This window comes from Macrotis lagotis, chromosome 1 (assembly GCF_037893015.1).
Source record: "Macrotis lagotis isolate mMagLag1 chromosome 1, bilby.v1.9.chrom.fasta, whole genome shotgun sequence".
Taxonomy (NCBI): domain Eukaryota; kingdom Metazoa; phylum Chordata; class Mammalia; order Peramelemorphia; family Peramelidae; genus Macrotis; species Macrotis lagotis.
Genome location: NC_133658.1, coordinates 439,165,445 through 439,286,808, shown reverse-complemented (window position 1 = coordinate 439,286,808; position 121,364 = coordinate 439,165,445). Strand labels below are relative to the sequence as shown.

Sequence of the window (121,364 nt, the reverse complement as noted above, 5' to 3'; positions counted from 1 at the left end):
ATTGCTCTGTCATAAATAGGGGACAGTGGAGGCGCGAGTGGCCACTCCTACAGAGCCCTCAAGCAGTGACGGGGGTGGGGGGCAATAGATCTGCCATGAAAGCAGCACACGCCTTACGGTGGTCAGCTTTGGAAGAATCTGGACTCTTCACCCCACTGTGCCTACCCGACCTCCCTTATGCATTATGGGGTAGAGATATCTTGAGCCAGCTTAACCTGACACTTGCCACCCCTGATAGCCTGCGGGGAAATTAATTGGGGCCACTCTAGAGATGAGCTTTTCCCCCAGAATAACATGGATTAATAAGAAACCTATTTGGGTTGAGCAGTGGCCCCTGACAAAAGAAAAGCTCATCGCCCTCACAGACATAGTAATGACCCTCCTGCACGAGAATAAAGTGGAACCGTCCCTTAGCCCGTATAACTCCCCCGTCTTTGTCATAAAAAAGAAAGGGGGGAGTTGGAGAATGTTGATTGATCTTCGGGCAGTAAATGCCAACATGGTACCCATGGGGACCCTCCAACCTGGTCTCCCTATGCCCACTGCAGTCCCGCAAGGGTGGACTATTATAGTGATTGATGTTAAAGACTGCTTCTATAGCATTCCCCTCCACCCGGAGGACAAAGAAAAATTTGCCTTTTCCCTCCCCGCGATCAATTTCCAAGCCCCCAGTAAACGTTATCAGTTCACCGTCCTACCTCAGGGAATGGCCAATAGCCCCACCCTGTGCCAGCTTTACATGGATACTCTGCTACATCCTATCTTTTTAAACAGAAAGGGGGAGTTGGCAGGTCACTGACCCATTCAGACCTGTCTCAGGTACTATTTACCATGAATTTCCTACAAGTCAGGGATGACGGCACTACAGCCGCCCAGAGATTTTTCTCCCCAAAAGGACATGCTAAGAAAGAACCAACGCTCCTGCCCTCTCCCACCAAGGCCCTACCAGGCTCTAAAGTCATGTGGAGAGATGAAGAGGGAGGTTGGCATGGCCCTGTAACGGTAAAGAACAGAAGACAGGGCCACCTGTCATTTCATCCCGAGGATAAGATAGAAGAGCCAGAAAGATGGCTCCCTGTTTACAAGATAAGAGACCTTGATTAATGCCCAACCCTACGGGGTGAGAGGAATTTCTTTCTTTTTCAGGCCTTCTGATCATCGTAGGGATCCTTGGAGGTGCTCCATCTGAAGGAAATCCGACATGGGGAATACTCCGAGTTATTCCCTCTCCCCTTCCGGTAGCACGGAACTCCCCGATCTACCCTCGCCTGCTAGTGACCAATACATCGATGGGGCTCCCTTCTGCCTCGGTGGGGCCCCTCATGTGTGGCCACAGGGGAAGACATCGAGGATCCCATACCATGGAGGGATTGCCAGATGGCGGGAGGATACCCCCTTGAGGGTGAACAAGGACGCTGATTCTGGGAATCACCCTACTTGTCTGTTTCTGCCGCCTAGCTAGGCGACAGAGGGGCTATATGCTTCTTACTCAGAAAGCCTTCATGGCCATGGAGACGGGGGAGGATCCCCAAGTCTGGCTAGCCGCCATGCATGACATGTGACACCTAGGGGTAAGACGAGGTAAACCCCAAGACGGGCAACTTCTCCTGACCCAGCCACCTAGGACGGGCAAGGTCCTGGGTTGAAGGAGATGACCTAAGACAGGGTTCCTCGCCCCCGGCTATCAGAGGCCAGTAGAAATGACACCGCTTAAGGCTAACCTCAGCACCGCTTAAGGTCACACCAAGTGATAACCTTGTAAAACAGAAAGGGGGAGATGTTGGGGGCGGGGGGAAGAGGCTTGGCGGTCGCTTAGAGGGGAAACATAATCACCTTATAAGGGAATGTTACAGAACTCGGCCCCTCATTGAGTAAGAGTTCATGGGAGGGAGGACAGAGGGGATAAAAGGGTCTGCTGAGAGGTGGGGGGGGAGCGGGAATGTGATCACAGAAGAATAAAGACTCATGACCCACCTCAGGCGCTCTGTCTGGTTCTTCCCCCATCAAAGAGTGGGGGCCGGAGGTACCCCGAAGACTCACCACGCGTTGGACTGGTGAGTAAGAGGACGGACTAGCATTAAGAAGCCGGCGTTGTAAATAAAAACCCGGCATGTATCTTTTTTTTGCAAGAAACACATTTGAAGCAGAGAAACTACACAAAACAAAATTAAGAGGCTGGAATAGAAAGCATTATTCTTCAATTGAAGTAAATAAAACAGAGTTACCAACTGTGATTTCCAAAAAACAAAGGCAAAAGTAGATCAAATTTAAAAGAATAAGGAAAGATGCAACATCTTGCAAAAAAAAAGGTACCACAATGTAGTAACAATAATACAGAGCATATATGAACTCTAAGGCATCCACTTCCAATTTTTTAAAGAAGAAATTAATTTAGTTAACAGGAGGAACTGGCAGTAAAAGTATACTAGTGGAGGAGTACAACTTTCTTCTCTTAGAACTAAATAAATTTAACTTCAAACTAAATGAGAAAGAAGTTAAAGAAATGATAATAATTTTAGAAAAGTTAGATGTGACAAATCTCTGGAATAAACTAAATGGAAATAGAAAGAAATATACCTTTTTTCCTCAGTGACATATGGCATCTTCACCAAAATTAACCATGTATTAAAGGATAAAGAATTCACAAACAAATGTAGAAAAGCAGAAATATTAAATGCATCCCCATCAGATAAAAATTAAACAAAAACTTACAATCTTTGCATGATATGAAAAAATAGTTTAAAAATTAATTGGAAACTATATAACCTAATCCTAAAGAATTGAATGTCAATCATAGAAACAATCAATGCTAGAGGGATATGAAATAATGACAATTGATGGGATGCTGCCAAAGCAGTACATAGGTTAAAATTCATATCTCTAAATGTTTAAAGTAATGAAATAGAGAAATTACAGATTAATGAATTAGGCATGAAATGAAAAAAAACTCTAGATAAAAAAACATGAAAAATCCCAACTTAAGGAAACAGTTGGAAATCTTGAACAATAAAAGTAAAATAATTAAAATTGTAAGTAGGAAAATCATTTAGCAACTGAATAAAATTAGTAGCTGGTTCAATGAAAAATGGAAAAACTACTGGTTAATGTAATTTAAAAAATAACAAATAGGTGGTACCATCAATGAACAGGAAATGAAAATAATGATTAGTGAGCTATTTTGCCCAGTTATAAGCCAACAATTCTAACAAAGATTTGAATATTTGCAAATAGCTCAGGAAAAATTGAAGGAGAATACTTAATTAATACTTAATTAATTTAATCATAGAAAAAGAATGAATTTTCTAAGGAAAAATCCCCAGGACTAGAAAATTCACATGTGAACTTAACTTCACATTTAATTCCATTATTACATAAACTATTTGAGAAAATATAGAAAAAAGTGGAGTCCTACCAAATTTCTTTTGAGAGAAATATGATTCTGCAAATAACTAAAACAGGAAAACAGAAAACATAAAAATATAGATTAATTCCCTTTATTGATATGCATGCAAAAATAGAATAAGGAGATTTCAGAAAGGAGCATACACTGATCAGCTGGGATTTATGTCAGGAATATAGTATTCATTCAAAACTGAGAAAACCAATTGACCATGTCAGCAGCAAAATGAACAGAAATCAAATGATAATCTCAAAAGATACAAAAAAGGTTTTTGAAAAAACTCAGGACCTATTTCTATTAAAAAACTCTAGTGAATAAGTGAAATGAATTGAGTTTACCTTAAAATTATGAGTAGTATGTATATATATATATATATATATATATATATATATATATGTATATACATATTGGGAATAAACTAGAACCCTTTCTAACAAGATCAGGGGTGAAGCAAGCATGCCCATCATACCCTCCACGACTTAAAATTGCACTAGAAATGTTAGCTAGAGCAAAAAGAGAAATAAAGGAAATTGAATGATTAGAATAAGAATCGAGGAAACAAAATAATATTCATTTCAAAAGATAGGATATTATATTTACAGAACCTAGACAAGAAAAAATAATTAGAAATAATTATTAACTATAGTGAACTTGCAGGATACTAAATAAATTTACAAATCATTTGCATTTCAATATATCATCCACAACATTCAACAGTAAGAGATAGAAAGAGAAATTTAATGTAAAGTAACTATGAATAATATAAAACACTTGGGAGTTTACCTGCCAAGATTATACAAGAACTATATTGATACAATTATTGAACACTTTTCAAGGAAATAAAATCAGATCCAAGCAGCTGGGCAAATATTCATTCCTTGTAGGTTGACCGAGCTAATATAAGAAAAATGATAATTTTATATGAATTATTATTGCATTAAATTACACTTATTATACTTATTCTTGCACTAAATTATAATTATTCATAGGAATGATAATCACACTGTCAAAAATTATTTTATAGAGCTAGAAAAAGTAATAGCAAACTTTTATGGTAGAGCAAAAGAAAAAGAGTTTCAAGAGAATCAGTAAAAGAAATGTGAATGAAGATGAACTGTATGCGATCTAAAACTGTATAATAAAATTATAATTATCAAGAACCAGTTTGTATCTGTTAAGAAATGCCAGTGGTGGATCAATGGAAAGGATTACATATACAATACTTTGAAATAAATGACTGTAATAATCTAGTTCTAAAAAAAATTCATAAAATCCTACTTTGAGAGCAAAAGCATATTATTCGATAGGAAATGTAAATTGTACAAATATATCTCACTTAGAAAAACTTTTTTCTAACTTACATGTACAAGCAATTTTCAATTTTTTTGGTTTTTCCAATTTGAGTTCCAAATTTTCTCCCTGCACTCCCTTCCCTCCCTTACCCCTTCTTTGTGGAAATAAACTATCTGATATAGAATATATGCATGTTATAGATAGAACACTAAAACATTGTCATATCAATAATTTTGTGAAATAAGACTTGAGCAAAAGAAAAGAACGAAGAAGGAAATGAAGAGGTAGAAAAGAATGAGATAGAAAGAAAAAGAAAGAAAGAGATAGAGAAAGAAAGAAAGAAAGAAAGAAAGAAAGAAAGAAAGAAAGAAAGAAAGAAAGAAAGAAAAGCACGAAGGCATGAAGGCAGGAACATAGAAGGGAGGGAGGAAGGGAGAAAGGAAGAAAAGCAAAAGAAAGGAAGGAAGGAAGGAAGGAAGGAAGGAAGGAAGGAAGGAAGGAAGGAAGGAAGGAAGGAAGGAAGGAAGGAAGGAAGGAAAACCTGGACTTAATATTACAGAATCTAGTGATGGAAAATTTCCCTGACATCATGGAACCAGAGTGTCGGGGGTCGGCCCTGACCACCTGAGTGGATAGGATCTCCCCGAGAGTGAGGTCAGGCCAATCTAAAGAAGACACGGTTCCTTAAGGGGAGCAGTGGCTTCACCTGGTTGGCCTATGTCCATTGCTCCAATCGGGTGGTAGGTTCTGCCCTCGGGGCGGATCGGGGTGGCAGCCCAGAACGAACCCCCTATATTAGCCATCACCCTGAGCTATTCGGGGGATCCCTCTGCACCTAATAAAACATATGCCTCCTGAAGAAGTGTCTGCCTGAGTCCCTCCTCGCTGATCCCCGGGGGAGGGAAATACCAGGGACGCCTGAAGCAGTGCCCACTGAGGAGCTCACTCGGGAGTCCGGGGAAGAAGACCCCGGACAGAACTGGCCCCCGAACAGGGACACCCGAAGACCCCGCCGAGTGAGGTAAGCCTGTTTAAGTAAAAACAGAAGAGGCAGACACCCTAGGTCCACGGGACACCTAGAGGGAGTAAAGATGGGCAAAGGAATGTCTAAGCATTTACAGCCAGAGGATTCAGGAGTATTAGCATGTCAAGTACATGCACTAGTAAAGACTCATGGTATAAGAGTCCGTATAAAAGAATGTAAGGATTGGGTGGAAAAAATATTGGTTGTCTCTCCTTGGGTCTCCCACACCGGCATTGACCCTCAGAAGTGGAGAGTGGTAGGAACTCAAATGTCCTCTTACAACACAGAAAAACCTGGCTTTCTAACGGACACAGACTTTGTAATTTACTCCGTGGTGGCTGTGGCCCTTGACCCGCAGCCCCCACAAGGAGCCGTGTCCGGAGAATCACAAACAGGACCCTCATTACTGGGGGAACCTGAATGGCCCCCGCCCCCAGATGAGGGGCTTGATGACTGGAGGGAACCAGCCCCCAAATACCCTTGGGAAGAACTGGCTGCTGCGAGTCGATCGCCTGCCCCGGTAAAAAGTGATAGTAAGATTTTAGAACAAAAGGGCAAACATACAGAATGGCAAGGGATCTGCGGACAGGGTGCAGATGGCCGGAGCCACGTGCTGATAACAGGAAAGGAAGGGTCTGGGGCAACCGTCCCCAGACAGGCACCCCGCCGGACTCGTTTACAGCAGGCCATTCATAAGGCTTTGGAGGATGGGGAGGAAGTAGAGGAAGAAGACCTAGACTATCTTACCTCCTCAGCAGCTGCTTACCCAATATTTGTGCAAAGAGAAAACGACCAACAGGTTAGAGTTCGCCGCCCAATACCGTACAAATTTATCAAAGATCTCAGAGAGGCAGTCCATAATTATGGGCCAGGATCTGCCTATGTAAAACGGCTCATAAGTTCTAACACTCAGACTGCCGCCTGGCTCCCCATGGATTGGGATGAAACTTTACAAGCGGTGTTAGAGTCATCACATTACACCGCCTGGGCTGCCTACTGGCGCAGAGAGGCCAGGCTACAGGCTGAGATCATAGACCCAAATAATTCTGATTTAGTCACTAATCAACTCACTGGATGTGGCCAATTTAACACGGTGGAGGCTCAATTACAACTTTCAGAACCCATTGTCAGGGCAGTGCAGATAGCAGGACTGAATGCCCTGAACAAACTGGCTCGAGCAACCTCGACTCCCCCTGCAGCAGCTGAAACAAAGAACCAAGGAGTCTGCTGTAGATTTTATCAGCAGAGTGCAGACTACTGTGGAAGGGAAATTCGGGACAGGAAATGCAGCACAGCCTTTAATCATTCAGTTGATAAAGGGAGGGCTAACTCATTCAAAAGGCTTGCTAGCTACTCTGCCTGCTGACCCCTCCTTAAAGGAGATAATTGATAAGGGCCTAGACGAGGAACCCCCCCCCCCATCCTCTCCAAACCTCTATTAACCTCCTCGTTAATGCTTTACAAACCACAAGCTTAGTGCCTAGATCAAAGGGTAAAGGAAACTGTTTTCGCTGCGGGAAGGCCGGTCACTTTCAAGCTGAGTGCCGTAATTCCCAGAAGAGTGCAATGAAGTGCTTTGTCTGTGGTAAACCTGGTCATATAGCAAAGCATTGTAGACAGAAAAATAAGAAGTATAGCAACGATGGGCCGCAGGGAAACGGGAAGAGGGGTCGGGAAGCCGAGGGCCCGACCTCAGGGCTGACCTATTAAATCCCTCGGTTACTATTCCCCTCTCAGAGAGCACAGAATTGAGCCCATGGACTACGACTACTGTTAAAGCCTCCCCTAGGGACTTCCACCGTTTAGTGATTGGAACTGCTCTCGCTCCCCAGGTCATTGTCCACACACAGCTCCTAAGCCCAGGCCAGACTTCTATAACTGTTACAAATCCCCACCATTATCCAATAGAACTAAAAGGCGGTGAGACTGTTGCTCTTGCTATTTCCCTCCCCTGGATAGATAAGGATTGGAGAGAGTGTACCAATGAGGACACATTTGTGGCATGGACACAGGCTATATCAGCCCACCATCCCACTTTACCACTTATAGTGGAGGGAAGAGAGATTGTAGGTTTAATTGATACAGGTGCTGATGTCTCGGTCATATCCACAAAAGATTGGCAGCCCTGTTGGGAACTTTCAAAAACTCCCCAAGACATCACGGGAGTTTCAGGAGGAACTTTGGCGAAAAAGTCTCTAAGATTTCTAAAATGGAAAAGTGATGATATAGCAGGGATTTTCCGCCCTTTGGTACTTACTATTCCTATGTCCCTATGGGGGAGGGATGTTTTGCAAACTTTGGGCTTGTCTCTGACTACAGACACAGCTTTAAACCACTAGGGGTCACTGGAGGGCCGCAACCCATACCACTGACGTGGAGATCCGACAAACCGGTTTGGGTAGATCAGTGGCCCCTCACCAAAGAGAAATTACAGGCCCTTGCTAACATAGTACAAGGACTTTTATCGGCTGGACAAGTAGAGCCATCCACCAGCCCATGGAATTCCCCAGTTTTTGTAATCAAAAAGAAAAGTGGGAAATGGAGAATGTTAGTAGATCTAAGAAAAGTAAATGCCACTCTACAACCTATGGGTACCACCCAGCCTGGGTTGCCTTCTCCAGTTGCCATTCCAAAGACTTGGCCCATAACTGTTATAGATATAAAGGATTGTTTTTATAGTATACCCCTTAACCCTGTAGATGGACAGCGCTTTGCCTTTAGTGTACCTGCTGTAAATTATCAAGAACCTGCTCAGCGTTTTCAGTTTAAAGTCCTTCCCCAAGGCATGGCAAACAGTCCCACTCTATGTCAGGTTTATGTTGCACAGATTTTGATGCCCATTAGGCGAGAACACTCGGGAGCCATTATTATTCATTATATGGATGACATATTAATTTCTGCATCCCACCGGACTGATGTCTCGCTTATTTTAGAAAAGATTACCTCAGCCCTAGCAGCATATGGGTTACAAGTTGCCCCTGAAAAGATACAAACAGAACCTCCCTACACATATTTAGGACATCAGGTATACAAGGATTTAGTGAAGAAATCTCCTAAGATTGATACAGCTCAAGTTTCTACATTAAATGACTTTCAGAAATTAATTGGTTCAATCCAATGGCTGAGGAATGTAGTTCCTATTTCCAATGATATGATGTATCCATTGTATAATATTTTAAAAGGCTCATCTGATTTGAACTCGCCTCGTACATGGACCCCTGCAGCCAGGGAAGCTGTTACTCAGATACAGGACTTAGCATCCACATCAATTGTTGCCCGATTAGATCCAGCCGCTCCGGTTTATGTAACTCTGCTGTGTCATCCTTCATTGGGTAAGGCCGGAGTAGTGTTCCAAGTTACAGGTCCTTTACAATGGGTACATTCATCTAAATCCATGAAGTCTATACCCTCCAAGTTTGAAGTGGATGCACAACTCCTTTTGAAAGCAGCGGAAGCTGCAATCACTATTTTTGGTACCATTCCTATGTTACTGCTCCAAGAGGATCCTGCAATACTTACTCATCTAGCACAGAACTCTGAGGAGTGGGCTATGTTATTGTCTATTTATCCCACTTCTCAGGGTCATCCACCTCCCTCATTACGAGGATGGTTGCAACTCCCTTTGAAGTATCCCTCCAACCCTGTAGTTCCTCAGCCAGTACAGGGAGTCAATGTTTTTACGGATGCTACCAAACACCATAGAGCATCTATTTATATTCCAGACAAGAAGATATTGAAGGTGCTACAAACCCCATATACCTCAGCTCAAAAGAATGAATTGCAGGCCATTGTGATAGCCTTAGAACTGTGTGCTTATGAGCCTTTTAACTTAATCACTGATAGCTATTACTGCTTTGTCTTATTGCAACAGTTAGCTATAGCAGATCTTTCTTTGTCCAATTCTGCAGTCATAGATCTTTTACACCAAGCACAACAGTCTCTCCTACACCGCTCTGACCCCCTCTATGTCTTACATGTCAGATCTCATGTGTCCACTTCTGGCCCAATATACTCAGGGAATGCCATAGCTGACTCGGCTCTCCTTGACCCTGATATCAAAAGTGAGATAGTCATGTATGCAGATCCTTCTATTGTTCATGACACATTTCATCTCCCAGCAAAAACACTTGCACGGCTTTATGGTCTTCCTAAGGAAGAGGCACGTCGCATTGTCCGACAATGCAGGCATTGTGTCCCTTTCCGCCCTGCTCCGCTTGTACATGCCACCAACCCCCGGGGCCTGGCCCCTAATGACATTTGGCAGATGGATGTCACCCACTTTCAGGCCAGCCTGATTCATGTCACTGTGGACACTTTTTCTAACTTTATTATGGCCACTTTGCAGCCTGGTGAGGCTGTACGCCATGTGATAGCTCATTGTCTTCACTGCTTTGCCACCCATGGGATACCTCGGTTGTTAAAAACCGACAACGGCCCGGCCTATACCTCCTCTGCTTTTGCTCGCTTCTGCCACCAATTCGGTGTCACTCATGTTACCGGTATCCCTTACAACCCCACCGGTCAAGCCATCGTGGAGCGTGCCAATCAATCCTTGAAGCGCACTCTCATTAAACAAAAAGGGGGAGTGCGTGGTAGGCTCACTGCAGCCCAGGTAGCAACAGCAGTATTCACTAGGAATTATTTGATTGATAATGAACAAGGCATCACCCCTGCCATGAAACAGATGCTGTCAACATCAACACAGACACAAAAACATGAACAACAAACACAAAAACATGATGAACAACAAACACAAAAACATGATAAAAAAGCACACTTGCAAAGTCCGACCACAGTTTGGTGGAGAGATGAGGAGGGTCGTTGGCACGGCCCTGTACAGGTTAAGGTGTGGGGAAAGGGTTTCTTATGTCTCCAAACAGGTGAGAGAATACGCTGGGTGCCCGTCAAATGGACCAGGGCCTGTGAAGAAACGAAGGAAAAGATATCGGAGCAGCACCCTTCGGAGAATTCCTCTTATTCTAATTCCACAGTGCCTTTGCATTCCCTACCACCCTGCCCAATAGGCCACCGTTCACAAGTATTCATACCTACGGTACCCTGCTCCACGGGCATCCCAAGACTAGGACCACTTGGGCTACCTAACAACACTGAGTTATGGTTTGGGGATGGACAGCAGAACCACACCACGTACACCATGAGACCCTCTCCCACTCCTGTTGCCTTACCGTATGGACAGATGCATCCCGACCTCTGGAAAATAGGAGCGGCCTTAGGGGGAGTGAACGCCTCTTTTCGCCTGTGGCCATGCCCTCGTAATGATGATGCCTGTCATGACTTTTCATTCCAACAATGGTATAATGTGTTTAAGACTCTTAACAGCTCTTGCCATCAAACCAAGGACGGCACAGACCGCTTGTGCTACCGGCTGAGCGCCACCGCGCACACCCCTCCGGACGCTCTCTTCCTTCTTTGTCCCCCTGCTAACCTGACTATTCAACTAAAGGGGGAGTCCGCTGGTTTACCCCTTTTTAACATCACTTGTACTGACACGATTTTTACAAATGTTTTACGGTATAATCATACTGGGTATGCTGTGTTCCTAGCTGTATCCCCTCCCTACCAACTCCTACCTGTCAAAGCAGAAGATTTTGCGTTGTCCCCCGCTGATTCTTTGGTGAAAAAATTGTACCGTGCAGTGTTGGGGGAAAAGTTTTTACGTACTAGGAGGGATGGGATCGGGGATGCTTTGAGTTTGGTGAACTTGGCTATTGAGATGTATGAGGAATGGCAGATCCAGGAACTAGAGAGTGAGGTGACTATGTTTGCTTCTACTATCCAAACATTCATAACAAACCAGGTCTCCCTCTGGTATTACCAGCAACATGTTGACTCCCTTCTACAGAAGCAAATAGGAGCATTGGAAACAACAGTCCTCTGGTTAGGGGATAGACTGGCCCTTATGGCAGGGTACATGAAACTTCAATGCCATTATAAGTATCAGCCTCTCTGTGTGCTTAATTTGCCTGTAAATATGTCACAGTTCCCATCAGACTGGGGTAGAGTTAAACAGGCATTACAGGGGGCGATGTTAGCCTACAACACCTCCAATGACATCCACCAATTAGATATGCTGATAGCCCAGCTCAACAACATTTCCTCCCATTTCAGATCTGAGTGGGATGATCAAGAAGACTCCTTTCTAAAATGGTTTACGGGTGCCCTCCACCTGAGATGGTTGTTTTCCTTCTTGCCGGCTGTAGGAATGTTTATTGTGATTTGTCTCTTTTTCCCATGTATCCTGAAACTATTGTTCTTCATCTTTTCTCGTTCTCTGGAGGCATTGAAGGCGGACCTTCTAGGCCCACGCCATCGCCGGGCTCGGGCAGCCCCTGTGTGATTACTAACCAAGCTGAGCCAGGGTGCTCTGCCCCCCCCATAAGCAGGTGGGGCGCTAATTGTGTTAAACAAAAAGGGGGAGTTTGTCGGGGGTCGGCCCTGACCGCCTGAGTGGATAGGACCTCCCCGAGAGTGAGGTCAGGCCAATCTAAAGAAGACACGGTTCCTTAAGGGGAGCAGTGGCTTCACCTGGTTGGCCTATGTCCATTGCTCCAATCGGGTGGTAGGTTCTGCCCTCGGGGCGGATCGGGGTGGCAGCCCAGAACGAACCCCCTATATTAGCCATCACCCTGAGCTATTCGGGGGATCCCTCTGCACCTAATAAAACATATGCCTCCTGAAGAAGTGTCTGCCTGAGTCCCTCCTCGCTGATCCCCGGGGGAGGGAAATACCAGGGACGCCTGAAGCAGTGCCCGCTGAGGAGCTCACTCGGGAGTCCGGGGAAGAAGACCCCGGACACCAGAGGGCAAAATAATTATTGAAAGAAGACATTGATCTCCTCTGGAAAGGGACCCAAAAATGAAAACTCCAAGGAATATTGTAGCCAAATTCCAGAACTATCAGATAAAAGAGAAAATCTTACAAGCAGTCAGAAAGCAGTGATTTCGACACAAGGAGACAAAGTAAGGATTACACATGACCTGCTGCATCAACGTTAAGGGATCAAAGGGTCTGAAAAGCAAGGAAGCTTGGAATGCAGACAAGGATTCACTATCTGGCAAAACTGAGCCTTCTCTTCCAGGGGAAAAGATGAATATTTAATGAAATAGCAGACTTCCAACTTTTCCTGATGAAAAGACCAGACCTTAATAGAAAATTTGGACATCAAATAGGAGGCTCAAGAGACAAAAAAAGAAGGTAATAAAAATACTGCTATCCAATAAGCTGAAACCGGCTATATCCCCACCTGGGAGAAAAATTCACATGACTCTTAAGAAGTTTAACTCTATTAGAGAGAATTTACTTCACCAGAAGTGATGGACACTCATGAATTTTCTGTAACTCAGATACAATGATTTAAAAACAATACTTCCTTAAAAAGGGGGACATAAAGGAGACAGCAGGATGGAAGAGATTGAATGGGGGTAAATCTCATTACATTAAGAGGTACCAAAGACCTACCATAACAGAGGGGGAAGAAGGGAGGAGGTAAGAACCACCTGAATCTTCATCTCATTAGACTTGGCTTAAAGTTAACTTAGACACACTCAGTTAAGTTAAGAAACTTATCTTACCTTGCAAGTATTAAAAGGGGAAAAGGGGGAAAGGGGGAAAGAGGGAAAGGGGAAAAGAGAAGGGGGATGGGGATGGGGAGAAAAAGGGGAACTTACAGAAGGAAGGAAAGGAAGAAGGGGAAAAGAGAAAGGGGAAAGAAAGGGGAGGGGGATTGATGTAGGAGGACAAACATACTGAAGGGGGTGGTATTCAGAAACAAAATACTGTGGAATAAGATAAAGGGGAAAAGGGGGAAAAATACAAACAGAGGGGACATAGCGTGAAGGCAATAAAGAGCTAGCAATTATAACTTTGAATGTGAATGGGATGAACTCTCCCTTAAAATTGAAGCAAATAGCAGAGTGGAATAAAAACCAATCCCACAATATGCTGCTTACAAGAAACTCATTTGAAGCAGAGAGCTACATATAGAGTAAAGGTAAAAAGCTGGAGCAAAATGTATTTTGCTTCAGCTGAAGTGAAAAAAGAAGGGGTAGCAATCCTTATCTCAGACAAAGCAGCTGTAAAAATAGCTAGTGTTAAAAGAGATAAGGAAGGAAACTATATCCTCCTAAAAGGTACAATAGACAAGAAAATAATACTAAATATGTGTGCACCAAATGGTATAGCATCTAAATTCTTAGAGGATAAGTTGAAGGAGTTACAGGAAAAGATAGATAACAAAATTCTACTGGTGGGACTTCAATCTCCCACTCCCAGATTTCAATAATTCTAACTGGAAAATTAACAAGAATGAAATTAAGGAGGTAAATAGATTGTTAGAAAACCCAGACTTGATAGGCCTGTGGAAGAAACAATGGGAATAGAAAGGAATATACCTTTTTTTCTGCAGTACATGGCACTTAAATAAAAATTGATCATGTATTAGGGCATTAAAAACCTAATAATCAATTGCAGAAAGTCTGAAATAGTGAATACATCATTCTCAGATCATAATGCAATAAAAATCATATGCAATATTGGGACAGGGAGCTATAGACCCAAAACTAATTGGAAACCAGATACCCTCATTTTAAATTATGAGTGGATCAAAAAACAAATTATAGAAAGAATTCATTACTGTATCCTAGATAATGACAATAATGAAACAACTTACCAAACTTATAGGATACAGCCAAGGCAGCTGTCAGGGGATACCTTATATCTTTAAATGCTTACATGAATAAATTAGAGAAAGGGGAAATCAATGAACTAAATATGCAACTAAAAAAATTAGAGAAAGAACAATTTAACCCCACCCAATAAATAACAAATTACAAAATCTAAAAATTAAAGGATAAATTAATAAAATCAAAAGCAAGAAAACTATTGAACTAATAAATAAAACCAAGAGTTGGTTTTATGAAAAAAACAATAAAATTGATAAACCTCTGATCAATTTGATTAAAAAAAAGAAAGAAGAAAAGCAAATTGCTAGTATCATAAATGAAAAAGGGAAAGTCACCACCCATGAGGAGGAAATTTAAGTAAAAATTCAGAATTATCTTCCCAGCTCTATGCCAATAAATTTGATAATCTAATAGAAATGGACAAATATTTATGAAAATATAAGCTGCCCAGGTTAAATGAAGAGGAGATTAAATACCTAAATAATACTTTCTCAAAAACAGAAATTCAAGAAACCATTTATTTTACTTGCTAAGAAAAATTCCCCTGGCCAGATGGATTCACAAGTGAATTCTGTAAAATATTTAAGTAACAACTGATTCAAATTCTATATATCTTTGGAAAATAGGCAAAGACAGAACTCTGTCTAACACAATCTATGACACCAATATAGTGCTGATACCTAAACCAGGAAGAGTTAAAAAAGAGAGAGAAAATTATAGACTTATTTCTCTGATGAATATAGATGCAAAAAAAAATCTTAAATAAAATCTTAGCAAAACTATTACAACAAATTATCACTAGGATAACAAATTATGTCCATGTAGGATTTATTACAGGAATACAGGGTTGGTTCAATATTAGGAAAACTGTTAGTATAATTAATTATATCAGTAACAAAAGTATCAGAAATCATATGATTATATCAATAGATGTTGAAAAAACTTTTGACAAAACACAGAACCCATTCCTACTAACAACACAAGAGAACATAGGAATAAATGGATTGTACCTTAGAATCATAAGCAGTATCTGTCTGAAACCATTAACAAGCATTATATGCAATGGGGAGAGGCTAGAGGTATTCCCAATAAGATCAGGGGTAAAACAAGTATCCTCATTATCACTAGTACTATTCCATATGGTAATGGATATGTTAGCTCCAGCAGTAAGAGAAGTAAAAGAAATTGAATGAATTAGAATTGGAAAGGAAGAGAAAAAACTCTCACTCTTTGCAGATGACATGATAGTATACCTCAAGAATCCCAAAAAATTGTTTAAAAACACTAGTAGTAATAATTAGCAACTTTAGTAATGTTGTAGGATAAAAAATAAACCCTCAAAAATCCTCAACTCTTCTAATATAACTAGCAAGATGCAGCAGAAAGACCTAGAAAGAGAAATCCCATTCATAGTAACTTCAGATAATATAAAATATTTGGGAGTCTATCTGCCAAGGGAGACTCAGAAACTTTGAAAATGATTACAAAACCCTTCTCGTGCAAATAAAATCAAATTTAAATGTCTGTTCAAATATCAACTGTTCATGGACAGGCCGAGCTAATCTAATGAAAATGACAATTCTATAAAAATTAAACTACTTATTTAAGTGCCCTACCAATCAAAAATTCAATAAATTATTTTAATGAGTTAGAAAAAAATGTAAGTAAATTTTTATGGTGAAATAAAAAGTGGACAATTTCCAGGGATTTAATGGGGAAAAGGTGCAAAAGATGGTGGCTAAGCCCTACCAGATCTAAAATTATAATATAAAGCATCAATAATCAAAACTCTTTGGTATTGGCTAAGAAATAGAGTGGTGGATCAGTGGAATATACTAGGTGAAATAGCTCGATATGATTATAGTAATCTTCTGTTTGATAAACCCAAAGAGTACAGATATTGGGATAAAAACTCTCTCTTTAATAAAAACTGTTGGGAAAATTGGAAGTTAGTATGGAAGAAACTTTGATTAGACCAATACCTCACACCCTATAACAAGGTAAGATCAAAATGGATATAGGATTTAGACATAAAAGAGTATTATAAGCAAACTAGTAGATCAAGAAATAATTTACCTGTCAGATCTATGGAAAAGGAAGCAGTTTATGACCAAGGAAGAGATGGAGAACATCATTAAAAACAAACTAGATAAGTTTGATTACATTAAATTAAAAAGCTTTTGCTCAGACAAACTTATTAACCAAGATCAAAAGAAATGTAGTAAATTGGGAAACAATTTTTGTAACTGGTATTTCTGAAAAAAAGACTAATTTCTAAATTATACAGAAAATTTTTTGAAAAAACAATTCATTCCCCAGTTGACAAGTGACCAAAGGATGTGCAAAGGCAACGAGGAAATCAAAGTGATCTATAGTCATATGAAAAATTGCTCTAAATCATTACTTATCAGAGAAATGTAAAGTTTAGCATCTCTGAGATACCACCTCACACCTCTCAAATTGGCCAATAGGACCAGAAAGGACAATGATGAATGTTGGAAGGAATGTGGGAAATCTGAAAACTCATCCAAACTTTCTGGAAAGTAATTTGGAATTATGACCAAAAGACAACAAAAATGTTCATACCCTTTGATTCAGCAATACCACTACTGGGTCTATACCCTGAAGAGATTATGAAAAATGTTAAAACATCACTTGTACAAAAATATTCAGAGCAGCCCTGTTTGTGGTGGCAAAGAATCGGAAATTAAGTGAATGTCCATTAATTGGGGAATGAATGAACAAATTGTGGAATGTGTGTGTTATGGAATACTGTTTCTCTATTAGAAACCTGGAGAGATGGGAATTCAAGGAAGCCTGGAAGTATTTGCATAACCAGAAGCTCAGCGAGTTGAGCAGAACCAGAACATTGTACACCCTAACAACTACACGGGAGTGATGATCAACCTTAATGAACTTGCTCATTCCATCAATGCAACAATCAGGCACAATTGTGGGATAACTGTGTTGGAGAATATCATATATATCTAGAGAAAGAATTGTGAAGTTTGAACAAAGACCAAAAACTATTACCTTTAATTTTATTTTTTTAGGTTTTTCAAGGTAATGGGGTTAAGCGGCTTGCCCAAGGCCACATGGCTAGGTAATTATTAAGTGTTTGAGGTCAGATTTGAACCCAGGTACTCCTGGCTCCAAGGCCATTGCTCTATTCACTGTGACACCTAGCCGCCCCATACCTTTAATTTTTTAAAAACCTGTTATCTACTTACGTAATTTTGCTATCTCTCATACTTAATTTTTTCCCTTAAGGATATGATCTCTCTCATCACATTCACAATGTGTACTATGGAAATAATGTAAAGACTAACAGGCTGCCTTCTCTGGGGGTGAAAGGAGGGAAGTGAGATTATGATAAAGGTTGTAAAATTCAAAACAAATAAATTTTTTAAGAAAAATTTTAAAAAGCACCAGAAAGTTTAGGAATAAATGGAATTTTCCTTAAAAAAAAAGAATTGATCTCAATTGTCCATAAAAATCATTCTTTCTAAATTATCATAAATTTTATAGATTCGATATATTTTAAGTTGATCTCCAAATATTTAGCCACATATTTAAAATAACTTTAAAATCTAAGATTTCATTCCACATAAAGTTATGCTTTATTTTACATATATATAGCTTAGACTACAAACTCATACTGAAGTCAAACCATAAACAAAAGATAGAAATATAATACGTTTTTATATATTATATATGTATAGTTAATTTGGACAGGTTTGCCCTCAAGATATTATTTTCTTTTGAGTAATGTTCCTCTTCAGTTACTAAGCTTCCATTTATTAGACTGATTTTATAATAATTCATTGCTTTTCTAACACAAATTCCTATTTAGATACCATGATTTTTTAGAATCTTGTCAGCATCATGCATAGAATACAAATAGAAAAATCTAAGTAAATGCTGAATAAATCCAACATGACCATTTGATTAATAAATGAAATTACACTATATGGTAATGTATTATGATAAAAATCAAATTAGCTATGATCTTGAGTAAGTGTGATGTATCTTTACTGGCCCTGTGCTAGAAGAAGTTACTCCCTCTGCTAATATTTCGATTTGTCCTTATCTCAATTTAGCTAATAGGGATGGGGAGCTCCCCACCTCTACCTTTTCCACTTTGATTGTTATTGAACATTAACTTATATGGTTCTGTGGTGAGATCACCTAAGAAGAAATGTATTAGTACCACTGTGATAATGGAATTTCTTCCTTGTAAGTAGAGATTTGATTATATATGCTCTATTGATTTATCTGTGCTAAATCTAGCCCGCTCTTAGCCTAATATTTCTCCATCCATTGCTCTATTCATCTGTACAATGGCTTCATTTATAGGATCTAGAACAAAATAAATAAGCATTGGAAAGCTCACCTTAAGGATGGAGTTAAGATATAACAACATAACTAATTTGATTTTGTGTGTGATCAAACCTCATTGAATATACAAGTGATATATATTGTAGTTGTATACTCATAATCATGGCTATTGAAAAAAAGAAATATTTGTTCTGGGTTCATGCTAACAACTGAGGCATTTAAGTTAAAAACATTTGTTCCAATTTGTATTTCCAAATTGGTTTCTAATTTTAGTGAAGCAAACATTTGGCAGGGGATAGTTAGAATAGTCAAATTTACAGGTTTCCACGGGTCTGTGAGCTTTTCTGGTGACCAGAAATTTGCAACATTTCCACTGCTTATTTGATGGAAACATTTGCCAAACATTTGTCCAATGGGGCTGGTCCAAATTTTTAATTTTGTTTTTTTTGTAAAAAGTGTGACTTGGCACAAAATCACCATCATGTCTATTGTGCCTGTTCTAACTTTTTAAAAAAATAATTTGTGCCTCCCTAAGATGTCTAAATCTTTAATACATATGTTTTCAAATGTTTTGCCAGCATTGGTCAGAGTAAATCTGTATTATAACATTTCTGTGTTTATTCCATTACTCAAAGAATGATTAAGAAAAAGATTCTCTGAAGAATAGACACCAGCAGGCTAAAATCATACTCAGACATGTTGTAAATAAAGAGTTAACATTAAAAATGAGTGTTATACAAAACAAATAAACGAATGATGAGTAGTATGCTCTCAGAAAAATCTAGAAATACTCACAGGAGCTGAAGCAAAGTAAAAAGTATTGTGTAAAAAGTAAGCATAATATTGTAGTTTGATCAACTGTGAATGACAACTTTTCTTAGAAATATAGTAGGTGCAAGGACTCTAAGGGATTTATGATGAAAGATGCTATTCATGCTCATAGAAAGAACTGATGGTGTTGGGATGCAGATTAAAAATTACTTTTCTTTTACTTTATTTTTCTTGAAGTTTTGTATTTTTTTTCTTGGGGTGTCTATGTTTTCTTTTTCAACGTGCCTATTATGAAAATTTTTTGCATGACTACCCATTTATAATCTGTATCAAACTGTTTACTTTCTTAATGATGGGGTGGGGGTTGAGAGGGAGGGAGGGAGATAATCTGAAACAAAATTATATTAATGAGTGCTAAAAATTGTTTTTTAAAACGTAACTGGGTGAAAATACTGAATTAAAATAAAAAATGCTTTTACATGCAAATATAATACTTTTATAAAAAGAAATAATTGGAGAGGACATACTTGAAGGGAAATGTTTGTTTTCACAGGTTCCTGAAATTTTCCTTACAGAAATTAAGGTCTCCTTAAACTAGTGCCGTGGAGAGAAGATTATTCTAATATCAAAGATCAAGGATCTGAGGCACACAAAGATAAATCCAGTCAAAGCAAGAGAATCATTTATGAAATGAGAGGAATATAATTTTGATAACATGAGATGTCTGATTGAAATGAAGCCTCACATTCCTTCCAATTACAGTGACAAGACACTCTGATCCTCTGTGTACACAGATGGGATACATACATATAGATTTGTATATGTACTATATGCATATAGATACAAGTAGATATGTTTTACACATAAACACTGTATATGAAAGTGGTACAGGATACAAATAGTAATTCTTTTATAATTCCTGATTGCCTGTTTGAAAACTTAGGGAAATTAGTCACCATGTACAAAGCATATAAACCCTTAAGAAAATACATATTTTCTCTGTGCCTGTGTCATCATCAACAGGAAAGATTCTTAAGGACATAGGAGATTACAAAGACAAAGAGACAGAGAAGATAGATGCTCACTGCAAATTGCTAAGAAACTCAGAGTTTGATCTCATTCCAGCCTCATTATTCACCTGTCATTGTCTGTGGTCTCCTTGTTTTTTTCCTTGAAGTACAGCCTCATGAGACCTGGCTGAGGGAGTTTCATGTCTGATCTCCTGCTCCTTTTTCTCACTGTGTCTCTTGCACAGTAATACAGGGTTGTGTCCTCAGATTTAAGAGAAGTCATCTGCAGCTGCAGAAGGTTGTTGTTGTTGTCCCTGGAGATGGCGAACCGGCCTTTCACAGAGTCTGCATACTGTTTGCTTGTTCCATCACTATTAATACCTGCGACCCACTCCAGTCCCTTCCCTGGAGCCTGGCGGACCCAGTTCATCCAGCTACTACTGAAAGGGAATCCAGAAGCTTTGCAGGAAAGACTAAGAGATCCTCCAGGCTGCCTCACATCTCCCCCAGACTCCTCCAGCAGAACATCACATTGCACTCCTGCAAAAAAAAAGTCAATAAAGATAATAGTTTTACAAATACATTATTTCAAAGAGCTTTTATCTTAATGGAAAAACCAACCAAAGACAAAACCACCTTGTAAAATAGAATGAAGATTCCACTCAGTCCAAAACCCATTGTCCAGGCTCTCTAGGTGGGATCCTTGGGCAGATAAAGACCCCACAGAAGATAAGCTCCTCTCTCTGAGCAGCAAGCAGGTTTTTGTTGACATTAATCCTCAGAGGGAGGAGCTCAATTTGCATGTCTTTGCATGGGGAGGTAAAGAGCTGCCTCCCAGTGTGATGAGTCCCCTCCCTGAGCTGTAGAGAGATTTCCCCCAGAATTTCTTCTAAAACTCTGAGAATCCAGATATCATTGGTGAACACTCCATATATATCCACCATCTCTTCAATCTATTCCCATAAACTTTTCTATGTTCTGATATTTTCCGATGTTATCCCAATATCTTTTCTCATTGGAAAGGCACCACAAGTCCTCATCATTTTTGATCCTTACAAGAGACTGAATATACCTTGGGAATTACTGGGGGAACGGGAGATAGGCAAATTTCTCCAATTACTTCTAACCATTTCAGCTTGCTTATAGGGTTATTTTTTTTTTTTTTTGCTCAATATCTTTGAAACTGGATTACATGTGGATTATTTACCTCCACTATTATTCTTTATATCCAAGGTCATACTCTGTGGGCATGAGAGAGGTGACTGTAAAGTTTTGAGTCAGAGCAGAAATCAGCAGACACTGAAAATCAAAGCTGGATTGATAGGTTTTGGTTTAATTGTTGAGACTTATCAAAGGCATAGAGAAATGTTAAGGACAGTCTACAGGAAGCTCCTTCCAGAACAACCAAATCTGCTGCCACCTGCTGTTCTCATTGGAGGCATGAGGGAGAACATTTTGGGTAGTTATATAGACTTTACATGAATACATGTATTCGAATGCTGGCAAAAAATACAAATTATTCTCCAATCAACCTGTGAGATTGAGATAAACTTGAACTGGATCAGCTTGTCTTTTTTGTTTTTCCTTCCTCTGATAGAAGCCTCACATTTCCATTATCCTGTCATCACCACACAATCTATATGAAAAAGCACAGTTCAAAGCAGTTTATCGAATGGAATTTTTCTGTTCTTACAAAATATATCTTGGCCTCCCAAGTCTAAAGAGGTTAACTGACCTTCTATTATCTTCAATCCATCTTTTGAAATCTTTTTCCTTTCACTAACTCCTAGCAAAATAATGCCTGTTATTTTAGTTTAAGAGACTTTTCAGTCTTATGTAAGTTCTTCTCACTCAAATCATTTATATCAGGTCTTACACTTTTCCTTCCTCTCTCTATATGGCTACCAGAGTGGTATCAAGTCATACTACTCATATTTTTAATGGACATTATTTTTCCTGTTTCCTCTAAGATCTAATATAGACCATAATGTTTACTGTCCATTTTTTTTCATAACCTGACCTCAAGACATCTTTGTCATTCCTTTATATACTGAACAACTCACTGAAGTCCACTTAAACTAGCCTCCATCCATTCCTTCCAAATGATACTATTCTCTGATTTCCACGTTCTTTCAATGTCTCTCCTCTATTGCTGGGACACTGCTGCTCCTAATCTACACTTCTATTAATTCTTTTATTCCTTCAAACGTCATCTCAAGTGACTTTCTATGTGATGACTTTTCTACTTTCCCTCCATTGAGAGTACCTGCCATTTAAGAATTATTTTCTACTTATTTTTACATAGTCTATATATTCTGATTTTTGTATATAGTTTCCTAAAAGAGGAATGTAAGCAATTTGAGAGTAGGAATTGTTTCATTTTCTCTTCATATCCTATGTACATATGCTTAATAAATGAGTGTTAATTGAATGACTAATTGATTGAATTCATTGATAGTTCAATATTTGTTAATAAATATGCTCAAGGGATATGTGACCAAGATGGTGAAGAGATGTCAGGCACTGTTTTACGCCCTACTGGTTTTCCCTCAGAATTGACATGTATCAAGTCACTTAAGAGTTGTTGGAACAACAAAATCCCATAGAAAGAGGGGAACATCTCCCAACAAGGTCTGCCTGTGAAGAGTGGAGTGTACTAGTGCAAGGGCAAAGACTAGAGACCCAGTTCACCAGCAGTGCAGCAAGGTGTGGGACTAAACTGAGAAACTCAACTGTGGGAGCAGAAACCTTTGTGGTGTGATCTGTGTGGCCATGGAGTGGTAGAGTTCCAGCTTAATGGGAGATTGCAGGGCAGCTTTGCAGAACACCCATTTGGCCAGCATAGTTGTTCTGGACAGCTCCACTTTGAGAGCCCTTGGTGTTCCCAGAAGAACCCCTGGAGTTTTGCAGGGCAGGTCTGGCATTCCCAGGGCAAATAGCATAGAAACCATCCTAGGTGTTTTCATCTTTTGCAAAGACCCTGTTGGGCTGGCCCAGTAACTGGGTTCCTAGTGGAGAAAGTCCAGATAAAACCCCAGGCATAAGGAGTGGACAGTTGACAAACCCAGCATAGACCATCCAGAGAGAGCCTCTGGAATTTCTTAATGAGTAACCTCCTGGAGTTCCTAATAGCTATAGCCCTAGGCCAGTAAGCAAGCCTATAGGATTCTCAACACCAGCAAACCCTCCCCCCACTATAAGACACTTGGGATACTTGGGATTGGTAACAAATCTTAAATAAATGAGAAAGGTCAGAGGAAAAGCAGGATCTATTGAATGTTACCTAGGAGATAAGGAAAATAGCTCAGAAAAGGATAGAAGGGATGTTATATATGAAACTTCAGAGGAGAATATAAATTGGTCTCTACTCCAGAAAGATTTCTTAGATGTCAGAAAGGATTTTAAAAATAAAATGGAAAAACTGGGAAATCCTTACACATATATCACATATATCTACTCTGAATATCTATGTCATCAGAATACATTAAATAGGATTACTTTCTAAACATTCAAAAAGCAGTCAAGTTCTCCCAGCATCTGGAGTATTACTCCAGAGATTTTATCTGGAAAGGCAAGGCCATTGTCTGACCTGATTCCTAGCATGAGGTCAAATCAGGGAGGGGCTCATTTAGAATTTTTTAAAAAACTTCCAAGGATGTTTCATTAGCTTCTACCCATTCTGAAAATTTGTCAACAAAAATGAAGAGATAATCAAAACCTGTTGCTGGCATTTTCATGCAGGTGCTTTTATTTTCTCTCTTTCTATTGTTTTTGAGATAAGAATTTTTCTGCCAATTTTCCACCATCCTCCTGCTGCTGCCTTCTTCTCCCCATATTCAGCAAAGGAATCTTTTAAGGGGGAACAGACAGGACCTGGTGATTGGGTGGGGGGATGAGGTTTGGGAATTCAGGGGCTGAGATCTCTAAATTTAACAAAACAGTAATAAGTGTAACACATTAAGAACTAGATTTCACAAAATAATCTTTCAATTATTATAGTTATACCTGGACCTACAAATCTATAGCAAGGTCCAACCCATTATTTAAAATTTCAGGAAACCCAGAGGGGCATAAACTTTGATAACTTCCCTCATTAGCATCATTAATTCCAGCTTTGACATCATTACAGTAAAATAGTTTACATTTCCAAAAGCAGATAACATGTTTGATAACACCCTTCAATCTTACTTATTGATAAGTCATCTAATTAGGTATACATTATTTTTAATTTCCTAATCATTTTCCAAAGCCCCTCACATTTACTCAACATAATTGGAAAGGTTATCTAGTAGTTAAGATATAATATAAACATTAAATTCTTAACCTACATGAAATATAACATGCTGGCATTTCATTTTCTTAGAGCGACATAAAACAACACGTTCTCTTAAATTTAACTTTACAATTAAGTAACTTTTAAACACAAACCTCTTTTGAGTTTTTGCTTTATAACTTATTTTATCTCCTCTTCCAGATATACTTCTATTTTCAAAGAAAATAAGATCCTCTATCAATGTTAGTTTTATACAATAATTTCAAAAGTCCAATGTACACTCTTTACCCAAGCTAGTGTTATAGTTATATGTATAATTTCCTCTTTTTAACAGATAATAAATAAGCTATATAGATCTCACATATCAATATTTCCTTTCATAAACACGAGGTGAAAAACAAAACCTTTCACAAATTTTCTGGACCAAAAAGACCTTGAGGACTATAAACCATTGGCAAAGTATTCTCTAGTTTTTTTTTTCTGAATCAATCCTGTCCACCATACCATACTGGGGAATTACTTGCTCTAGCAGAAATTTGCTGACCATGGGGGCAGTTGCCCTTGAAAGAGGGAAGGCTTCTACCCAGAAGGTCAAATGGTCTACTATACCCAACAAATATTTGAGGCAGCCAACAGGAGGCAGCTCAGCAAAATCCATCTGTATGCTCTGAAAGGGTTGAATTCCCAGAGGTCATCACCCTGCCAGCGTTTGGTGCTGGGCAGCCCTATTTGTTCTTCATCAAATGAGACACCCATCTACCAGTTGCTTGGCTATTGTATAGAGGCCAGGAGATACATACTTGGCTAAGACCACATCACACAGATTCTGGACTCCCCAATGACTTCCTTGATGTAAATTTTGCAAGACTTGCCTCATACTTGCTTTGTTCAGCACTTCCCATCCATTGGGCAAGTGCCAGTGTCCCTTGTTGGACTCCTTAGCCCACAGGTCCAACATTTTCTTCTTTTTCTTATCGGTAAAGGATGGTTGGAGAGGTGCATGAAGGAATCTTTGGTATTAGTAATAACATACCTTTCTGTCCCTACAAGCTTTCCTTCCCCAGTTGTCTGAGTCATCTCATCAGCAAGGTGGTTACCCATAGCTTCAAACGAGTTCCCTGACTGATGTCCTTTGACATATACTACTTCAATAACAGGGGGTTTAAGTAAATTATTTAAAACTTCTCTTATTAGTGCATCGTAGGCCAGATCCCCCATATAAAACAATATTACTTAATCATCTTTTTCTTATCTTTGCCTCAGTGTTTTGGAAATTTATCCCAATCTTGCTGCTGGCTGTCTTTGGGTATTTCCTGTTCTTTTGTTGCAACTTTTACTTTAGATTGTTCTTTCCCCATAATTTAGCATGAGGTCTGTCACTGGCCACCTCCGAGTCTGTGGCTCAACAAATTATCCTAGTCTCTCTACTAGGCTCACAGTGGGGGGGTCACCCGTCCACCAGCAGTCACCCTAGAGTATTTGGAGTTCTGAGGAGTCAGCTTACCATTTGGCTCATCAGATTGCTTACCTCTGGGTTATACGCTTTTAAGTTGCCTGACTGCAACTCTACAGGCCAGGTTTCCTTCAGGTAAATTTTTTGGATCCTTTCCTGGTCTTTGCTTCCATTGAGTTACTCTGCTTCAGCTAGTTTGTCTCAGGGAGAGGGAGACTCCCAATCAGCATCAAGGACTGTTAGAGTAAAACTCTCCACAGGTGCCAGCCCTTGAGCTGAGTCAGGGGTCATCTCTCCCTAAATCCACTATACTAAGCCCACAAAAGCTGTATGGGTATTGAAACACTAACCTAAAATGACTACTCAGAGTCCTCTTAAAGTGGCAGCAAAGAGTTAAAATTTAATTTGGTTCTTGTAAGAAGCAGGGAAGCTCTAACTCTCTATGAAATAGAGAGCAGGAAAAGCCAAATTACAGAAGCTGAAGCAGTGTTAAAAACCCCCACAAAAACCACAACCCATTCCACCTCCTCTTTTCTGATGACCCTTACAAAAATTGGTCAAACTTGATGGTCCATAGAGAAGGGGAGTGTACCTAAGCTTTCCCAAGAGGGAAAGTCTTTGTTTACATCTTTAATGGTTAGAGTGACATAATTTTTATAGCCAGAGATGTGGGTTCTCCTGCTCACCTGATTCTTGATAAATAGAAACTGAGGCCTATGGTTTAGATTAATTTAGCACTATGTTTCTGAAAAGTCAGCACTTTGTCCTTCACACATACTTAACATATGGTTCAAATATTTCAATTGTCTCTATGTCTGGATTTTCTTTCCAGTTCTTTCCAAACCTCTGATCTAGACTATACAGCTCACAGTTTCCCTCAATAATATACTGTTCCACCATTCCTTTTCATTAGCTCTTCTTGACTTTAATTCATACCATTCTGAACTAGAGTCGCATAGCTTATACAGCTATATAAAGCACGGATATGATTCCACTTTTCACACTGCATTTTCCATTCCAGGGTTTTAATATTTGACACTTACTGATTATGGTTTCTGAACCCTAGAGAAGGCAAACAATCATTCAAAAATCCCTTAGCCTAATTAGAATATTCTCTGCCCCCCTCTGGGGGGGAGGGTTGATCTTCTATTCTTAAATCCTTACATATCCCATAATTTTCTGTAATAACTAACAAGATCTGAATCTATATTGATAAACTCCTGAAGCTCTAATGATGCCATATCATTCTGGAAATAGATTAATATTTAATTTCCCCTATATGGGCATATCTTGGTAACCACATCATATAATTTAAGATTAAGCTGACTAAATTTATTTTCCCTATTTTCAAATTAAAATTGCATTTCTTTCTATGATTTCTTTATTTAACATATTTGGTAATATTCACAGTCTCTTTTCTGTTTCTTTAACTTCAAAATAAGGTGCCTTTTAACCCTTACTTTACTAATTCTTCCTGAAGTAATTCTCTCTCTCTCTGGAAAGGGGGAGGGAGGGGGAAAACACTCTGGCAGCACAGAATCAAGGAGAATGGGGAAAGAGAAGGCAACATAAACAAGAAATGGGGGTGGTGCTTCTCATAGTAAAATAGCAGGGTGAGTTGTTTGGCTTCAGTCAGTTTAACACCAAAATTCATTCCTTTTATAAATAAAAATAAAAATTCCTCCTGGAAGTGACTCAGGAAACAATGCATGGGTGAGGAGGGAGGGATCATATTACCCATTGTAACACAGGCAGAAAGCAGGCTCAAGGGGAGAGCCAGTGAGGGCATTAGATGCCTAAAAATCTAGATGCCCGAAATTACAAAGAGCAGCAATCTAAATGAGGCAACCCAAGGAAATTTTTAGGGCAACTCTTCTCCCCATTTAACAAATCAATAGAGAAACACAAACACGCAAATAAATAGGCAATCTAAGCACATAAAGACAGATGAGGCACAAGCACAGATTACACAAATGCTACAGAGTTTTCCAAACTGACAATTTCAGCATATATCAACAAACACAGGCTAATGACATAACCTGATATCTCAGGAATGTGATGAGAGGAGTTTTCAGTGTCTTGTCTGACAATCTCTCCCTCCCAAAGGCCAACCAAATGTGTACCTTGCTATTGCAAGGAGCACCCAAAAGAGGGGACCAGGACATCATGTCTGATATGGAATTCCCCTGCAACCAAATGTCCAGACCCAGAACCAGAACAACCTTACCTCCAGAGGTGTAACAAGATCTCTACTTGGGCTGAATGGGGTATTGCTGGTGAGGAGAGGTTCATGCTAAGACTATGTCTACCTAGTTCTGGGTCCCTGAAACATCTTCGGGGGCTGGCTCCCCTAGGAAAGGGAGAGACAGTCCATTCGAACCTAAACTCGAGGCTCCCGTGGTCTCCTGTGGTGACATAAAACACCAAGATCTTGCTGGGGCCTTCAAATACTGAACTCAAAGAGCAAGACAGAACCAAAATTCGATCAGTCTAGAGATCTTTAATTTCCCAGGGACTGCCTGGGGATGAAGAGTACCCAAATCAGACAGTACCTGAGTTTACAGGGGATAGAGTTTTTATAGTGTTTGGGGGTGGGTACTGAGAACAAGAAAGGAAACAGAAGCAAAGGCAGAAGTTAGATATATTGTCTTGTCATTCTACTACAAACATATGTAAACATATTGCTCAGTATAGATAGGGGACTAGACAGAGTGGGAAAGAGTCAAGGTCTCTGTGTTATGTCTGAAAATGTTTCCTGAGACAGAGGAAGTCACATATTCCTGGACTTCCCACAGGTTTGAGGGAGTGAAATTTACTATCTTATGGTTCCAGCTGCATCTGGAGAAGGGAGGCAGTCCTGGGATAAAGCAGGAATTTTACAGATTCAGCAAAATAATTAGATTAACAAGGATGCTTTATGGTATATCTGTGACCTCCAGAGTCAAGTATTTGAGTCCTGTCAGATTATTTTCAGACCCAAAGACACCTAGCCAAAGTTATATTTCTGAGGAGTTTCTCGGGGCCCAGAAAGGTGTCAAGGACTCCTATACAGGTATTGCACAAATATTGATACTGTACTTCAATATGACTAAAGATACTTTAAAATTTTCCCATGTGAACTTGTGTTTTCTAAGGACATACCTAAGTACTCATTTATTAACATTTTCACAATTTATATAATCTTCATCAACACAGAGAGAATTTTTTCCATTTACTTCTTCAGTTCATTTTGCAGATGATGAAACTAATGCAATCAGGCTTAAGTGACTTGCCCAAGTTCAGAAAGCTAATATGATTTTGAGTCCAGATTGGAACTTAAAATGATGTGTTCTACTGACTCCAGACCTGCCGTTGTATTTATTTGGCTACCTAGCTGCCCTTAGTACATAATACTCAGTAGTAAATGACTATAATAATCTAGTGTGTGATAAACCCAAAGACACCAGGTTTTGGGACAAGAATGTACAATTTGAATTCTGAATTGTTGAATTTTAAAATTTTCTCCCAATCTTGCTTCCTTTTCCACCCCCCCCCACAGAAGGCAACCTGATAATCTTTACATTGTTTCCATGCTATATATTGATCAACATTGAATGGGTTGAGAGAGAAAATATATATATATATATATATATATATATATACATATATATATATAAAATATATGTTATATATATATATATATTTACTTAAGATTAAGAATAAAATATAAGAGATAGCAAAATTATATAATAAGATCTTTGAAAAAAAATTAAAGGTCTTTGGTCTTTGTTCAAACTCCACACTTCCCTCTTTGGATACTGATGGTATTCTCTATCACAAATACCCTACAATTGTCCCTGATTGTTGCACTGATGAAATGAGCAAGTCTAGTAAGATTGGTCATAACCCCTATGTTGTTGATAGGGTGTACAATGTTCTCCTGGTTCCACTCATCTTGCTCAGCATCAGTTCATGCTAATCCTTCCTGGCTTTTCTGAATTCCCATCCCTCCTGGTAAGAATCTACAATTTGATAAAAACTGCTGGGAAAACTGGAAATAACAGCTTGGCAGAAGAATGGTAGCCCAACATTTCACATTGTATTGCCATGATAAGCTCAAAATGGATACAAGATTTAGAAATGTCATGGGCAAATTAGGAATCAAAGATAGTTTAACTGGTAAATATGTGAATAAGAGAAAATTTGTGATCAAAAAAGGATAAAAAGTATTATAAAACAAAAAATGAATGATTTTCATACTAATATCTTAAGAGTTTTTGCTCCACTGAAGCTATTATAGCCAACATTAAAAAGAAAGCAAAAGTTTAGAAAATATTTTTACAAGTGTTGTTGATAAAGAAACAACAGTTCTTAAGTGTCTGAGGTTGAATTTGAACTCATGTCCCCTGACTCCAGGACAGGTACTCTATGCACTGTGACACCTAGCTGCCCTTAGAGCACATAATAAATTGTTTAAACTGTAGAGAACTTAATCTATATGAATGCTAATGGCTCTTTAAACCAGTGTTATGGAGAGGTCAAGTTTATGCTGAATTATCACATCAAGGATCAGAGGGACAGTCAAAGCAAGAGGTTCATTTATTTAGTGAGAAGAATATGATTGATCATAATATGAGTATATATAATATGGTTGAGAACAAGCTTCATATTCCCTGTGGTTATAATATCCAGTTATTCTCATGTATTTGAATATTTCAACATCTGCAGGTGTGTACCTATATAAATACTCATTACAGAACCAGAAAGGTCATATATCAAATATGTAAATATGGGTTACAAATGTGTTTGCATATGTATTTATACATGTATACATATATATATATATTTTTTTATTTATACAATATAATCAAAATATACTTAAGGCTAGATGCATTTCCCTGTGCAGAATGGGGGAAAAAGGCTATAGAATGTCCACCTGAACTCAGTGGACATGAGAAATTAGTAAATATTATACAGGTTTCCTTTTTCACAGAAGAAGTTAACAATGGAGTGGCACAACCACCAGTCAATCTGGAGACTATCTGATGCTCAGGGCTGTTTGAAATAGTATTTATCATCTGTGAAATAAATCTTATCTAAACTCAGTATTGTGCATGGCAACTCAGGTGTGCATTTGAACATTGATTGAGAGCCAGGTTGAAGAAATATCCCATGAACACTTAGATGTCACGAAAGCACAAACACTTAATGTTGTGAAAACAAGCTCTTGACTTTATTGTTGAATATCCAGACTTTTCAAACAAATCTTATCCTGGACATGACAAGTCATATGGAACCCAGCTGCATGGATTCCTTGATTAAATTTATGATATTTATCTCCATATATTTAACTCTATCAGGAAAATTACACACTCATAACAAAAATAGAATGATTATAAATTCCTCTTTGTGGGCGGTGACAGGCAACTGAGAGTGGAAATCATTCATGCTTAAAATCCCAAGCATGTAAAATTAAACAAGGAGTAGAAAAATTTTTTTTTACCTTCTGTACTTTCTATAAACAGAACTCCTAACATTTCTAAGGTCCTAAATGCTCCCATGCTATACATATTTGGATGAGTTGAATGATTAGTTTTACTTAATTTAATACATGCTTCAACAGTATACCTTTTACAAAACCATATAGGTGTCATTTTATTAAACCAGAAAATTTATACCTAAATTCTCTTCTCAGCATCTCTTTGATATTTCCAGTAGTAACTTTGTTATATCCCAAACAATCTGCAACTTCTCTTATTAGTACAACTTCAACCATTCTTTCTCCCCATTGTATAGCATTTTCCCACAGAGGGTTTTGAACATAAGTCCAATATTCAGTCCCCTTTGCAGTCCCCAAATTGTTAATGATTAATGTAAGCATTACCAATTGTCCTATTAGTCCATGTCATAGTCTCCTTTTGTGTGGTCTGTCCTTCCTTTTCCTCTTACCTTTTCTTTTTCAATTTCTTAAGTGTAAGTTATTCACTTTCTGTATTACTTGATTCAACTAGTCTAAACAGTCTGATGCTCTTTTCTGGTATCCAGACAGTTTCTCCATCTGTGGACAGAACAGAAGCATAACCTTGACCCCATGTTAATAATTGATTAGATCCTTTCTTTGTCCATCTTTAGGGTTCTTCCACATGACCATGCCCTTCTCTTCATGTTGCATATCCTTATTAAAAAATCTTTCTGAAGATGTTGTTTATCATTCAATGTTAGAAAATTCATGGCATATAATGAAAGATTTATTGTCCTCTTTTGTTTCCTTTTTTGTCCCTATATATTCCCCCTTATTTGTGTTTTCAGAAATCTCTTAAGATCTTTATGTTTCCTTTCTACTAAAGTTTGACCAGAGGGGTTATAGGGAATGCCTGTAATACATTTTATGTTGTAATATAGACAGAATTATTTAAATGCAATAGAAGTATAACCAGGGCCATTATTTGTTTTTATGGATTTTGGTATCACTGCAATAGCAAAACAATGTATTAAGTGATCAGTCACATCTTGAGTAACCTCTAAACTTTGTGCTGTTGCCATTGTATATGAACATGTATCTATGATAACATGAATAAATTTCATTTTTCCAAAAGATGCATAATGAGTCATATCTGTTTGCCACAACTCATTAGGAACCTAGCTTCTAGGATTCTCAGAATAATTTTTTTTGGGGGGTGGATAAATAGGGAAAGCATTGTTGACAGGATTTTACTATATTTAGCTTACTCTCTGGTGATTTTAAATTCTTTCCCTAGTAAAGGAGAATTCTGATGAAATTCTTTGTGAGACAGCCTAGTATGCTCTTCTACTAAGTTTATAAGGAATAAAAGGGTTAATTGATCAGCCCTAGCATTACCTGCATATATAGGCCCAGGAAATCCAGTGTGGGAATATATATGTTCAATAAAAAAAGAATTGTGTCTATTTCTTATAACCTTGTAATTCTTTGAAGAGTTGAAATAATTCTTCATCAGTGCTATGCTTAATATAGGCTATTTTATGTGTCTGACCACATGATTAACTATACTTACTATCTGTAAAAGTGTTAAGGGTTTGTGGCTTCTCTTTTAATACCATTGATATAGCATATAATTCATTCTTTTACGTTGATGTAAAAAGAGTTTATAATTTCTTTTCTATTATTGCTTTTATACTTGGACCTACAAGTCAAAAATAAGGTCTATTGCATTGCTTAAAAATTATATGGAACCTAGATGGTCAAAAGTTCTGATATTTTCCCTCATTGCCTCTACAAAGCAATCAATCATTAATTCCAGGATTTGACATCATTACAGTAAAATAGATTATATTGACAAAACAAGATCACATAACTTTTCACCATCTTGCTTATCAGTATTATGGAACCATGGGTTACATAATTTTTATTTATTTAACTAATTATTTATTTAACTATGGGTTACATCATTTTTCAAAGTCCCTCACATTTATTCAATATTATTAGAAATAATTGCAGTTAAGATATACTTCCCAATCTCTTATACATTCTTCTACTGAGTTTAACATTTGCCTTTTTAAAAATTGAACATAAAATTCTTAACCTACATGAAACAAAAATTTCCATGCTGGCATCTCATTATCTTTAAGTTAACCTTATAACTGAATATCTGTTTTACTCATTTTTTTTTCATATCTATTTTTATAAGCTTGTTTTCCTCTTGTTCAATACATTCCTATTTCCAAAAAGCAAATAAGATTCTCCATGAATTTATATATATATATATATATACACACACACACACACACACACACACACACACACACACACACACACATGTATATATAGTAATTTCAAAAATCCAATGTATACCTTTTACCAATGCCAGTGTTACAGGATACATATATAATTTCTTTTTTCTTAAATACCACATATTAAGTAAACTACTTTGTTCTTACATATAAATATTCCCTTTAATAAAAACTATGTGGGAAAACACAGCATTACACAAATTCTGTGGGTCAAAAAGACCTTTAGAGATATTGGCAAGTTATTCCCTAATTTTCTTATTTCTTTTCTTTTCTTATTTCTAATTTATTATAATTTCTAATAATGTTCTTATAAGAAATCTTTACAAATGTGATGGATAACACTTCAATTCATCCATTATTATTGTAACACAATTTTAAATTTTCATAAGACTTATTTAAATCTGTTCTTATACAAAATTTACTATTTATACAAAATTATACATTTCAATTTAAAGTATATTCCCTTTACTCACTGGAACTTTGTAATATAAAAAAAAATTCTCAGAATCAGATGTTTCTTAAAATCCCTTTTTATGATTACAAGATTTTCTTTATAGTTCTGACATTAATCTTTTAAGTTCCAAAACTCACATTCAAAATACCTTAAATTATTTTCCTTTTCAAAATATAAAAAGCTTGCAAATTCTTCTTATCTGTATCAGTGCTATTCTAACTTCTCAGTGCTCTAACTTAAAAGAGCTTTCTTTCCTCATTAATGAAATGATGTCAAGGTAGTATGTACTAATTCTTTACCTTTACTCTTTGTCTTTCCTTGCTCACCCTAAATTTTCAAATGCATGAACTACACCCCAAGCATATTTTGTATCTGTATAAATATTATCTCCCCCTTTTTTCATTTTTAAAGCCTGATTAAGAGCATATAACTCAAAAGTTTTGGCAGACTCCCAGCCTCTATCAAGGCCATTCTTGCCCTATTTTAGCATATCCATTAGTTCTTTTTCTTCCTATAACTCTGGAGGAACCATAAAAAATTTATAGTCAAAAACCCTTTTGTAACATGCTAATTAAAACTAGTCAAAAAATAATTATAGGACTATTTCAATTTCTTCTCGGTCCCTTATTTGTCAAATCAGTAAATAAAACCCTGTTAGTCATTCAGACCAGAAAAGAAACAATAGAAAATAAGAGAAAATAATAAAACCCTTTCTACCCCAAAACAACATGATTTTCAGGAAAAATCTCCTTTTTTGGTGCCAAATCATGAGGTTTTTTGGGGAAAAAAGAATATCCAGTTTTGAAAAGAGAGAATGGAAAGAAAGTTGGTCAATCAGAACACAGACATGACAGCATGGTTGACTATGCAGAGACAGCTGAGAGCTTCCCTCTCCATGTAATTTAACAAACACACATAAAATACATAAACAGGGAACATTCCATTTTTCACAATACATTTTTCAATTCAAAGGCTTTAATATTTAACACTTCTTGATTTTAACTATAAATAACTATAACTATAACTTTTGAGAAAGTAAGCAGTCACTCAAAAATTCCTAAGCTTTATTGAAATATCCTCTGCTCACATTCAGTTTAGAGTAAACCAAATAAATTCTTTTTAGGGGACAGTCCTAAATCTTCTTGGGGGGGGCGGGTCTTCTGTTGGGACAATCCTTAATTGTCCCATTATTTTCTGTAAATCAAATTATGTACTTTAGGATTAACCTGATTCTATTGTCTTTCTGGAATTTACTTCCTCAAAGCTTTCTCAATGTCAAATAGCATTTCTTCTGTGATTGTTCATTTAACACATATCTTTCTCATCTGCGCATACTTGCTGTCTTTTCTTTGTTTCTATAACTTCAATTAAATTCCCTTTTTAACATTTGTTTTCATTTAATTTTATTATTATTATCATTATTGTTGTTTTTAATCAAGTCTTCATGAAACATTTCATTCTCTCTTAGCTAGTCCTTTATCTTAATTCCTCTTTCTGCTAACTTCAAGGTTGAGATAAACTAGCCAGTAACAAGCAAGCTGTCTGATCTCTCACACTCCTTCAAACTGTCTATAGTAACCTAGTAAGAAACCATGCAAAATCTTCATCAGCTTTGTTTGTTTTATTTTTTGTAAATGAAGTATTGCCTCTTTCCTTTTCAGGCAATTTCAGCCATGCCTGTTTTGCAGCAATGGATATTTGTTGATATGTTTGTAAGGTATACCCAGTTTGTTTAATTATTCCTTCCCATGGACCAATACCAGTAAGCATTTCAAATGTTATTCTAAACCCTGATGCTTCCTTTCTTCTAGCTTGACTAGTAGAATTCTCAAAAAATTCAGTTTTCCATATTAAATAATCTTCTGGAATGAGAGCAATTATTGCTATCATAGTATAATCTTTCAGGGCTAGTATTTATCTGGCTAATGTTTTTATCATTGTTAAAACATATGGGCTAGTATTGCCATATGTGCATGTTGCTGATTTTAATTCCTTAAATGTTTTAAAATCTAGATTATCATATTCTCTCACAATATTTCTTGAATTATCTGGATCAGGTCTCTCAAATATGGGGAATGAGAACAATAACTCTTTCATGTCCCATGGAATCTCCTCTCCTTTATCCACTGCTCCTTATCTTTGTTAGTGTTTTCTTCTTTGGAGCATAAAGGAGCTGGTGAGTTGGTAATGATAGGAGGAGGTGGAGTTGGAGGCAAAGGACAACATTCTTCTTCCTCCTTTTCTTTTTTACTCTTAACTTCCTGCTGAATAGTTTGAATATCTACATCAACTTTTAATATCTTGGAGTCCAAGGAACATCTCCAGGTGGAGTCATACAAATTTTTAAAATATTCCACAATGAAAAGACTCCTATAGGAAATGCTTCCTGACCTTCCTGTCTAAAATGCTCACTAATCTGTCTTTCCAGTCTCCTATTTTTCAGTATATAGTACTCCTTCTTCTGGATAACTTCATTTGTACACATTCAATAAATTTTTCCAGTTGTTTGGTTGATATTAACAAGCCTCTTTCTTTGACTATCTACTTTAACACTCTCAAATGATGTCCTCTATCTTTAGATTGTCCCTGTCCTATATCAATGCTTGCTGTTTCAAACCTGGTGAAAAAATTTATATATATATTTATATATATGTGTATGTATATCCTCAATACCTGCTGTCATGTAGTGTGCTCTGTGACCCACAGGATGTCCAGACAGTGTCTTTCCTTTCAAGAATAATTCCCCTCCAGGTCATTCCCTGATCAGGCACCAGTTCCCACAAACACTTATATGTCATGAAAGGCACCAACACTTAATGTCGTGAAAGCAATCTCTTGATTTTATTGTTGAATATCCAGACTTTTATAACAAAATTTATCCCAGACATGGCAAGTCAGCTGGGATCTAGCTGCATGGCTTCCCTAAATTATGATACTTATCCTTGAAGTCTATATACTTCTTTACCTGAAAAATTCCCACACAACTGTAGCTACACAGATGTTTTCAGTCAGGGTTCACTGGTGAGCCAACCAAAATGTTAAGGAGCAAGAATACATGCATATCTCTGGTGACAAAGGTAAATAACTCCTAGGGGCTGGGCCTCCACAATGCAAAAATGCCTACAACTGCTGAAATGAGTCTTGACCAACTCAAAGAAAAAAACACAGATATTTTGCTTTCTAGCTTTCTAAGTTATCTAAAGAGCAGTAACACTTCTGCTCTCTGATTTATTGTATTTATTGTATCTTCTCCCTAGACCCTCACTTACTGCCTGATTGTACAATTCCTGAAGTCACACTTAACAATAAATATTCTAAAACTTCTAAATGTATATGCATATATGTATATACATACAGATACACATACATATATATTTATATCCATACCTCACCATGCCTGAACTCCCCTTTATGCAAATGAGAGCATTATCTCACAGCTTAAGCTTGCAAACTTCTTTTTCTCAAGCAATAAATGCAGTTATAATCTTTGTAAAAGATTATAAAAGGTGATTAGACTCTGGCTCATTCCAGATCCCTTTTTTGGACCTAGAATATCTTCCATTTTAGCAGTTCTGAGGAGTTATTTGTGTAGTATAGTTTCGAATTTGTCATGTGACTTTGAATCTCATGATTAACAACCATGTATAAAACATGCAAAGTATTTTAATTACATAAATATTTCACTTTCCAACTATATATAACAGCAATTGCTATCAATCATTTTCACAAGGTTTTGAATTTTACCATACTTTCCCCCTCCCTTCTTTCCCTCCCCTGTCTCACCAAGTAAAGTCAATTTGATATAGTCTTTACATTTGTTTCCATGATATGTACAAATCAAAATTTAATATGCTGAGAGAAAAAACAACTCCATAAGGAAGAAAGAAAGCATTAGATACTAAAATTATGTAGAACATAAGACAACTTTTTTAAGAATTGAAAATATTATTCTTTGGCTTTCATTTAAACTCCATAGGTACTTCTCTGGATTCAGACGATATTCTCAATCACAGATACCCTAAAAATTTTCCCTGATCATCACATCATGTTGTTGTTAAGGTGTTCCGGTTCTGCTCATTTTTTATTGTACTTTGGGCATAATTCCAAATTGTTCTCCAGAAAGAATGGATCAGTTCATACCTCCATCAATAGTGCACTAGTGTACCAGATTTCCCATATATCCTCCAACACTGCATTATCCTTTCTGGTCATATTGGACAATCTAAGTGGTGTGAGGTGCTACCTCAGAGACTTTGCATTTCTATAATCACTAATTATTTAGAGCAATTTTCATGTGACTATAGATAGTTAAGATTGTCTTGTCTGAAATTGCTTTTGCATGTCCCTTGACCATTTATCAATGGGGGAATGGCTTTTTTTAAAAATAAATTTCACTCAGTTCTCTCTCTATATTTTAGAAATGAGTCCTTAGTCAGAAATGCTAGCTGTAAAAATTTTACCTACTTTACCACATTTCTTTTGATCTTTGCTAGTGCAGTTTTGTTTGTACAAAAGCTTTTTATTTTAAAGTAATCAAGGTTATCCAGCTTATTTCTTATAATATTCTCCATCTCTTCCTTGGCCATAAACTGTTCCCCTTCCTATAGATCTGACAGCTAAACTATTTCTTGTTCTCCTAATTTAATTATGATATCACCTTTCATTTTTAAATCCTACACTCATTTTCATCTTTTCTTGGTACAGGGTGTGAGATGTTGGTCTAATCCTTGTTTCTGTCATAATATCTTCCAGTTTTCCTGGCAGTTTTTATGAAAGAGTGAATTCTTATCCCAGAAGCTGAAATCTTTGGGTTTATCAAACAGCAGATTACTATAATCATTTCTTGCTATCTCATTTCCACCTAATCTAGTTCACTCACCACTATTTCTTAGCCAATAGCAGACAGTTTTGATGACTGATGTTTTACAATATAATTTTAGATCTGGTAAAGCTAAGTTGCCTTCTTTTGCATTTTTTTCATTAAATCTCTTGATATTCTTGAATTTTTTTTCACCATAGGAAATTAGTAACAATTTTTTTTCTAGTTCATGAAAATAAGTTTTTGGAAGTTTGATTGGTATGGCACTAGATTAATAGCTTAATTTAAGCAGAATTGTCATTTTAATTATATTAGCTTGGTCTATCCAAGAGCTGTTGATATTTTTCCACTTATTTATTTTATTTGTGTGAAAAGTGTTTGATATTTTTTTCATAGAGTTTCTGAGTCTACCTTTAGCTTTTATCAAGAGATACAGACCTTGTGGAGGGACAGAGGTAAACATTCTGAACTTACAAAATCAAGTAGAAGTTGATAAAGAATAAGAAATGTTAAATACTAGATTAGACACTAGATGATAAGCAAAATAATTTTAAAAACTGAGATCTTCTCTGTTAACTCCCTCTTCTCTTATTCAATTCATATCACTTATCTGCCATCTATCTCCTCCTTACACCTATATTACATATTCAGGGTTTTTTTTCTCAGTCCTCATTTTCCTTGACTTGACAGCTGCTCTGACACTGTTAACTACTCTTTATTCCTTGAAATTCTCTTCTTTCTAGGTTTTTGGGACACTGCTCTTTTGATACTTGCCCTATCTATCTGAGTTATTTTTGTCTCCCTCAATCCTCATGACAAAGGTCCTCTCATTACATATATTATACAGAGTTCTCACCTGTACCCTTCTCTCATGTTCTCTACAATGTTCTATGTTCTCAACAGCTCTTACTGGTATAATAGTTGTCTTTTAGTCATGTCTGACTCATCATGACACCAATGTATAATAGGGTCATCTATCTTTTACTATTTTTCTTTTTTATTGATATTTTATTTTATTTTTTCCAATTACATGCTATGGAAGTTTTTCAATATTCATACACTTGTATATTAATAATTTACACATTTTTCTATCTCCCTCTACTTGTCAGTTGATTAGTGTGGTAAAACTTGTACATGTACCTGGTGTTTAGCATATTTACATATTTGTTATTTTGTGTTTAAGGAATTAGGTAGGATTAAGGGAAAAGAAAGAAAACCATGGGATAGGAAGGAAAATCATGAAAAGTTATAAAAAAGTAAAGACAATATCCATTCACATCCTGTGGGGTTCTTTTTGTTCTTGTTTGTTCTATCCTATGAACAGGTTTTGTCCATAACAGGTTTCCCAGGGTTGTCTTAAATCTCTGAACTGCTGAGAGGATGCATCCATCATATTTGATCAATACACAGTATTATCTTGGTTCAGCTTCCTTTGCTCAGCATCACTTCGTGTAATTCTTTACATGCTTCTCCAATGTCCAATCATTCATGGGTTCTGAGAAAACACTAGTACTCCATAACATTCATATACCAAAATTTGTTCAACCATTCTCTAATTGACAGATATCCAATCATGGTGGATGGTGCCTTTTAGATTAGACACTAGATGATCAACAAAAAAAAATTTAAAAAACTGAGATCTTCTCTGTTAGCTTCCTCTTCTCCTCTTATGTGCCTTTTAAGAAGATGTAGTTTCCTTTCTTATTCCTTTGATTGAGATCTGTTTTTGCTTTGCTTCATGGTTGGTTGTCCTATAACATTGCTGTTATTTTCTACATCTCATTACAAAGGGGGAATGGCCCAGTCAATCACAAGGCTGGAAGAGTTTTTCTAATCCCATTCCAGGGATACCAAACCCCAAACCAGTTCTCAATATATATATTCCTTTCTTCCTTTCAACCTTAATTTTAAAAATATGTATATATACATGTATACACACACACACACACACAGAAACATACACGTATATGCATATATGTATGTATATATATTGACAGAGGACACAGGTATGAGTAGAATATGAAGGGTTGATATGTAAAAATTAAGGGGTGGGAAAGGAACGTACTGGGAGAAAAGGAAAGGGGAAGGTAGGATGGGGTAAATTATGTCACATAAATGAGACACTAAAACGTTTTTACAATGGAGTTCAAGAGAGGGCAGAATTGACTCAAACAGGGAATAACATATACACTCAGTTGAGTTTGGAAATCTAGCTTATTCTGCAGCAAAGTAGGAGTATGGGATTAAAGAAAGGTGGGGGTGTGTGATGGAAGGAGGATGGTTTGGAAAGGGTAGTTAGAAGCCAAACACATTTCAGAAGTGACAGTAAAGAGAAAAAAAGAGTAGAGCAAATAGGGGCAGGAGGAAGAAAAGGATGAAGGGAAATAAAGTTAGCAATAGTAACTGTGAAAAAAATTTTGAAGAAAGTTTTTATGATAAAAACCTGTTTTCTCAAAGTTATAGAAATCTGAGTCAAATTTATAAAAATAAACCATTTCAAAATTATAAATGATGAAAAGATTTGTACAGTTTTCAGATGTGAATATAGATGCTTTTTAAAAAATAAATTGTTGTAAATCCCTAAATTAAAACAATTCTTGAGGTGCTATCTCATACCTATTAGATTGGTTTCTAGAACAGAAAGGGAAAATGACAAATATTGGTGGGGATGTAGGAAAATTAGATATTAGTGCATTGTTGGTGGATTTGTAAACTGATTCAACCATTTGGATATAGAACAATTTGAATCTATGACCAAAGGGCTATACAATCATACCATATTCCCAGAGAGATGAAAAACAACAAAGGAAAGGCCATATATGTATAAGGATATTTATAGTAGCTATTTTTCTTCTAGCAAGGATTTAGACATTAAGGGGATGTCCATTAGTTGGGGAATGACTGAACAATTTGTAGTATGTGATTTTGATGCTTCCAGAGTAGGATGTTCTCAGAAAAACCTAGAAAGATTAGATGAGTTTAAACAAATAAAAAAGTACTGTGTAAAAAATAACAGCAATGTTGTAGGACAATCAACCATGAATGACTTGGCTTCTGTCATGATACAGTGATTCAAGACAACTCTGTAGGATTTGTGATGAAGAATGCTATCCATCCCCAATGTTACAAATGAATGAAAGGAAAAACCTGCTAGAGTGATAGAAAATTGTACATTTTATTCATGAATCTTGCAAGATACAACTTACAAGATAAGGGTACCTCACTCCTAGGCGTGAGGCATGAATTAGTTTTCAAAGTCAGGTAATTTATCGTCTTCATAAACTCTTTTCCCTCCCTCTTGGATGTTCATAGGCTCTCAGAGTTTGAGTTACAATCTAAGAGGTCCAGCCATTCCATGACATGCTCCTAATTTGATCCCCCCCCACATCATACCACGCATGATATGCTAAAGATCCCCAATCCTCATAAGGGGTGTGTGGGTTAATATTTAATTACCTAATTGTGCAAACTCAGTAGCATTAGGTCAAGATCCCTAGGTCACCCTTGACCGGTTGAGAACTGGCTTGGGGTTTGGTATCCCTGGAATGGGATTAGGAGAACTCTTCCAGCCTTGTGATTGACTGGGCCATTACCCCTTTGTAATGAATTCCCTAAGGACTTCCCTCCACACCCTGTGAAGACCAACATCCTACATTTCTCACAACTCCCTCCCCCCTTTCTTTTTAATAACAACTTGGTCTTCACACTTCACCATCTGTGTCTTCCTTGAATTAATTCACAATCCTCATCCTTGATAGGACTACTGACTTTCCCTATCAATATCTCTACCTCTTCCTTATTAGAGCCATACACCAGTCCTAAGTTGCTGATAAAAATCTTGTACTATTTGAGTTATTAACTGGATCATACATGGGAGACACACATGGCTTATAGGATTTTCCCACTTAGGGCCAATAGTAAGATACCCAGCAACTGTTTCCACCATGAACCAGTAAACCAATTCATCCAAGTGGTACTAAATGGGCTTGTCCAGGTTTGAACTGGAACATGAGCCAACTTTCTAATATCCCTAGTTAACTTCTTTATCACCTGCCCATTGGCATCTATCTTTAGGCAGCAGCTTGACAAGTTCAGTATACCACAGCCTCCTCCTTCCTTGGCCAATAGGTAGTCTAGTACCAAGCTATGTTGAATACTCGCCTCTCTTGTTTGGTCAGCCAGCAAGTCCAAGGCCCTAGCTGTGTAATTGGCAATTATTTCAACTATAGCTTGGAATCTTATTAACCTATTCAGGATATAAATTGGGATTCCATAGCCCCGACTCCAATCCTGTGCCCAGGTAGTAGGCCCTTAAGTCTAGATAACTCTCTGACCAACTTTTTGGACAACTGGGTCTAGGCAGTAGTCCTACAAATTCAATAGTGTCCCTCTAGTGCTAGTTGGTCTTCCAGGAATAGTTTCCAACAGACAGATAATACTGTTCCTCCTCTTTACTTCCAAGGGGCCCTATTAAATAGGCCATATAAATCATGATAATAGGTACATATCCAAAGTTGCTGTACCTCCTTCCACTGGAAGTTTTTATACCAATATCTTTAGAAATGTCTTCCTGGCTCCAAAATCCAAAATAAATTCCTGACTTTGTGCCATTGGATCAACCCTAAGAATAGCTAATATACCTAGTGATGTTCCTTAAATTATCTTTCTTGCAAATGGCCATTTCAGCATTCCTTGCAAGTCCATACTGACTCATAATCAGTTTCCCTTAACAAATGCCCCATTTTGCACATCTTTACAAGGGATCCAGGTACCATCATTAATCTCATAGGAGTCTGAAGCCACCTATCTCTAAGTTGTACAGTTCTGAATATATGTGCCCTGCTTCTGGACATGTCCAGACATTTGCTACTCCCCAGGCAAATATCCTGGCCAGTCAGTTATAAACAATAGTCCCCCTGCACTGACTCAGTCACATGCCACCAGTGTCTCTCTTATCTGGATCAGAATTTTGTGCCCATCCACCTCTAACCAAGGACTGAGAATCTAGGCCAGACCCAGGGGGTACCCAAGGCCAATTCTCAAACTGCTGTGAACTATGGCAAGTCCACCAGCCACACCAAAAGACTGGGCATTGAATTCTGCCAGCTAGACTCCTTCCACCTTTACTAACACCCTGTTGTTTAAATCAGATATAAGACTCACTCTCTAGATAGGCCATACATGTAGATATAATAATGCCACCCAATAATCTCCCTCTTTCTCTCTCAATGGAGAACATTTTCACCCTGCCTCCCCTCCTCCTTTCCATAAGGAGAAGGGCATAAGTAGGGGTGTCACACTTAACAGAGTCAAAGGGAAGTTACAGATAAACAATGTACACATAGGTGAGAAATGGTGGAGATAACTGGCCCAGTGTCTCTCCTCTCTTCTCTTCTCTTCTCCCTTGGAGGCATCCATTGTCCTTAAGCAGCTTCTGAATCTGTTCCAAAAAGTCATCTCCAGCTCAGATGACTAGTTGAGACGTTGTTTTCTGGTAGAGAAACTGCTTAACATCTTATTCAGACCAAAACACATGCTTGCATCACTAAACAATGAGATTCTGAAGCTTATTACAATTTACATTTTGCCTTATTGCCATATTGACACAAATAGTTCACTTTGAACACAAACTTCCATTAGTATTTTATTACATGAGCAAACTCACAAACTTGAATCAATGTGATCATTCTCATTGGGAGTTTGCTCCATACACATACATTCAAAGTCATCTTTATTCCAAGAGTATCCAGCATATGGCTTAAAATAAAACAATTTTAGCCTTTGCTCTCATTACAGTAATGACTCAACCATGACTTAACCAAAATGATATTTTTCTCCAAATATTCCCATATTTTCCTTTTCCTGGTGTACTAAGCTAACTCATACTCCTTTCCTTAAACTAGAACTTGAAACTGTAATTATCCTAGAAATTTCCCATTCTTCTTACCTAAATATCCCCTCTAACACAAAAACTAAGGAAACTTAATTCCTATCTTAGCATGTAGCTGATAGCAGGTGTCAGAGCCAGACACCTAACCCATCTTTGGCTATTACATCTAATTTACCTAAAACTTTCCAGGATATTAAAGGAAATTTATTTTATGAGTATTGAATGCCAGTGTCCAGGCAGAGGTCACATGGGTAAGTCAAATGTCTTAGGCCAGATTTCTTCTTCCAGGTGAGATGTTATCCAAATTTCATTTTTGGGAAATCAAGTCAAAGGGGTCCAACCTCAGCCATACTGAGAAGCCGCCCCTTTGGCACCTGACATCCTTGGCCCATTGGCTTCCTTGGCTCCAAGAACATGACATTTACCCAGTAGCATTTCCTTTTGTTGACCACCCTGATATTTGACATAAGAGAAAATCAACTAAAAGTCCCATGATCTAAAACGATTGTTTTAATTAGTTAGAACTTCCAGTGAATTCACTAAATTCCAATTATAATCTTAATAGAATCCCAATTAATGAAACCCCCACCTAAAGCTCGATTATCCTTGCTGGGTCTTTGCCTAAAACCTGATATTCTAACTATGACTGGCCCTATAGGCTTGTAGGCTTGTCTACTACCTCTTTTTTTTTTTTTCTTAGGCAAAAATTCCTTTAGTAGTTGGACACTTGAATCAGGACAATGCAGAGATACTAGATGGAAGGAAACAATGGTTACATTTTTAATGTACTTAAAATTCATCTTCCATTTAATCTTCATGATAATCCTGTGACATATGCAGGCCATTTTTATACTTTAATATTTCCAATCTGGTGACAAGCCTCTCTGATTAAACTAGGTTGGTCCTCAAATAATAAAGATGCATATGGGAACCAGGAGCTTTCTCAGACCACCAGATCTTAGAATAAAAATTTAAAGGAGGTTAACATTTTTTCTGCTTGTAAGAGGTGAGAAGCCAAGGTAGAAAAGACTTACTTAAGCTAGTAAATGATTTAAACTCAGATCTTCTAAACTCCAAAGATAAATAAACCTTCAAAAGATCAGAGAAAAAAAAGGTGACAAACAAGTAGATTCCATTATTCCGAAAGCCCCAGGTCCTACTTATCCAATTCTAAAACCAGCTCACTGTAGCAGAATTCAGAATTCTCTTTTGTTCACAAGAATATCCTAATTGTCAAACATCTTTCTGAAATTCAGGTATAAATTTAAGAGAACTCTTGTGCTGTCAATCACATAGCATGCCTTGTTTTCAGAGGCACACATTTCCTCCAAATTTTGTGTCATTTGCTCTTTCTGGGGCTGTTTTTCTATCTGTAAAATAAGGGAGCTAGAAACTAAAAAAAATCCCCTCAATTTAAATCCTTGATTGCACCCTAAAACAACTATGAACCTCAAACTCAACAGTATCTCAGATTCACCCCTTTTGAAAACCAGGATATTTGCTTATCTCCATTCAATCCTGTAGGATCTTTCCTATGCTCCCAATAATCCTATATTTCAGAGACCAGTTAGAATCACAACTCTCCATCCTTTCAATTGTTAGAATTTTATGAGAGAATCCCCAACTAGATTTTAAGCTCCTTGGGGACAGGAATCATCCATCATTGCATTTTTATTTGGAGGTTAGGACAGTGCTTTACGCACTTGTAGACATTTACAGGATTAGAGTTGAAAAGACTCAGAGGTCACTGAGTGTCCCCTTCATTTTACATGTGAGGAAATTGGTGCCAAAAGAGGAAGGTTCTGCCCAAAGTTAAAATGTAGTTAATGGTGGACCTAGGATTTCAATATAACTGCTACCATTAAACATAAAATTTACTAAAATTATTTCTAAAAGATCAGACTACCAGTATTTGTTAATGATTTTAACTAGTTAGATTGAATAGGCTTCTTTATGATGGACTAAATTCCTTTCCATAGGAAGGTTTAAGTAAGACAATCTTAAGAGACCTATTACAATTCTAATTCTCTCCATGATCCTTTTATTTTAAGGTTTTTGCAAGGCAAATGGGGTTAAGTGGCTTGCCCAAGACCACACAACTAGGTACTTATTAAGTGTCTGAGACCAGATTTGAACCTAAGTACTCCTGACTCCAGGGCCAGTGCTCTATCCACTGTGCCACGTAGTCACCCTCTCCATATCTTGCCACCAATGTAACTTTTTTTTTGCCCAATACTATTGATCCTTTAAGGCTTAACTCTACATACTTATTACATTATACATTACAATATATATTAAGTGTCATCTGGACACTAAGTTCTATTGATGTCTTTTTTTTGGGGGGGGGGGTCTATTTCATGCACATGGTTCACAAGCTTGTAGAATTCCTTATCTTCCCTCTCTCCAACAGAAATGAAATATATGCCCAAGGAACGGGAGAGGACACAACCATCTGAACTTTCCTTCTCTCTCAGCATCTACTGCAGACTCCCATCTCACTTCAGTATTAGATACTTCATGTACAAGTATAGTGCTGGTCTAGATCTGAGACCCTGAAAAACCTCAACTTTGGAACTAGCTTGTGAAATGTTAGAGAACAGGAAGTGCCAGAATCACAAGCCTTGTCTTGGCATAATGTTTTTTTAAAATGATTCTTTATGTACATCAATGGTTTTGTTTCTGCTTTTGTGTCCCTAGCATCTAGGAGAGTGCCTTTGTAAACAGTGAGAACTTAAAGGAATTTCATCTAATTCACTCAACACCCACCACAACGCTGTATATAAAGAAGTTAGTTAATACATGCTTGGTGTAGGTGGGCAGGATCTGCTCAGGAAGAACACGCTTTATAAAGACCTTTTCTGAAAAACACTATTGTTACTTAATGGTCGCTAAGACCCAAAAAGAAAAAGGAAAAAAAAAAGGAAGCCTCTGATTGAAGCAGAGATTTCCTAGTCTACATAAGAAGATCTCCAAGGACTAAACGGGGACAAACCTTCAGCAACAAATACAAGGAAAGGTACACTTATGACCTGTGAGACCCTTCGGTGATTCATTTAGCCTCTGTTTGCTCATCTTAAAAATAAGGTTGGGAAGCTGATTTAAGAGATCAGTGTCACCAGTATCGTCTAATCTTCAGGACAAGTGTCCTGAAGGATGTATAAGAATGAGGTCAAAGGCAAAGAGGTAGCATATATGTGGCAATAGATCCTACCAATGGATCCTACCAGGAGAATCAGAAGTGGAAAGATTGCTGTGGATCTCTGATTTTACTGATCTCTATAACATCAACGAGGCAATGATATTAACAGGCTGCTTTGGCAGACTAACTCAGCCCTCAACTAAATGATGTTGGCTGAACATGGTTTGGGGTGGGGGTGGGGGATGGGAGGAAGAGATATGACTTCCCCAGAAGGGGGAGATCAGGATTTTGAAGAGCTTCCCAGGGTCCAGAAAATCCTTCTTTGCTCAATACTTCCAAAAGTACTCCAACTTGATTTTAAGACAGTCTCTAAGTTAGTATCTCCCTCCCCCAAGGGAAAGGTCAAAATCAATCCCTTACCCTGGGCGAAAAGGGATGTCTGTGGTTTATTTGGAGTTAACAGCTCATCTACAGAAGCAGGCCACTTGAAGATGATAATTAAAGAAGAATCTACTTTTCTTCTGCTCTACCCCACTTGTTGGACCCAGGGAGACTCACATAAGGTAGAGTTGCTGACTGTAGCTGCTCATTGACTTTCCTCAAAGGCTCACAGGTTTCTCATTGAGAGCAATTTGTAACTGGGTTAGGTTGGCAAGATACGTCACCATCAACAGGTCATTGATGTTACTGTTCAGCATGGTCTCAAAGTCCTCAGGGGCAATTTTGGGAACTTGGTTAACCAGGTCCATCAGGAAGCGGCCCACAGTGTTGTCAGCTGACACTTTCCCAGACAGCACATCCTCAGCGTATTGCAACACTGTGCTGAGAGTATCCTGTATCGGAGCTGATGCTCCACCAACTTGTTGTAGATCACTTGAAAGGCCAATCACATGGTTGGGGCTGAAACATGTCTTCATAATCAGGTCAATTCCAATTCGCTCAGTTCCATAATAGAAATATTTCACTGTCAGTGGAGTGAACATCACACCCATTGTTTTTCCAGGAACACCCATGGAAGCACTGACATAGGCTTTGATGCTCATTCGTCCATTCTGGAGGCTGGTGTCCACTGTGAGATGAATGGGGCTATGGGCCTCCTGGCTGTAATACTCATGTATCAGCAACGAGTGTTCTGTGATGTCATGGCCTGTGGCATACCAGCCCAGAATAAGCTCATTTGGAGAGACTTTCTAGTGCAATTCATATATATTCTGAACAAATTCCATGTCTACAATAACCTCATCCTCAGACTCATTATGTGGTACTGAAAAGCAGTTGGTGACTTCTACTGAGTGTTTGTCAACTGTTCCCAGCAGCGTGCCAATGACGTGGCCGGCGCCCTCGTTGCAGCACTCGTAGCTGTCCACGATGGAGGCGAGGATGACCAGGTGCAGCCGGACCATGTGGCCTCCGGGGAACATCCTGGGAAGCCCAGGCCCGAGAGGGGCCGGCACCGTCACAGCCGCTATGTTGCCGAAGCGTGAAAGGGCTGTCTCCTACCTCTTACTAGAGACATCCCTTCGTCTGAAATCATATCTACTCTATCTCTATAGATGATATATCAGATTTCCCTTGGCTAGAGAAACCTCCTTCTAGCCTGTTGTATCTTACAATAAATAAATGCCTCCTCTGTCCAGGAGATTGCACAGAGAAATATCAAATTATCTTGTGTTTATCTTTCCTATATTATATAGTGCTTTGACTTCAAAGCAAACAACCACCGCTTTAGAATATCCATCTATAGATCCAAAATATTCCCATTTCACATACATAGCTAGAAACTCCTATACATAAACTTGTTTACTACCTACTAGCCATCCTCAACATACAAATGGTTATTTTTCCCAAGGCAATTGGGTTAAGTGACTTGTCCAAGGTCACACAGCTAAGCAATCCCTAAGTATCTGAGGCCTGACCTGAACCCAGGTATCCTGACTCTGGGGCTGGTGCTCTATCCACTTAGCCACCTAGCTGCCCCCTAACATACAAATTACTTTTCAGAATTCTTTAAAACAAATAAAACATCTTAGGTAGCCTTAAATTTCCAACATATGTTGTTAATTTCATTTTAACAGAACAGCAATAAGAGTAACAGAATAACATACAAATCCCTCCATCATTGCATTATTCATGCACCCACAGATCTATCCCCGAAAGTGTCATACTTTTTCATATTTTCTTTATTGCCCTTCAAAGCAATCACCTTAATCCCAGGCTTTAACAATACAGTATTTTAAAAAAAATATTTATAATAGTTAAATATTGCAAATATCTCTTTGCTGTTACAAAAGAATCATATCTTATTCATCAATAAGTTACCTTAAAATAGGGCCCACAATTGCAATATGTTCAGAGCCCTCATCAGCTGTCTGCATTTACCAAGAGAGAAGTCCACAATCTTGACTTCTTTAAAATTAAACATGCATCGTTAATATACATTGAACATTAATATTCTTATTGAAACATCTCATTTCCCTTAGAACCAGAACAAAATGAATATCCCATGTTCTTTACACTTTTTTCTCTTTACTCAAATTCTCAGAATCCTATCTCATACATATGACACATTTAAAACCCCAATGTAAAATCTTTTCCTCCTGAAGTTTCAGCAAGTACTAAAGTTAGAATGAATATAAAAGGCTAGGCATGGTGGCCTGGTAGACAGAGTGGGAGAGGGAGAAAAGGAAAAACAGTCAGAGAGGGCTGAATGGATCTTAGAGAGAGCTGGCTGGAGTGGGGTTCCAGCTCAGGTGTTATAAGCTTACCTCTTATCAGGGCACTGAGGGCAAAGGGGGAACTCCTCTCTTCTTAGGTAACCTGAACCACGTGACTGGGATTGGGAACTGAGGAGACAGAATACAAATTTTATATTAAACAATGAAACAATAGGGGTACATCTCTAGAGCTAGGAACTTCCCTACTCTTAAGATATTCCCTGATTTTAACAGCATTAAGATTCCAGATTTTGTTTTTGCTACATTCATAATTCTCTACATCGCAACCACACCTTTATCTTTGCCATAAAAAAAGAATGAGTTCAAGAAAAGTTGGACACAAAATAAGACAAAAAATTTTTGCACTCATTTCTGTGTGTGTTTGAATTTTCTTTCCTTATTTAGACAATTCAGATAAGAGTGAAGTACAGGTGTCAACTACTCCCTCCCATCATCTGGTTTTGTCAAATAAGTGTTTACTTGTGCTCTCTGATTATGTGGCAGAATTTCTAGAATCTTTATTCCCTTTCTCCCTTGTGGGAAGATGCTTCCCTCTCCATTCTTCTCTTAGGACAATTAGACATCATACCCTGTCAATTTCTGTGAGACTTTCTCCACAGTGACACAATCTCCTCATATTTGGATGCCAGTAGTTTAGTCTATAAGTTCCTGTTCATCCTCAAAGGGAAAGGGAAGTTAGGGAGAGGGAAAACTTGTTTCTACAGTGCCTACTATTGCTGTGGAAGATTGGTGTCCCATTTAAGATTGGGAGTTGGTGAAAGTGAATAACCTCCCATCTAGCTGCTTTAAAACTGCTCAGGATTTATTATACAAGCCTGCCAAGTTTACGGGTTAACACTTCTGGAATGCTAGTAATTCTTGAGGACAGGGGAGAATGAGTAGCTTACAAGTGCAAGCCTTGGCAAGGTGCCTGAGGGACAATAGAGGAAGTCAAGAAGCCCTGGCTGGGTTGAGACTTGAGAGTAATTGCCCCATGGGAATTGGGTCAGACTTAAAGAATTGCCCACTTCCTGGCAGAATTTGGGCAAAGGGTGGAAATTTTTCCTCCTCTACCTGACTGAGATCAGCTGGAAGCTGCAGGAGGGGGAGGAACTGAGATTGCTCTTATCTTGGTAAGTTTACATTTAACAATGGAGTTACTTTGAACAACAGGAGTCAGTTTATATCTGACCAGGATCCATGTAGCCCAGGGAGCCCTCAGACAAGCACAGATAACATTTTAAACTGGAAAAATATTTCTCTTAAGTCCTTAACTCCCTGCATCACGATTCCAGGAACTTTGCTACCAGTTTTTTGCATTTTATCCTAACAACAACCCTGTTATAAATGCCATTATTCCCATTTTATAGCTGAAAATAACCAAGGCAAACCAAAGCAAACCAAAGATTTGTCCCAGAGTTTCAAAGACAGGGTCTGAAGTATGTTTTAAACTCAGGTTTTCCTAATTCTAGGTTCAGTCTTTTATTCGCTGTACCATTGGCTAGTTCTAGAAGCTCGTTTCAGAGAAACAGGATTTTTCATTCATGCTTATATTTTCAATTCTCTTAATTCCTGTATATGACGTTCAACATTTCTACATGATTCTAGCTCATCAATAATTTTGAAAGCCCTCTCAAATTAAAGATCCATATTTTCTCCTATAAAGTTTTTTTTTTAAATGCATTTTTTGCTGGATAAGGTACTCTTGGCTGTAAACTTTGAGGAAAAGTATTGCAAGCCTTCCTCTTCTTTGTCATTTGTGGTCCTGACTCTGTTCAGGATTTGAATGTTTTCTGCTTGCTTGTAGGATTTTTTTTTTTGTTTTGAACTGGAAATTTTGCATTTTCACAAGAACATTCCTGGAAGAATGGTGGTTTAGTTTTTTTAATGGTGTTTAATTTGATGCTTTCTATCAAGAGACAACCAATATATATATTTTCTATTTTTATTTTGTTCTCTCTCTCTCTTTTCTTTAAATCATATAAATTTATCTTTTTAAACTTTATTTTCCTTTAATTTTCTAATGTCATTGAACTCTTCATTTCTTTTAGCCCAGTTGTATTTCATCCAAATTAAATACCACAACATGTTCAATAATCTCCAATCACAGATTGGTATCTGTGCAGTTTTCTTTTCTTTTCTAGCAGAAAGTAAGCTGTTATAAACATTTTAGGATATATAGTTTCTTTTCTGTTTTCCTTAATCTTCAAAAATAGGCAAAATATTGATATTGTTGAGATGTAGATAATTCTGATCATTATTCCATATTGATCCTCTATATTGTTGGATCTGTTCACAGTTCCACCCATGATGAATTAGTGCCTCAGTTTTCCACAACCCTTGCAACATTTGTCACTTTCTCCTCTCATTTTAACCAATCTGGTAGGTATAACATGATATTTCATGTTTTGCTTTGCATTTCTCTAATCCATAATGATTTAGAGCATTTTTCATAGCACTATTGTGAGGAAAATGTGGGTGTTTGGGTTCCACAAGAATTTCAAAGTTTACATCACAAAGACTAGGGTCTGCACAAATTGTTGTCTATGGGCAAGTACTGAGTTAAGATAAAAGATTTAGCTTCCATTTGATCAAAAAAAACTAATGAGATTGCCCCACCTGTTTTTAATTTAACCTAGAGTTTTGCCCTACTCCTTTGGGCATACTCAAGGACATCTAATTGTTCAATGAGCAGGGTGGGGGAAATGTGTAGGAAAAAATGTATCAATTAGATTGTTACCCCAGGCTATGATTGACATGAGGGGGCAGGAACAAAACCTTTCAAAGTATATAAAAGATCTTGTGATTTGAAATTTCCCTACCCCAGTCTTTCCCATCATGAGAGACATGTGCCATTTTGTTAAGATGTCTTAATAAAAACCATTTTAATCACTCTGAACTAAGTATTCTAGAAGCTAAATAGCTACTATAACAATTATAATAACAAATATAAATTATATTGGTTTTTTATTCGGAAACTTGCTGTTCAGAGGGACTTCCAGCCAAGAAGGCAAAGAGATACTGAAACCGTGTTAAAGTTTCCTAATCTTCCCCTCATATAATGTGAAACAAACCTCTTAACAGAAATCCATCTACAAAACCAAGAAAGAGAAGTTAGGAGAAGAACATTTACCTTTGTCTTTCAGGATCGTGGATGATCTGGGACACAGAAGGCAGATTCTGATGGGAGCACAGGACAGGGTGAGAGCCTGAGAGCCTGAGAATGGGATTAGCTTGATCAGTGGCAGGGCTAGAGCCTGAGAGTGGGACTGGTCTGATTGGCCACAGGGGTGTGTGGGTCAACTAGGGAACAGAGGCTTTGAGTGTTGCATTGGATGTTGCACTGACGAATCAGGAGCTTGGCAGCAGGGCTGGAGGGTGAGTTCCAGTGTGGATGACTTGCAGGCATCGATCCCTGTGCTTGGAAGAACTCAGAGTCCAAACCTTCATTTCAACTAAAGCCTCTTCTCAGAACAAATATAATTATAGCTCACCTCCACCCCTGGCTCACGTGTGAGCAGCAGAGCTCCTTGAGCTCTGAACAAGAATAATGACCTTGCCATAGGTCAAAGCCAACCATTATTCAAAGATAAAAGTACTCAGCAACTTCAACCACCCCTTTCAGGTCAAGTAAGAGGGCCTCATATTAAGGTCACAGACACTCCAGAGAAAGCAACCAACACAGCCGCCTGGCCAGCCCACTTAGAATTAATAAAACCAGTGAATAAAACCTCTAGGGATCTCAACACCAAACTTAGGTAAACCAGCATCTCCCCAACACAAGGTCTTAGGAAAATGAAGAATGGCCAGTGAAAAGGAGGGTCCATAGAAAAATTCCTAGAAGAAAAAGACCCTGACTCAGAGAGACCTAGAACCTCTGAGGAGAATATGATCTGGTCTCCAGCACAGAAAGACTTCCTTGTAGAATTCAGGAGGGAGTTTCAATTGGAAAATTTGGAAGAGCAAAAGAACACCCTACAACAAGAAAACAAATACTTGGAAAATACAATTGTACTAAGGCAAAAAGAAAATAAGTCTCTCAAAACCTCAACTGGTCAAATCAAAAATTCTTTCAGAAATGGAACTGATCATTGGAAAAGGAGTTGCAAAAGGAAAATGAAGAAAATTCTTCTCTAAAAAAAGAATGGAGTCTGTGGAAACTATTGATTTGATAAGACAAAAGTCTGTTAACAACATTATAAAATCAAAAAAATAGAAGAAAATATAAAATAACTCATCAGCAAAACCAATAAACTTGAGAATAGATCCAGAAGTGACAACCAGATGTTCCTGAAAACACAGAAGATAAAAAAAATCCTGGACTTAATATTACAGGATTTAGTGATTGAAAACTGACCTGATATCACGGAAACAGAGGGTAAAACAGATATTGAATGTGTACAGCAGTCCCCTCTGAAAAGAGATCCTAAAATGAAAATACCAAGAATGTTGTGGCCAAATTGCAGAACTATCAGATAAAAGAGAAAATAAGGCAAGCAGCCAGAAAGTAAAAATTTAGACACCAAAGAGCCACAGTAAGGTTTACACAGCACCTGGCCACATCAACATTATGGGATTGAAGGGCCTGGAATGAAATATTCCAAAGAGCAAGGGAGCTTGGAATGCAGCCAAGGATCCTCCACCTACCAAAGTTGAGCCTTCTCTGCCAGGGGAAAAGATGGACATTTAACAAAATGGAAGACTTCCAACATTTCCTGATGAAAATATTAGAGCTAAATAGAAAATTTGGACATCAAACAGGAAGCTCAAGAGATACGTGAAAAGGTTTAAGAAAAGGTAATAAAAATATTGCTATCCAGTAAGATGAAACTGGCTGTATCCCCACCTGGGACAAAGATAATATAATTCTTGAGAATTGTAGCTCTATTAGAGAGAATATACTTTGCTAGAAGTGATGGACTTTTCTGTGACTCAAATACAATGATTTAAAAACAATACTTCCTTAAAAGGGGGTACAAAAAAGGAGACAGGAGGATGGAAGAGATTGAATAGGGTAAATCTCATTACATTAAGAGGTACAAAAGACCGATTGTAATAGAGAGGAAGAAGGGAGGAAGAGAATCTTCATCTCATCAGACATGGCTTAAAATTAACTTAGACACACTCAGGTAAGTTAAGGAACTTATCTTACCTTTCAAGTATTAAAAGGGAAAAGGGGGAGGGGAGAGGGGGGAGGGGGACAGGGAGAAAAAAGGGATACTAACAGAAGGAAGAAGGGGAAAAGGGAAAGGGGAAAGAAAAGGGAAGGGCATTATGTTGGAGGGCAAACACATTGAAGATGGCGGTATTCAGAAACAAAATACTGGCAAATATAGATAAAGTAAAAAAGGGGAAAAACAAATAAAGGGAAGATAGCATGGAGAGAAATAAAGAGTTAGTAATTCTAACTTTGAATGTGGATGGTATAAACTCTCCCTTAAAACAAGAAAATAGCAGAGTGGATTAAAAATCAGAATCCTACAATATGCTACTTACAAGAAACTCATTTGAAGCAGAGAGATACATATAGAGTAAAGGTCAGAGTTTGGAACAAAATATATTTTGCTCCCACAGAAGTGAAAAAAGCAGGGGTAACAATCCTTATCTCTGACAAAGCAACTGCAAAAATAGCATTAAAAGAGATAAGGAAGGAAACTATATCTTCCTAAAAGGTATCATAGACAATAAAGTAATTTCAATATTAAATATGTATGCACCAAGTGGTATGGCATCCAGATTCTTAGAGGAGAAGCTGAAAGAGCTACAGGAAGTCACAGACAGCTAAACTCTACTAGTGGTAGTCTTCAAAGTCCCTCTCAGGATTTAGATAAATCTAGTCACAAAATAAACAAGAAAGAAGTTAAGGAGGTAAATAGATTGTTAGAAAACCTAGATATAATACACTTATGGAGGAAATTGAATGAGAATAGAAAGGAATATACTTTATTTTCTGCAGTGCATGGACAAAAATCTACTATGTACTAGGGCATAAAATCCTAATGATCAATTGCAGAAAGGCAGAAATAGTGAATACATCTTTCTCAGATCATAATGCAATAAAAATCACTTGCAATATTTGACCTGGGAGATATAGACCCAAAACTAACTGGAAACTAAATAACCTCTTTTTTTTAAAAAAAAAGTGTATCTAGCAACAAATTAAAGAAAGAATAATTTATTTCATCCTAGGCAATGACAATAATGAAACAGGCAGCTGTAAGAGGATATATTATATCTTTAAATGCTTACAAGAATAAATTAGAGAAAGAAGAAGTCAATGAACTAAATATGCAACTAAAAAATTAGGGAAAGAACAAATTCAAAACCTCCAAATAAATACCAAATTAAAAAGTCTAAAAATTAAAGGAGAAATTAATAAAATTGAAAGCAAGAAAATTATTGAAATAATAAATAAAACCAAGGGCTGGTATTATGAAAAAAACAATAAAATTGATAAACCTGTGGTCAATTTGATTATAAAAAAGAAAGAAGAAAGCCAAACTGCTAGTATCATAAATGAAAAAGGTGAATTCACCACCAATGAGGAGAAAATTAAAATAATAATTCAGAATTATTTTGCCCAACTCTATGCCAATAAATCAGATAATCAAAAATTTATGTTGCCCAGCTGAAATGAAGAAGAAATTAAATACTTAAACAATTCTCTCTCAGATAAAAGAAATTCAACAAGCCATTATTGAATTGCCCAAGAAAAAAAATCTCCACCGCCTGATGGATTCACAAGTGAATTCTACCCAACATTTAAGAGTAAATTGGTTCTGATTCTACATAAACTCATTGGAAAAATTGGTGAATACAGAACTCTGCTTAACTCTTTCTATGACACCAATATGGTACTGATACCTAAACCAGGAAGAGTTAAAACAGAGAATGAAAATTATAGACCTTTCTTCTGGATGAATATAGATGCAAAAATCTTAGCAAAAATAATTGCAACAAGTTATTACTAGGATAATACACCAAGTAGGAATTATCCCAGAAATGCAGGGTTGGCTCAATATTAGGAAAACCATTAGTATAATTAATTATATCAATAAGAAACAAATCAGAAATCATGTGATTATATCAATAGATGCTGAAAAAGCTTTTGACAACACCCATTCCTATTAAAAACACCCATTCCTACTAAAAACATTAGAGAGTATAGGAATAAATGGGTTATTCCTTAAAATAATAAGCAGTATCTATCTGAAGCCATCAACAAGCATTATATGTAATGGGGATAGGCTAGAGGCATTCCCAATAAGATCAGGGGTGAAATAAGCATGCCCATTATCACCAATAGTATTCAATATTGTATTAGAAATGTTAGTCTCAAAAACAAGTGAAGAAAAGGATATGGAAGGAAGTAGAATAGGGAAAGAAGAGACAAAACTCTCACTCTTTTCAGATGACGTGATGGTACACCTCGAAAATCCCAAAAAAATCAACTTAAAAAGCTACTAGAAATAATTAACAACTTTAGCAAAGTCACAGGATATCAAACAAACCCTCATAAATTCTCAACATTTGTATCCATGGCTAGCAAGACAGCAGAAAGAGCTAGAAAGAGAAATCCTATTCAAAGTAAATTCAGGCAATATAAAATACCTGGGTGTCTTTCTGACAAGTCAGATTGAAAAACTTTGAAAACAGTTATAAAACATTTCTCACACAAATAAAATCAAATTTAAATAACTGGCAAACATCAACTGCTCATGGATAGGTTGAGCTAATATAATACAGAATACAATTCTACCAAAACTAAACTACCTGTTTAGTGCCTTACCAATCAAAAGTCCAAAAAATTACTTTAATGAGTTAGAAAAAGTTGTAAGTAAATTCATATGGAGAAGGGGCGGCTAGGTGGCGCAGTGGATAGAGCATTGGCCTTGGAGTCAGGAGTACCTGTGTTCAAATCCAACCTCAGACACTTAATAATTACCTAGCTGTGTGGCCTTGGGCAAGCCACTTAACCCCATTGCCTTCAAAAATCTAAAAAAAATTATATGGAGAAATAAAATGTCAAGAATTTCCAGGGATTCAATGGAAAAAACTGCAAAGCAGGTGGTTTAGCATTACCAGATCTAAAATTATATTATAAACCATCAGTCATCAAAACTGTTTGGTATTGGCTAAGAAACAGAATGGTGGATCAGTGGAATAGACTAGGTGCAGTAGCAGGAAATAATTACAGCAATCTGCTGTTTGATAAACCCAAAGAGTCCAGCTATTGGGATAAAAACTCTCTCTCTTCAACAAAAGCTTATGGGAAAATTGAAAGTGAGTATGCAAGAAACTGGATTAGGCCAACACCTCACACCCTATACCAAGATAAGATCAAAATGGATACAGGATTTAGACATAAAAACATTATTATAGGTAAAATTAAAGATCAAGAAGTAGTTTACCTGTCAGATCTATGGAAAGGGAAGCAATTTATAAGGAAGAGATGGAGAACATCATTAAAAACAAACTAGATAATTTTCATTACATTAAATTTAAAAAAAGTTTTTGCACAGACAAAACCATGTAACCAAGATCAAAAGAAACATAGTAAATTGGGAAACAATTTTTACAACTAGTATTTCTGACAAAGGTCTCATTTCTAAAATATACAACGAACTTAGTCAAATTTTTTTAAAAAAAACAAACCATTTCTCAATTGACAAATGGTCAAAGGATATGCAAAGGCAATTTACAGATGAGGAAATCAAAGCAATCCATAGTATTATGAAAAATTGTTCTAAATCATTACTTGTTAGAGAAATGCAAATTAAACCATCTCTTAGGTACCACCTCACCCCTGTCATATTTGCCAATATGACCAGAAAGGACAATGATCAATGTTGAAAGGGATGTGGGAAATCTGGGACACTATTACATTGTTGGTGGAGCTGTGAACTCATCCAGCTTTTCTGGAGAGAAATTTGGAATTATTCCCAAAAGGCACCAAAAATGTGCATACCTTTTGATCCAGCAATACCAGTACTGGGTCCATACCCTGAAGAGATGACAAAAGTGGGTATAAATATCTATTGTACAAAAATATTCATGGAAGCCCTGTTTGTGTTGGCAAAGAATTGGAAATTAAGTAAATGTTCTTCAATTGGGGAATGCCTTAAGAAACTGTGGTATATGTATGTGATGGAACTCTATTTTTCTTATTAGAAAACAGGAGGGATAGGAATTCAGTGAAGCCTGGAATTATTTGCATGAACTGATGCCAAGTGAAATGAGCAGAATCAGAACAGCAATGTACATCCTAACAGCAACATGGGGGTGATGATCAACCTTAATGGACTTCCTCATTCCATTAGTGTAACAATCACAGATAATTTTGGGTTATCTGCAATGGAGAATACCATCTATATCCAGACCAAAGACTATTATCTTTAATTTAGTAATAAAAGCTTATCTTATATAATTTTGCTTTCTCTTATACTTTTTCCCCCCTTAAGGATATAATTTCTCTCTCATCACATTCAATTTAGATCAATGTATACCATGGAAACAATGGAAAGACTAACAGACTGCCCATTGTGGGGTATGGGGGAAATGGAACCAAGATTAGGGGAAAAATTGTAAATACTCAAAATAAATAAAATCTTTCTAAGAAGAAAAATAAGAAAATAAATTTGGTGTTCATATCCTTTGACCATTTATTAATTGGGGAATGACTCATATTCTTCTAAACTTGATAAAGTTCTTTCTCTATTTTAAATGAGTCATTTTTTTGATAAATTGTCTATAAATTTTTCTCGAGATTTAAACTTTTCTTTTGATAATAATTTTATTTTATTTGTACAAAATCTATTTAATGTTATGTAGTAGAAATTATCCATTTCACATTTAACTTTGCCCTCTATTTCATGTTTATTCTTAAATTGTTCACCTTTCAATAAGTCTTTTCATAGCATTGCAAAATCTTTATTTATACCTAGGCTATTGCCTACCTCTTTTCATACCACTTTCCAGTTTTCTCAACACTTTTTATCAAATAATTTGTTCTTATCCCACAATTTTAAGTCTTTACATTTGTCAAGTATAAGGTTTATTTGCCAGTGTGAATTATATATCTACGCACTTTATTGATTGATTTCAAATATTAGGATATTCTTTTAATAATTACTGTCTGATAATACAGTATATGGTCTCATACTGTAGGAGATGAGATTTGATGGTCACCAATTAAAGATAGAGATTAGAAATGCCGAAAAAGGAAGGAATGTGCATGCCCCTGAAATTTTAAAACTGCTTTGGATTTATTTCAAATTGCTATAAAATATACAGTTTGAATCTCCTGGAAAAGCAGTAAGAACTTTGAGGACAGTCTAGGTGAAGAATGGGTGAGAATTTGTTTGTGTGTGTGTGTGTGTGTGTGTGTGTGTGTGTGTGTGCGTGCATGTGTGTGTGTGTGTTTGTGTGAAAGACAGAGAGAGAGACAGAGAGACAGAGAGATAGAGAGACAGAGAGTGAGACAGAGTGACACAGAGAGAGAGACAGAGACAGAGATAGAGAATGAGTCAGAGAGACAGGCAGAGACAGGCAGGGACAGACAGAGAGAGACAGACAGGGACAGACAGAGAAGGGCAGGCAACCATGAGGACTAGCTCAGTTTGGCCACATGGCATGGTACTCCAAATGGCCTAAGTTGGGAGCATGAGGTCTAAGAAAGAATGAAAGAAAGCCATCTTGCAAAGAGGAAGGTAGAGTCATGAAGAAGTCAAAAGGGATGGCACTTCTTCTTAAATGTACTTCTATAGTGGGTAGGCAATTGTGCAGTTGCAGGGGTTCTCTACCTGGACCAGATATCCTCTAATAGCAAGCTATATACTGCTTCTTCCTGTCCCAAGATGGGTTAAGTTAAACCAGAAGCTGGGGGAAGGGGAATGAGGAAAGAATACAAATTTTACATTTAACAATGGAACAATATGGGTCAGTTTGCATCTCAGCAGCATAGCCTTCCACGATGAACAAAATTTAATAGCATAAAAATTACTGAATTTGTCTCTAATTATAAATTTCCTATATTCTTAATTCTATGTATCAATACTATTAGATCTTTCTCTTTTCATTTTTTTTGAAAAATCTGTTTCTTTTGATAAACTGGACTTTTTATTTTCCAAATGAATTTTGTTATTATTTTTTCTTAATAAAACAAGATTTTCTTGGTAATTGAATTAAGATGGCATTGAATTTATCAATGACTGTGGATAAAATTGTCATTTTTTTATATTGGTCCTACTTACCCATGAACAAAATTATTTCTCCAAGTATTGGAATCTGATTTTCCTTGTACAAAAAAACTTTTATTTATAATTTTGTTTATATAATTTCTGGGTTTATTTTGGCAGGTAAACTATGAGGTATTTTATATAGTCAAGTGTTATTTTAAAATGTGGTATTTTTATTTCCTCTTATAGATTTTTGTTTATGACATGAAGAAATGTTTATGACTTATATGGATTTGCATCATGCTACTTTGCTAAAATTATCAATTTTTTAAATGAATCTTTAGGATTTTCCAAGTCCTTTATTGCCTTCTACAAATGAGAGAGTTTTATTACCTCATTCCCTATTCTGATCCTTTCTATTTGTTTTTCTTCTCTTATTGCCATTGCTAGGATTTTCAATACAATCTGAATAATACTGGTGACAGTGGGCAGACTTATTTCCCTATTTATCTTATTGAGAAGGTTTCTAGCTTATCACCATTACAAATAATTCTAGTTCTTTTTAAATTGCATATCCAATTCATTAATCTATTCTTCTATTTTATGGATAGAAGCATCTGGAGACATACATTTTTCTCTAATCACTGATTTTACTATATGTCAAGAGATCATGTCTGGCCAGCACTGCAAGGAATGGCTTCCAGAAACTAATGGGAATCCTTCAGTCTGGCCTCATTCAGCCTCTGCTTTTCTTCATATGAGAATCTTTTGAGACCTTGAATATGGTGAAAGTGGACATGAAATTTCTTGAATTCCTGGCTGTCTCTCCCTGGTTCTACTGTTTGGTTAATCAGCAATACTGGCTTGGAGGTGATTACACTTCCCTGAGACCAAACCCCAGTTTTGGGTCTTTATGGGTCTCTTAAGGTATCTTGGTGGTGCAGGGAATTATGGACACAGGAGATTTGTATTAGGAAACAGATTCTGTAATCCTTTATACTGCTAAATACTCTCTAGTTAGAAAAATGCAATCTGCTCCTGTGATATAAATTGATGTCTATTGTTCCACTGTTAAATATAAATTCCCAGAATGTAAGCCTCCTCATTCCCACCTCCTAGCTTCCTACCTTTAACCTGACTTCAGTCACAGAGAGGGAGAAGGATTCCTCCTTTGCCCACAGTCTCCTGACCCTTCTGTACCCATAGAGTGGGCAAGACTATGCAAGCCTGGCCTGGACACCCCTCAGCACTGGCCCCAAGTCTCAGCCCAGCCAGCTCTGTTTCTTCCTCTGTCTAGCTGTCTGTCCTCTTCTCTATTTCTCTGTGTCTCTGTCTCTCTCCTCTCTGTCTCTGTCTCTGTCTGTCTCTTTCCTCTCTGTCTCTCTGTCTCTCTATTTCTGTCTCTATGTCTGTCTCTCTCCTCTCTGTCTCCCTGTCTCTCTGTCTCTCTGTTTCTATCTCTGTCTCTGTCTCTGTCTCTGTCTCTGTCTCTGTCTCTCTCTCTCCCCTCTGTTTCTGTCTCTGTCTCTGTGTGTGTTTCTGTGTCTCTGTCTCTATTTCTCTCTCTACGTGTGTCTCTGTGTTTGTCTCTTTCTGTCTCTGTCTCTGTGTGTCTCTATCTCTCTCTTTGTTTCTCTGTCTCTGTTTGTGTCTCTGTCTCTCTGTCTCTGCTTTTCTGTGTCTCTCTGTCTCTGTCTCTGGCTCTCTGGCTCTCTGTCTCTCTCTGGCTCTCTCTGTGTCTCTCTGTCTCTGTCTCTGTGTGACTCTGTCTCTCTCTGTGTGTCTGTCTCTCTCTGTCTCTGTCTTTCTTTGTCTCTCTCTCTCTGTCTCTCACTGTCTCTCTCTGTATCTGTCTTTCTGTGTATTTCTGTCTCTCTCTGTCTCTGTCTCTGTCTCTGTCTCTGTCTCTCTCTCTCTCCCTTTCCTTTCTCTCAAATAAACCTCACCTAGACTTTGTTATTTTCCTGTCCTCTAGCAGCTTATAAACAATTTGCTGTTTCTCCAGGAGAAAATGTTTTAATCTGTAACACTGCAGGTTTGTATAATAAATTCTGCATGGTTTTACAATCCCAGGACTGGGTGTGAATTCTTTCCCCATTCAAAGCCTCTTGGTCTTAAACCAGTGACATCTATCCCTGGCAACATTCGGGGAGCACCTACTTTACCCCTTAATTTTAGCTGTTCCGTATTCTATCTATCTCTGCAGGAAATCTGCAGAGTCTGGAAGTTTCTGACCTACTCCACCACTTCCCAGAATTCTCAGGAATCCAGAGCTTATAAAAGAGTATCTTATAAAAGGTACAGAAAATGGCTAATTGCTGGAAAAGGAGTAGGGTTGTTGCAGGTCATATCAAAATATTCAGGGATAACAAAGATTCATTTCTGGGGAATAAACAGTTAACAGTTTTTTTTTTTATCATCATATACCTTTGTGGGACTCTAACCTCTATCTCCTTGTCTTTATAAGATCTTTCCTAATTGCTCCTATATCTAATTAGTAGGAATTTGCTTCTTAAGAAATTGTAGCACACCCTGTCTTAGAGAGGGTTAGAACCTATGTCCTTTCAGTCTGAGGAATTCTCTAAACTATGGCCAATACAGGTCATTAAACATTCAAAATATATGGCCATTCACCAGAAACTCCTATCTTCCTTCTTTTCATTTCAAAATATTTTGATGTTATATCTCATTCTCTTTTCTTTTGTTTTCTAGCAATGGCCACAGCTTAACCAAAAGATCAGAGCTGAATTTAAGAATTTGCTTTCTAATATACAATTCAAGAAAACCATAAAAACACAAATGTGAAAGGAAAATCATAAAGGATTCAATGATTTGAACTGTATTTTATTCTTACATGAGCGGATGATACTTAGAACACCAAACTTTATAATTATTGATAAAGGGCAATATTTGTGAAAAATTTATGAAAGATTTTCTTTAAGAATGTCTTATTTCTCAAAAATAAAGGGGGAAAAGTCTCATTTATAAGAATATAAATTTGGGGCTGCTAGGTGGCTCAGTGGATAGAGCACTAGCCTTGGAGTCAGGAGTACCTGAGTTCAAATCTGGCCTCAGACATTTAATAATTACCTAGCCATGTGGCCTTGGGCAAGCCACTTAACCCCCTTGCCTTCCAAAAACTAAAAACAAAAGAAAACAAAAAAAAAAGAATATAAATTTAAAAACTAAACATTTGAACAGACTGTTTGAAATGAAAGAAATCAACAAAGAAAAAATGATTTGAATCACTATTAGAGAATTATTAATTGAAAATACTCTCAAGTATGATCTACCAGATTGACTAATAATATAACAAAGGCAAATGAAAAGTATTGAAGGGAATATAGGCAAACTGACACACTAGCATACATTTGATGGATTTGTGGACTGATTCAAATATTCTGGAGAGATTTCTTCTAATGTTTTCTGTAAGCATTTTATTTATCATTTCTCATAGTACAATAGTCCTACACCAGAACTTGTATAAAAATTCCCCATTTGAAGGGCATCACTCTGACTTCTAATTCTTTTTCACCACAAAAAGAACTGATGTAAATATTGTTGTCTATTTAAGATTTTTTTAAATACATTTTGGGTATAATTTTACTAATGATTTTGCTGGATGAAAGGGTATATAAATTTTAATAACATTGGAGCAATAGAAGACATATGAAATCTTCAAAGTTAAATGAACAGAACTTTGACAACAATTTCCACAGGAAATTAGTTGTTCTCAGTCAATAAAATGATCCAAGAAATTTTAATACACTCAATGATAAAAAAAATGCTAACCCAGTCCCAATTAATCTTCCACTTGCACTCCAATTAATTTTCATCTACCCTTTGGCAGGATTAGATATTGAAAACTGTCCCATCCATAAGTGAAAACATGGGAAATAACACCATTTGTAATTGGATTATTATGCAAAAGAATTCATTTTAAAGATAGTAGTTATACTTCATTTGGAAAACTGAAAAGATGTGGCATGTGATGTGGCAACATGTGTGGAGAATGGTGTTGACCAAATGAATTGTCTATAAAACTACCTAAACTTTGGGACATGTTGCACACAGATCTTAATTTCAAATTATATAATAAACCTAAGTAAAATTGCATTTCTTTCTTAGGTAACATAAGATAGATCAAAGTTTTTTCCTCTAATTTCACTATAATTATTTTCCTTAAAACAAAATAGAAAATCTAATACTGCCTGATAGTAAAAAAAAAATTAATAAGGAATACTAAAAAAGAAATCCCATTCCTTGTAACTACAGAATGCATAAAACACCTTAGAATCAACCTAAAGCATCATACAAAAGATTGATATGAATTCAAATTTGAAATAAATAGCGATAGAAATAGTTGAAAGAATATCCAGTTTGCATGCATGGGCCCTAAAAATATAATAAAATTTTCAATTTTATGTTATCAGTGTATATTTTAATAAAAAAAGATTAAGGGGAAATATTTTGGACCTGGATAAAAACATTAGTAAAGTTCATTTGAAAAAGCTGAAGATCAAAAATATCAAGGGAAATTATTAAAAGAAGTGGATATAGAAACAGATTGGCATGCCACCCTTCAAATAAAGCACAAGTTAAAAAATAGAGAATTAGGTCACCGGAACAGACTGCACATAGAAGAATCTGATAGAATTGACCTTAATCTTTGAGATAACAAATGTTTAATAGAATGGAAAATGTCAAGTATGCAAGAAGAAGATTCTGATTTGCTAAAAACTGCAAATTTCAAGCAAAGTAGGTGTCCATTAATTGGACAATTGCTACACAAGTTGTGGTACATGAATATAACACAATATTACTGTGTAATAAGAATTAATTTCTATGAGGAACACATAATATGACTAGGGGTAATTATAATTATTACATTAAGTAACATTTATATAAGAAAGTAAGGATGTACTATTTTAAATAAGTTATAGGATAATACCATAATAGAATATTACTGTTGTACAAGAATTGATGAAATACATAGACTAAGAGAAAAACTGAGATGACATCTATGAACTGCTATAGAGAAGTGAGTAGTATTAGGGGAGCATCAGCATTGGAGAGAAAAATAATTTTGAAAAGCTATAGAATTCAAGTCAATACAAATCACACATAGGCTTGTTTTTTAGATATTTGAAAATAAAATATAGCCACCTCTCACCTCAGGCAGAGAAATGATGAACTAAAAATAGAAAAGGGACATGTATTTTTGACAAGCACTAATTGTTCATTTTTTCCCCCTGAGATTTGTTTAAAAGCTTTTGAGAATTAAAAACTCAGGGATCAAAGAACTCATCATGATATCACAAGCAGGGAGAAAAATAGGAAAAATCTCATGTGATGCCACAAATGAGATGCTAAAATAAACTGTTGACAACTATTATCACAGGAGAGAGGTGAATGATATCATGAAAGGGAGATTAATAATGTCATGTCATGGAACAAGTCATATCAGGAGAGATTAGAGAGGAAATTTTTTTCCAAACTATGTCATTGAAGGAGTAGATCTAAATCTGAATAAATAAGAATTTGACTTAATAGTGCTCTCCCTAACAGTGAGAATAGAAAGAAGAGGCAGTGCTAGAACACAATACCTTAGGGTAATACCACTGTGGGAAGCCAGAAGAAATTGCAAGGTTGATTTAGGAACAGATGGAACATTTGAGCAATATTTTTATTATTTTTTAAATTTTATTTTTTCAATTACATGCAAAGACAATTTTCTATATTCTTCCTTTGCAAACTTTTAAGTTCAAGATATTTCTACTGCTCTCCTTTCCTTCCCCCTTCTCCACAGCATCGTTTGCAAATATACAGTCATATTGAACATATATTCATATTAATCATGTTGTGAAAGAAGAATTAAAACTAAGGTGGGAAAAAACATGAAAAAGTAACAAAAACATTAAAAAGTGAACATAGTATCATAGTATTCTTTTCTCTGCATTCAGACTCAATGGTTTTTCTTTTGGTTATGGATGGCATTTTTTCAGAAAAAAATTTTTAGGATTGTCCTTGATCACTCTACTGCTGAGAGTACTGTATCTGTCATAGTTGATATCTCACATTGCTAAACATAACACTGCATCACTTCATTACAAGTCTTTCCAGCCTTTTTGAAGTCTGAATGTCCTTAGTTTCTTAGAGAACAATAAAACTCCCTAATATATATATATATATATATATATATATATATATACATATATATGTATATATATAATATATGCATATATATAGAGAGAGATATGCTTAGCAAAAATATAAAAGACAACAAAACAAGAAATAGATTATAAAATAACAATATATTCTTTAAAAATTTTTTGTCATTTTTTCTGTTTCTTTCTTGAAACATGAAATCTCATATAATCTTTTTTGTTTCCCCTCTTTAAGAATCATTTCATATAACAAAAACATATTTTAGAGACAAAAATACAAGTCAGTAGAACTGATTCATACATTGTGATAGTCCAAAAAACTGAGTCCTATGTAAAACCTCACAAAAGGAAAAAAAGTTGTAGTATCTTTTCATATATTTTCATTTCAGTTCCATTTGATAACTTATGATTTTGTTACTTTCACTTTTACATTTTTGATGTGTTACAGTTCTTTCCCATTAAATATGGGGAATATTTGGATGGGTGGGGGTCTTAGTTCACTCTGCTTCAGCTTTTCTATCTATAACATACATTGCTTCATAAAGCTAATTATTATTCATGAGCCACAATTTGTGTGACCATTCCTCAATTCATGGAACATCTACTTTGTTTCTAAACCTTAGCTACGATAAAAAAAAAATGCTGTTATATTTATTTTGGAGTCTATGTAAGCATTCATTTCCTGAACTTTTCAGACTTTCTTCTTATCAGTGTACATGTTGCTCAGATTTCAAAACAAGAAGTCAGAATGCTTTCTTCAATATTGTCAGTATGGATGATATTATGGGGTTCAGGAATTATAATATTGAGTTATAGGACTCCTCACCAGTGTTATCCTTAAAACTCTGAAATAGCAGAATATGATTTGAAGCTGCTGAATAAATGACCCCCTCCTTGGATGTTCCCCAAATCTGCAATCTATTCCTTCACCATATTCTCAGGAGGTGGGTAGTATTTTCATGATTAACCCTCTGGAAACATGGTGCTTGTTGATAATCATTCTAAGAAAAATTCCTAAATTTTACAAAGGTGTTTGTTTCAGTACTTATTGTTTTTCTTATGATCACTTCACTCTGCATCAGTTTCATTACATCACATTTATTTACCATACTTATTAATTCATTTCCCAGTTTATGATTCATGCTCTGAGATTCCCATTCTCTCATATTAAGAACTAAGTCTTCCCTTAGGGCTAATTCTTCCTTTAATCTCCCCTCACCTTGTCATTTGGGTCTACCTTTTCTCCACCTTCTTTCTATTTTTCCTGTTCAAATATGTGGCATATGCTCATGGTTAGTTGAGCTAATATAATAAAATATAATAATATAATAAAAAATGATGAATCTACCCAAATTATATTACTTATTCAGTGCCATAACAATCAAACTACCAAATAAATACTTTACCAAACTTGAAAAAATAGTAACAAAATTCTTCTGGAGAAACAAAAGAACACAAATAGCAAGGGAAATGATTTTAAAAAAAATATAAAGGAAGGTGGCCTAGATTTACTAAATCTAAAATCATACAATAAAGCAGCAGTCATCAGACCCAATCAGTGTATTAGGATAGGTTCAAAAGTAGTCGAAGTAAATAATTTTTAATAATTTTTAATTTTTTATAGCTATTGGACTTTTTATTTTCTATAGCATAGCACTATTCCATCACATTCATATACCAAAAGTTATTCTGCAATCTCCAATTCATAGGGATCACTTCAGTTTTTGATTCTTTGCCACCACAATGATAGCTGCTATAAACATTTTAGAACATATAGGTTCTTTTCATTTTCACATAATTTTCTTCAAAAAATGTACTGGTATTTTGTCAAAGTGTATAGATAGTTAGCTAACTTTTGTACATAATTCCAATTTGCTCTCCAAAATGGTTGGATCAACTCCCATTTCCACCAAATATTAATTAGTAATCCATTTTTCCCCCAAATTGCTTCCAACATTTGACACTTTCCCTCAGCGATTTTATAATCCAAGACAATCCCAAAGGATTCATGATGAAGCATGCTATCCACTTCCACAGAAAGAATTAATATTGACTAAATACAGACTGAAGTAAGTTTTTTGCACTTTCTTTCACTTTTTAAATTCATCTTATATGAAATCACTACAATGGAAATGTTTTATATGATTGCATGTCTATAAACCATATTGAATTGCTTACACTCTCAAGGAATGGGGGAGGTAGGAAAGGAGGGACACAAAATTTTTGTAACGGTTCAAAAATTGTTTTAACAAGTAATGGGGGTAATACAATAAAATTAGAAATAAATAAAAAGAATATAGTTGGGGCAGCTAGATGGTGTAGTGGATAAAGCACTGGCCTCGGAGTCAGGAGTACCAGGGTTCAAATCCGGTCTCAGACACTTAATAATTACCTAGATGTGTGGCCTTGGGCAAGCCATTTAACCCCATTTGCCTTGCCAAAAACCTAAAAAAAAAAGAATATAGTTAAATATTGATAAATATGGAAGGTGTTTAGTCCTCTTCAGATGTAATGATTTCAGCATGTACCATTTCCTAAACAAGCTTCTCAGTTTTGCTGAAGAAGTTTGGTATCCCATGAATAAATGAGTAAAGAAATTTATGTCAGTAGATCAGAATTATTCTGGTCATGGACCTGTTTGTATTCTAAGTCATCAAGATTGCTTTGTTCACTTGTTTGTTTTCTCAGAAAACTTAATGTTTGCATAATTCTCTTTACTAAGGTCACCATATTCAGTGGTTCTCATCTTCATCATCCATCATCAAAATGATAATAATAATAATTACATTTATATTTTATTTTAAGTTTTATAGATATACCATTTTACCTAACAACCTTGGGAGATAAAGTTCATTATAATCATCTCAGATTCAGGGAAAGCAGTATCTTAAACAGTATTTCCAAGGTGAAATATTAAACACATTAAATGAATGAAAATTCACAGTGTGATCAAATTTATGTCAATTTTTGAATCTTAAAGTCCCTTGACACTTAGTCTTCATCCAGTCTACCTTTATTATAGTTTTTGATGAAAAGATAAAAATTATCAAGAAGAATAAATCCTTTAAATCTGTACTTAACCCAGGCCCTCTACCTAATCCTTAGAAAACAACTATAATCTTTCTTTCTGGTTCCTAACCTTTTTTTGGGGGGGCGTATATTAAAACATATATTTTTATTTTAAAATTTTATTCATTTAAAATTTGAATAAAATCTCCCCCAACTTTCCATGTACCACAAAACAATATAAAATGAGTATTCAATATTGAACCATGAATTTCAATTTCACAATGTTAACTTATTTTTGAAACACTATGTAATAAATACTACAGACTATTGTCAAACTAACTCTGCATTACTATACTTCCTTCTAAATTATTTTTTGCTCTCTGTGGTGCACTTTTTATCCTTTTTCTCCCTTACCTCCATGTCTCCTTAGAAATGGTTTCTAATAGAAACAAATATATGTGTGTGTACATATGTTTGTGTATATTACATGTAAACAGGTTTATGTGAATATATATACATACATACATACATATATATATATATTTATTTGTAAAACCATGCAATACATGATTCTGTTTATCAGTTCTTTCGCTGAATATGGATAATATCTTCCTTCAAAGGTAATTTACACTTGATTATATATTTATAACACTCAAAATGATTAAAGTTGTTCTTAGAACAATGTTGCTCTTAATATGTGCAATATTCTTTTGAATCTGCTCATTTCTCTTCTTTTATTTTAACATTTTATTTGTTTTCCAATTATGTACAATAATAATATGTACCCATCTTTTTTTATTAAAGATTTTATTTATATTGTTTTACAATTTTTCCTCTAACTTTACTTCCCTCCCCCACCCCCAAAGAAAGCAATTTGTCAGTCTTTACATTGTTTCTACGTTGTAGATTGATCCAAATTGAGTGTGATGAGAGAGAAATCATATTCTTAAGGCAGAAACATAAAGTTAAGAGAAAATAAGATCAGACAATAAGATATCAGTATTTTTCCTAAATTAAAGGAAATAGTCATTGAACTTTGTTCAAACTCCACAATCCTTTCTCTGGACACAGTTGGTATTCTCCATTGCAATCAGTTCAAAATTGTCCCTGATTGTTGCACTGATGAAATGAGCTAGTCCATAAAGGTTGATCATCACCCCCATGTTTCTGTTAGGATGTGCAGTGTTTTTCAGGTTCTCCTCATCTCACTCAACATCAGTTCATGAAAATCCCTCCAGGCTTCTCTGAATTCCCATCCCTTCTGCGTTCTAATAGAACAATAGTTTTCCATGACATACTTATACCACAGTTTGCTAAGCCATTCCTTATTTGAAGGACATTTACTTGATTTCCAATTCTTTGCCACCACAAACAGGGCTGCGATGAATATTTTTGTACAAGTGATGCTTTTACCCTTTTTCAGCATCTCTTCAGGGTATAAACCCAGTAGTGCTATTGCTGGATCAAAGGGTATGCACATTTTTGTTGCCCTTTGGGCACAGTTTCAAATTTCTCTCCAGAAAGTTTGGATGAGTTCACAGCTCCACCAACAATGTAATAGTGTCCCAGATTCCCTACAACCCTTCCAATAATGATCATTACCCTTTATGGTCATATTGGCGAGTCTGAGAGGTGTAATTTAATTTACATTTCTCTAATGAGTAATGATTTAGAGCAATTTTTCATATGACTATGGATTGTTTTCATCTTATCTGTAAATTGCCTTTGCATATCATTTGACCATTTGTCAATTAGGGAATTGCTGTTTTTTTAAAAAAAATTGACTCAGTTCTCTGTATATTTTAGAAATTAGTCCTTTGCACCTAGTCTATTACACTGTCCACCACTCTATTTTTTAGCCAATACCAGACAGTTTTGATGACTGATGTTTTCTAATATAATTTTAGATCAGGTAGGGCTAAGCCCTCTTCTTTTGCACTTTTTAAAAATTAAATCCCTGGAAATTCTTGACTTTTTATTTCTGCATATGAATTTAGTTATAAGTTTTTCTAACTCATTACAGTAATTTTTTGGAATTTTGATTGGTAGGGCACTAAACAAGTAGTTTAGTTTTGGTAGAATTGTCATTTTTATTATATTAACTCTATCCATGAGTAGTTGATATTTGTCCATTATTTAAATCTGATTGAATTTGTGTGAAAAGTGTTTCATAATTTTTTTTCAAAAAGTTTCTGAGTCTGCCTTGGAAAATAGACACCAGGTGTTTGAGGTTACTTTGAATGGATTTGTCTTTCTAGCTCTTCCTGCTGCAACTTGCTAGTCATCTATAGAAAATTTGAGGATTTATGAGGGTTTATTTTATACTTTGCTAAAATTGCTAATTGTTTCCAGTAGTTTTGGGGATGATTTCTTGGGATTCTCTAGGTAGACCATCACATCATCTGCAAAGAGTGAGAGTTTTGTCTCTTCCTTCCCAATTCTAATTCCTTCAATTTCTTTTTCTTCTCTAAATTAGTGGTGATAATGGGCATCCTTATTTCACCCTGATCTTATTGGGAATGCCTCTAACATCTCTCCATTGAATATAATGCCTGCTTTTGGTTACAGATAGATAATGCTTCTTATTATAAGAAACAGTCCATTTATTCCTACACTCGCTGGTGTTTTTTAGTCAGAATCAGTGCTGGATTTTCTCAAAAGCTATTTCAGCATCTATTGATATGGTTATATAATTTCTGATAAGATTTTTGTTGATATAATTGATTATACTAACAGTTTTCCTAATGTTTACCCAAACCTGCATTCTTGGGGTAAATCCTACTTAATCATACTGTGTTATCCCAGTGATAACTTGTTGTAATTGTTTTGCTAAGATTTTCTTTAAGATTTTTGCATCTATATTCATCAGGGAGATAGGTCTATAATTTTCTTTTTCTGTTTTAACTCTTCCTGGTTTAGGTATCAGCACCATATTGGGTTCATAGAAAGAGTTAGGCAGAGTTCCATCTTTCCCTATTTTTCCAAAGAGTTTGTATAGAATTGGAACCAGTTGTTCATTCCTTAAATGTCTGGTAGAGTTCACTTGTAAATCCAACAGGCACTGGAGTAATTTTTTAGGGATTTCAATGATGGCTTGGTGAACTTTGTTTTGTGAGATAGTGTTGTTTAGGTACTGAATCTCCTCTTCATTTAACCTGGGCAACTTCTAGTTTTGTAAGTATTTATCCATTTCACATAGATTGTCAAATTTATTGGCATAGAGTTGGAAGAAATAAATCTGTATTATTACTTTAATTTTCTCCTCATTGTTGGTGAGTTCACCTTTTTCATTTATGATACTAGCAGTTTAGTTTTCTTCTTTATTTTTTTAAACCAAATTGACCAGAGGTTTATCAATTTTATTGTTTTTTTTCATAAAACCAAATCTTGGTTTTATTTATTAATGCAATAGATTTTTTGCTTTTAATTTTATTAATTACTCCTTTAATTTTTAGAGTGTCTAATTTGGTATTTAATTGGGGTTATTTAATTTGTTCTTTCTCTAATTTCTTTAGTTGCATATTTAGTCTATTGGTTTCTTCTTTCTCTAATTTATTCATGTAAGCATTTAAAGATACAATATATCCCCTGACAGCCACTTTGAATGATTTTGCTATGTTGTTTCATTATTGTCATTATCTAGGATAAAATAATTAATTCTTTCTATATTTTGTTTTTTGTTCCACTCATTCTTTAAAATGAAGTTATTCAGTTTCCAATTGGTTCGGAGTTTATATCTCCCTGACGCAATATTGCATAAAACTTTTATTGCATTGTGATCTGAGAAAAACGTATTCACTATTTCTGCTTTCTGCAGTGGATCATTAGGTTTTTATGTCCTAGTACATGATCAGCTTTTGTATAAGTGCCATGTACTGCAGAGAAAAAGGTATATTCCTTTCCATTCCCATTCAGTTTCTCCCATAAGTATATCATATCTAGTTTTTCTAAAAATCTATTTACCTCCTTAACTTCTTTTTTTGTTTATTTTATGATTCAATTTATCTACATCTGAGAGTGGGAGGTTGAGGTCTCCCACTAGTAGAGTTTTGCTGTCTATGTCTTCCTGTAGTTCTTTCAGCTTCTTCTCTAAGAATTTGGATGCTATCCCATTGGTAGCTTATATATTCAGTATTGAAATCACTTTATTGTCTATGATACCTTTCAGGAGGATATAGTTTCCTTCCTTATTTCTTTTAATGCTATCTAATTTTGCAGTTGCTTTTTCTGAGATAAGGATAGCTACCCCTTCTTTTTTAACTTCAGGTGAGGCAAAATATATTTTGCTCCAACCTTTTACCTTTACTCTATATGTATCTCTCTGCTTCAAATGTATTTCTCGTAAGCAGCATATTGTAGGATTTTGGTTTTTATTCCACTCTGCTATTTGCTTCCATTTTAAGGGAGAGTTCATCCCATTCATATTCAAAGCTATAATTGCCCTCCATGCTATCTTCCCCCTGTTTGTATTTTTTCCCCTTCCCTCCCCCTTATCTGTATTCCCCAGTATTTTTTTCTGAATATCCCCCTTTCAGTGTGTTTGCCCTCCTATATCCACCCCTCCTCTTTGTTTCCTGTTTCCCTTTTTCACTTTTCCCTTCGCCTCCTTTTGCTAATCCCCCATTATCTCTCCCTCCCTTTCTCCTCCCCCCTCCCCTGTTCCCCTTTTAATACTTGAGAGGTCAGATGTTTTTTAAGTTAACTGAGTATTTTTGTAAATTGACTTTAATCCAAGTCTGATGAGAAGATGATTCAGGTATTTCTCATCTCTTCCCTTCTTCCCCTCTATTACCATAGGTATTGTGTACATCTTAGCATAATGAGATTTACCCCATTCAATCCCCTCCCTCCTCCCATCTCCTTCCTGTCCCCCTTTTTAAGGAGGTAGTATTTTTAAATCATTCTATCTAAGTCATAGAAAATTCTGATTATCCATGACTTCTAGCTAAGTGCTTTCTATCTAATAGAGTTACAATTCTTGAGAGTTATTAGAGTCTTTCTCCCAAGTAGGGTTATAGGCAGTTTCATTCCTTTGGATAACAGTCTCATGGATAAGTCATGAGTGTCCATCACTTCTGGCTAGGTGTCTTCTCTCTGTTAGAGTTACAGTTCTCAAGAATTATGAGAATCTTTTTCCCATGCTGGGATATAGCCAGTTTCATCTTATTGGATAGCAGTTTTTTTTCTTTACCCCCCCTTTTTTTTTTACCTTTTCATGAGTCTCTTGAACCTCCTGTTTGATGTCCAAATTTTCTATTTAGCTCAGTCTTTTCTTAAGAAATTTTTTGGAATTCTTCCTTTTAATTAAATGTCCATCTTTTTCCCTGGAAGAGAAGGCTCAGCTTTGAGGGATAGTGAATTCTTGACTGCATTCCAAGCTCCTTTGCTCTTTGAAATATCTTGTTCCAGAGAGAATTATTTTCTTTTTGGCTTTGCCCAACTGAGGATCTGAGACAATTATTCTCATTCTGTATCTGTCCAATTGATGATCTGAGAGATTTATTCTCATTTTGTATTTGTCCAATTGTATTTTCCAATGATTTGTTTTCTTGTTGCAATGTGTTAACTGACTATCCCAAATTTTCCATTTGATTTTTAAACTCCTTCCTTATTTCTTCAAGTAAGTCTTCCTGGGCTGGAGACCAGATCATATTCTCCTCAGAGATTCTATTTCTCTCTGAGTTAAGGTCTTTTCCTTCCAAACATTTTTCTATAGATCCACCTTTCTTCTGATCTTTCTTCATTTTGCTTAGACCTTGAATTGGCTAGGGGCTGGTTCACAGAGGTTTGATTTTGGGCTCACTGGGTGCAATAGCTCCAGCTGCTCAGTAGGAGGTGCTAGAAGATTTGCTCTCTGAATGCAATTTCTCTACATGGCCACTAGGAGGTGCGGGTTTCTTTCTTTGGAGTGTCTGTGACCTTTACTGAGGCCTTCTCCCTTAGCCTGGAGGCAGTGATTGAAGCTGTAAAATAATTTCGTCTTCAATCAATGTTGGGTTCTACCCTGGGGTGAGGTCATCCCTTTTCTTATTGTCAGCTTGGATGGTTCTTCTGCTCATACTCTTGTGCCTTGGGCAGAAGCAGCCTGTATTTGTGTTTGTTCTGGGAAGAGGCCTCAGCTGCAATGGAAGCATGGACTCAGAGCTCCTCCTATCAGAGGAGCCCAGGGATGGTGTCCCCAGCTCTCCTACACCAGAACTCTACCCCCCAGCCCTGTCAGCAAGCTCCAGATGGTCAGCATGAACACCAATGCCTCAGCTCCTTAGTTGACCCAAGCCCCTGTGGTTGACCAGGCTCTAGCCCCGCTGATCAAGCAGGTCTGGCTCTCGGGCCTTCAGGTGCCCAGGGCTCCAACACCACCTGCTCTGCCCTCTTTGCTTAGACTCACTCAGGTCCATGGAAAACAAATCCTGAGGTAGATGTTACTTCTCCTGGCTTTTCTTTCTGGGTTTTGTGGATTGGATTTCTGTTAAGAGGTTTGTTTCATTTCATGGATGTGGAAATATTTGGAGACTTCAGAACTCTGCCTGTCTTCTCTCCACCACCTTGGCCAGAAGTCTCACCCATCATTTTTTGCAAGGCTCTAAATTCTACGTCCCCCCCCCCACAGAAAGCCATCTGACAGTCTTTACATTGTTTCTATGTCATACATTGTTGTAAATTGAATGTTATAAGAGTAAACATAAGAATAAACATAAACCCACTCCTCCCCCAAGAAGTGAGACACCTCAAGAATAGAGAGAGAGAAAAAAAATTGTTCTTCAGTTTGTGTTCAGATTCCAATGTCTCTGTCTCTGGGGTGAGTTGCTTTCTTTATCATAAGTTCACCAGAGAAGCTGCTTCTATATTTTAACCTCAGTTGCTATTACTAGCTGTATTACCCTCCACTCTATTCCTCCCCACACTCATTTATTCTATTTTCTCTCTCCTTTCATCCTGGCTCTGTACAAAAGTGTGTGGAATCTGAGTACTCTCTCCCTTTACCTTCCCTCTCTTCTATCACCTATTCACCCCTTCCCTCTCTGCATTCCACCTCATCCTGTCTCTTTCCTCCAATCCTTCTCCAGGGAAAGACATATTTCCTTACCCTATTAAGTGTGTATATTATTTCATCCCTGAGCCATTTCCAATGAGAATGAAGGCTCATTCATTCCCCCTTGCCTTCTCCCCCTCTACTCCAATGAAAAAGCTTTTTCTTGACTCTTATGTGAATCTGTCAGCTTCTTCTTCATCTCCTTTTCCTTCCCCCAGTACTTTCCCCCATTGCCCATTGACTCTATCCCTTTACCACATCATACCATTATATTCCGCTCCTTCCTATGCTCTGTCTATATATACTCCTTCTAACAGCTCTTATAAATGAGAAAGTTCATATGAGTTATCAATATCTTCTTCCTGTGTGGGAATACAAACAATTCAACATCATTAAGTTCCTCATAGTTAGTCCCTCTCTTCTACTCCCTTCTCTATCCATGCTGTTTTCTCCTATCATATCTCAGTTTTCTATGATTTCATCCACTCTATCTTCCTTCTTGTTTATTTTGTTGTTAGATTTATCTAGTTCTGAGAGAGGGAGATTGAGCTTTCCCATTATTAAATTTTTGCTGTCTGTGTTTCCTTACAATTCACTCAGATTTTCCTTTAGCAAATCTAGATGCTATACAACTAGGTGCATACATGTTTAGTGATGACACAGGTTCATTACCAATGCTGCCTTTTAAGAAGATGTAGTTTCCTTCCTTATCACTTTTAAAGAGATTGATTTTTGCTTTTACTTTGTCTGAGATTAGGATCACTACCTCAGATTTTTTTTACTTCAACTGAGGCATAACATATTTTGCTCCAACCTTTTATCTTTGCCCTGTGTTTATCTCTCTGCTTCAAATGTGTTTCTTGTAAGCAACATGTTGTAAGATCCTGATTTTTAATCTATTCTGCTATCTGATTTCATTTTATGGGACAATTCATCTTATTCACATTTACAGTTAAGATTACTAATTTTTTTTGTATTTTTCTCCATGCTATCTTTCTTCATTTATATTTATCTCTTTCCTATTCTCTTATTCCTCTTCACCAAAATTATATGAAGTTTCTCCTTTGACTTTTCCTTTTAAAAATTTAACTTTGAATTTATTTTCACATATAGCTTTCCTTCCCTTTTACCACTCACTTTTTCCCTTATCTTTTCCTTTCCCAGTCCCTCCCTTCCCTGTAGATTTTTAAACCCAAGTAGTAATGTATCTTATTCCCTCATTGGGCTAAATCTATTGAATAGAATTTACTCAGCATTCACATTCTCCGTTCTTTCCCTCTAAAATTATAAAGCTTTGTGCCTCTTACCTTGGTGCTATTTATCATTCTAATATTAGTAATCAGGTATCAACAATCACAGTCGGATTATTTATTTGCTTGATAAGCAACTTTTGTTATCAAGATATCATCACAAATTGTTTACTTGATAAGCAGCATTGACTCAAAATGCATCAAATTATAATTCTAATCATTTTTGAAAGATTTTATTTATTTTGAATTTTATAATTTTCCCCCAATCTTGTTTCCCTTCCCCCCACCCATAGAATGTATTCAGTTAGTCTTTATATTGTTTCCATGATATATATTGATCTAAGTTAAAAGTGATGAGAAAGAAATCATATCCTTAAGGAAGAAGCATAAAGTATGAGATATAGCAGAATTACATAATAAGATAACATTTTTAATTAAAGGCAATAGTATTTGGTCTTTGTTCACACTCCACAATTCCTTCTCAGGATACAGATGGTATTCTCCATCGCAGATACCCCAAAATTTTGCCTTATTGTTGCCCTTGTTGTTATGAGCAAGTCAATTAATGTTGATCATCATTCCCATATTGCTCTTAGCGTGTATAAAGTTCTTCTGGTTCTGCTCATCTCACTCAGCATCAGTTCATGAAAATCCTTCCAGTCATCCTTGAATTCCCATCCCTTCTGGTTTCAAATAGAAGAACAGAGTTCAATCACAAACACATACCACAGTTTATTAAGCCATTCCCCAGTTGATGGACTTCCCATCATTTTCTAGATCTTTGACACCACAAACAGAGCTGCTATGAATATTTTTGTACAGGTGATGTTTTTACCCTTTTTTCATAATCTCTTCAGGGTATAGCCCCAGTAGTGGTATTGCTGGATCAAAGGATATGCACATTTCTGTTGCCTTTTGGGCATAATTCTAAATTGCTCTCCAGAAAGGTTGGATGAATTCACAGCTACACCAGCAATGTATTAGTGTCCCATATTTCCCACATTCCATCCAACATTGATCATTTTTCTTTCTGGTCATATTGACCAGTCTGACAGGTGTGAGTAACTACTTCAGAGTTGTTTTAATTTGCATTTCTCTAATAATTAGTGATTTAGAACAATTTTTCATGTGACTGTGGATTGTTTTGATTTCCTCATCTGTAATTTACCTCTGCATATCCTTTGACCATTTTTCTATTGGAGAATGGTTTGTATGTTTTTATTTTAATTTATCTCAGTTCTCTGTATATTTTAGAAATGAGTCCTTTGTCAGTAATACTAGTTGTCAAAATTGTTTCCCAATTTACTACATTTTTTTTATCTTGGTTACAGTGGTTTTGTCTGTGAAAAGCTTTTTAATTTAATGTAATAAAAATTGTCTAGCTTATTTTTAATGGTGTTCTCCATATGTTTCTTGGTGATAAACTGCATCCCTTTCCATAGATCTGAAAGGGAAACTATTCTGTGATCTCCTAGGTTGCGTATAATATTGGTTTTTATGTCTAGATCCTGTATCCATTTTGATTTTATCTTATTATAGCGTGTGAGGTGCCTTACTAAAATCCCATTTTCCCAACAGTTTTTAGCTGGACTCTTAAGGTTTATAAAACAGTGGATTTCTATAATTGATTCCTGCTATTGCACCTAGTCTATTCCACTTATCCACAACTCTGTTTCTTAGGGAATACCAGACAGTTTTGATGACTGATGCTTTATAATATAATTGTAAATCTGGTAGGCTAAGTTACGCCCTTTTGCACTTTTTCCCATTAAATCCGTTGAAATTCTGGACTGTTTATTTCTCCATATAAATTTACTTACATTTTTTTCTAACTAATTAAAGGAATTTATTGGAATTTTTTTTGGTAAGTCCCTGAACAAGAAGTTTGACAGAATTGTTATTGTTATTATATTTACTCAGCCTATTCATGAGCAGTTGATATTTTCCAGCTATTTAAATTTGATTTCATTTGTTTGAGAAGGGTTTTGTAATTGTTTTCAAAACGTTTCTTGAGTCTGCCTTGACAGGTAGACTCCCAGATATTTTATATTGTCTGGTTTCTTTGAATGGGAGTTCTCTTTCTAGGTCTTTCGGCTGAATGTTGCTAGTCATATATAGAAATATTGAGGATTTATGAGAGTTTATTTTATAACCTGCAACATTGCTACAGTTGCTAATTATTTCTAGTAGTTTATTAAGAAGATTTTTTGGGGATTCTCTATGTATACCATCACATCATCTGCAAAGAGTGTGAGTTTTGTTCCTTCTTTCCTTATTCTAATTCCTTTGATTTCTTTTTCTTCTCTTATTGCTGAAGCTAACATTTCTAATACAATACTGAATAGTAGAGGTGAGAAGGGACATCTTTGTTTCACCCCTGATCTTATTGTGAATGCCTCTAGACTATTCTCATTGCATATAATTCTTGTTGATGGTTTCAGACAGATAGTTCTTGTTATTCTAAGGAACAAACCATTTATTCCTATGCTCTCTAGTGTTTTTATTAGGAATGGGTATATTTTGTCAAAAGCTTTTTCAGCATCTATTGATATAATCATATGATTTCTGATAGTTTTGTTATTAATACAACTAATTATACTGAAAGTTTTCCTAATATTGAACCAATCTTGCATTCCCAGGATAAATCCTACTTGGTTATAATGTGCTATTCTAGTGATAACGTAGTCATTTTGTTAAGATTCTATTGAAAGTTTTTGCATCTATATTCATCAGGGAGATAGGTCTATAGTTTTATTTCTCTGTTTTAACTCTTCCTGGTTTAGGTATCAGCACCATATTGATGTCATAGAAAGAGTTTGGCAGAGTTGCATCTTCACCTATTTTTCCCAAGAGTTTATATAGAGTTGGAACCAATTGTTCCTTAAATATTTGATAGAATTCAAATGTGAATCCATCTGGCCATAGAGACTTTTTCTAAAGGAATTCAATAATGGCTTATTGAATTTCTTTTTCTGAGATAGGGTTATTTAGGTATTTAATTTCCTCTTCAAATTAACCTGGGCAACTTATATTTTTGTAAATATTCATCCATTTCATTTACATCATCAAATTTATTGGCATAGAGTTGGGCAAAATAATTCTAAATTATTACTTTAATTTCCTCCTCATTGGTGGTAAGCTAACCTTTTCATTTATGATACTAGCAATTTAGTTTTCTTCTTTCTTTTTTTAAATCAAATTGACCAGAGGTTTATCAATTTTATTGTTTTTTTTTTCACAAAACCAACTCTTGGTTTTATTTATTAGTTCAGCAGTTTTCTTGCTTTCAATTTTATTAATTTCTCCATTAATTTTTAGAATTTTTAATTTGGCCTTTCATTTGGGGTTTTTAATTTGTTCTTTGTCTAATATTTTAGTTGCATATTTAGTTCATTGATTTCCTCTTTCTTTAATTTATTCATGTAAGATATAATACAATCCTCTGACAGTCACTTTGAGTGAATTCCATAGATTTTGGTATGTTGTTTCTGTATTGTCATTATCTGAAAAGAAATAATTAATTCTTTCCATAATTTGTTGTTTGATCCACTCATGCTTTATAATGAGGCTATTTAGTTTTCAATTACTTTTGGGTCTTTAAATCCCTGGCTCAATATTACATATGATTTTTCTTGCATTATGATTTGAGAAAGATGTATTCACTATTTCTATCTTTCTGCAACTGATTATTAGGTTTTGATGCCATACTAAATAGTCAATGTTTGTATAAGTTCCATGTACTGCAGAAAATAAATTATATTTCTTTGTATTCCCATTCAGTTTCCTCTATAAGCCTATCATGTTTTTGTTTTCCAATGATCTATTTACCTCCTTAACTCTGTTCTTGTTTATTTTATGTTTAAATTTATCTAAATCTGAGAGTGGGAGTTTGGGGTCTCCCACTAGTAGAATTTTGCTTTCTATGTCTTCCTTTCATCTTCTCCACTAAGAATCTAGATGCTATATCTTTAGGTACATACATATTTAGTATTGAAATTACTTTATTGTCTATGGTGCCTTTTAGGAGGACAAAGTTTTCTTCCTTATCTCTTTTAATCATATCTGTTTTTGCTGCCACCTTGTTTGAGATAAGGATTGCTACCCCTGCTTTTTTCACTTCAACTGAAACAAAATGTATTTTTCTCCAACCTTTTACCTTAACTCTATATGTATCTCTGTGCTTTAAATGATTTTCTTGTAAGCAGCATATTGTATGGTTCAGGTTTTTAATCCACTCTGCTGTTCACTTCTGTTTTAAGGGAGAGTTCATCCCATTCACATTCAAAGTTATAATTACTAACACTTTATTGCACCCAATGTTATCTTCCCTCTTTTTAAAAAAAATTTTCCCCCTTTCCCCCTTTATCCATGTACCTTGGTATTTTGTTTCTGAATACCCCCAACTTCATTGTGTTTTGCCTCCTATAACAAACAGTCCCCCCCTTTTCCCCCCTAACCCTTTGCCCCTTCTTCCTTCCCTTCTTTCTGGTGATTCCCCCTTTCCTCCCCCTCCCCCATCCCCTTTTACCACTTTAAAGGTAAGATAAGTTTCTTAACTTAACTGAGTTTATCTTTGTTAATTTTAAGTTAATCTGCTGAGAGTAAGATTCAGGTGCTTCTCACCTCCTCCCTTCTTCCCCTTTATTGCAATAAGTCCTTTGTATCGCTTAACATAAGGAGGTCTCATGAAGTCATTGCTTCCACAGACTCTATTCTTTTTTTTAAAGGAACAATTTTCTTCATTTACTTTTTGCAACACCTTTTCCAATTGGTCAATTCTATTTTTGTAAGTATTTTCCATTTGGCCAATTGACCTTTGAAGGGAATTATTTTCTTTTTTCATTTGTCCAATTGAATTTTCCAAGGATTTGTTTCATTTCTTCTCTGGACTTTCTTTTCCCCAATTTTCCAAATTCTCCAAGTGATTCCCCAATCATTCTCTTCCATCCTCCCATATCTTTATAATCCTCCTTTTTAAGGAGGTATTGTTTTTAAATCTTTCTATCTGAGGCACAGAAAGGAAATAAATGTCCATCATTTCTGGCTAAGTGTATTCTCTCTACTAGAATTACAATTATTGAGAGTTATTAGAGTCTCTCTCCCAGGTAGGGATATAGCCAGTTTCATCTTATTGAATAGCAGTTTCTCAAATAAGCCATGAGTGTCCATCTCTTCTATCTAATTAAATTCTCTCTTAATAGAGTCACAATTTTCTAGAGGTTATTAAAGTCTTTCTCCCACGGAGGGATATAGCCAGTTTCAACTTATCTGATAAAAGCTTTTTTTTTCATTTTCTTCCCCCCACCCCTTTTTTATTTTACCTTTTCATTTGTCTCGAGTCTCCTGTTTGATGTCCAAATTTTCTATTAAAGCTCTGGTCTTTTTATGAGGAAATATCGGAAGTGTTCCATTTCAATAAATGTCCATCTTTTGTTCTGGAAGTTTTGCCTGATAATGGATTCTTGGCTGCTTTCCAGCTCCCTTGCTTTTCAGAATATTGCATTCCAGACCCTTTGATCCCTTAATGTTGATGTTGCCAGTTCCTGTATAATGTTACTGTAGCTCCTTAGTAACTATATTGTTTCTTTTTTGCTTCTTGCAGGATTTTCTCTTTTATCTGATAGTTCTGCAATCTGGCTACAATATTGCTTGGTGATTGGATTTTGGGATACCTTTCCTGAGGGCATCAATGTAATCTTTCAAAAACTATTTTGCCCTCTGCTTCCATGATATCAGGGCAGTTTTCCATCACTAAATCCTGTAGTAGTGAGTCCCAATGTTTTTAAGAAGACCAATAAGATCTGTTCTTGAGGTCAATGGTTTTGCTGATGAGGTATTTTACATTTTCTTTTCTTTTTTCAATTTTTTGGTTTTGTTTAACAGATTCTTGTTGTCTCATGAAGTCATTGCTTTCCACGGACTTCATTCTCTTTTATGGAACAATTTTCTTCATTTACCTTTTGCAATTCCTTTTCTGATTGATTCTATTTTTGTAAGAGTTCCATTTGACCAGTTGAGCTTTTGAGAGAATTATTTTCTTTTTACATTGGTCCAATTGCATTTTCCAAGGATTTGCTTTCTTGTTGCAAGGTGTTAATCTTCTCTTGAGTTCCTTTTACCAAATTTTCCAAATTTTCCAATTGATTTCTAAACTCCTTCCTGATTTCTTCAAGGAAGTCTTTCTGTGCTGGAGACCAAATCATATTCTCCTTAGAGTTGTTTTTGCCTCTCTGATTTGGGGTCTTTTCCTTCTAGGAATTTTTATATGGACCCCCTTCCTGATGGCCTTTCTTCATTTTCCTCCTAATATCTTGTGTTGGGGAAGGGGCTGGTTCACAGAGGTTTGGTGTTGAGATCCCTATAGACTTTATTCAATTGGTTTAGGTTTAGTAACTCTATGTGGGCTGGCCAGTAAGGGGTGCTAGAGGCTTTGCTCAGTGTAATATCTCCATCGGGCTAGTAGGGGTTGTTAGAATCTTTGCTTCCTGAGTGTAATATCTCTTCCCAGCCAGTAGGGTGTGCTAGAGGATGGAACATACCCTGTAGTCCTTCTGGTAAGTCCTAGGCTATCAGTCCAATGGCCATACCTCCACTCTGGTTGTTTCTCGGGGCAAACACCTCTGGGGCTGATCTTAGACTCATCCAGCTCTCACCCTTCCTCCACTGGTTATCTGTGATCAGTGTTCTGCGCACCTATGATCCCCAAAGAAAGACCTTGAGGTAGATGTTGTTTTCCTAACTTTTCTTTCTGGGTTTTGTTGCACATATTTCCAATTAGAGGTTTGTTTCATATTATATATGAGGAACATCAGGAGACCTTAGCACAGGGCCTGGCTTTTCTCAGTCATCTTGACTCGAAGTCCAATTCTAATCATTTTTCACCTTACCCCATTTTCAAGTATCTTTCAAGTACTCAGAATCCTCTTCATGAACCAAAGTATTGTGCAGGGTATTGAAACCCTAACCCAAAATGACTACTTGGAGTTCTCTCAAAGTGGTAGCAAAGAGTTAAAATTTAATTTGGTTCTTGAAAGAAGAGGAGCAGTTCCTAACCCTCTATGAGTGAGAGAGGGAGCAGGAAAAGCTGGATTACAGAAGCTGAAGCAGGGTTAAAAAAAAACACAAATAACACAACCCATTCCCCCCTCCTCTTTTCTGCTGACCCTTACAACTGGTCAAACTGGATGGTCCAAAGAGAAGGGGGAGTGTACCTAAGCTTTCCCAGGCGGGAAAGTCTTTGTTTACATCTTAAATGGTTAGGGTGACATAATTTTTCTAGCCAGAGATCCAGGTTGTCACGCTCACCTGATTCTTGAGAAGTAGAAACTAAGGCCTATGGCTTAGACAAATTAAGCACAAAAGTCAGCACTTTTGCCCCTCACAATCCCTCCTCTTATTTGTTATATTCTCTGCTGACTTTCACCCATTCTGTCCCCTGTTCTTCTTGAAATTTTGTAATAACTCCTCACAATGCTGTTCAATTTCTTCATCTCTACTATCTCATCTTACAGGAGTTCAACCTTCTCTCCTTAACATCAGCATTTGGGCTTGGTCTTCAGCCAAAAGAATTTGAGGAGGATTTTATGATCTGTACTAATAACCAACCATATCATGCATGGTATACAGTTAGGGAGGATAATCAAGACTCCTAATACTCAAAATCTATACCAAACTAATTGATGCCAAAAGCACCCTCCAAACCAAGCCCACCATGAATTATTAAAGAGAGATTTCCAAATCTGGACAGGGACATGGGATGTTTTTCTAATTTCTGTGGTGATCTCCTTCATCAATTTTCCATTGTCATCAATTTTCATACAACAAATGGACAAATTCAAATACCCCCTTCCTCAGACAGCACATAATCTAACACTAATCTGTATTGTAGTATATCTTCCCTAGTTTGGTTGATTTCATCTGCCAATAAGTCCAGTGCTTTGCCATTTGATTTTTTATAATTTCCACTACAGCTTGAAGTCTAATCATTCTATTTAACATATAGATTGGTGTCCTATATTCCCAATTCACATCTTATGTCCACTTAGCAGGGCCACACTCATTTAATTATCCTTTGTAGGGGTCAGGCATTCCCCCAACCATTAGCATCTCCCTCCAGTTTTCATCAGAGAAGTATCTATACTCCATTTCTGGTTTCCTATGTCATCATATAATTGAATAACTAAAGAACTTCTTATTTGATCTGAGAGGAAAAGGAACTTAGGTCTAATTAATCCTATATAGCAGAACCCTGTCCAATTTAGTGGGAGGTATGTATAGGCTTTTAGAGCCAGATTCTTTTTTTATGGAAAATCCTGGTCTGATTATATTCTGTTATAAGGTAATACTGCATATCCTGATCTCCCTTCTGTCACACCTCATCTACCCATTATTTTTGAACTGGCATTTCCACAACTGTAGACCTTCCTCCCAGCTACATCTCTCAATGCAAGGTTTTCCACCTCTATTTCAGTTACTCCAAAAAGTAATAAAGAACCCTTCCCATCCATTGTCATTTACCCATCTCCAACTTTTGGAGCTGAGTAATCAGGGGACCATAGTTCTTATTATACATTTTATATTCTGCTATGGATAGGTCACCTTTACACTTTCCTACTCCACTGAGCATATATTGGCAATGATTCTCATCCATTTTTTCAGTATGACATCTAACCCACTGCCATCATTACACTGTATGTGGGTCCTATCCCAAGTGCCTGGTACCTACTGCAATGTGGCACTAATCGTATATTATCAACCTTAGCAGAAAAAGTCCACCTGCAACTATTTTGTTCTAAGTCAAGTCCCAGTTTAGTTAAGGCAATATCTCCCTGTCATGGATTCTGCCAGTGGCCATTGGTGTTCTTCCTTCTCATTCCAAAATTCAGTTCCACTATGTACTAAAGACTTTTTACTCAATAACCAAACAGTTTCAGGTGGAACCAGCACCCATGGACACGTGCTCAATCCTTGAGCCCCCCCCCCCCCCCCCGCAACTAAAGCAACAGTTAGTTACATTGAAAGTATTAACAGTGGTTTGAATTAAGTTCTGAAACGTGTTTTCTTCTTCAAGGAAGGTGTCTAAAACTGAGGCCTGATATAACATTAGGCTCAAATTTAAGAGGGACACTCTCAGAACATGGTATCTAAGACATTTCTACAGCACTGTAGTCTTAACCAGAGCCTAGAAAGTGAAGGGGGCCAACACCAGGGAGTGACACTGTAATTACACCCAGGAATAGGTCTCACGTGAAAATCCCTTACATTATATACAATTATACCAGCTAGGAAGCTAAGGAGTGATAACAAAATTATAACAAAGAGAGAATACCAAGAATCCTTCACTTCCTGGGCAAGGTGTTGGAGTGTCCATTAGTCCTATACTTGCTTAAAATGCAGTTTCAATTCATTCATGGCTTCCAAGTCCACAGTCCATTCTTTTGGTTGATTCACAAAACTTTTTATTCTGGTATGGTGGGTCCAGCCTTGCCCTGGTTCTGCACAGCAGTGTCTGAGGTTAGGAGAAACTGAAACAGTCCTTCTCAATTCAGAGTCAACTTTTCCTCCTTCCATGTCTCGATCAACATCCAATTGCCTGGTTCAAAATTGTGGATTGCAAACACTAAAGGACGAGTCTGTGTAATAAATCCTTTGAAGTGAATGACTTTCAAATGTTGGACCAGTACCTTTATTATTATTCTAAGAGAAACTTTTCCTCATTATCTAAACTAGGATCCCATTCTTCAATTGGACCAAAAAAATGGATGACAATACAACATCTCATAAGGAGATAACTTGATGTCCATTCTAGGTTTTGTCCTGATCCTTAACAATACAAGTGGCAGGCATTTGGTCCAAGGTAATTGTATCTCAAGACACAACTTTCTTAAATGTCTCTGAATTTCCTGGTTCATTATTTCTACCTTGCCAGAGGAGGGCAGATGCCAGGGGGTATTTAGTTCCCAGGAAATTTCCAAGATTTGAGACAGGGACTGGAGAATCATGGAGGTAGAGCATGTGCCTTGATCTGAATCAATGCTATCCACCATGACATATTGGGGAATTACTTGTTTTAGTAGAATTTTGATGACCATGGGGGCAGTTGACCTTGAAAGAGGGAGGCTTCTACACAGGAGGTCAAATGGTCTACTATGCCCAACAAATATTTGAGGCGGGCAACAGGAGGCAGCTCAGTAAAATCCATCCATATGCTCTGAAAGGGTCTAATTTCTGGAGGCTGTCTACCAGCCGCTGTTTGATGCTGGGCAGCCCTATTTGTCCTTCGACAAATGAGACACCCATCTACCAATTTCCTGGTTATCGTATGGAGGCCAGGAGACACATACTTGGCTAAGGCTGCATCACACAGATTCTGGTCTCCCTAATGACTGCCTTGATGTAAAGTCTGCAAGACTTGCCTTATACTTGCTTTGTTCAGCATTTCCCATCCAATCAGGCAAATGCCAATGCCCCCTCATCATACTCCTTAGCCCCCAAGTCCATCATTTTCTGCTTTTCCTTATTGGTAAAGGATGGTAGAGAGTTGCTTGAAGGAATCCTTGGTATTAGTAACAACATACCTTTTGGTACTCCACGCTTTCCTTTCCCAGCTGTCTGAGCCATCTCATCAGCAAGGTGGTTACCCCTAGCTTCCAACGAGTTCCCTGATTGATGTCCTTTGACATGTACTACTGCAATAACAGGGGGTTTAAGCAAATTATTTAAAACTTCTCTTATTAGGGTATTGTAGGCCAAATCTTTCCCTTTACTATTTATCATTCCTCTCTCATCCCATATTTTTCCAGATATGTGTACCACTCCTCAAGCATAGTTGGAATCAGTATAGATAGTCCCTCCTTTGTTTTCCAATCCTTTTAATGCCTGGTCCAGTGCTTAAAGTTCATCAGCCTGAGCAGACCATCCTTTTGGAAGGTCTCCAGCTTGAACAATTGTATTTTTATTCCCATGTATTATAGCATATCCATTTATCTTTTTTCTTCCACCACCCTCAAGGATCCATCTACAAACCAATCTTCCCCACCTGGAATAAGTGATTCCTGCAAATAACTCTCACTTTAGCCTAAAAATTCACAACTTCCAAACAACTGTTTTCTAATTGCTGAGATTCTTCAGGGGAAACAGTCAGAAACTTGGTTGGACTCTGGTGATGATACCGAGTTAGTATCAAATCATCCTTTTCTAAGAGAATTGTTTCATATTTTACCATGTGAGAGTCTGTTTCTGTTGCTCATCATCCCTTCTAATAAAAACTTTAGTAGCTTCCTTCAAGAGGGTTCCAAGGGGCTCTTCATTCCAAAAGTCTATCCTCTGTAACTTCCTAGCTATGTCCAGCCAGGCATTGCTTACAAAATGAATTTTCAGTGTATTTTCCCCTTCTGGACTAGAGGGAGCTATCCCTGAATATTGATGGATCCCTGCCTTTAGTCTCTGTAAAAATACTTACGGGGACTTATCTTTAGTTTGCTTAATCTCAAAGGCTTTCTTTAAATTTTGGGTGTTTGGAACCACATTCTTAATTCCAATTATTATTAATTCCCTTAAATCCTCCTTATGGGCTTGATTCACTGGGCTCTTGATGTCCCAGTGGGGATCCCAGATAGAAAACTTGTCTTCCCCAGGAGTGGCCCTCCCACTCCCAATCCTTAGGGATGGTGAGGGTCCCATTCTAGAATAACATACTCATAATATGCATGAGCTTTCCCCAGGTATTCAACTTCTGATAGGACCAATTCTCAGTGGATCCATATTTGGGCCAAATTGCTCCACCACCCAAAATTTTATCCCCCATATAAATCAACAATACTTAACCATCTTTTTCATATCCTTGCCTCAATCTTTTGGTAACTGATCCCAATGTTGCAGCTGGCTGCTTAATGGACTGTCCTTTGGTATTTCCAAATTTCCTGCTGCAGTTTTAACTTCAGATTGTTCTTTTTGCCCATAATTTAGCATGAGTTCCGTCAACAGCACCTCCGAGTCCATGACTCAGTGAATTGTCCTAGTCTCTACTAGGCTCAAAGTGAGGGGTGCCTGCCCACCAACCATCACCCTAGTGTGCTGGCCTTCTGATTAGTAAGCTCCCCCTTTGGCTCATCAGATTGCTTACCTCTGGGACATGTGCTTTTAAGTTGCCTGACTGCAACTCCATCAGCTGGGTTTCCTTCAGGTAAATTTTTTGGATCGTTTCCTGGTCTTTGCTTCCACTGAGTTACTCTGCTTCAGGCTGTTTGTTTCAGGGAGAGTGAGACCCCCAACCACCATAAAGGACTGTTGGAGTAAAACTTTCAACAGGTGCCTGTCCTTGAGCTGAGTCAGGGGTCGTCTCTCCCTAACACCACTATCGCAGGATGAGCCCCCCAAAACTGTGCCAGGTTTTGGCTATTACATTCCTTGGAGTTTTTATCCTGAGGTTTCTTTCTGGAAATTTTCTGTGGATTTTTTCAATCCTTATATTGTTATCTTGTTCTTATTGATTTGGCCAGTTTTCCTTTATAATTTCCTGCAGGTTCTTTTTTCTTCTATACCAGGAGAAAGCAGCTTCACTTGGAGATCGCTGTCATTCCCAATGTCACTCTCACTCCTGCCCCCCTGGTCAGTCGTTTTTGTCCTGTCCATTCTACTTCCATCACGCATCTTGGTTATTCTCTCCTCTCTCTTCAGGTGCTACCACAACCTGAGGTCAGCCCTATTTCCTCAAACCTGGACCATACTGTTCTCCTGCTGATTGTCACACTGATCTTCAACACTCTCTTCACTCCAGTCCTCAATAAACTCAGCTACCACAATTATCTTCCTAAAACACAGGTCTGACCATGACGTCAAATTCTACAGACTCTATAATACCTCCAGAATTAAATACAACATTTTATTTGGCTTTTAAATCCTTTCAAAGCTTGATCCCTTCCTGTCTTTCCTCTCTTATTCTGCCTTATTTTCTTCTCACACATTTCAATGACCCTGACCTCCTCACTATTTGTTCCTTTCAGAAGAGTTTCCATCTGCTTCCTCTAGATGTTTTTCACTGGCTGGAATTCCTCTTCTCATCTCTGGCTCTTTTGCCTTTTTTTTTAAATCTCACCCAGAATCCACACACCTGACTACTTTTACCTTTGTTTTTTCCATTCTCTCTAATTCCTCTACATCTAAAATCTTATGCATAATTATTTTCATGTTATCTCCTTGAATGAACCTGACCTCCTTAAAACAGGGACTGTTTGTTAGTGGGATTTTTTTTCCCTTTCTTTCTATCTCCATTACTTAGCACATGCCTGGCATATTATGAGTGCATCCTAAATGCTTGTTACTGATTTGATCTTTGCTTCCTTCCTGAAAGTCTCCAATGTTATTGAGATGTGTTCTGTTTGTTATTTCCATGTTATGCACATAATGATAATTTCTCTGACAGTTTAACACATGAAGCAGAAAAATAGTAATGAATATAACAAGTTGTTAGGTATTATTATAAAATAACTTTAGCAAAAAAGGTAACCTAAGTTTTTTCGCCCATCCAGCCATCATAGTGGAAGCAATGCTGTCATCTCATCATCATGTCCTCTCATAAAACATTCAGAATCAAGAGGTTCCTGGCCAAGAAACAGAAGCAGAATCATCCCATTCCCCAGTGGATTCATGTGAAAACTGGCAATAAGATCAATTACAACTCAAAGAGCAGACAGTGGAGAAGGACCAAGCTTGGATTATAAAAAATGATAAAAAATGGCCAGGGAAATGAAAGACTTTCTACACCAAGACCACCTCCCCCTTCCTACCATTGCATCCATCCATCCATCCATCCATCCATCCATTCATCCATCCATCTATCACTTAAATCGCCTCATTGCCCCCAATAAGAAGTAACTACTACTGCTGCCCCTCCAATTTTGGAAACCTGTCTGTCCAAGTACAGACGACAAAGAAAACCCCCAGCAAAGTATTCAAGTTGACTTGCCCTTGAAAGTCTTAATCTCTTGCATCCATTCGCTCGGTAAACTGTGTATTGTGATATAGTTTAAATTACTGTTCTCTCCATCTCTGTGTGGCATTTGTCTGTTTGAAGTTATGCTTAAGAGGCAGAGATCATCCCGCAACAAGTTATTCCTGTCAAGAAAAACCAAGCTCAAGCCCTGCCTCAAATAAGCCTTCACAATAACCTCTCTATATTTTGTTTTGTGTTCTAAGGAGTTAGAAGAGAGCACCTACCTCACAGGGTTGTTGTGGGAATCTAAGATTTGCAAGCCTTCAGCGGAAGCCTCCAGTGTTGCTAATCCAGAGCTGTCTCAGCCAGATTACGTACAGCTGACTGTGGTCATTTCTCTAACCCACAGTCACAGAAGTAGCCTGCTGATTTCACACAATAAGCCGTCTTTGTTCCTTGTTGGGAGGTGGTAAATTAAGTGTTGGCAACTTTCTTAAAAGTTGTCGCTTATTTGTGTGTTTTGGAAAGCCCAACCTTTTTGTTAGGAATGAGACCTGGTCCAGGTGAATGGCTTCATAATTTTCTGAACATACAATTCTGCTAATAAAGGGCTTCCTACCAAAAAAGGTAACCTAAGAAAGATAGCGCTCCATTATCTGAATGGTACCCCAAGAATAAGATGGGTAAATAGATGTTTAACTCTCCAATTAAAGGTCCAAAGCAAAAGGACTGCTCTACTTTTATAGATGAGTATGAACTAAAAAAGAGAACAGGGCTGGTGTTATAATGATGCTGACATAAAATGATTGGTTAGATATCTGAAGAGTAAGGAACAACAGGGAATAGAAAGAGGGTCTAGCAACAGCCTCATTCTACTGTGTACAAGAATCAATAATTGATTGAGTCTATTTAGAAGGTACAAGAATGACTCAGACTTCTTTGCAGAGAAAAGCAGACATCATTGAAGGAAAGCTTCATGATGTAAAAATATTTTCCTATGGCATACCATATTTCTCAAAGTTAATTGAATTCAGAATTAATTTTAGAGACAAAGTAGCCAGAAGATAAGAAAATTTAAAAAAAATTGAAGATAATAAACTTTAGTCTTTTTTAAACTCAGCACTTTCTTCTCTGCATACAGATGGTGTTTTCTATGCCAACACTGTAAAATTATCCCTAATTATTGCACTCATGGAATGAACAGTGTTGGTCATCATCCCATGTTGTTAATGCATATAATGTTCTTCTAAATACATGCAAGTCTTTCTAGGCTTTTCTGAAATCCTGTATCTCATGACTTTTTATAGAAGAATAGTGTTCAAGTGCATGCGTGTGTGTACACACACACACACACACACACACACACACACACACACACACACACACCACAGTTTGTTCAGCCATTCCCCAATTTATGAACATCCTCTCCATTTCCTAATCTTTGCCACTAGAAAAATAATTGCTATGAATATTTTTATACCTGTGGGATTTTACCCTTTATCATGATCTCTTCAGAATACAGACCCAATAATCTTATTGTTCGATCAAATGGTATGCACATATTTATTGCCCCTGTGGCATAATTCCAAATTGCTCTACAGAAAGATTAGATCAGTTCATGACTCTACCAACAATGCATTAGTGTCCCAGTTAGCCCACATCCCCTCCAACATTGATCTTTTTTCCTTTCTAGTCACTTTGGTCAATCTGAGAGGTGTGAGGTGGTACCTTAGAGATGTTTTAATTTGCACCTCTCTGATCAATAATGAATTTGAGAAATTTTTCATATGACTATAGCAAGCTGTGATTTCTTCATCCAAGAATTGCCTTTGTATATCCTTTTGATTATTTGTGAATTGGGGAATGAGCTCTCAGTCATTCTTTTTCTCAATAAAATTTGATGTGTTCAGTTTATGGAAGTGGTGTCTTCTAAATTAAAACTGGGCATATGAAACTTGGGAAAGAATAATTTAAAGGCTAATAGGAGATGGAAATCTGTACTTTAGTGTGCTGGAGATAACTTCAAACAACTGAGGAAAGCCCATTTTAAAAATTATCATTGTGAGTACTTAAGTGCCTACTTCTCTCTCCTTAACTCTCTTACCTAGCAACACATTTCTGAATACATCCCACTCTAACTCAGTGCAAGTATTGCTTCAGTCAATAACATTCTGGTCTTAGAGTCAAGAAGTTCTGTGTTTAAATGTAGGCACAAATTCTAATTTCAAGAGGTTCAGAAAGTCACTTAACCTCAGTATGCCTTAATTTCTTCAACTGAAAATTGTAATCACCTATTTTTTTCAAAATTGGACAAATGGAAACTAATGATTTGATAAGATACCAAGATTTTATTAAACAAAACGAAGAACTAGAAAAACATAAGAAAATGTAAAGAACCTTATTGAAAAACAATGGAAAATAGTTGCAGGAGAGATAATTTATGAATCATTGGTCTATTGGAAAGTCTCAAACAAAAAAATAAAATATCTCTGGAAAATATATTTCAGAAAATTATCGTGGAAATGGCACAATAGCCTAAAATATGAAGATAAAATTGTCCTTGAAAGAATCCATCGACCAGCTCCAAAAAAAGAGACTAAAGAGATTTACAATCTGTAAATGTGTATTTTATTCAGTATTCCTTTCATTTCCCTCATAAAGTATATTCACAATCCTACTTTCTGAATCCCAAACTTTTATGATTTTTTGTGTAAATTGTAATTACATTTGATTTTTTTCTAATAATTAAAATTATTTATCTTGTTTTTAAATAAAATATTAAAATCAGAAAATGTGACTAACAACAAATTAGAGAAAAATATTAAAATAATGTAAAAACTCTTTGGACTAAAGATTCATCTTGCATGATTATGAAAGAATAAGTACAATCAAAATTTTCTATTAAAAATAAGACCTTGAATTTGGCAATCTTTCCATAAATCTAAGGGAGAAAGGAGATAGAAAAATTTGAAATGATTGTATTTCACTACATTTCTGTTTTATTATTTTTGTCTTCAGTCTGTATTCAGATACCATCAACTCTATTTTTTGTGATGGATAGTATTCTTTATCATAAGTTGTCAGGGAAATTGCTTCAAATTTTTTTCCCACAGATGCTATTGTTAACTAGATTTCTGTTCTGCCCCATCCACATTTATTCTATAGTCTCTCTCCTTTCACCCTGCCCCTCCTCAACAGACCCTCTTCCACAATCTTTCCTCTCTTCTATCACCTACATCCCCCTTCCTCCCTTCTCCCTGTCCCTTTTTTCCCCTCCCTTTCCTCATCTATTTTCCTCTAGGGTAAAAGAGTTTCTATACTCAATTGAGTTCATATGTTATTTCATCTCTGAGCAGCTTCTCATGAGAATGAAGGTTCATTCACTCTCCCTCACATTCCTTCCATGCCATTGCAAGTTTTTTCTTGACCCTTTTATGTGAAATAAGTTGGTCTGTTCTTCCTACCCTTTCCTTTTTAGTACATTCCTTTCTTGCCTATTAACTTCATCTTTCTAATATATTATACATTCATATACAGCTCCCAAATTGTTTTGTCTATAAATGTTGCTTCTAAGTGTCCTAATAAACGAGAAGGTTCATATGAGTTATCAGTATCATATTTCCATGCAGGAATGCAAGCAATGCCTCAAGCTTTGCCATACTTGCTCTACCTCTCTATGCTTCACCTGAATCCTGTACCTGAAGATCAAACTTTTGTTACAATTCTGGTTGTTTCAACAGGAAAGTTTGAAAGTTCCCTATTTCATTGTTTAAGGTTAACTCAGACCCTGCTGCTCGGTGTCCCAAACACTCCAGATTAAGCAACCAGTGCTCCCTACTGGCTGACCCTTGGAATTACTAAGCGACATAAGCAAAGCATCTAGGATCTGTAGAAGCAAACCTCTGAGAGCCAGCCCCCGCCAACAAAAGATCCTGGAAATATGAAGAAAGGCCAGCAAAAAGATTGGAACATGGAGAAATACTTAGAAGAAATAGATTCTAACCAAGAGAGATTGAGCACTTCTGAGGTAAATATGAATTGGTCTGCAGTCCACAAAAACTTCCTTGAAGAAATCAGGAAAGGGTTTAAAAATTAATTGTAAAAATTGGGAAAAGAAACTCAAGAGAAAATAAACCCCTTGCAACAGGAAAAGAAATCCTTGGAATATACAATTGGACAAATACAAAATGAGAATAACTTTCAGATCGTCATTTGGACAAATGCAAGAAGAAAATGATTCTTTCAAAACTTCACTTGGGCAAACGGAAAACTTCAAAAATAGAATTGACCAACTGGAAATGGAGTTGCAAAACATAATTGAAAAAAATTCTTTTTCTCTAAAAACTCTCCCTCCAGCTCTTCTGGCAAGGTCCATACTTTCAGTGCCACAACCAATGCCTCTGCTCCCTAGTTGGCCGATTAGACTTGCCCTCATTTTAGGCTTTGAGGATCTTGCCTGCCCCACCAATCAGGCTAGTGCAGTTCTCAGGCTCTGACCCTGTCCTGTGCTCCTGGCAGAATCAGCCCTCTGTGCCCTGCTCACCCATGAACCTTGAGGACAAACCTTGAGTTAGTTCTTCTCTTAGTTTCTATTTCTTGGTTTTGTGGATCAGATTTCTGTTAAGAGTTTTGTTTTATAGTATTTATGAGGGAAGATCAAGAGATTAGCATTGTGCCATCTTGGACATCTTGGCCAGAAGAATCCCACACATTCTTAAAGGTTGTTTTGATTACATCTTTATCTTCCTGACAAAAGGCCAGTGACTCACTCAAAGGAAGTGATATTTTCTGTTATACTATTTTGCGGGAAGGGCTTTCTGTTCAAACACTAATGAAGAAATGATAAAGAAATGAATTAAATAGTGATGATTTTTCTGGAATTTCTGAAACCCAAACTTAATTTTCATATATTATCATTTTTCCAAATTGAGGATCCTATAAATATTTCTCAAGATAGGGATATATCTGAAGGTATCAACTGTGCCATTTGGGCAATTCTCTTTCTAGTCTTGACATTGTCAACTGGATCAGCCCTCTCTACTTATAGAGGCTACAGCCAAACAGATAGAGAGGTAAGAATAACTGTGCAGTGAATAACACAAAAGTTTGTTTTCCATAGTGAGGGAAAGAGCTTGAAGCAAGGAAGGAAACTTGCCATATGTGCCAGACCCTGTCTCAGTCCTGAGTGGGGAATTACCTTTGGAGTGGGTCACTGTAAAACTATATACCAGTAGTCATGCAGGGAACTCTAGTCATAATGATGAGGAATAACAGCAACAATGAGACAAGTCTGATGTATAGCAGAACTTGAATACTGGAACAAGAGTACTGCAGGTGCTGGCCTGAGCAATAGAAAATTCATGGGAAACAATACTAGGATTGTTCTGAGGCTCATTTCATCAAAAGGGTGAGCATAAAGGATTGTTTTCCTAAACTCAGGCTTGTTTGCTGGTCTTCGACTCTGAAAAACAGGTTGTCTCCTATATCTTGACAGCATACTTGAATATAGAATGATGTTGAATTAAATAAAATTGTTTTCGCAGATATGTCTAAAGAAGATAAAAGTACTACTCTCTTTAATATAGTGAACAACACTTTAACTGACCTACAATTACTTATGCTAACCAGCTCCAAAAATCCTTCTCCAGGCTCACCATCAAACCTTACTTAATCATTATTTCAAAATATAACAAAGGCCATCCATTCTAGTAAAAAGTTGTCAAGATAATTTGCTAAGGATTTCTGCAAGTATGACTTGGTAGATTAACCCCCTCTATTGATGCAGTTTGAGGCTCATTGTAAGCTAGGATGGAAATAATGAAATAATTTTACAAAAGCTCATCATTCAGAGTGATGCAGGACAAACATGTTTTGTTTTCCAGGTTATTGCATGTGAGCTATACCCCACACAGATAAGCAAATAGAAGGGAATATATGGAGACAGGTGATGGTCTATCTGTTGGGAAGGGTGTAGATGTTTGTGTAGATGTAATGTAAAGGTTTATGTCAGGATGTTTGCCAGGGTTTTATTTACAACGCCGGCTTCTTTATGCTAGTCCGTCCTCTTACTCACCAGTCCAACGCGTGATGAGTCTTCGGGGTACTTCCGGCCCCCACTCTTTGATGGGGGAAGAACCAGACAGAGCGCCTGAGGTGGATAATGAGTCTTTATTCTTCTGTGATCACATCCCGCTCCCCCCAACCTCTCAGCAGACACTTTTATCCCTTCTGTCCTCCCTCCCATGAACTCTTACCCAATGAGGGGCCGAGTTCTGTAACATTCCCTTATAAGGTGATTATGTTTCCCCGCTAAGCGACCGCCAAGCCTCTTCCCCCCGCCCCCAACATCTCCCCCTTTCTGTTTTACAAGGTTATCACTTGGTGTGACCTTAAGCGGTGCTGAGGTTAGCTTTAAGTGGTGTCATTTCTACTGGCCTCTGATAGCCGGGGGCGAGGAACCCTGTCTTAGGTCATCTCCTTCAACCCAGGACCTTGCCCGTCCTAGGCGCCCGACACCCTCAGGGCCTGTCTTAGGTGGCTGGGTTAGGAGAGGTTGCCCGTCTTGGGGTTTACCTCGTCTTACCCCTAGGTGTCACATGTCATGCATGGCAGCTAGCCAGACTTGGGGATCCTCCCCCGTCTCCATGGCCATGAAGGCTTTCTGAGTAAGAAGCATATAGCCCCTCTGTCGCCTAGCTAGGCGGCAGAAACAGACAACAAGTAGGGTGATTCCCAGAATCAGCGTCCTTGTTCACCCTCAAGGGGGTACCCTCCCGCCATCTGGCAATCCCTCCATGGTATGGGATCCTCGATGTCTTCCCCTGTGGCCACACATGAGGGGCCCCACCGAGGAATCATGAAGTCCCGTTGAGTTTGATTCACCAGGGGTCGCCAACCCAGAAGGCCTCGGAGCTGGGTCCCCTTTTTTTTTTTTTTTTTTTTTTTTTTTTGTCCCTGCTGGGCTGACAGTCGTCTGCGGGAAAAGGCCGACGCAGGGGTCAGTCGGGGCAGTGCTATAGTTAAAATCGTTCTGCCCTGTGGAATTGAAGTTCCAGGACCGATTTTCTTCCCCGATGTCGAAACATAGGGAGTTGTTCAGGTCCCAGCAGAAGGAGTTCTGGACCGGTGCTTCAGCGGGGTCCATATATGCAGAAGGGAGCCCCATCGATGTATTGGTCACTAGCAGCCGAGGGTAGATCGGGGAGTTCCGTGCTACCGGAAGGGGAGAGGGAATAACTCGGAGTATTCCCCATGTCGGATTTCCTTCAGATGGAGCACCTCCAAGGATCCCTACGACGATCAGAAGGCCTGAAAAAGGAAGAAATTCCTCTCACCCCATAGGGTTGGGCATTAATCAAGGTCTCTTATCTTGTAAACAGGGAGCCATCTTTCTGGCTCTTCTATCTTATCCTCGGGATGAAATGACAGGTGGCCCTGTCTTCTGTTCTTTACCGTTACATGGCCATGCCAACCTCCCTCTTCATCTCTCCACATGACTTTAGAGCCTGGTAGGGCCTTGGTGGGAGAGGGCAGGAGCGTTGGTTCTTTCTTAGCATGTCCTTTTGGGGAGAAAAATCTCTGGGCGGCTGTAGTGCCGTCATCCCTGACTTGTAGGAAATTCATGGTAAATAGTACCTGAGACAGGTCTGAATGGGTCAGTGACCTGCCAACTCCCCCTTTCTGTTTAAAGAGCGTAGTTTTGAGTGTGCGATTTGCTCTTTCTACCAAAGCTTGGCCAGTGGGATTGTAAGGGATCCCGGTGGAATGGGAAATGGAAAATTCTTTGCAAAAGGAAGCAAAGGCTCTCGAGGTGTAGGCGGGCCCATTATCGGTTTTGATAGCCGAGGGGACGCCTAAGACAGCCATCTGGGCATATAGATGTGAGAGAACGTGTTTAACCGCTTCTCCTGGCTGTAGAGAGGCGAAGGTGAAGGAGGAGAAGGTGTCCACCGAGACATGGATGTACTTACGACCCAGGTGAGTAATGTCCATCTGCCAAAGAGCATTGGGGCCGTCCCCACGTGGGTTAGACCCCTCCGCGGGGAGGGCTTGTCTAAAGGGAGCACAAGAAGTGCAGGAGCGCACAATTTGGCGAGCCTCCTTCCGGGGAATGCTGTATAGGCGCCGGAGCGACCTGGATGACAAGTGATACTTACCATGTGCCAGCTGGGCAGGTGTGGACAGGTTTAACAAGAGAGCCCTATCTGCCTCCGCATTGCCCTGGAATATGGGGCCGGTGGAAGAAACGTGAGAGCGCACGTGAAGAACAAACAGGGGGTGGTTTCTATCACGGAGGGAGGATTGCAGCTGTATAAGGAGTGGGCTAATGGAAGAAGTCGAGGAAATGAAGGCATCTTCTAAACGAGGGATTAGCATGGCACAATACATACTGTCAGTAATAAGGTTAAAAGGGGTGTCTCTGTAGAGACGGAACGCCTGAAGTATAGCATATAGTTCATTCTTCTGAGTGGAGTCAAAGGGGGTATCAAAAATCCAGGTGGCGGGTCTAGCAGGGTCATGGACCACAGCACGGCCCAACCTGGTAGCGTCAGTGAAGACATTAGGGCCGGTCACTGGTTCTGGGGACACTAGAGGGCGCGGGCGGGAAAGGTGCAGTTCAGCGAACACTCTAACCACGGGAGGTGGCGTGAGTCTGGTCTGAGAGAGGGTAGTCAGGACAGTGGCCCAAGCGATAGATCTATCAACTAGCGAGTGGGTCACCTCCTCTGGGAGGGTAAAGTTGAGGACAGGCAAGAGGCCAAAGAGACGCTGGCATCGCTCTGAGGCCTGAAGGCAAAATAAGGCCAGGGCCTCCCACCAGTCCCGGATGATGCTCTTAGTGGTCCGGGGGTATAGCCATTCAAGGCATCCATGTCTCTGGAATAAACATCCCCAGCCCAGGGAACTGTCCCCCAGTGTGTGGAAGAGGACAGGTGACTCCGGGTCGTATTGAACCAAGAAGGAAGAGGTTCTGCAGAAAATTTCCGAGAGTGCCTGTCTTGCCTGGGGGGTCCAACTTCTAGGGGATGACAGATGGGAGTCGCCTTTAAGGACATCATATAGAGGTTGCATTAAGGAGGATGGGAGGGGCATAGCGGGACGCAGCCACTGTATGGTGCCAACAAGCCTCTGAAAATCATTAAGAGTAGTGTATCCCTCGACGTTGATCGGAGGAAGTGCCCTACTAATCTTTCCCGGAAAAATCCTATGCCCCAAGTAATCATAGGGGAAATCCATCTGTACCTTTTCCGGGGCTATGTGAAGCCCCTTCTTGCGGAGGACATGGGTGGTGCGTTGCAAGCAAGCCCGAGCCCCCGTCACAGAAGGTGCTGCAATCAAGATATCATCCATGTAATGTATGAGCATGCAATTCAGGAATTCTTTTCTGATAGGATGTAGCAGAGTATCCATGTAAAGCTGGCACAGGGTGGGGCTATTGGCCATTCCCTGCGGTAGGACGGTGAACTGATAACGTTTACTGGGGGCTTGGAAATTGATCGCGGGGAGGGAAAAGGCAAATTTTTCTTTGTCCTCCGGGTGGAGGGGAATGCTATAGAAGCAGTCTTTAACATCAATCACTATAATAGTCCACCCTTGCGGGACTGCAGTGGGCATAGGGAGACCAGGTTGGAGGGTCCCCATGGGTACCATGTTGGCATTTACTGCCCGAAGATCAATCAACATTCTCCAACTCCCCCCTTTCTTTTTTATGACAAAGACGGGGGAGTTATACGGGCTAAGGGACGGTTCCACTTTGTTCTCGCGCAGGAGGGTCATTACTATGTCTGTGAGGGCGATGAGCTTTTCTTTTGTCAGGGGCCACTGCTCAACCCAAATAGGTTTCTTATTAATCCATGTTATTCTGGGGGAAAAGCTCATCTCTAGAGTGGCCCCAATTAATTTCCCCGCAGGCTATCAGGGGTGGCAAGTGTCAGGTTAAGCTGGCTCAAGATATCTCTACCCCATAATGCATAAGGGAGGTCGGGTAGGCACAGTGGGGTGAAGAGTCCAGATTCTTCCAAAGCTGACCACCGTAAGGCGTGTGCTGCTTTCATGGCAGATCTATTGCCCCCCACCCCCGTCACTGCTTGAGGGCTCTGTAGGAGTGGCCACTCGCGCCTCCACTGTCCCCTATTTATGACAGAGCAATCGGCTCCAGTGTCAATTATCCCTTCGAGCTTCTGATTTTCCACCGTGACGGTTAACAGTGGTCGCCCAGAGCTGACCGGGTGGACCCAGTTCACATGAGCGGGAGGGGTCCGCAAGGGCAGCGCCTTTCCCACCTCTTGGCCCTGTTTTACCAAGGTGGGAAAGGGGTGGGGGTTTGTGACCCTTACGGATGTGGGACTTCCGGGACCAAAAATGACCTGGGTATGGGTGACTAAGTCCACACATCTCTCAGCCCCTGTGATGAGCGCTGGGAAAGTAGTTCGCTCGATGGGAATCATCAAGGTTTCCCAAGGCCCGATCTCTCTCTGCTGTGTCCCTTCTCTATAGTCAACCCTCACGGGGATAGTCACAGTGATGGGGCCGCTGTCTTCGAGCACGGGGGGGGGGGGGGGGGGGGCCGCGGCCGGGCCCCTCCCTTTCCCTTTTCCCGACTTCCCTTTGGATCGGCAGAACCTGGCTATGTGACCTGGCTTTCCACAGGAATAACAGGTCGGAACTGAAGTGGAGGGGGGCCACTGCCTGCACTGTGCTTTGAGGTGCCCTGGCTTTCCGCACCCAAAACAGGTGGGTCTCACCTGCATACCGCGAAGGGTGGTCAGGAGGCTATCCTCCCGGTTCTCCATGGCAGTCACTAAGGCTTGAATTGAATCCTCGCTGGGCATGTCCAGCAATTTGTCAACAATTTCTTCTAATGAAGCGTTGGGGGGAAGGCTGCTAATGGCTGCGATCCCTTTGGGGCGAAGTCCCTCTTTAATCAATTGTCTCATAAGTAGATCAGATCCCGGGGTGTCTCCCATTATACGAGTCACTGTCTCTTTAACCTCGTTCACAAATGAGAGGGGTGTCTGATCTGCTCTCTGCTTCAGCCCAACCAACTTCTGTGTGGCTCTCCCCCCTTTCATGGCTCCAATCTTATCCCAAGCTGCAACATGTGTTTCTTTAACAGTCTCTAGCTCAAACTGGCCATACCGGGCCTGAACAGCAGGGTCAGTATAGGCTCCAGTTCCACACAGGAGGTCAATGGCTAAATCCAGGGGAGTATAACCCCGGGATTTTGCCAGCTTAGAGGCCTCTCTGCGGGCCTGAGCCTTAAAAGCTAAATATGAGGAGTCATCCAGGCACGCGGCTGCAATTTCGTCAAAGTCAGCAGGGGTCCAAGGGTGCGTAGCGAAGAGGTTTTGCATCAGTCTTTTTACATAAGGGGAGCTTGGGCCGTATTTAGTCACGGCCTCCTTAAGTTCCTTAAGCATCTTAAAAGGGACAGGGCGGTAGTCTCGGGCTCCGGTAAGGGGGTCCGTAAATACCGGGTAGAGGCCCCAGTCATCCCAGTCCACCTCCTCCCCTTTCTCTATTGCTATGGAGGCACTCGCGGCAAGTAGGCCGGATGGGCGGAGCCCTTGAGGGGATCTCTGAAGGGCGGACAAGGAACACGGGGGATTTTTTGCCTCTGTTTCCTGGCTGGGCCGCCAAGTCTGGGGCGCGGCAGCTGTCCAATCAGCGCGGACTCCTCCCTCCTCGTCAGCAGCCTCCCGGTCCCACCTACTCACGCTCCTCTTCCTGCCACCCCTGAGGACTGTTTGCACCCCTCCCTTCCCGCGCTCGGAAACTTCCGGCCCTGAATCTCTAAGTGCGCCACATTCATCGCCCTCCCCCTTTCCTTTCTGTCTCGGTAAGGAGGGGCATGCGGCATTTTCTTCTCCCTGGGGGCCCCTTGTTCCCCCATTGTTTCTTCTAAGTTCCTCCCATGGATACAGGGGAGGGGGGTGGCCTTCCCTCTTCCTCTGAGCTCTCTGAATCCGATCCCGCCAACGAGCTACCCACCTGAGTGCTGATTGGTCGTGCCAAAGTCACCTTCTGGGGATGCAGGGCTGCATCCACTATCTTATACACTGTAAAATCCTCAGGGGTCAGTTTTCCCGGGCAGGTGTCATCATAGGAGGCCATCTGCTGCCCTACCACCTTCCATTTACCTGGTTGGATCCCACTATGTTGCACCCAAGGGCAGATGTTCCAGATATTCTCAACAAAAGCACGGCACGTCTTGATAGGTAATTTACAGCCATGCTTAGCGCAGAGTTTATAAAGCTGCGCTGCAACGACCCCTTTCTCCTCCGGCTGAAAGGCGGGAATACTATTCCGGCCCCCCATGCTGTCTACTAGCCGAGGCTGCAATCCTAACAGGTGGCAGAGCTGGAAAATTCCCGTTCGGCAAAAGAGAAGGAGGCAGCAGGGCACAATCAGACAGGCCAGCATGGCAAGGAGCGTGATTAGAGCGGAAGGAGAAAGGGAAGAGAAAGGAAGCATAGTCAACACAGTAGGGATATGTCCTTCAGGCAATATCTGAGAGTAAACGCCCTCTCCTTCCTCCCGGTCGGAAACGACCAAGGCTGTCTGGAGAATCCGACCAGCGGATTCAGACGTTCCCTAGCAAAATCAGGTCCCTGTTCTGGGCGCCACTTGCCGGGGTTTTATTTACAACGCCGGCTTCTTTATGCTAGTCCGTCCTCTTACTCACCAGTCCAACGCGTGATGAGTCTTCGGGGTACCTCCGGCCCCCACTCTTTGATGGGGGAAGAACCAGACAGAGCGCCTGAGGTGGATAATGAGTCTTTATTCTTCTGTGATCACATCCCGCTCCCCCCAACCTCTCAGCAGACACTTTTATCCCTTCTGTCCTCCCTCCCATGAACTCTTACCCAATGAGGGGCCGAGTTCTGTAACATTCCCTTATAAGGTGATTATGTTTCCCCGCTAAGCGACCGCCAAGCCTCTTCCCCCCCGCCCCCAACAGATGTTCAGGGGTTACAAAGGCTCATGTTGGGTAAAAGAGGTAGCAGTTTGTTATCATATCAGGTTTCTCCATCTGTTTCACTGTCCTTGTAGGATTCTCTTAAAAGGAAAGTATCGTATCTAGTTGGCAGAGCACAGGGAAAACAGATTGGTTTTATCATTTCAAGGTTTGGTAAAGAGATGAGGACTGCTCTCAGGAACGGGAGGAGAGGCAGTTATAATAACAGAATTTTACAGGATATGCAAAATCATCGTAGAAAGTCTCAAAATTTAACTATTTGTTGTCTTTCTAGTATTTTCATGGAAATACTATAGCACCCTTGAGAAGATTTCTTTTCCGTCAAGCTTGTAGGCCATGTATCATCCTCCTATGTTGTCATGTGCCTGTCTCTGTCAAATATTACCATCCTCTTAGCAAATGTGGGAAAAGAGGCATAGATTTCAAGTATAACACAGGACAAGCAATAATCTGATGATATCAGAAATAAGATCAATGACTAGTACAATTTTAACTGCTGTCTATGTCTGTGTGTGTGTGTGTGTGTGTGTGTGTGTGTGTGTGTGGCTATGGATGCTATCAACTGTGAATTTTTTATTGTTACTAAATAATTTGTCAGGTAGTTAATTACATAAAGCTAATTAATTTTCAGTAATTAGCCAAGCTGAATTAGTTTTCCTGATTTTTAAAATAAAATTCACAGAGTTTGTCTTAATCAGGGACAAATAATACCAGAGGTTTTGGCCTTAAGAAAGAGCAATGCAAAATTAGATTAACAAGCATATTTATTGATATTTCTGTAAATCTCAGCCCTTGTCAGAGAACATGGGGAGGAGAAGTCTAGTTAGAGAGCCAGGCTCCTCAAAACAAAGTCCTACTGCTGTTCTTAAATAGCCTTGTCCATCAGAAGGCAGGATATGAAAAATCACCTCTAGTTTGATTAGTCAAAAAAGGGTAAGATTAGAACCATAAGAGGCGAAATGGGGAGGCAGAAAGAGTCTAAGAATATATTCAAGTTAAAGGTGGGCTTAAAAGACATTCCAAGCAAATTTATTGGCTGGAGGGGATTTTGATGGGATTTAGAAGATGAAATGTTCCTTAGGCATTCATTGTTGCTACTAAATTGACTTGATTAAAGTGACAATTGAAGCTCTTATTAATGAAGATCTGATTTAAAATGAGGTTGTAAATGAATTTCCTACCAGTTGTTTTATAAAAATATGTTAAAAATACATATTTTAAAAGACTAGAATTCCTTGCCAACAGTATCAATGAAAAGAACCAGGAGTTCCAGTTCTATTATGTAAGTATTTTAATGAACAAAGTGGATAACTCTCATCAAGGCAATGTAGGGTGGTCATTCATTAGAGGACAGTCATGGATCCCTACAAAGGCCACCCCCAAATTCCCATGGTAATTTTAGAAAACAGAAAAAGAAAGAGGAGCTGAAAAGTAATTCAGGGCAAATTTGCTGTTATTTTGAATTTTCTTAGCTCAATTCTGGAGTTGGGTTCCAGATATTTGGGTGCCATATTTAAGCTATTTTGGCTACTCTTGGACATGTGAGGCCTTTTACATATCACTGTTATCATGACTGAGTCAAAGTATTTTCTTTTGGATTTCATTTATCTTTGTTTACATTATTTACTGCACAGATAGGGATTTTTACTGGGACCCCATATTTCCTAGAGACTTTTGCATAGAGATATTTGCTGGGAAATTTATATTATTCCTGACTTTTTTACAGTTTAAGGAATCCACATCACAGTTTTAACTGGTAAGGGGTCCACATTATTTGACTTTTACTAATAGGGACTTTAAAATGGCTTAGAGAAATTATAGGGACAACTATATGGCACAGTGGATAGAAAGTCTGTCCTAGACTCAGGAAGACATATCATTGAGAGTTCAAATCTGGTCTCAGTCACTTATTAGCTTTCGTTCCCTAAACAAGTCATTTAATCCTGTTTGGATCCACTTCCTGATCTGTCAGATGGACTGGAGAAAGAGACAGCAAACCACTATAGTATCTTTACCAAGAAAGCACAAAAAGGCATCACAAAGAGTTGGACAGCAATCAAAATGAATGACAACTGTCTAAATGGGTGGGAGGAGCTGATACTTGTCATGTGAGGAAAAATAATAAACATCGTTTATAATTTTATAATTAAAAAGAAAATGACATGCAAATTTCAAGCTATAAACATATATATTTTTAAAACCAAATGAAACAACAGAGCAGATATTGGCATATGCAATGTGACAATCCCACTAGCATTTCCTGAGAAACATGAAGGAGTCAGACTTATTGGTTTTCCTACCTGATAACAGAATGGAAATTTAGGTATTAAGAAGAAGAAGAAGAAGAAGAAGAAGAAGAAGAAGAAGAAGAAGGAGAAGAAGAAGAAGAAAAAGAAGAAAAATAATTTTTATTTAGCACTGCCTCTAAAGTAGGCACCAAGTTAGGTGCCTTACAATTATAGTGTCATCTAATGTTTACAATAACCTTGAAATCAAGGTGATATTTTATCCCCACTTTACAGATAAGGAAACTGAGTTAAAAATTAAGTGGCTTGTCAAGGTCACACAGTTATTAAGTATCTGAGTGCAGACTCTAATTCAAGTCTTCCCGATTCAAGGAAGGAAGTTTTATTCCCTGTGCAATGTAATAAACCCAAATTCATGTTGAAACATTTAGGTACTGGAGACAGAATATGAAAATGAATGATGTTTTTGTACAATTATTTCCTGGCAAATGTTTCAACAACCAGCTTTAACAGCTTTTAAAAAAAGGACTTGTAACACCCTTTTAAGCTTGGTCTGCATTACTGATATTTCAATATCATTTTCTTTAGTATAATCAATAAAATTATTGATTAAAACTGAGATCTTCCCTGTTTATTCCCTCTTCTCTTATTAATTTCATATCACTAAGATGCCATTGACTACTCTCTCCTCCTTCACACCTACTTCTCATAATCAGGTGGTCTATTCTCAATCCTCACTCCAATTTACTTGCCTCTTGTTTTGATCCTGTTGATCACTTTATTTCTTTATACTTTTTTTCTTTCTAGGTTTATGGGACACTACTCTCTTGATTCTGACCCTACTTATCTGAATTCCTTTTTTCTCCTTCAACTTCTAATCCTCATCCAGATCATGTCCTCTCATTACAGGTATTCAATTACACCGGATTCTCACCTATGCCCTCTTCTCATTTTTCATTTGAATATGTTATTTAGTGATCTCATCAGTTCTTATTGGTATAATAGTTGTCTGTCACTCATGTCTAACTCCTGGTGACACCAATGGACCATAACACATCTTCTATATTCTGCTATCTTTTTTTATTTGATTTTATTTTTCCATGCAGGAGGAATAAATGTTTTGGAAATTTTTCAACATTCCTTCACTTACATATTTATAATTTACATATTTTTCTACAACTCTCCCATTGTTGATGCACAGTATGTAAAAGCAGTACATGTACTTTGGTGTTTAACATATTTATGGATTAGTCATTTTGTGCATAAGGAATTAGGGTTAAGGAAAAAGAAAAGAAACCATGGGATAGGAAGAAAGCCTTGAGAAGTTTTAAAAAACTGAACATAGTATCCATTCAAATTCTGTGAAGTTTTGTTTTTTCATTTTTTATCCTCTGGATATGTATGGCACTGTCACTAACAAGTTTCAAAGGGTTGACGTATATCTCCATAAGGCTCAGAGGAGTTGCATCAACACATAACAATGTTAATGTAAACAGTGTTATAGTGGTTCTATTCCCTTTGCTCAGCATTAGTTCATGTAATTTTTTAATGCTTCCCTAATGGTCAACCATTCATGGTTTCTTATAGAATAATGGTACTCCACAATATTCATATATAATAATTTATTCAGTCATTCTTCAGTTGATGGGCATACATTCATTTTCTATTGTCTCTTTTAAGAAGATGTAGTTTTAGGCAGGTAGGTGGCACAATGGATAGAACCCAAGGCTTGGAGTCCGGAGGACATTAGTTCAATTTTGGCCTCAGATAATTGCCTAGCTGTGTGACCTTGGACAAGTCACATAAACTCATTACCTTAAATAAAAATTTAGAAAACATGAAAAAAGAAGATGCAATTTCCTTTCTTATCCCCTTTAATGAGATTTATCTTTATTTTGTTTTGTCTGAGCTGAAGATTGCTACCCCTGATTTTTTTACTTATGGTGAAGCATAATATAATTTTCTCCAGGCTTTTACCTTTACCCTGCCTTTATCTATCTTCTTCAAATGTGTTTCTTATAAGCAACATATTGTAGGATCCTGGGTTTTAATCCATTCTGCTATCTGATATCGCTCCTTGGGACAGTTCATCTCATTCATATTTAGAGTTAAGATGATTTATTCTGTATTTCCCTCCATGCTACCTAAGATAGCTAGGTGGCCCAATGATAGAGCACTGGTGTTGGAATCAGGAGGACAGGAGTTTGAATCAAACAGGAGTTTGCATGAAAAGAGCCTTGACTCTTACTAGCTGTGTGACCTTGGACAGGTCACTTAACTGATTGCCTTGCATCCACTGCCATCTGTAATTGTCCTGATGCATATCTGAGCAATGAACTCAGATGGCTTTCTAGGAGAAAGTGAGATTGATGACTTAGCACAGAACCCACTCAAATAGAATTCATGTCCTTGTAAAGGCATCATCTTCCTGATGTGGTGATTTCGTCTTCAAAAAAAGAAGGAAACATCATTTCTACTTTTCTCTTTCCTTCCCTCTAAACCTACCTCACCAATGCTCTGCTCCCTTTCCCCTTTAAGTTTTTTCTTTTAATTTTAGCTTTACATTTACATTTACCTTCTCTTTCCCTTTTATCAGTCCCTTCTTTCTCTTACTCTTTCCCCTGACACCCCCCACAAGAGTAGGATAGATTTTTAAACCCAATTGGGAAAGTACGTTATTCTCTTTGGGGAGCAAATCTATTAAGAGAAGGATTTACTCAGGATTCATACCCTCCCTTCTTTCTCTCCATTATAATAGGTCTTTGATCCTTTTCACCTGGTGTTATTTATCTATTAATGGCTTCTTCTGAAATTGTCCTTCTTTTCATGATTCTGTTCTTTTAACCCTGTCTTGTACCTGTAACCTCTCTGTCCAAATAAATTCTCTTTATCTATCCTGATAGAAGTACCTTTCTCAAAGGTTGATTGATTGATTGCCTGATTGTTGGATTGATAAGAAGCAATGCCTTATGGTCAGTAAGTACACTCCCCTCTACATCTCCATTAGAAATACAATTTTCAAACATTATAAATTATAATCATTTTATACTCTTTTTTTAGATTTCTTTTTTCCCAGGCAAATGGGGTTAAGTAGCTTGCCAAAGGCCACACAGCTAGGTAATTATTAAGTGTCTGAGACCAGATTTGAACTCAGGTACTCCTGACTCCAAGGCCAGTGCTTTCTCCACTATGCCACCTAGCTGTCCCATTTTTATACTCTTTTTAAATACCCTCCATGTCACACAATCCTCATGAGCCAAAGCATCATGCAAAGCCAAATCATTTCATTAGTCATTTCAATGTCCACTGCAAAGCATTCTTCCTGCAATTTTAGGCAAATCAGCAAGCAAAGCAAAATCACTTCAAATTCTTTTCATGTCCAGTCTTTCCATTAACACTGTATCCCTTCCTCTGAATAGTACTCAATCCAAATCCCAAAGACTCTTCCCAACCAAAGTATCAAGTCTCTCTGTTCCTAAAGCTTTTAAACCTTAATGCTTCCAATCTACCCAATCAAAGTATCAGGTGCAACTTCTGCATTATAGAACATAGGACTTTGAATATGATATTTCAAAAGTCAAAGAGTTTAGATTATAAATAGGAATCAACTGGCCAGGAAAACTGAGCACACATTATCAGGGGCAAAGGGGAACATTCAAGAAAATATGGGACTATCAAACTTTCTAGATGAAAATATCAAAGTTGAACAGAAAATCTGATGTCCAGATACAAGACTGGAGAGCAGTACAGAAAGGTAAATGGGAAAGGGAAATCATTTAATGTTGCTCAACTGTTTATATGCTACCTGGGAAGATGATACTGGTAACCCATAGATTTGTTAGAAGGATTATAAATACACAGAGGACACAGAAAAAAATAGATTAAGGAGTGAGAAAGGAATGTACTGGGAGAAAGGGAAAAGAGGAGGTTAAATAACTCACATCACAAAAGCAAGAAAAAGTGTTTACAATGGAGTGGAAGAAAGGACAGAATATGCTTAAAGGGGAAATAACATACACTCAATTGGAAAGGAGAAGGGGATGGGGTAAGAGAAAGGCAGGTTAGGTGTGATCACAGGGAGGGCATATTGAGGGAGGTGGTAGTTGCAAATCACTTTTGTGGAGCCACAGAGTGAAGGAAGAGAGAGAGAGAGAGAATAGAATAAACAGGTACAGGAGGAATAGGATGGAGGCAAATAAAGTTAGCAATAGCAATTGTGAAAAACGTTTTGAAGAAAGTTTCTCTGATAAACACCTCTTCTTAAAGATATAGAGATCTGAGTCAAATTTATAAAACTAAGTCATTCTCAAAATATAAATGGTCAAAAGAATGATCAGTTTTCTGAGGAGAATATCAATGCGCTCTACTCATTTTTTAAATTTTTATTTGAGGCAATGGTGTTAAGTGACTTGCCCAAGGTCACATAGTTAGGCAATTATTAAGTATCTGAGGCTGTATTTGGACTCAAGTCCTCCTAACTCTAGGGTTGGTGCTCTATCCATTGTGCCACCTACCTGTACTATCTTGCCATTTTTTAAAAATGTGTCCTAAGTCCCTATATTAAAACAATTCTGAGATAATAGCTCATACCTAATAGGTTGACTAATTATACAGAAAGGGCAAATGGCAAATATAGGTAGGAATGAAGGGAAAATGAGACATCAATGCATTGTTGGTGAAGTTGTAAACTGGTTTAACCATTCTGCAGAGCAATTTGGATCTATATCCAAACAGTTATACAACCAAGTATAGACTTTGACCTAGTGATGTCTTTGTTTTATATGTATCACCAAAGAGCTGAAAAACAAAAAGAAAAATGACTTACATGTAGAAGGATATTTATAGCAACTATTTTCTGATGGCATGGAATTGGACACTGAGGCGAAAGACTGAACAATCTGTAGTATGTGATTTTGATGCTCTCAGAATAGCGTGCTTTCTGAAAACCTAGAAAGACTTACAAGAGCCTACATAAGTAAAAAGAAACAGTAATATGGTAGGGAGATCAACTATGAATGACTTAGCTTTTCTCAGTAATACAGTGGCCCAAGACAACTGTCAAGGACTTGTGATGAAGAATGCTATCAATTCTCTGAGAAAGAGTTGATGGAGGCTGAATACAGATTAAAGCCTCCTTTTCTTTTACTCTATTATTCTTAAGGTTTCTTTTTGGTTAAGTGTCTATATTTTCTTTTACAAAATGATTATTATGGAAATGTTTTTTATGCCAACATATTTATAACCTATATCATGTTACTATGAGGAAATGGGGGATGGGAAAGAGAAAGGGAGAGAATTTGGAAAACAAAGTTTTATTAATGAATGTGAAAATTGTTTGTAAATGTAACTGGGACAAAATAAAATACTAAATTTTTCACATGTAATTGTAATATTTTTTTAAAAAATTAAGTAATTGAAGAAGATATACCTGAAAGGAAACATTTGTTTTACAGTTTGCTGAAGTTTCTGAAGGGCTTTATTCTTATAGTGCTTTGAAGAGGAGAAGTTTATTCTAATTTCACAGATCAGGGATCTGAGGCACACACAGATGTATCCAGTAAAAGGAAAAAGATCCTTTATGAATTAAGAGGAATATAATGTTGATACCATGAGAGGTCTGATTAAAAAGAGGCTTCACATTCCTTGCAATTACAGTATCATGATACTCTATGAACATACATATAGTTGAGATGCATACTTATAGATTTGCATATATCTTACATACGTGTGTGTATTTGTATTGTGTTTCCCTTGACAGGTTTTAGAAAAGAACACAATATATAAAAATGGTAAAGGATGCACATACTTAACTATTCAATAACTACAGATTTGCTTTATGTTGGAAACTTCAGGGAAGTTCTTCACCTTGTACAAAATACGTAAGATCTTAAAAAACGATATCTTTGCTCAAAGACTCAAAGGAGATTAGACGGACAAACAGATAGAGAAGATAGATGCTCATTGCTGATTGGGAAGAAAGTCAGGCCTTGATCTCATTCCAGCTTCATCCTACACCTGTCATTGTCCATGGTCTCCTTGGTTCCCTCTTGAAGTTCGGCTCCCATGGGCCTGACTGAGGGAGGTTTATGTCTGGTCTCCTGCTCCTTTTTTCTCACTGTGTCTCTTGCACAGTAATACAGGGCTGTGTCCTCAGCTTTAAGGGAAGTCATCTGCAGCTGCAGCAGGTTGTTGCTGTTGTCCCTGGAGATGGTGAACCGGCCTTTCACGGAGTCTGCATAGTATTTGGTTGTTCCATCATAGTTAATGTATGCAACCCACTCCAGTCCCTTCCCTGGAGCCTGGCGGACCCATTGCATGCCATAACTACTGAAGGTGTATCCAGAACCTTTGCAAGAAAGACTAAGAGATCCTCCAGGCTGCCTCACATCTCCCCCAGACTCCTCCAACAGAACATCACAGTGCACTCCTTCAAACAAAGAGTAAATAAAACAGTCATTCAAATGCATTACTTCAAAGAGTTTCCTTAATCACAAGACAAAAGGCAAAACTACCTTGTAAAAGAGTCAGAATGAAGATTCCATTCAGTCCAAAACCCATTGTCCAGGCTCTCCAGTGGGGTTCCTTAGGTAGAGAAAGACCCCACAGAAGATAAACTTGTCTCCCAGAGCTGCAGGCAGGTTTTTATTGATGTTCATCCTCAGAGGGAGGAGCTCAATTTGCATGTCTTTCTTTGTTTAGTGTAGAGGAAAAGAGCTGCCTCCCACTGTGATGAGTCCCCTCCCTTCATTGCAAAAAGATATCCCCCAGTAAATTCAAATGTGTTTGGTAAAGATTCAGTGTCTGTCCTTCATCTCTCCAATATGTTCTCAGTCACAAGGGAGTGTTCATTGACTTTTCTATGTTCTGATATTTTCCTAGCTAATTCCAGTGTCATCTCTAATTGCAATCTCTCCATAACTCTGACATTTTTTATCTTTAGAAGATATTGCATCTACCCTGGGAATCATTCGGGGGGGGGGGGGGGGGATTTCTGTGATTACTCCTAGGCTTTTCAGCTTGCTAACAGGGCTATTTCTTGTTCATTCGCTTATTCATGAATCTGTATTTCATGTTATTTAACAGCACCATTCGAGGTCCTTTATATCCAGGCATTGCTCTGTCAGCTGAGAGAGGTGACTGTGAAGTTTTCAGTCAGAGCAGAAATCATGAGACACTGAAAATCAAAGTCGGATTTATAGGTTTTGTTTTAATTGTTTAGTTTTAACAAAGTTATAGAGAAATAGTAATGATGTAGATTTAACATAAAAGTCTATTGTATCATGCATACAAATTTCCCCTGGAGAGATGTGTGTTAAAACCCAATTCAGGTAAGCTCATGTCCCTTTTTGAGTTGGGGGAACTGAGGCAAAGAATGGACAGGGCACAACAAAGCCTGCTGAATCTCCTGGACCCTCCACAAAGGCCCTATTATGTTTCCCACAGGATAGATATCCTCTGGGTAAATGTAAGAATTTTCTGGAGCATGGGACCAACTCTACATTGAGCCTCAGTCTGTGGGAGCTCCTTCCAGAACAACCAGACCTGCTGCCACCTGTTGTTCTTACTGGAGGCAGGAGAGAGAACTTTGTTTTTTTTTTTAATTTGATTTAGATCTACTTTATATTGCTTCTTTACGCTGAGGAAAAGGTTCTTCTTATGTGTGTCCGTTAGAGTGCTGGCAATAGTGAGTCTGTGAAGTTTTCTATAATATAAAATCTGAACTGGATCCATTTGTCTCTATTTCTACTTCTCCTGGTACATTCCTTAGTTTCCATCATCCTTCATTGTCACAAACTTACAGGGGAAAGAACAATTAAAAGAAACTTCTCAAATGGTGTTATTTCTATTCCTACAAAAGGTATCTTGGCCTCTCAAGCCTAAAAAGACTCACGGAACCTTCATGATGTTCAACATATCTTTCAAAATCTTTTCCTCATGACTAACACCTAGGAGAAGAATATATAATATCTTTTGATACTTTCTTTTAAGGTACTTCTCTGGATTATATAACCTCTTTCCTGACCTTCCCTCTTGTGTCATCTACCTCAGTTCTCACACTTTTCCTTCCCTTTTTCCACATGACTGCCAAAGTGTTACTTAGCCATACCATTGTCATGCTTGATGAACCACTATTTCTCTGTCTTTCCACTAATATCTAATATGAGCTATAATTTTTTCTGCTAATTTTTTCAGAAACTGACCGCAACATGCCTTTGCCATTTCATTGTACGCTAATCTTCTCATTGAAGTCAATAGTCCAGTTAAACTAGCTTCCCCTGTTCCTTCTATTTGATCCTCATTCTCTATTTTCCTTGTTCTTACAACATCTCTCTTCTATTCCTAAAACCCTTTTGATTTTAATCTACACTTCTTTTATTTGGTTGATCCCTTCAAAGCTCACCTCTAGTACCACCATCTACATTAAATCTTTCCTATATTCCTCCATTTGGGAGTGCCCTCCATCCAAGAGTTACCTTCTCCTTATTTTTATACTCTATTTATTTATGTATATGTTTTCCTACATAGAGTATAAACAATTTGAGAGAAGGTTGTTTCTTTTTTGTCTTCATATTTAAGCATCTAACTCTTGGAATATTGAAAATGTTTAATAATTGAGTGTCAATTGTTTGATGGAATTTAGAGATACTTCAACATTTGTTAAGAATTCTAGGCTAACATGGACATGGGAGAAGGAATGCAACATGGTATAAAAATGTGAAAATCAAAAGTTTGTTAAATGATTATTGTTGAAAACTACTTTTGCATAAAATTGTCGGAAAATATATATAAAATAACTAAAATAAAATAAAATATAAATTCATTTTAAGGCAAACATGCCTGCTAGAAACTAATCAATTTGTTGACCAATCATAATACCTAAGGATTCATGATGAGAAAAATTACCTGCTTCTGGATACAAAATGTGAACACTGAGACATATTTTTTTTAAATTTTGATTTGATTTGTTGTTTTGTTGTGTATTTGTTTTGTTCTTTTTTTTGTACAACTATTATTGGAATTGGTTTTGCTTGACTACACATTTGTAAAAATTTTTATTTATCTTCCACTTTTTTTAAATTAGGATATAATTTTGAAGCAAAAATAAAATTGAATTTAAAAAATTTTAAAAAAGAATTCTTGGCTAAGATGACAAAAAAAAAGAAAAACAATCAGTTTTGGAGAGGATTTGGGATTGTACTTATTGGCAGAGTGGTGAATCAATCCAACCAATTTGGAAAGAAATTTGGCACTTTGTACAAAGGGCAATAAAACTGTATAACCTTTGATCCAACAATAACTGCTAGATCTGTATCTCAAAGAGATCATAAAAAAACAGGAAAAGACTCACATGTATGAAAATATTTATAGCAACTCTTTTTGTACTGGTAAAGAATTGGAAATTGAGGGGATGTCCATCAATTAGGGAATGACTGAATTACTCATTGTAAATGAAAGTTTTGGAGTATTATTGTTCTATAAGAAGTCATGTGCGGCTGAACTTTAAAAAAGACTGGAAAGACTTGCATGAACTGATACTGCATGAAGTGAGCAGAACCTAGAAAACATTGTACACATTTACAACAACATTGTGAGATGATCAGCAATGATAAATGCTGCCTCTTTCAGGAGTTCAAAGACAATCCTGAGATGCTTGTTATAGAAAATGTCATCCACAGAAAGAGAAAAATATGGTGCCTGAATGTTGAGCAAAGCATAATATGTTCACTTTTTAAGAGTTCCTTTAGATGCTTTTTTCCTTTTCATGAATATTTTTCTTTAATTCTAATTCCTCTTTTACAGCACAATTAATATGAAAATATGTCAAGCACAATTGCACATGTATTTGTTGTGAGATTGTTCACTGCCATGAGCAGGGGCACATATATTTTTTGTGAGATTGTTCACTGCCATGAGCAGGGAGGAGTGAACAGAGGATGGTAGAAAACTGTGGAGTATGGATACATGCACCATACTATTTTTCATTTAAAAATTTTGTTTTATGCTTTTTAATCCTTTCATGAATTTTGTACTTTTGGTTTGATTCATTTTCACAACATGACTAATATGGAAATATGTTTAACATGGTTATACGTGTATAACTTATATGAGATTCCTAGCATTAAAGGGGGGAGGATAAGGAGGGAGGGAGAAAACTGTGAATCTCAATTTTATGAGAAAGTGAATATTAAAAACTCTCTTTTCAGGTAGTTGGGATAATAAATAAGCAAATTTTACTTAAAGAAAAAGAATTCTACTCATAAAACATCTACAAGATAAAATATTTCTATTATAAACTATTCTTTTTGAATTTGTCAATAAAACATTTAGAAGAATAGGATTGGTTAAAGTGATTATGAAAATTTTAAAAAGAGTATATGTCCTTCTTCACAAGGATTCCCATCTGAAATACCAATGTTTGCACTAAGATGGAAGTCTTGTACAACCAGAGATGGTCTAGACAAATGAATAACTTCCAAGATTTCATATTTTTACAAGGTGAGAGCAAAGATCTTCATCATAAAAGTTGCAAGATGCACTGTGTGGACCTGGAAAAACCTGGATGAGCAGCAGTCATTAGAGTGCACCTGCTCTGGCACTAAATACTTCTGATTTTTGTCTCTTTTAGCCCCTATAATGTGTCAGGAGAATCTCGAGGGAGGGATAGATGCACAGAGACATACAAAGAGAGACAGAGATAGAGAGAGAGAGAGAGAGAGAGAGAGAAAGTGGGAGAAGAGATTCATGGCATCCACTTTGTTTCCAATAGTTAGCATCCAAAAAGTGTCTGTTACAAATAGTTTTGCACATAGTTACTGTCAATTTCTTTTTTCTTGAATATGTTTAATTTTTACAAGGGTTTTCTCTTTCTTTTTTAGTTGTGGGAAAGGAAGAAGGGATGTAATATGTTGATACCAAAAGAATTAAAAAAGGAATGTAAAAGAATAAAGCTTTTGAAATGTTATTAAAAATAAGAAGTTCATAAAGAAGCCAAATTAACAAAACAATTTGGAAAGGAATGTTTTGCATTTATTATATACTTTTTGAAAGGATTAAAATGATCTACAAATTCATAATACAATATTCTTTATATGTTCTGTATTGCATATATATGTACATGAGCATATATGGTAATATATACATATATGTGCATATATTATATATATATATATATGATGTGTATTGTTATAGATGGCTCATGACTACTTAGTCCAAAGTGATTAAATTGGTTTTTATTAAAATAACTTAATAAAATTGCAAACCTCTCAAAGAGGAAGAGTGGGGCGGGGAAATCCCAAAATGCAAGGTCATTTTTATACTTTGAAAGGCCTTGCTTCTGCCCCTCTTGTCAATCATAGGCTCAGGTGGCAATCTGATTGGTATATCTGCCCCCATACATTTCCCCTGCCCTGCTCATTATACTAATGAGCAAGAAATGCTAGATCTCCTTGAGCCTACACAAAGGAGAAGGTCAAGACTCACCTTAGAAAGGTGGGGCACACCCATCTCATCTCCCTTTTTGATCAGCTTGATGCTGTCCTTTGACTTTAACTCAGTACCTGCCCAAAGGTAACAATATAGGCCCTTCACATTCTTGCGAAACCCAGACAAGCACATATTCCTCACATGTATGCTATTCAGATATCATCTTAAGAGGTCACAAATACTTTCTTCAGTGCTGTCCTTGTGAATTATTTTAGGCATATCACAACTGTGGGTGCTCAGGAACCATAATACAGTTGTCGGAATCAGGGCTATCCTGAAAACTTTGAAGTAGCAAATTGTGAATTGTACTGTTGAATAGGTATCCACTTTCTGAGAGTCCCCCAAATCTATATCTTAGTTCTTCATCAAACTCTTGGGAGGTGGGTGCTTTATTATCACACTGAGCAAAATTACTAATTTTTTCAGCATTGCTTGTTTTCTTGATATTTTTGTCACAATCTAATTGTTCTTCTGTTTCTGAACTTAACTCTGTACCAGTTTCATTACATTAAATTTAAATACCATTGTGTTCCATCATTTCCAATTTTATGAACAACTACTTCAGATTTCCATTCTTTTACACTTAGTAGTCTTTTCTTAGAACTAATTTTCCCTTCAATCTACCATCCTCATTTTTGTTTCTTCTTTTTCCCCCCTTGTCCTATTTTCCTTATGGCATTGGTGGCAATCTATATAGAATGCTAGGCGTGGAGTCAGAAAGGCTGGAGTTAAAAACTGGTTTTAGACATATGCTATCTGTGTGAATGTTGGACAAGTCACCATTATTTGCCTCAACTGAAAAATGAGCTGGAAAAGGCTGTGTCCAACTGTTGCCAAGGGGTTTGAAGGTAAACAATTAAGTATGGGAATTTGGGGGCCACTGAAAAAGTGAATGAATTCCCACTCTCTGGGATGTTAAATCTCAGGATTTTGTTAAGAAATATAGCAAAGGGGTGGCTAGGTGGTGAAGTGTATAGAGCACTGACCTTGGAGTCAGGAGTACCTGAGTTCAAATCTGGCCTCAGACACTTAATAATTACCTAGCTGTGTGGCCTTT

General features: G+C 37.5%; 1 pseudogene and 1 gene segment (V, D, J or C); both read right to left on the bottom strand.

Moving 5' to 3' along the window:
• Positions 1-20,030: 20,030 nt before the first annotated feature.
• Positions 20,031-115,451, bottom strand: LOC141506488 (immunoglobulin heavy variable 3-74-like). The segment is given in 2 exon segments: positions 20,031-21,078; positions 115,336-115,451. Coding segments are annotated over 2 exon segments (462 nt in total).
• Positions 48,898-92,316, bottom strand: LOC141506872 (eukaryotic translation initiation factor 3 subunit F pseudogene; annotated as a pseudogene).
• Positions 115,452-121,364: the final 5,913 nt, after the last annotated feature.